General features: G+C 45.6%; 1 protein-coding gene across 1 annotated transcript; it reads right to left on the bottom strand.

The window, feature by feature from the left end:
• Positions 1–17,327: 17,327 nt before the first annotated feature.
• Positions 17,328–102,061, bottom strand: LOC143986620 (dead end protein homolog 1-like). The gene is made up of 6 exons (XM_077485033.1): positions 102,009–102,061; positions 78,998–79,271; positions 67,366–67,525; positions 37,479–37,940; positions 23,623–24,015; positions 17,328–20,104 (listed from the first exon to the last, which is right to left on the bottom strand). The coding sequence occupies exons 1-6, from the start codon at positions 102,059–102,061 to the stop codon at positions 20,088–20,090; spliced, it is 1,359 nt and encodes a 452-aa protein (XP_077341159.1). The 3' UTR covers positions 17,328–20,087.
• Between the last annotated feature and the right edge of the window lie 36,594 nt (positions 102,062–138,655).

Below are 138,655 nucleotides of genomic sequence, written 5' to 3' on the forward strand. Positions count from 1 at the left end.
GCTACCCATGCCATTTTTCTGAATGATTTTCAACCATATTGCAGGAACCAGATATAACATTAAAACCGCAAGCAGTTTTAAATGGTGTTATTTCCGTTTAATGTCATTTTGTGCAGGGACTGTTCTAAACACGGGAAACACGTGGCACTTCACAGGCATACTATAGACACCCCCCAGGCACCATATTTAAAGGAATATTTCACTTTTTTTTTCACTTTAATCGTCATTAAAATCAGTGCTCCCGCCAAAACGGTAGTTTTTAAACCTTTTTTTTGCAGTGACCCATGTCCCCTGAGGCAGGAGGCAGATCGCCAAACCCTTTTTAGCACACTATCTTGCATATTAGCCGTTAAAATTAGCACTTTCCAATTCGAACGTTCGAGTCCCATAGACTTCAATGGGGTTCTAACGTTCGTACCGAACGCGGGGGTCGTTCGCAAGTTCTGGTGCGAACCGAACCGGGGGGTGTTCGGCTCATCCCTACTCATAAGCTTCTGTGTTTTCACATATGATTTTTCATATTTACATTTTCACTCATGCTTTCTATGGCTAACTCGTGTAGTTCTAATTGTTTTCTAATTGCCCTAGTTTCTATAATTTAGTAATATCATCAGAATTCTTTTCCATTATTTCATCAATGATTCCAGTGTAATTATTCAACCTTTTTATTGAGTCTATTCCCCACCCAGTCCACAAGGGGAACCAAGCCCATGCCATATCTTTTTCAAGAAATAACTCCCTTTTATTGCGGTGTTTGAGGGGGTACCTAGGATGCATGCTAGCTTCAAGGAGATGTCTTCCCTTACGATCTCCTATGTCCATGATGGGAACTAGGGATGCAAGATAAGACCATCCTTGGGGTTCAGTGGGGATCCAAGGGTGGCTGATTTTTCCACAACAAATATAAATACTGTTTCCTAGAGCTAATGATCGCTTGTTGAATATTGTCATCATTTCATCAGAAAGACTGGAAAAGGTTAAACTCGACAATAATTTTCCTACTCTGGAACTGGAGCTAAGAAAGTTTATTAGAATGGTGTTTAGGACAGGTTCTGAAGTGTGAAAGAATGGGCTTTCAATTGAAGTCATTAAAAAGTTAATTTTAGCTTGTTGGCAAACTTCAGCTCCTTTTGTAGTTTCCCAACCTAAAACACCAGTCTGGGGAATGACTTCTACCAATAATTTGGAAAGTAAGGGTATTATTTGAAAGTGTTCTTGTGACATTTGTAAGGACAACAGGAGGTCTGCCATTAAGGAGGGGGGTGAAGTTTAGAAGTACTGCCATTAGGGGGATTCTAGCAGTGCTAGGATGGAGTTTACTACATATCCAAAAATTTTCAAATCCAGATTTCTGGGCATAGCTATATTTAAACTTCAATAATAACATTTTATCTGTAAAACTTTCCGAGTTTTCATTTCTCGTGTCTGTCATGTGTATTATTCATATTATTCTGTTGTAGAGTGTTAGAGGCTCCACAAATACCCTTTATGGGTCCCAAATCTTCAGGATGATAAATACAGTTAGTTATCAGCAAAGTTGGCAGGAACACGATCAGGGCAGCCCAGCATAAGAGGCACAAGGCCTTCCCAGAAGTCCATGGTGAAATAAGCAAGGTCATCTTGTTCAGAGTCTTGACCACCTGCTTCACTCAATGTTCGAGGATTTGTATCACCTGCTTCACCTCTCTGTGCTTTATCTTTGCCTTGCTTCTTATGGTCCTGGTTGACCTTCTTTACACAACTTGCATGAATCCAGGCCTGTTGTCCCTCTACCAGAATAGCTGTGTGGGTAACCACGTTCACTGTGGTTGGGGGTCCGAAGGGATACCCCTGTTTCTTGGTGCGTTTCAATTGCTGGGCCACCACAGTGTCACCCACCTGAAAAGGGTGTGTAGGTTCCTGTGAAGAAGGAGAGGTGCGACCAATGTTCCTTTCAACTGGATCCAAAGTTTCAATACGTTTTTTTAAATATTCTTCCTGAATAAGATCTAGGTCCCCTCTTTCTAACATAATTGGCTGTCTGGCCCATGGCATGGGGAATGGCCTACCCATTAAGACTTCAAAAGGAGAGTATCCTGTCTTTTTAGAGGGTGTCATTCTTACCTCGGCTAGTACAGCTGGTAGGACCTTCTTCCAATTTGCATACGTACCTCCAGTGGCCTTCCTGATCTTATCTTTAATGGTTCTGTTCATCCTTTCCAGTATACCTGAACTCTGGGGGTGGTGAGGAATATGAAACTTCCATTCTATTTTAGTGTTTTTACCAGGTCTTGACAAACTTTGACCACAAATGCAGGTTCATTGTGAGAGTTGATCTGAAGTGGGCAACCCCACCTTGGAATAATTTATTGTATCAGAATCCTTACTACGGTTTGTGCATCTTCCTTTGTAGTTACAAACACTTCTATCCATCTTGAGAACATGTCCACTAGTACGAGCAAATATTCCTGTCTTTTACCTAGTTTTGGCATGTGTGTAAAATCTATCTGCAGATGAGTGACTGGTGTAGATGGATATATCAGATGTTCATGTTTTGCTTTGTGAGGGTTTCTAGGGTTATTTCTAATGCATGTGATGCACCTGGAAACATATGCCTTTACAAGAGAGGGAAGACCTGTAATGTAAAAATCCTTATCCAAAAGTTCACGTGACTTTTCACCCTCTGTGACCTATCCCATAGTATTGTGAAATAAAAATGGGTGTGCTGGCTACAGGGATACATGGTCTCCCCTCTTGGCAGACAAGGTCAGTTTCTGGGCTTGTCTGCACACCTATTGAGTTCCATTGCTGGATGTCTTGGTCTGTGGCATATGCTTGGAGATCACGCAATGTTTGATCCAAAAGAGGAATTTCTGGTGAGAGTAATGGCATTTGTATGTTGTCAGGCTGTGTGGATGCTACTTCTCTTGCTGCTTTGTCAGCTAAGGCTTTGCCTTTGGCTATGTCATCCTGTAGCCCTGTATGTGCCCTACAGTGTAATATAGCTATGGATCTTGGCAATTGTATAGCTTCTAGCAGACTTGTGACAAGCAAGGAATGTGAGATGGATTTACCATCTGCTGCTATGTAGCCCCGCCTTTTCCATATAACTCCAAAATCGTGTGCAACACCATAAGCGTACTTGGAGTCTGTGTAAATGTTTACATCCTGCCCTTCAAAAAGCTGACAGGTTCTAGTAAGAGCTACCTGCATGGTATGTATTATTTGGTCTTGAACAATACTCATCCACACAGAGACTTTCTCATCGTCTTCACCTTTCAAGCCTAGCAAGGTATTCAGGATTGGAGCTGGGCCAGAAGTGGGAGAGGCATATTTTATCTCAAGTTTTGGGTTAGAAGGTAAAATTACTTCATAACCGCTAAGCCTCTGGGCTGACATGTGCTGGGTACAGATATTCTTTAGTAGAATGGATACACTGTGAGTGGTGTGTAGTGTGGTAGGATGTCCTAGAGTGAATGATGTAGCCATTTCCACCACCATCGCACAGGATGCCAGGGCTCTGAGACACACCAGCATGCCCTGTACTGGCATAGGCACAACATTTGAAAAAAATGCAAGAGGGCGGAGTTTGCCCCCATGCTCCTGGGCCAGGACCCCCGCCAAAGTTTTACAGTTGTCCCTTGCAAGCAAGTGAAATATTTTCCCATATTCAGGTAGTCCAAGTCCAGGAGCTGTGACCATTGCAGTTTTAAGATACACAAAAGCATTGTACATTTCATCATTCCATTTCACACAATCTGGCATGTCAGTACCTGTGGCTTGCCTCAGGAGATTATCATAGTAGGAACAATCAGGTATCCATTAGTAAGTGGGAGGGGCAAACCCACGAGAGCCGCAGCTCTCTTGTGACTGATTTTCCTTTCTCCTTTGGAGAGTACAAAGCCAAGGTATTCAACAGTTTCCTGACACCACTGTAGCTTTTTCTTAGAAACCTTGTGACCATTGTCTGCTAACCAATGTAACAGATCTAAACCATCATTTTTACATGCTTTCTGGCTTGGACTACGCAACAAATCATCAACGGAACCATGGCGGGGTGTTCAGGACCGCAGGGTTTCTTGGAGGGCCACTCTGTATACTACAGGGGAGTCTACATAACCCTGGGGCATTTTACACCACGTCATTTGGCAATTTCTGAAATTAAATGCAAAGATAGGCTGTGTCTCTTTGTCAACAGAAACAAAAAAAATGCATTACAAAGGTCAATGACCGAAAAATACTCTGCATCGGATGGTATGGAGGTTAGGAGTGATAGCACGTCAGGCACTATGGGAGCAATGGATATCACTAGGTTGTTTATAGCTCTGAGGTCTTGTACAAACCTGTAAGAGCCATCCGGCTTCTTTACTGGGTTAATGGGGGTGTTGTAGGTTGACAGTGTCTCTTTAAGAATTCCTTGCTGCAGGAACCTTTCTACCATTGGGGAAACTCCTGTTTTTCTTTTGAAATGGGGCATTGTTTGTGATAAACCGGCTGTGCCCATGATTTTAAAGTTGCCTTGTATGGGGTACAAGAAATAAGACCTACATCCCAGGAGCTTTTAGACCATACCGGATCATCTGCTGGAGGGAGTTCACTATACTCAGTGTAATATATTGGTATTACCTTGGAGTGTACGAAGACCCCTCCTTCAGTGGTAATTTTCAGTGTTATACCCAATCTTCCCATCAAATCTCTTCCCAATAGATTCATAGGACATTTTGGTATAATCCTGAAACAATGATGCAAGACTGTGGCACCTCCCCTTTCAACATCACTTACTGGTAAAGGCGGTGTTTTGTATGTTTTGGTAAGTATCCCATTAATTCCCATAGAAGGTTCAGCAATTTTGGTCTCACCTCTGTAGTAGTTCTCACTGAGGGTGCTCCGAGTCGCCCCTGAATCGGTTAAAAACGGAACAGGCCTATATTTAACATATAGGGTCACAATTGGTTGCTCATTGTAAGAGTGTGAGATCAAGGGAAATGCTGGGATACTAACTTCTGAATGAATGAATGAAATACTTGTATAGCGCACAATGCGAACTGAATCGCCTCTAGGCGCTGTGGCGAGCTTTGATCATCTGCTAAAAGAGGAAGGTCTTGAGTTTTTTCCTAAAAGCCAGGTGATTTTCTTCCAGGCGGATGTTGATTGGTAGAGCATTCCATAGCCGAGGCCCTTGGACAGCGAATCTCCGATCACCCTTGGATTTATACCGGGCTTTGGGCACGAGGAGGAGGTTTTTGTTGGCTGATCGAAGACTGTGGTTTGGTGTGTAATGATTTATTTTCTCCATTAGGTATTGCGGAGCTTCTCTATGCACGCATTTGTGGGTGAGGCAGAGGGTCTTGAACGTGATCCGATTTTTTACGGTTAGCCAATGTAAGCTCCTCAGTGAAGGAGAGATGGATTCCCAGGGGTTTTTTCCTGTTATCAGCCTTGCCGCCGTGTTTTGGATCAGTTGTAATCGCGCAAGTTGATATTGTGGTAATCCTATGTAAAGCGAGTTTGCGTAGTCCAGTCGTGAATTCATGATTGTTCCAACTACCACTGCTTTGTCTTTGGGATAAAAGGGATGAGTCTGCGAAGCATGCGCAGCAGATGGTGAGATCGACTGACTACAGATCCTATTTGCGCATCCATTGACATTTGTGCGTCTAAAATAACCCCAAGACTCTTCGCTTTGGTCTTTGGGGAGATAGTCTGCCCAAAGACGGTTGGTGGAGACCAGGAGGTTTTGGTTGCGGGCTTATGATTTGGGTGTAAGATAAGAAGCTCTGTCTTTGATTCATTCAGCTGGAGGGAGTTGGTGGTCATCCAGTCCTCTATTGATTTGAGGCAGTTTTCAAGTTGTTGTTGGTGATCTTTTTTTCCATTGATCCGGAAATAAAGTTGCGTGTCGTCAGCGTAAGAGTGGAAGCAGAGATCTGAGCATCTGATGATTTGAAGGAGTGGGCGAATGTAAATGTTGAAGAGAACGGGTGACAACGGAGAGCCTTGAGGGACTCCGCAGGTGACTGCCCGAGTTTTGGAGAGGAATTTTCCTAGTTTCACTGTCTGTGACCGATTTCCTAGGAAGGACGCGAACCATTGGAGATCTATGTCTTGGACTCCGGCTACTTCTGTGAGGCGGACGAGTAGAGTATTGTGATCTACTGTATCAAACGCTGCACTTAGGTCTAGCAGTACGAGGAGACACGGCTCTCCATCATCTGCTGCTTCGAGGGCGTCATCCCAAATCTTTAGGAGAGCTGTTTCTGTTCCATGACCCGGGCGGAAGCCTGATTGCAGCGGGTCCAGGAGTTTGTGAGTATCCAGGTGAAGTTGTAGCTGATGTACTACAGCTTTCTCCATGATCTTAGAAATGGTGTTGAGGCTTGTAATTGGCCTACGGTTTTTTGGATCCTGAGGGTCCAGGTTTGGTTTCTTGAGTAGAGGTTTGACGATGCCTTGTTTGAGGATGCTGGGAACAATCCCTTCGTGGAATGATCGGTTTATGAGGCGGGTTATGGTTGGAGCCACGATGTCGGAGCATTCTTTCAGTTTTGTGGGGATGATGTCAATAGGTGAGGTACTGTCACGCAGTTTATTAATGATGTTTTTTTGCGGTGTCTACGGTAATTGGGGATAGTGAAAATTTTGGCGGTTGCGGTATGTTGGTGCAGACATCCTCTTTATGTATTTGCTGGCTGAGGTTGGATGTTTTCTTCTGACAAATTATTTCCCTGATGGTTTTGACTTTATCGATGAAAAAATCCGACAGTTTGTCACAGTAATCCTGGGATTCGCTTTCTTGGGGTTCTAGGCACACCGGATTCATTGATTGATTAACCAGTTTAAACAGTTCCCGTGGTTGGTTTGCGGCCGTTGAGATTGTATATGAGAAGTGGTGCTTTTTGGCTTTGAAGATTGCTTTCCGATAATTCTCTGTGAGACCTTTGTAGTTAAATAGGTTTTCCTCGGTGGGATTTCTTCTCCATGTTCTTTCCGCTCTTCTGCGTTCTTGCTTTAGTACGGAGAGGGAGCTATTAAACCATCCAGCATTTTTCTTCCTGATGAGTGCCCTGCGTTTTGGTGCTAACGAGTCTGCTGATTGCAGTAATGCCTTGTTCAGGGAGTTGAGTGTTTCCTCCGTAGAGTGGTTTAAGGTTATTGTAGATATCTTTTTGGACAGAGTGGTTTTGAAGGCTTCGGAGTACAGTTTTTTTATGCGCAGCTGGGCAGCTTCATTTCAGTCGTTGATGATTCCACTGTATAGGGAATCGGGGACCCTGTTGTTTTGGGGCAACTTGATTCTGTTGGCTAGATTGGGGTCCCTGTGTATGCATTTGATCTTGATTATTTGGGTTATTCCATTCATAAGGACATTAATTTCTCCAGTGCCCCTCCTGTTCACAGTTAAAACAACATGTGTGGGACTGCTGGGGTGGCCTGGAAAAACCATGCCCTTTCCCTCTTATTCTTCCTCTATTTCCACTGTTCCATTGTCCACCATTATCTTGGGGAGACTGGGTTGCAGCCTGATAATGGGTACTCACTGCTTTCTCTTTTATTACATCAAAACACCCTGCTGCTTCTTTCTGTATTAAAGTTTCCTGAAATTGGTCAATTGTCGTTGTGGTCCATTCCGATATCATCTGTTTGACCACCAAGGTGAACTAGGGTTTTAGATTATTCATATATGTTTGAGTAAACAAAGCTCACACATCAGTAGTTGTAGCATATCCAGCTGTTCTCCAATTTTCATGAAACCTTTTCCAGAACTCAACTACAGTCTCTCCTAAATTTTGTTTGCATGCTATGGCAGTAGGGAGGGAACTTTTATTTTCAAATACTCTCATCATTTCAGTCTCTAATTCCATCCACATGGTGTTCCTACCTGGTACTGTGTTTAACCCATATGTTCCCGCATTTCTAGTGTCAATAGTGTTTATACTTGCAACATTTGCCCAGCTCCAGGAATTGGTGTGTCCTATGATGCCATCAATGATAAGACGCATGTCTTCCAGTGTGTAATTTCTACCCTTACAGGCCTTTTTCAAGTAAGTTAACCATTTCAGCCCCGGCCTATAGTCATATGATGCCCACAGACGGGTCATTCCCAGCCGCCTAGGGGGCACGCGCGCGCACCCGCGGCATGTGCCCGGTGGCCGCAATGTCCGCTGGGCACCCACGATTCCCCGGGAACACAGCAGGACCATGGATCTGTGTATGTAAACACACACATCCACATCCTGTCAGTGGAGAGGAGACCGATGGTGTGTTCCCAGTACAGAGGAACACCGATCGGTCTCCTCCCCTTGTGAGTCCCCGCCCCCCCACAGTTAGAATCACTCCCATAGGGAACATATTAACCCCTGGAGCGCCCCCTGGTGTTAACCCCTTCCCTGCCAGTCACATTTACACAGTAATCAGTGCATTTTTATAACACGATCGCTGTGTAAATGTGAATGGTCCCAAAAATGTGTCAAAAGTGTCCGCCATAATGTCGCAGTCACGAAAAAAATCGCAGATCGCCGCCATTACTAGTAAAAAAAAAAGCCGTAAATCTATCCCCTATTTTGTGGATGCTATAACTTTTGCGCAAACCAATGAATAATCGCTAATTGCGATTTTTTTGACCAAAAATATGTAGAAGAATACGTATCGGTCTAAACTGAAGAAAAAATTAGTAGTTTTTTTTTTTAATTGGACATTTATTATAGCAAAACTTAAAAAATATTGTTTTTTTTTTTTCAAAAATTTTTTTGTATATAGCGCAAAAAATAAAAACCGCAGGTGATCAAATACAACCAAAATAAAGCTCTATTTGTGGGGAAAAAAGGACGTTTTGTTTGGGTGCAACGTCGCATGACCGCGCAATTGTCAGTTAAAGCGACGCAGTGCCAGATCGCAAAAAGTGCTCTGGTAAGGAAGGGGATAAAATCCTCCGGGGCTGAAGTGGTTAAAGTGCCTCCTGCAGAGGTTTGGGGCAATGTTTTACTATCCTGTGAATGTCCTCAATGTCTATTGCCTTTTTCAACATTTAATTTCCAATGGTCATGAAAGAAGCTTGAATATTAAGCCCCATACACACTATCAGATTTTCTGCAGATTTTTGTCTTCAGATTTACCAAATCCATGTATTGCAAGGGCCTGCCTGATTGCATACAAATTGAAACTCCTAAGGTTTGACCTCATATTATATGGTTTTGGTAAATCTGAAGGAAAAAAATCAGCAGAAAATCTGATAGTGTGTATGGGGCTTTAGTGTTACTATATACAGTTCCACTCTTTGTTTTAGGGGGACTGAATATTTTACCCCTATCAGCGTCTTCCTGTTCTTCCTCCTGCTGTTGGCCAGGTGGTGAAACTACCCCTCCTGTACCTCCCTGATCTTCTTCTGTTATAGCTACCTCGACTTGGGCTCTCTCTTCTTGCCTCTGTAGGTGCTGTCTATCTTGTTGTTGAGCAGGAAAGATCTTCTGTTGTGGTTGTGGAGCGGGAGGGACCTGCCGTTGTCTGGTTGCATAATGTCCAGCCAGAAGATCAATATCTTCCTTTGCTAAACTCGGATAGACATTTACATATGTGGGTGGAGGATGACTGCCTATTGGCAGGGGTGGGGCTGTTGGGTCAGGGACAACTCTCGTTTTATCGGCTTCTTCTCTATGTTTCTGGTCATAGTCTACCTTACTTAAACATTTGATGGACTTTTTCTGTTTCTTATTGTCCCTCTGAAACCAATATGGGGCGTATTTTAACTAGTTCTCTCCTCCCTTTTCCATATAATCCATATCCCATTGAGGATCCCCGGGGTACCAAGGGAAAGTTCTCTTATCTCCTAAACACAATGCTTTTATAATGTCCATGTGAAAATCATTGTTACTACCATCCCGGGAAAAGGGGTCTACACTGTGTATGGTTTGGTCCATCCTGCTAAATCTGAAACCCATGGGACTATAAATTCATCATTAGTACCAAAAATTCTGGCTACAAAATCTTTACACGTTTCTCCTGGGTTGGGAAGAGTGGGAGGATCTTCTTTACCTTGTTTCTGACCCATATTGACAGCGGGAGCCGACTGTTTTACCACACAGTCTTCTGATCCACACAACAGATTATCTTATAACTTCTATGCGACAGAAAAAAGAAAAAAAAAGATTTTGGGGTCACCGGAGTCTATTTCCTCATTAACCTCATATTGCTTCCCAAACTAAATGTATCTATATGTGTATGCAGTACTGCTTATCTTTGTGGATTTCCCAAAAACCCTCCAATATTAACCTCTGGCGTGGTTCTTATCCACTACTAATTTATGGGTCTAAAAAGCTTTAATCAGAGCTGGGGCAAGGAATATTTTGTCAATAAAGACAAAGTACACTTACCCTCAGATGATTTTGCTTTTTTTCCCAGACAACCCCCAGTTTGTAGGGAATTTCAGCTTATAAGACCACCCAGGCAGGTTCAGGTAATGCAGGAAGACTTCCGTAGACCCCCAGGCCTGGAGATATTAATAATGTGACACAGGAGACGTTTGCAATGTTCACTTAGATTACTGCTTTACTCACGGAAAATGGAGCAAATTTATACACTAGGGCGAACAAGGGAGGAGTTTACAAAGCTTTATACGTGTACAGAAGAAATAGCTTCAGTCAATATTTTACTTAATAGCTGGTGCCATAAGACAAAATTCACATCATTTTAACTACAAGAGTATATGTGTTCTTGAACAGATGTTCTTATCTTATCTAAAACAAACGTAAGCCTAAGCTAGGTCAAACTCCACAGTCTTGCTATATATACACACATGTAAAAATAACCATGAGAATCTTTCTATAGATAACAGCTTAAACATGTGTGGGTTTCAACTTAAGCTCATATGTGAGAATTAAAATTTTCCTTTAAAACCCAAAATCTTGAACAAAATGGGGTCTACCATGCTAGCGTTCTTTACAGCAGATACACCCGCAGAGCCTGAACCACGTCCAAGGAATGCAAAGCCACCTCTTTGGGGTGTGACAGCCGAGGACATAAGGATGGAAGCACAATGTCCTAATTTAGATGAAAGGCCAAAACAACCTTTGGAAGAAACGAAGGCTGTGGACACAGCCTTATCCTTGTGGAGAATCAAGTAGGGAGACTTTCAAGACAAGGCCGCCAACTCAGAAACCCTCCTGGCAGATGTAATGGCCACTAGAAAGACTACTTTCTGAGAGAGTCAATAAGGGAATCTCCCTAATGTTTTTCAAACGATGGTTTCTGAAGCACCGAGAGCACCAGATTCAAATCCTACAGAGGTAGCGATGGTCAAACCAGAGGGGCCACATGTCGAACACCCTGAACAAACATACTCACCAATGAATGAGTCACCAAGGGACACTGAAAAAAGACAGATAACGCTGATACATGCCCCTTAATGCGAGTTTCTGATCCACTCCTCGCTGCAAAAACAGCAGGATCCTGGAAACTGAATATGTACGCGAACGCCACCCCATCTCCTCACACATGGAGATGTAGGCCTTCCACGTACAATGATAAATCTTTCGAGAAGACGACTTCCGTGCCCTCAACATAGTGAATGTGACCGAATCTGACAGACCTCAGTCCCTTAGCACCTGGCTTTCAACAGCCATGCCGTTAAAGCCAGTGATGGTAAAGCAGGATGAAGTATTGGACCTTGTGACAGAAGGTCCTCTCGCATCGGCAGTCGCCAAGGAACATCCGTCACCATTCGTACTATGTCGACGGACGCCGAGGCCAATCTGGGGCAATCAGAATCACCTCGGCCTCCACTCTGAGAAGCAGACGTTTGAGTGGGGGTGGGGGGGTGGCATAAATCAGCCGATAATGCCCCCATGGAGCCACCAATACGTCTGCCGCGTCCGCCCAGGAAACCTTTGATCTGGCCACAAACCTCTGTACCTTCCGATTGAGTCGAGAAGCCAGGAGATCCACATCTGGATCTTTGCCTAATGTGGCGTGCCCCACATTAGGCAAAGAAGCCAAAATACATCCAGATGTAGCGACCATTCCCCTTGGGGTCTAGCATCTGACGACTTAGGTAGGCCGCTTGCCAGTTTTCTATGCCTGGAATGTACACGAACGACAGAGCCAGCACGCGCCGCTCTGCCCAACACAGGATGTGAGCGACCTCCAGTGCTGCAGCCGAGCTCCTTGTTCCTCCTTGATGGTTGACATATGCCATCGACCGTGACGTTGTCCGACTGGATCCTGACCGGACGCCCCTGCAGCCTGTGACCATGTGGAGAGGCACCGCCTGATCGCTCGAAGTTCCAGCATGTTGATCAGCAGGCAGGATTTTTCCTGGGTCCACGACCCTGGGCTGACTGTACGCCCCAAACTCTGTGTCCAGGCTGGCGTCCATTGTGATCACCGTCCAATGAAGAGGAATGAATGACTTCCCGGGTCGAAGAGCCAGTGACCTCAGCCACCAGAGTAGGGAGTCCCTGATTAGCTGGCTCGAATTTGACAATCCAGGGACGACGGAGATTTGTCCCATTTGGACAATATCTCCTTTTGCTAGACTCGAGTGTGGAATCCCGCATACGGTACCGCCTCAAAAGTGGCTATCATGAGACCCAGGATGCAAAAACTTGACAACCACCTGCGGGACACCAACTTCACCGCAGCTTGAAGAGTCTGCAGCTTGTCCGAAGGGAAAAAGACTCTTGCCTCCGAGGAGTCCAGAAGCAAGCCCAGGTGCTCCAGACATTGAGTCGGCACCAACACCGACTTCTGGAGGTTCAGTACCCAACCAAACTCCCGAAGAGATTGCATGGTGATTGCCACATCCTCCCTTAATTCTGAGGTGGAAGCTGCCCCCAGAAGTAGGTCATCCAGGCACGTTTGTGATCCCTCGCTGCCTCAGCAAAGCCAAAATTGGGGCTAGCACCATGGAGAAGACCCTCGGTGCCAACGCCAGGCCAAAAGGGAGAGCTACAAATTGGTAGTGCGCGTCCCCGACCACAAATTGTAGAAACTTCTGATGCTTGAAGCATATGGGGACATGCAAGTATGTGTCCTTGATGTCCAGGGATGCCAGAGAATCCCCCTGATGGAGTTCAGCGACCACTGAGCGAACTGATTCCATTCTGAATCTGTGTACTTTCACAAAGCTGTTGAGGGCCTTGAGGTCCAGGACCAGACGGACCCCTTCCTTCTTTGGGACTACAAACAGATTGGAGCAGAAACCCTGAAACCTTTCCGGTTTCGGTACAGGTACCATCACCTCACGCAGCAGCAGGTCCTGTACTGCCCCAAACAGGACCTCCCAACGAGCTGGAAGAAGATGCAGGAGGGAAAAAATCTGTTTGGCGGACAAGAAACTATCTTGTAAACTGAGGAAACCAGTTTGCAGAACCACTGGTTTGAAAGTAGGGAGGTTCACCGGGCTCAGACTGGGAACGCTTACCTGTCGACCCGGGCGGATGAAAAATCCACCTCTGAGCAGAAAAGGAGAGCCCTTGCCTACGGCGTGGCTCCTTCCCTTTTCTGGACTGTGGGAGTAATGTACTCTTACCCCCACAGTAACATTCTTAATAATGTCATCCAGCGAGGCTCCAAATAGCCAATCCCTGGAAGGGCAAGTCCGCCAGTGCTTTCTTTGATGTCTGGTCCGCAGACCAGCATTTCAGCCAAATTAGGCAACGTAGCACTACTGCTGATACTGAGGCTCTAGAGAGCAAGGGGGCTGCATCTAAGGCCGCATCACATACTTAAGGCCCTGCGCCAACTGGTCCTCCAGCTCCACGCAGACCGGGGAAGCCTGTTGCTTCTCCAATTCACGGTGCAACAATTTAGCCCATTCAGTAAGCGTCTGCAATACCAGGGCCATACCATTGTAAACATGGACCGGGCAACCGCCTCGGCCCTTCTGTCAGCTGGGTCCTTGAAAGCAGGAGTCTCTTCCACCAGAATCGTGGTTACTGAGGAGTCAACAATCGGAGATGTCCATTTTTTCAGGAGACTCTCCTCAAAGGGGTAATGCACCGCCATGCGTTTCGGCACTGAAAAGGCCCGCTGCAGTTTTCCCCATTCCTTGTAAATAAACTTATCAAAATAAGTTGGGTAAGGGAACACTTTAGCCGTGCAGACCGGCTTGTGGGACCCGAAAGGGACCGACACCTCTGTATATACTCCCGCCGCATCCTCCTTTTTTAGGGTATCCTGCCCCGCTTTAATAAGTGCTTGTTGGTAGCATTTACAAGCACCTTTTCCTGCGCTGACCCGGACATGGAGTCATCGTCACTGTCTCGGTCCGCATCCTCTGATACGTCAGAACAGGGTCCGTATGTCACAGCGGGGCCCGAGTCCGAATCAGAGCTTTCTCCAGAAGACGTTGGGGGGAGGATGCGTTTTTACCACCCTTGAAAACCACTTCCACCCTGGCAACAAAGGCCTCCAGGACCGCTGACAGATTGTCCATAGGCACCGCAGGTGCAGGGGAACCAATTGCAATAACGGATGTCTGGAAAAGAAGAGCCAGCTTCTGACGCCATGCACACCCACACTCGCCTGTCCCCACTTAGGGACCTAAGGCAAGTCACACAAAACGTCCACCCTCCTATCTGCACAGACTGAGGGGCCCCTCTACAGGATTCACCACCCTGACCCAGATACTGCACTATGCTGCTGCTGTCCCCTCTCCCGTGTCATCCACGAGGTGTCTGCGTGCGGTTCTAGAAAGAAACAAACTCCCAGCACTAGAGGCAAAACTACCTGAGGCTACTGGAAAATGGCCGCCAACCACCTCAGCAAAAACATCTGAGGGCGCTAAGAAAATGGCCGCTGATCTACTAGAAAATGTCTGAAAGGCAAAAAACTGGCTGTGGCTACAACAAAATGGCTGCGGCCCCAGGAAAATGGCCACAGAGCATGTGGCAGCCTCCCCACATGTCTCACACAGCACAGACACCCCACCGTGGCCAAGAAACAGGGAAGAGGACGAGCAGACCCCCAACACCCAGCGCAGATTCCCCGGCCAGGTACGTGCACTGCACCCCCATGTGCCCAGTCAAACAGTGGCCCATAGCATGGGGAGGAAGGAAGGAACGGTGAGAGACCTCCTAGTCGACCTCCGTGGGAATAAACAGCTGCTCCATCCTGCCGAGACAGGTGGAACCTTACCCCTCCTGCAGGGACTGCTGGACGCACTCCACAGACAGACCCATCACCCAAGCAGTATGGGATGGCAGCCAGCCATGGCACACTGTGACACAGACAGCAGTAGCCCAGTCATATGTGTGCCCCGGAGCATATAGCTCACCGGCTGCCCCTGGATTAGAAGGGGCATGTTATGGCCAACCCAGCGCGTAGCTAGGGCCTGCTCCCGCATGATGGCCAGGCTGGGGAGACTACAAGGATCAATATTATCCAGCCTGTCACCCAGCCCGGCTGTTGACGGTAGATCACAGGAATCAAAAATGCAGAAAAAAAGAAAATATTCCCAGGACCAATGGTCCCTACTGGAGCCAGGTCCTTCTACACTAGGCAGAAAAAACTGAGCTGCTGGATGCAGTGTGAGGGGTTATAGCCAGTAGGACCGCCCCCTGGGTGGTACTGTGCAAGTGTTGCTGGTTTTAACACTTTCTGCCTAGTCCTCTCCTAAAGGGGCAATATAACCCTAAGGTCAAGAAGAGCTGCTGTGTCCGTCAATAAATGATAGAGAAAATAAGGACATGTAGGTATGTGTCTTTGATGACCACAGAAGCCAAAATGTATTGCTGGTGAAGTTAGGCGATGACAGACCTGGCAGGTTTTCTGATCTTAAAAGAAGACATTGGTAGCTTTCAGATCCAAGATCCAGTGCATGCACCATTTTGGTTTGGGAATGGCGATCAGGTTTAAGTAAAATCCTTGAATATGTTCTGCCACAGAATCATATCTTGGTCCAGCAGACCCAAGAGGGCTTGATGGAGATCTGAAACTCTGTGCACAGGAAGGCTGGAGAACAGAAGAGAAACCAAGGAGGAAGCAGGAAAAAAACCTTCTGCACCCAATTCTCTGAGATGCAATGCATCCAAGTATCTGCAAAGGAAATGGTTCTGCAGCTAACTGAACCCAGTGCCAGGGCCACTTCCAGACTATCCCTTACAATGTCGAGTCCAGCAGGGACCAGCCCTCTGAAAGCCAGGCTGTGGATGGCTGCTCTGGATAGTTGCAATAATATAGTCAAGCTCTAGCAGAGATGAAGAAAAGTCTTTATTGAGGAAAAATAGTTTAGGCTCTGTTCACATCTAGGCGTTTGTCTGCTCTAAGCCTCAGTTCTAAAAACAACCAACAAGACAAATCCCATTAATTTCAATAGCCCCTGTTCACATCTGAGCGTTCTGTCGCCTAAATCAAAACATCCATCACTCAAAAAAGTACATGAGCTTCTTTTTTGGCAGATTACAGGCGCTTTACTGCTTTTACATTAGTGACCCTTTGAACTTAAAAATGCCTGTACAAAAACACTGCAAAAACGCCCGGAAAAAATGATGGAAAATTTTAAATCCAGCTCTCAAACTTTGTGTGTCGGAAATTCCAATGGAAAAAGTCAGATGGAGACCCCACACGATCGGAATTTCCGACAAGCTCCGATCACACATTTTCCGTCGGAAAGTCCGACTGTGTGTACAGGGCATAATAGATAAAAAAAAGTGCAAGCAAATGTAAGTTAGTCTTCCACATAGTAGAACTAAAGAAAAGACACATATCCACCTAGGACTCTAGCAAAAAAACAGAAACAGACCTGGACACAAAAAGTGAAGATATGCTATATTAAAAAGGGAACAGCTGTGCTTAGGCAGTACCTGGAAAACTCTACCTTTGTCTTGAATTTTGTTCTAAAAAATAGCAGCACCTTGGCAATCCTGTTCTTTGGAATCATAAATATATTGAGATCATCTAAGGCACTGCTGCATCTGATTGCTTGTCTCTTGAGATTTGGTGATGTCTCAACTGTGCTACCTACCGTTCTACTGGGTGTAAAAGTTGTACCAGATGACCTCTAGAGCAAGGATCTCTTTGCTTCTGCTTCATCCTTAACACCTCCACTCAGCGACAGTGCAAAAAAGGCGGAACTGCAGAGGGACCACAGGTAATAATGATGACTACTAAGCCCTTTGCTTGCTTTTTAAGAGAACAACTACCACAGTACAGTTCCCATTAAAAGTGAACCAGAATTGGCTTAAAATATTTCTAAGGTAGGTACATGGCTACAAGTACTTCTGATTTTGCTTTAAAGCATAACTATATTTAGATGATACAAAATCAACAAAAAAGATGACAATTTTTTTTCTTTATAATCGTGTATTTTGTCTCATAAGTCACACAATACAAAAAAACTGAAGACATATGAAATATACAAGGATATATAAAAAGACTATAAAAGAAATCTAAAGTTATTACACAATCATAGTAACATTTTCAGGACTGCCCCATGATATGGCAAAGCATATGAGGTAATAAGGTAATAAACGCTATCTGTGGGCAGCGCATGTATAACTCCATGTGCTATACCCACTGTACTGCAGACACACCAGTATTGCAGACATAGTGCTGTCAGCAAGTCACTGGTACATGATGAACGTTATACAACATGAATTCCAAGTGCAAAAGGTAAACATTTGCTAAAGTGACTAAAAGTTGGCCTAATATTAAAAAAATATTTAAAAAATATTAAAATAAAACCAGTGATCTGGAATAACATTATTAATTTTGTCAGAATAAAAATAGAGATGCTATCATTTCGGACATGTTTTTGTAGATCTAAGCAATTAACCTTCATCCCTTCCCCAACCTGTTTCATTCAGGAATTTCCCCTTCAGACTTTTTCCGGTCAATGACCTAATGGGTTTGATTTACTAAAGACAAAAAAGACTGTGCACTTTGCAAAGCGCAGAAGCCCTCTGCAAGTGCAGTTGCTCCAGAGCTTAGTAAATGAGGTAAACTTTCACTTTGCAAAGAATACCCAATCACTTGCAAGGACAAATTTAAAAACAGGGTTTTTTGCTTGCACATGATTGGTTGATGGAAATCAGCAGAGCTTCTACTCATTTATTAAGCTCTGAAACAACTGCACTTTGCAAAGTGCACAATCTATTTGCCTTTAGCAAATCCACCTCACTGTGTAGTGAAAAAAACTTATGAATGACAGCCTAGGAACACACACCCTTAAACACAAGTGAGCAATGCCAGCATCTAGACTTCCATCCTGACTGGTTTCTTTCAAATGGGGTTTTATGGTATTTGAACATTACAGTCACTGCTAGACAGCTCTCCATTTAGCCACTTTTTTGGGGGTTTTCTATGACTTTTCACAATTTTTTCACCATTTTCGAAATTAAAAATCCTGCTTGCCATTACCTTTGTTAGCCAGAAAACCTTCTTCAATGTGCCCCTCTGAAACCAGTTTCACTTTGTTACTAAGTCTCTAACCTCAGGGCCATTCTCTCCCAGACTACTATTCCCTTTGGCTATGGGGTAGACTCATTTGAACGGAAGATATCAGTTGGCAGGTTTTAGCCTTGCCGTCAGGCCCCTGGCAACAAAAAGAAACTAGTTTCAAGGAGGCACAGCCTGCAGCGTCATGTTCGAGGAAGGACACAGCTATCATATTAAGGTAAGTCTGCATCTAAACTCTGCATTCATTAGCATGACTATGCTACAAAGGGCAAGGAAATGTGCCCTCTATCATTAACTTCAAAAAGTTTAAAATGTAAAGCTTAAAAGCAAATACTAATAAACTTGGCTGAATAGTTTGCTGGTTCAGGAGGCATTTTCGGATATACAAATATGCAGGCACTTTTGAAGAACACCTCTCATGGAACTGTTTTGATAACTGAGCATGCTTGCGATTTTATATATATATCTCTAGGTTCTTCTTCAAAACGTTTCCGCACTTTTAATATTAAATATAAAAAAAGCGCGGAAACTTTTTGAAGACCACTCTACATAAATATATAGATAGTCGCAAAAACATGTAGTCTATTTTTTATTGTTTTTTCCCCCCTTTTAGCTCTTGATTGATGCTGAAATGTCAATGAACATGGTACTGGCTTGTGATCATCAGGAGGAATGCTCTCCACAATGGCTGCAGCAAATGTGTTATTTTTATTTAAATGCGTGTGAACCCAATTCAGATAAAGAAAAATGAGTACTGGCAGAATATACAAAAGATGCCACGGCTGACTCCTACAAATGTTCGTTGCCTTGCCTCCTAAATCACAGACCTGGTACAAACATGTGGCTAGTGAAGTCAAAGTTAGAGCCCCTTGAACTGTGTTACTTTCATGTGAGTGAATAAAATAATATTAAAAATCATGGGCAGCAAGGCAAGTTTGCATCCTCAGCATGGGTTAGTTATAGTGGCTTGCATAACTGCAGCCTCCCTTTAAAAGTTGCAACATATGGGGACACCAGGGAGAACTCTATAGGGGTTGATTTACTAAAGGCAAATAGACTGTGCACTTCACTAAGTGCAGTTGCTCCAGAGCTTAGAAAATTAAGTAAACCTTCATTTTACAAAGAATACCCAATCATGTACAAGAAAAAAAAAAGCAGCATTTTTATTTGCACATGATGGAAGTCATCAGAGTTTCTGCTCCTTTACTAAGCTGTGGAGCATCTGCAACTTTGCAAAGTGCACAGTTTATTTGCCTTGTAACCCCTGTGTGTGACTTGTTGCTCCTTATGGACAGTCATTAACAAAGTTACAAATACTGAATACTGTCTTGATGTCAATCAACCACACTTTGTTAGTAAAGTTTCTATAGTTCAAGATAGATGTTCTTTAAAGTATAAGTGCTCTTTAAAACAAAGTACACTTATTCCTTTTACCCCTCCTCCCCTGACCTAACCTCTCCTTACCATTCAGCCAACTCCTATAAACAAGGTTTAGTTCTTTTAGGGATTATCAATGTGAAAAAAAAAACATTAGTAGTGTCATCACACAAAAAAACAAGTGCTAGCTGAAACTTGAAAAACGATACATTTTGGAAAGGTCCCATTCCCTTAGCATTCATATCCACGTGTTAATCTTGGGCTTCACATGTCTTCTTATGCGTTGAAACAAAAATAAAGTAAAATTTGCGCTGGGTTTTCATTTTGGAAGCCAGGATAGTCTAACCAAAGATGAACTCTGTAAAACAAAACAATATTTCAGTAAGAGGTAATACTAAGTAACCAGCCGGCATAGACAGGTAATACATTACATTACAGAAAATAAGAACCTAAAGAGAACCAGTCACAGCTGCAAGAATGTGAACACTGAAACTTAAAGTGTATGTTACCCTAAAACTTTGTTTTTTTCTTATGTGTTCATTCATATATCTGTATTTTAGAATTCATAGGGGTTGATCTACTTAAGGCAAAGATACTGTGCACTTTTCAAGTGCAGTTGGACTTTGCAAGGGCATTTGCTCAAGAGCTTAGTAAATGAGGAAAGCTTCACTTTACAGAGAATACCCAATCACGTGCAAGGAAAAAGAAAAAAAAACACAGCATTTTGGCTTGCACATGATTGGATATACAGTACACCCCTCACATTTTTGTAAATATTTTATCATATCTTTTCATGCGAAAACACTGAAGAAATTACACTTTGCTATAATGTAAAGTAGTGGGTGTACAGCTTGTATATACGTGTAAATTTGCTGTTCCCTCAAAATAACTCAACACACAGCCATTAATGCCTAAACTGCTGGCAACAAAAGTGAGTATACCCCTAAGTGAAAATGTCCAAATTGGGCCCAAAGTGTCAATATTTTTTGTGGCCACCATTCCACCTTTCGTTTGAGGACGCCCCATAGATGCTCAATAGGGTTTAGATCTGGAGACATGCTTGGTCAGTCCATCAACTTTACCCTCAGATTCTTTAGCGAGGCAGTGGTCGTCTTGGAGGTGTGTTTGGGGTCGTTATCATGTTGGAATACTGCCCTTTAGCCCAGTCTCCAAAAGGAGGGGACCATGCTCTGCATCAGTATGTCACAATACATGTTGGCATTCATGGTTCCCGCAATGAACTGTAGCTTCCCAGTGCCGGTAGCACTCATGCAGCCCCAGACCATGACACTCCCACCACCATTCTTGACAGTAGGCAACATACTTGGCTTTGTACTCCTCACCTGGCTGCCGCCACACACGCTTGACAACATCTGAACCAAATAAGTTTATCTTGGTCTCATCAGACCACATGACATGGTTCCAGTAATCCATCTCCTTAGTCTGCTTGTCTTCAGCAAACTGTGGGCTTTCTTGTGCATCATCTTTAGAAGAGGCTTCTTACTGGGACGACGGCCATGCAGACCAATTTGATGCAGTGTGCGGCGTATGGTCTAAACACCTTCAACCTCTGCAGTAATGCTGGCAGCACTTAAACGTTGATTTCCCATGGACAACCTTTGGATATGATGCTGAGCATGTGCATTCAACTTCTTTGGTTGACCATGGCGGGGCCTGTTCTGAGTGGAACCTGTCCTGTTAAACAGCTGTATGGTCTTGGCCAGCGTGCTGCAGCTCAGTTTCAGGTTCTTGGCAATCTTCTTATAGCCTATGCCATCTTTTTGTAGAGCAACATTTCTTTTTTTTCATATCCTCAGAGAATTCTTTGCCATGAGGTGCCATGTTGAATTTCCAGTGACCAGTATAAAGAGTGAAAGCGATAACACCAAATTTAACACGCCTGCCCCCCATTCACACCTGAGACCTTGTAACACTAACGAGTCACATGACTCCAGGGAGGGAAATGGCTAATTTGGCCCAATTTGGACATTTTCAATTGGGGGGAGGGTACTCACTTTTGTTGCCAGCAGTTTAGACATTAATGGCTGTGTGTTGACTTATATTGAGGGGACAGCAAATTTACACTGTTATACAAGCTGTACACTCACTACTTCGCAATGTAGCAAAGTGTAATTTATTCAGTGTTGTTACATGAAAAGATATAATAAAATATTTTAAAAAATGTGAGGGGTGTACTCACTTTTGTAAGATACTGTATATATGGGTCTCGTCTATTACTAGTATTGCTATATGCAGTTGCAGATTACCATCTCTAGGACCCAGTGCCACTTTAGTTTACCACTCTGTCTGCCTTTGGCTTTATTGTACAATTATATATTTGTTTAATCTGATCAATTTACTATGTTAATTTGCCTTTGGGTGGAGTGCATACTAAAGGCAACTTTTCTAGTTAACGTGTTGGAGAAACTCAGTGTGACCTGGATGATCTGTCTTTCTCTTAAAGGAAAACGGTGCTGGATGCAGGAATAGCCAATCAGTAGGCCCTCTCCCTGTCATATAAAGTCTTGCAGAGAATCCTTAGCCTTGTGTAAACTCAAACCAGAATTGCTGGAAGGGTACAGATGGCTTCTTCCCTTTGCTTACGCCGGTGAATGGAACGCTAAAGAAAGGAAGGTGAATATAAGACCAGGGAAAAGAACGACTTTCATATAAGGCCCCTTTCACACATGCAGACAGTATGTCCGTATTTCATCCATCCGTTTTTGGATGAAATACGGACATTCATGCATCCCTATGGGATAACATCCGCTGACACCCGATATCATCCGTCTACGCCAGGGATCCTCAAACTACGGCCCTCCAGCTGTTGCAGAACTACACATCCCATGAGGCATTGTAAAACTCTAACATTCACAGACATGACTAGGCATGATGGGAATTGTAGTTCCTGAACAACTGGAGGGCCATAGTTTGAAGACCCCTGGTCTACGCTATGGTCCTATTCTGCAGACGGAGGAAAATCCTATTTTTCTATCCACCTGCAGAGCGGATCGGATGAACACGGACAGACGGTCCGTGTTCATCCGATCCCCCATAGAGGAGTGCGGAGATTTGTCAGAGCGGTTCCTGCACAGTGTGCAGGGACCGCCCTGTCATCCGACGGCTCAGCAGGGATCAATGGAGCAATCCCCGCTGAGCAAGTGGATGTTCACGGGGCGGATCATCACGGACCCGTCCAATGTGAAAGGGGCCTAAGGAGAAGAACATGTGTTCTGCTTCAATTCTGGGGTCACAAGCAGACATAACAGGTCCTAACACTACAGTCAACAGGCAGATATGTCCTCGTCAGCTGCCCAGTTATAGCTGCCTTAACTCCTTCAGATCCGCGCTATAGCTGAATGACGGCTACGGCGCGGACCTATTTTGCCAGGAGGTCGTCAATAGACGTCCTCCCCTTTGCATGCTCCCCGCGCACCCCCTGCAGGACTGTGATCACTGAGTCAATGAGAGGAGGGGAAAAAAAAAAACCAATCACCGGCTTCTGTGCAAGGGACATAGGTCCCGAAGAGGAAGATGCACAGCCATCTCATCTGTGCCCACTAGTGCTGCCTGCTAGTGCCATGAACCAGTGCCCATTAGTGCATAACAGTGCCACTTATCAATGCCCATGAGTGCCACCTATCAATGCCCATTTATAAAAATTGAATTTGGGTACAATGTTGTATGACCGCGCAATTGTCGCTCAAAGAGCAACAGCACTAAAAGCTGAAAATTGGTCTGGGCAGGAGAGGGGTTTAAGTGCCCAGTAAGCAAGTGGTTAAACTTCAAAATGTCAGGTCTCTAAACACCTTTCTGGTCATGAATGTAGTAAACCTGATGGACATGAAGTAGTCAATAGGACACTCTTACACTCACCTAACTTCTTTAGTATTCGTAGGGCCACTATCTCCTTTGCCTTTTGGTACTGCTCCCCAGGGGTAAGGTACTTGCCAACCAGCCAGTCGTATCCACTAAATGGAACATAATGGTTTGGCAGTGCAACCACATAGCGGAACCTTGTCCATCCACAGGAGCTCAGATCCAAAAACTGTATCTGGTAAGATGGCTGGCCAAACTTCATTTGCTCACAGATAATGTGCAGAGTCTGTACATAGCTGCCTGCAAATGCTTTATCCTGCCTGACACTGCTGCTCCACCTTTCAGGACGGTACACATGGGGCTGCAGCAGAGCGCCAGACTGCATTTTTTGCTTCATCTGGGGCTTCAGCCAGTCTACACTGAAGGGGCAACCATACAGCAGTTGGGAGCCTGTGGGGGGGAAAAAAAAAGAGAAGATCCATCAACGAACAATGATTAATAATTATATTAGTGCCCTACAGTAAACATAACAAAAACAGAAAATCACAGGTTACAAAAAGTGAGTAGAAATCCCTAGCAACTGCGCAAACTACAAATATTGCCCACTACACAGTTTTCCTACTTAGGAATGGGGTCCTAACATGGAGTTTGATTCGAAGGCTACATGCACAGTGCGGGAAAGATGCACGCAGCCAAAACCTTCATTAAAATATAACAATGAGTATTCAAGTGCGTTTACAGTCTGACAGCCTTGCACATCTCTCCAGGCAGGGGATCACACAGACTGGCATTCTTGTACCCAATTAAATGTCCTAAGACTTAACTTACATCCTGTGTGATGGATCATGAACTTACACACAGTTTTTTTGGTGTAGAACAATTTATCAATGAGCTTCATGATTCAGTATAGGTTTTTGGGTTAGTAGAAAATGGGTGGTGTTGGATTAAAGTGGTTCTAAAGCCTAAACTTTTTTTACCTTAAAAGGAGAAGTATAGCCAAAGCTCGTTTGGCTGCACATCTCCTGTGGATCACAGGAGTGCAGTCTGTTCTTCATTCCTGTGACCCGCTTTAAGCAGACAGCAAGCCGAAGATAGTTGTCGGCTGACATCAAAGAGCCAGTCCAGGCTCGCAACAATGAAGCCGGGATCTGCACACATGCCTGGATGGGCACTGGGCTCAGCGAGCCGCTAATAGCCTGAGCCGGATGCTCCTGCCCCTCCACAGCCCAGCGCTGCAGTGAGTGTGTGTGTGTGTGGGGGGGCACAGCAGAGAGCTGCTGACAGTCAACAGCTCTCTGTTCAGGGAGCACTGAGAACCGAGTGATCGGCAGTGTTTTATCGCTCAGTTCTCAGTGTTAGAGCCAGCGGAGGGCAGATGCAGCGTTGTTGAGTATATTCTAGAAAAAAAAACATTCTTCACTTTTAATGCAGGGCCAGGCCATAGACACAGACAGCGTGGCTCGGGATTGAGCCCGCGGGTGTGCCATCATAGGAATCAGCTTCCCATGGTGGTGCACAGGGAAGAGGAGGAGCCAGGAATGCTGGTGGGGGACACGAGAAGAGGAGGTTCGGGGTCACCCTGTTCAATTCCATCGCACAGAGCAGGTAAGAATTGTTTGGTATAAACAGAAATTTAGTTATTTGGGCTCTGTGGCCAGACTACGGACATTTACATATTATTAACATGATCAAATGCACTTTAAAACAAGCCCTCGCTGACCTCTGCAGCTACAGGAGCAATAACAGAAGGATTTGTTCTCTCAGCAGTCCAGGTCTCCATGATCCCTCCCTTCTGCCGGAACTCTTGTTCTGAGTTTTCACTACAGATTAGAAGACTGCAGGGCTGCAGAGTCAATGCTAGCAGGAGGGGGCTGAGCTGCTGAGAAAAATGGCTCTGAGTGGTTGTAAACCCTCACAAATACCCAGTGAAGTGACTGGCCTCAGGTGATACACAGAGATGAAACAAATCCTACTACATAAAAGCTGTACCTGTTTATCTACAGCCTTCTCTCTTGTACAGCTGCTCAAAACACACAGATTGAGGCTGGGTTCGAATTGGATGAGGCTTTCCCCACATCCAATTTGCATGACAGGAGAGTGTGCCTTGCTCTCAATGGAGCCGGTTCACACCACTCCGGAGCAGCTGCGGAGCGAATTGCACAGAGGTCCTGTGCATCTTTGGCCCTGTTTCAGGTCGGAATTCAGGCAAAAATTCGGGCCGGATTCCTCCCTGAAACAGAGAATAGGGACACATTGCACCATGTCGTCAGCCACATCCATCTGCAGTGTGAACCTAGCCTAAGCCTGGGTTCACACTGAATGCGGGTTTGAAATTCATGCGAGTTCAGCTAAACTCTATTTCACACCAGCATTTATGTCCGGCTTCGGGCGGGCGATTTGAGAGACATCTGTGCAGGTTCATGCACAGATGTCTAGTGAAATCGCACCCGAAGTTGCCAAAAGTAGTGCAGGAACTACTTTTGGGAATTGGTGCGTCGCTGCAAAGACAGCGTCGCACTGATTTGGTGCGAGATTTGACATGTCAAATCAGCCCAATGTGAAGGGGGGCTCAAGGCTATTTTCTGAGCTCCAGAAGGAAGGAAGTGAGGATCAGATGTCACACACTGCACAGCTTAGAGCAGGGATCTGAGTGTAATCTGAAACCTGAGTGGAAGAAATGAACGCTCCCCCTCTACACAGTCTCATAGGGAAACATGTACAGCTGAGGCTGTCAATCACCTGCTGTGTGCTGGAGGAAAGGGCGGCGCCATCTCCTAGGTATCTGTGAGGTCCATAGACTGTCAGAAACAACTCAAGCAGATAGCAGAGCAAAGAGAGAGGAAACAAAAATCACACTAGGTGCTTTGGATAGAGGCAAATATAGAAGAATATGCTTTGCTGATTTTTCATTTGAGAATTTTACAACTACTTTTCTATCCTCTGTGGCTATTGAGGAATAGATTGGAGCTGGAGTTCAGCTTTAGGAATGTGCAAATATCCATAGCCTGGCCACAGTTATAATTTAAGCTTAGGGACTTGGTTTAAAGAAAAGTAAGCTGGCAATAATTTTCCTGCGAGTCACAAAAGTGTTCTCCTGTGACCCAGAATCGGTTGATAGCAAGCTATTGCCTGCTATCAGCTGCTGTGATAGAGCTACCCCAGGATCTGGATGAATCCCAACCGTATTGTTGGGATCTGCCCAGCTGCCTGATTAATAGCTGGCTTCCAACATAGGAGGTTTGGGGCCACTGTTTGCAAAATCAGAGCAGGTGTGTATGACATATTTATTACTTTAAAAAAAATCCACAATCATATATAATGAATTCGGAGCGGAGCGGGGAACGAGGGGAGCTTCGTTCCCCCCCATTGCCGGACCCTGGTACAGGTAAGTGTCCGATTATTAAAAGTCAGCAGCTGCAGTATTTTTAGCTGCTGACTTGTTTTTTTAAGGGGCACCCCACTTTAAGAACAAACCGGCAGTCCCTAACCCGTTCGCAATTCGGGACTGCCTGTACAGGAAATGTTGTTATCAATTGTATTGCATATGATTGTTCCATTATCTTAAAGAGGAGTTCCCGTTAAAAAAAAATTTCTAAAGTCAGCAGCTACAAATACTACAGCTGCTGACTTTTAATAATCAGATATTTACCTGTCCCAGGGTCCACGATGCGGGGGAATGAAGCCCCGCTCACCCCCCCTTCGCTCAGCGGTGCCAGCATTGGAACTGTGGGCACCCAGCTATGGTTTCACAGTCGGGCACTCACTGTGCATGCGCGAGTGGCGCCATGCGCCGCGAGTGGCCGCGCAGTCATCTGGGACCTGTCACGTGTCCCAGATGACTGACAGAAGGGAGGGAGCAGAGCTGAGCCTTTCCTGTGCCGAGGGAAAGTGATGTTACCAGCCCAGGCACTGAAGGAGGCAGACTACAAGGGACCCCTTAGCAACAGGCATTTAGAGGCGAGTTAAAAAAAAACTTTCCAAATTTTGTATTCTTTTCAGAATTTTAATAATTTTTTAATTTTTTTGTGTGGAACACCACTTTAAAGTAAAGTATATCTAAAGCTAAAATATTTATTTAGTTTTGATTAAAGTAAACAACAGTTATAATCTATGTGAATAAATTTAGACTCATCTGCAAGGTGCCTGGCAGGCGACATAACCACCTGCTTTGTCCTTGAAAACAGCATGAATGTCCCTTTAACATGAACCTGTTCTTTGCATATTCAACGGGTCCACTTTAATCCCAGCCCTTAGCTGCTTCTAATTGGCTTACTTTCGCTCCATCACTGCTCTGTTCCCCATCAATTGACAATGTGGAGTTGTTAGAAATATTGGGGATTATTGTCTCCATTTGATAGCACAGGGGGCCCAACCCAGGGGTTTCAGCTACTATACATACTTCCCTAGATAAGTCACTTTACTGCCCTGGGAAAATAAAAAAGCGAAGACTGAATCCTGCATATGGAAAGCATAGGTCTACGTTAACCAGGTCCTCCAGGAAAGGGCTAAACACCTTCCACTTAGAGAGACCTTTTAAAGGTCATGCTGAGACAATTAGGAGACCCTGTTGCCAGACCATTCTTTTTAATTGCATTTGAACACTTCCTTAATGTGTGATCGCTGAAAGACGGCTGCAGTCTGGCTGCTGTTGTCTGGAGGGCATTTATGGACATCCTCCCAGAACCAAGCCCCCTGGGGCACGCTCTGTGATCGCTGTGTGCTTCGAATACAGCCGATCACAGATTGGGGTAAAAAGCCAATTACATCGGCCCTTTACCATGTGATCAGCTCTGTCCAATCACAGCTGATCACAATGTAAACAGACTTGCCGGTGATTTGTCAAAAACTGTCCAGCCATTGGATAGTGTCCGCCCCGTACTGCGCAGGTGAAGCGCTTGCGTAGTACGGAGGAGAAGGAGACTCCGAAAGTCTCAGAAGAAGAACGGCTCCTGCGCAGTTAGTCTAGGTTCAAGCCTCACCATCTAAGTGGACATACGGTAGCACATAGTAACAGGGCCCCTCGCGGGCTCGCTTCGCTCGCCACGCTTCGCTCGCCACGCTTCGGGCACGGCTTCGGTTCGCTTGGCTATTTTTTATTCTAACTCTATGTCCACATGGATGGTGAGGCTTGAACCTGGACTCACAGTGCAGGCGCCGTTCATTTTTGGAGACTTTTGGAATGTCCTTGTCCTCCGTACTGCGCAAGCGCAGTACAGGGAGGATACTATCTGAATGGGGGACACTATTCGACACATCGATTAAGGATGAACAAACTCTGGACAGCCGCACTCCGGATCAGATGAAAAGTAAAAAGTGCCTTTTATTTCTTCAAACTAAAAGAACCTCACATCACACAAATAACAGCAACAAAGGGAGAAAAAGAAAAACAAAATTGCTGACGTGTATGGTTGGAAACCATAATTCGGCAATTTGCCATGAATGGAGAAAAACAGGGAGCGGTATTGACCGCACTATTGTGAGCAAACTCCGCCCAAGGTAAGAGGTCTGACCAGTTGTTATGGTGGCCAGAAATGTAGCAACGTAAAAACTGCTCCAAGGACTGGTTGGCTCGTTCTGCGGCCCTGGTGAACTGCGCAGAGGAGGAGAGATGAATTTGCAACTGTGCACAAAGTGCTCGCCAAAACCTGGACAGAAACTGGCTACCCCTGTCTGAGATGGTAACCTTGGGTAGCCCATGTAAGCAAAAGATCTCCTGAGCAAAAATAAAAGGCAGTTCTTTGGATGAGGGCAACTTCTTAAGTGGAATACGAGACATTTTCGAGAACCGGCCAACCACCATAAGGATAACTGTATTGCCCTGAGAGTTGGGTAACTCCACAATAAAATCCATAGATAGGTGGGTCCAAGGCCTCTCTCCATTGGGTATGGGTTGTAGGAGGCCCACTGGAAGGTGTCATGGTGTCTTACTCTACCAAAGGTGAAGTGAGACTGGTATGAACCGTAGCCAGAATACGATCAGGAGGTATCACAGGAACAGGAACCGACTCCATCTTGGAAGCCGAGGAAAGTACCGGGTAAAAACTGGAATACGTAATTGAAGCTTTACAAGAAAAGAGCCCATCGCTCCCTTCTGAGAGAGGCGTTTAGCCACAGACAATGTTAGATTCTTATGGTCAGTCAGAAGAAGAACCAGCACAGTAGTACCTTCGAGAAGATGCCTCCATACTTTAACCACTTCAGCCTCGGACCAATAAATACCTTAAGGACCAGAGGTCTTTTTGCAATTTCGCACTGCGCTGCTTTAACTGGTAATTGCGCGGTCATGCAATATTGCACCCAAACGAAATTTGCGTCCTTTTCTTCCCACAAATAGAGCTTTCTTTTGATGGTATTTGATTGCCTCTGCGATTTTTTTTTTTTGCGATATAAATGGAAAAAGAGCGAAAATTTTGAAAAAAAAAGATATTTTCTTCTTTTTGTTATAAGAAAAATCGAATAAACTAAATTTTAGTCATACATTGAGGGCAAAATTTATTCAGCCACATGTCTTTAGTAAAAAAAATGTCAATAAGCGAATATTTTTTGGTTTGCGCAAAAGTTATAGCGTCTACAAACTAGAGTACATTTTCTGGAATTTACACAGCTTTTAATTTATGACTGCCGATCTCATTTCTTGAGGTGCTAAAATGGCAGGGCAGTACAAATCCCCCCCAAATGACCCCATTTTGGAAAGTAGACACCCCAAGGAAATTGCTGATGGGTATGTTGAGCCCATTGAATATTTATTTTTTTTGTCCTAAGGGATTGAATAATGACAAAAAAAAAAAAAAAAAAATTTTTTTTACAAAAAGTTGTCACTAAATGATATATTGCTCACACATGCCATGGTTATATGTGGAATTGCACCCCAAAATACATTCTGCTGCTTCTCCCGAGTACGGGGATACCACATGTGTGGGACTTTTTGGGAGTCTAGTCGCGCACGGCACCCCGAAAACCAATCACCACCTTCAGGATTTCTAAGGGTGCAAATTTTTGATTTAACTCCTCACTACCTATCACAGTTTCGAAGGCCATAAAATGCCAAAATAGCACAAAACCCCCCCAAATGACCCCATTTTGGAAAGTAGACACCCCAAGCTATTTACTGAGAGGCATGTTGAGTCCATGGAATATTTTATATTTTGCCAAAAGTTGCGGGAATATTACAAACTTTTTTTTTTTTTGCACAAAGTTGTCACTAAATGATATATTGCTCACACATGCTATGGGCAGAAGTCAAATTACACCTCAAAATAAATTCTGCTGCTTCTCCCGAGTACGGGGATACCACATGTGGGGGACTTTTTGGGAGCCTAGCCACGTACGGGACCCCGAAAACCAAGCACTGCCTTCCGGATTTGAATATAAAATGCTATAAAAAACAAACTAACCAGAGTCACCCGTAACACTTATACGGTGATCAGTGGTGAAAGGGTTAACTAGGGGCAATCAGGTGGTTCAAATTTTTATTAGGTAGTATATGGGGGTCCCTGGCGCTATATAAAAACCTGACGGGGAACCTAAATAACTAACTGGCTAACCAGCGTCACCAGTGACACTTATACTGTGATCGCTGGTGAAAGGGGGTGAAAGGGTTAACTAGCAGCAATCAGGGGGTTAAAACCATTATTGGGTAGTATATCGGGGTACCTAGCGCTATAAAAACCTGGCGGTGAACCTAAAAAAATAACTAGCTACCTAGCGACACTAGCGACACTGATGCAGCGTTCAGAAAAATTATCGCTTAGTGACACTGGCAAAAGGGGGTGAAAGGGTTAACTAGCGGAAATCAGGGGGTTAAAACCATTATTGGGTAGTATATCGGGGTACCTAGCGCTATAAAAACCTGGCGGTGAACCTAAAAAAATAACTAGCTACCTAGCGACTGTAGCGACACTAATGCAGCGATCAGAAAAACGATCGCTTAGTGACACTGGCAAAAGGGGGTGAAAGGGTTAACTAGCGGCAATCAGGGGGTTAAAAACATTATTGGGTAGTATATCGGGGTACCTAGCGATATAAAAACCTGGTGGTGAACCTAAAAAAATAACTAGCTACCTAGCGACACATGCAGCGATCAGAAAAATGATCGCTTAGTGACACTGGCAAAAGGGGGTGAAAGGGTTAACTAGCGGCAATCAGGGGGTTAAAAATATTATTGGGTAGTATATCGGGGTACCTAGCGCTATAAAAACCTGGCGGTGAACCTAAAAAAATAACTAGCTACCTAGCGACTGTAGCGACACTAATGCAGCGATCAGAAAAACGATCGCTTAGTGACACTGGCAAAAGGGGGTGAAAGGGTTAACTAGCGGCAATCAGGGGGTTAAAAACATTATTGGGTAGTATATCGGGGTACCTAGCGATATAAAAACCTGGCGGTGAACCTAAAAAAATAACTAGCTACCTAGCGACACTAGCGACACATGCAGCGATCAGAAAAATGATCGCTTAGTGACACTGGCAAAAGGGGGTGAAAGGGTTAACTCTAGGGGCAATCAGGGGGTTAAATCTTTATTGGGGGGTGATAGGGGGCTACCCTGGACCTAACACTAACTGTCCTGACAGTTTTTACTGTCACAACTGACACTGAATGCATTGATCAGTAAAGAAATGATCAATGCAATCAGTGACACTGTGACTGGGGGGGGAGGGGGGGCGGGGGGCGATCGGGGGGGGGATCGGGGGGGGTTTGTGTGCCTGTGTGTACCTACATGTCAGTGTAGTGTTGGTGCACACTTACTTTTACTGTTCTCCTCGTAGTCCGGTCAAAAAGACCGCCCCGAGGAGAATGACATCACTTCCTCCTTCCTGTGTAAACAATACACAGGGGAGGAAGCTTCTCATTGGCCAGGAGCGATCCAGAGGGGGTGGCCGAAAACCAACGGCCATCCCCTCATCACGGAGCGCTCCTGGACCGAATCGGACCGCCGTAACCAGCGGGAGGGGGTCCGATCGGACCCCCCACCCGCTGGAAGGCAATCACGTAGATGTACGTGATTATGCCTGCCTGTGCCATTGTGCTGACGTACAATGGCAATACGGCGGTCCTCAAGTGGTTAAGGTCTAAAATGATCGCTAACAACTCTCTGTCCCCAATCTCAGCTTTGCATTCTGCAGGAGACAATTTCTTGGAAAAATAGCCACAAGGATGCATAGCTCTCTCAGAGGTAGGACGTTGAGACAGTAGGGCACCAACTCCAGTCTCAGATGCATCAACCTCAAGGATGAAAGGTAACGTAGAACCAGGATGTACCAATAAAGGAGCAGAAACAAAGGCAGCCTTGAGACTCTCAAAGGCATTAATGGAATCTGCAGTCCAATTCTGTGGGTTACCATCCTTTTTGGTCATATCCGTCAGGGGTTTGACCAAAGACGAGAAGTCACAAATAAACTTCCGATAATAATTGGCAAAGCCAAGAAACCGTTGCAATGGATATAAATCAACGGGTCGGGGCCACTGTAGAACTGCTGAAAGTTTCTCTGGATCCATCGAAAAACCAGCAGTGGAAATTACATAACCCAGGAATTTAGCCTGTTCACGATGGAACTCCCACTTCTCCAATTTACAATAGAGGTTATTATCTCTCAGCCTCTAAAGCACAGGGCAGACATCTGTGTGGTGGCTCTCTAGGGGACTTGGAAAATATGAGGATATTGTTAAGATAAACCACCACACATAGCTGCAACAAATCTAGGAGGACATTGTTGATAAATTCCTGGAAAACTGCTGGGGCGTTGTAAAGACCAAACGGCATTACAAGGTATTCGTAATGACCTGTTCTGGTATTAAAATGTAGTTTTCCATTCGTCGCCCTCCTTGATCCTCATGAGATTGTATGCCCCTCATATTAAGCTTCATGAAAACCGTTGCTCCCTTCGAGGCAATCAAATAATTCCGTAACTCCGGATAGGACAAGGCTTCTGGAGGTGACCTGCTTGGCCAATCTCTCCCTCCTCCTAAAGTCCCTCTTCTCCACAGAGAGACGCGTGAAGCGCAACTGCACGGGTTCTACTTCACTGGCAGACTCCGTATCAGAAGGCATGGGAGGTAAGGGTGGGACTGCAAATCTCCGAGCAAAACGTACAGGGGGCTTCCGCAAGCGCTCTTTAAAAGAAAGTCTTTCTCTGAGTCTGGAGCCAATGAGGATGGCAAACGGGATCAACCTCTCCAGCTCAATAAGTATATCTCGGGCTGCTATCTCATCCTTGATGGAATCCGAGAGACCATGAGAAAAAGCAGCCACAAGGGCCTCATTGTTCCAAGCAATCTTTGCTGCCAGAGTACGGAATTCAATGGTACAATCGGCAACAGTTCTCTCATACTCTGATGGACATGAAGCTCTTGTCAGCAGAAGTGGAGCGTGCGGGAACCTCAAATACCCTTTTAAAGAAGCCACAAACTCTGGGTAACTCAGGATGATAGGGTTTTGCATCAACCATAGAGGGTTTGCCCCGGCCAAGGCTCTCTCAGAAAGTAAAGAAATCACAAAGCCTACTTTGCTTCTCTCCGTGGGAAATGCCTAGGGCATAATCTCAAAGTATATCCCAACCTGTTTGAGAAACCCTCTGCATTGAACTGGATCGCCCCCAAATCACTGGGGAAGGTGAGCTGAACCAGACATACCTCTTATAGAGGGAATTTTTCGAGCTGGGTGCCTGAACAGAGAGTGGAGCAGCAGCAGGGACGGCCTGCAACACAGGTTGTACCGGAACAGCCTCAGTGGGAAGATCCCAGTGAGCAGTGCGAATCAGGAGCATCCGTAACGTTAGGCGGTGATTCTGCTCATCCTATCTGGAAAAAATATTACCAATAGGTAGATTGCCTGCATCTTCTGAATTCACTGCCTTCTCCTACTGTCAGGAACCATGAATCAGACTGAGACAGAAGTGCAGTATAAAAAAAAAAATCACACTTTTTAATAAAATGGTACAAACAGAGCAAGCGTAGTCAAAACAAAGCCAGGGTTTGGTAACCAAAGCAGGCAGTCGGAAAACACGCCAGTGAAACAGGTATCCAGAGATCAGCATATTAGAGGCAGTAAAACAGGATCAGGAACCAGAAGGGAAGTCAGCCAGATAAAACTTTAACAGAAAAACACAACAAAGAGTATCCGGATATGTTGACCAGGTGAAGGCACAGGAAATCTGATCGAGGCAGTTTAACCACTTGCCGACCGCCGCACGACGATTTGAAGAGGGATATCTCGGTAACGGCAGCAGCTGCTGCCACAACCGAGATATCCATCTCTTCAGGCGGCGGTCGGCTGTACGATAACGGTGGTCTCCGCGGCGGATTCGCCGCGAGATCACCGCTATCGGCGGCGGGAGAGGTGCCACCCCCCCTCCCGCCGCCCTCCCGCACCTTCCGCCGCTTACCGGAGCCGTCGGTAGCGGCGGAGGCGATCGGGTCCTTCAGTCTGCTGGGTATGGAGACGAGTGAGGCTAAGATGGCCCCCACTCGTCTCTATACCATAGGAGGGCGGAAGCGACGTCAAAACGTCACTTCCGCCCATACCTCTTAAAGGTATATTTTTTTTTTAAAAATGTCAGATTTTTTTTTTTTTTTTTTTGCATTTTAGCCCAAATATGAGATCTGAGGACCTTTTGACCCCAGATCTCATATTTAAGAGGACCTGTCATGCTTTTTTCTATTACAAGGGATGTTTACATTCCTTGTAATAGGAATAAAAGTGATCCATTTTATTATTTTTTTTTTAAAAGTGTAAAAATAAATAAAATAAATTAAAATAAATAAGAAAAAAAAAAAAATTTTTTAAAACACCCCGTTACGACGAGCTTGCGCACAGAAGCGAGCGCATACGTGAGTAGCGCAAGCATATGAAAACGGTGGTCAAACCACATATGTGAGGTATCGCCGCGATCGGTAGAGCGAGAGCAATAATTCTAGCCCTAGACCTCCTCTGTAACGCAAAAAATGCAACCTGTAGAATTTTTTAAATGTCGCTTATGGAGATTTTTGAGGCTAAAAGTTTGACGCCATTCCACGAGCGGGCGCAATTTTGAAGCGTGACATGTTGGGTATCAATTTACTCGGCATACCATTATCTTTCACAGTATAAAAAAAAATTGGGCAAATTTTACTGTTGTCTTATTTTTTTATTCAAAAAAGTGATTTTTTTCCAAAAAAAGTGCGCTTCTAAGACCGCTGCGCAAATACGGTGTGAAAAAAAGTATTTCAATGACCGCCATTTTATTCTCTAGGGTGTTAGAAAAAAAACAATATAAAATGTTTGGGGGTTCTAAGTAATTTTCTAGCAAAAAAAACTGTTTTAAACATGGAAACACCAAGTCCGAAAAAGAGGCCTGGTCCTTAAGTGGTTAATTAGCCAGCAGGACTAGCTGACGAGTAGGAAATGAAGACCAGGTGATTCACTGTGGAATGAAGAGTACTGGCAATTAACCAACAGCTGAGCACAGAGGTCTGAGAAGGAAGGGCTGAGCCCAGCCCTGACAGATATGCAATCTTGCATGATCGTGCAATTGTCATTCAAAGTGCGACAGCACTGAAAGCTGAAAATTGGCCTGGGCAGGAAAGAGGTGAAACTGCCCAGTAGGCAAGTAGTTAATGTATTTCATGCATGCTATTTTGTAAAAGCTTCCTTTGTGTAGACATCCAAAAACACCTGAGACTGCTGCTGGGCACCGCCATCTTAGATGTGACATCAGCAGCCCCGGCAAACACACAGCTTTCACTCAAATGACATTCAGTAGTATTTCCTTTCACTCCTACCCCAGCAACAACATATAAGTTTATGTAAAAAGGTGAGTGGTGGAGAAGCCGGGATAGCACAGAAACTGAGCTTTTGGGGAGGAAGGGGAAATCAGGTACCCAAATTTGGCAGCAGCAGAAGCTCTCCCTTGCAAAGTTTTCTGGGACATATGGCAGGTCCTAGAAAACTTCAGGACCAGTCACAGACCGCAGCGCCTTTTGCACCTTGCCCATATTAGAGATGCCGGCACCGCCGAGGGAGGACACGGGGAGTACACCGCTGGACCATGGGACAGGTGAGTGGTTGTTTATTAAAAATTGGCAGCTATACTTTTTGTAGCTGCTGACTTTTAATACACAAATGACTGAAACTCTGCTTTAAACATTCCAGGAAGAGGAGAGAGCTATGTCTATGTCGCAAGGAAGGGGGGCTGTTTTAGGGAATTTACTAATTTGGTAATCAAATTTTCTAGGAAGTTTAAAGACAAATTGCAAGTAAATACAAATATTTTTTTCATACTTATTATAAAACCATTTCTTGGAGTCCATTGAGGGACACAGTATTTCAGAGAATGATGGGCTATACTGCTGCCTACAGGAAAACTGGACACTGCCAAACCCAAAATATTGTAACCTTCCTACTACCAGTTAAGGTGAAAAAGCCTAATGCCACGTACACACGACCAGACTTTCTGGCAGAATAGGTCCCATGGAATCATTCCGTCGGATAGTCCGATCGTGTGTGGGATAGTCCGATCCTTTTTCTTTAAAAGATTCAGACGGACCTAGAAATAGAACATGTTTCAAATCTGTCCGATGGACTCAAAACCGTTCGTCTGTATGCTGGTCCGACGGACCAAATACGACACAAGAACGTCATCACGTTCAAAACTAACGGACTTTCGCATTGACTTTAGCCCGTTCGTGTGTGGGCAAGTACATTCATTCGGAAGTCTGTCGTAGCTCCATCAAAAGTCCGTCGGGAAGACCGTCGGACCTTTTTTGCCGGAAAGTCCGGTCGTGTGTATGCGGCATTAAAAGCACTTACAGATCTAGTAGAGCACCCTCTACTAGACACAAATCCCTGACATAAATTTTAACTATTACTCACTTTACTCAAAACTGATTAACAAATGACTAGAATTAGGCTTTAAAAAGTTTTATAATCATCACAAACCTTCACACAGACTTTTCTTTGCCAAGGCGGCTTCTTTGTGGGAGTTGTATTTTACAATGGCGATATTTTTCATGTCTGCTAAAGGGCTGGCAAAGAGGGAAATTGTTTCTATGCCAGCGGTAATTTCACACAGGGCACTGGTTAACGTACTTTGATCCAAAATACAAGTAAGGCCATCTAGGATTAGCTCACACTTTTCTGTGCTTCTGCACACCATAATCTTGCAGCCGTTCTGTATTTGGTAGCCATTTAGTCGGCAGATGGCCAGACCTGCCTGCCGTTTGGTCAAATAGCGGGCGTAAGCAAATCCGCGGTTCAGGCCACTGAATGTCATCATTAACCGGAACTCAAAAAGTCTCCCAATGGTTTCAAAGAGAGGAATCAGCTTATCTTCATATATCTCTTGTGGGATGCTGCTAATGAAAACTTCTGTACCAAATGGAGGAGCTCCTACAACAAAACCTACCAGAAACAAAACAAAAAGTACAAAAAACAAACTTAGAAGGTTGCAAAGAAAAAATGTAAACTCACCCTTTCCCTAATTATTTTTTTATTTTATTTTTTAAATCAGAACAAGGTTTTATTTTAACACATTGAACACACACATTGAGTAACAAACAGCATTCTACCCCAATATCCTATCTATAATCAGGTCTACTGGGGCCAAACCTGGTGCATCAAGTCAACCTCAAACCCTCTCAAATTTAGCAGGGCATCCATGGTGCTGGTAAATAAGCTTTTCATATCTTAACGTAGTACCCATATTGTACCCTTTCCGTATTTCTGATTATTATGATATTGTTACACTAACCACACAAAGTCAGATTCATAATCACATGTGATTTGTTGGAATTACATTTACAAACAAATGAGTTGAGGGTGTACCTGATTTAGAAGTTGTTCAGACGTACAGGCAGGTAAAGAGCAGGTTTAATCTGCTTATATTTAACAACGCACTCTGCAGTCGCTCCAGAGCTTAGTGAATGAGGTGAAGCTTCACTTTGCAAAGAATACCCAATCACATGCAAGGAAATGTAACCACTTCAGCCCCAGAAGGTTTTACCCCCTTAATGACCAGGCCATTTTTTGTGATACAGCACTGTGTTAATTAAACTGACAATTGTGCGGTCGTGCAACGTTGTACCCAAATAAAATAGAATAGATGTCCTTTTTTTCCCACAAAGAGAGCGTTCTTTTGGTGGTATTTGATCACCTCTGCAGTTTTTATTTTTTGTGCTATAAACAAAAAAAGGCAGACAATTTTGAAAAAAAAACAATATTTTTTACTTTCTGCTATAATACACATCCCCCAAAAAAATGTAAAAATCAATAAGCGTATAATGATTGATATGCGCAAAAGTTATTGCGTCGTCTACAGACTAATATGGGATAGATTTATTGACTTTAAATTTTGTACTATTGTTTTTACTGGTAATGGCGGCGATCAATCATTTTTAGTGGGACTGGATATTGTGGCGGATAAATCTGACACGAAGTGACACTTTTTGGAAACCAGTGACACCAATACAGTGATCAGTGCTAAAAAAAAAAATGCACTGACACTGTATAAATGACACTGGCAGGGATGGGGTTAACATCAGGGGCAAGCAAAGGGTTAAGTGTGTTCCCTGGAAGTGTTTTCTAACTGTGTGGAGGATGGACTGACAGGAAGAACAGAGATTACCGTATATACTCGAGTATAAGCCGAGATTTTCAGCCTCTTTTTTGAGGCTGAAAGTGCCCCCCTCGGCTTATACTCGAGTCATCGCTGTCTGCCCGCTCGATCAGCGTGTCGAGCAGACAGACAGCGGCCATTCTATGATTCAAAAGCCGCGCCTCCGGCTCCGCCTTCGCCTGTGATAGGCGGAACACTGAATTTCCCAGCAGCCTGTGTTCCGCCTATCACGGGCATCGTCTCATCCTCGTACTACGGACGAGGATGATACGACGTCCGTGATAGGCGGAACACAGGCTGCTGGGAAATTCAGTGCTCCGCCTATCACAGGCGAAGGAGGAGGCGCGGCTTTTGAATTTTACAATGGCCGCCGACGAAGAGGGCACGGGACGGAGGCAAGGCACGGCACGGGACGGGACGGGACGAAGGCAAGGCACGACACGGGACGGAGGCTCGGGACAAAGGCTCGGGACACAGGTAGGCTGGACACACACACACACACACACACACACACACACACACACACACACACACACACACACACACACACACACCTGTACTGCCCACTAAACATGATGGGATTTTTGTCGTGGCTATGACGCAAAGTGGCTGCTGGATGGTCTTCTCTGTGTGGGTGGCCAGCGGGAATAAATCTGCGACTCAACTATTCCCTTTTCCCTGCCAAAGTGAATGGGTCCTCAGCCCTGGTTCACACTATATTGCCATGCAGCTAACACTGCAAACCCTATTCATTTCCGCACTGCGTTTTGCGATCTGCTGCGGGTGTAGGTGCAGGTAGGCTGGACACACACACACACACACACACACACACACACACACACGGATGGAGACACACACACACGGATGGATGGATGGATGGAGACACACACACACACAGGGATGGATGGATACACACACACACAGGGATGGATGGATGGATGGAGACACACACACACAGGGATGGATGGATGGATGGATGGAGACACACACACACAGGGATGGATGGATGGATGGATGGAGACACACACACACAGGGATGGATGGATGGATGGACACACACACACACAGGGATGGATGGACGGACACACAGGGATGGACGGACACACAGGGATGGACGGACACACACACAGGGATGGACAGGCATGTCTCACCCTCGGCTTATACACGAGTCAATAAGTTTGCCAGTTTTTTTGGGGGTAAATTGGGGGCCTCGGCTTATATTCGGGTCGGCCTATACTCGAGTATATACGGTATGTTCCTGCTTACAAGGAACAGAAGACCTTTGTGTACTTCCCTGTCAGAAAGGGAATCTGCCTTGTTTACATAGACATAGATCCCTGTTCTGCCTCTCTGTGGATCGCGGGTGGCTGGCGGACATCGCAAACCAATATATGCTTATTGCGATTTTTTTTTACCAAAAAGATGTAGAAGAATACATATCGGCCTAAACTGAGGAAAAAAAATAGTTTTTTTTTTATTTGTGATGCTTATAGCAAAAAGTAAAAAATATATATATTTTTTTCAAACTTATCGCTCTTCTTTTGTTTATAGCGCAAAAAATAAAAACCGCAGAGGTGATCAAATACCACCAAAAGAAAGCTCCATTTGGGGAAAAAATTATAAAAATGTAATTTGGGTACAGTGTCGCATGACCGTGCAATTGTTATTCAAAGTGCAACAGCGCTGAAAACTGAAAATTGGCTTGGGCAAGAAGGGGGCAAAAATGTCCTGTATTGAAGTAGTTAAAGTGATTGAAAGGCCTCATGTACACTGCTGCTGGTAAACAGATGTTTAGGAGCAATTGGGCATGTTTTTCAACTGCTCCTGCACTCTCCTCTATGTTATGTCATCAGTACATGTACACAGGGTCGTTTAGAGGCTTTTTTTGGAACGCACAATAATGGGATGAGAAGAGGCATTTCAAGCGCCAAACACTTCTAAACGTGGCTAAACGCTATAAATCGCGTTTAGCCACTTACAGGCGTTTTTTTTATTTTTCGCGATCTTAAAAAAAATATCTTTTTCTTTTCTTTCAAACGCTTCTAAGCGCAAACACGACAAAACCCCGCTAAATGTGGCATGTAAATGCGGCAAAATGGATGTTTTAAACGTTGGTTACTATCTGTCAAGTTAAATTGTTCAGGAGAGGTTGTAAAAACGTACCGTGTACATGAAGCCTACAGGATTTTGTTTTGTTTTTAAATAAAAAAACTTGTCATACACACCTGCTCTGTGCAAGGGTTATGCACAGAGAAGCCCCGATCCTCCTTTTCTGGGGTCCCCTCTTCATCGGGTGCCTCCACGGAGAGCTGCTTTCCATGGAGGCACTCGTGTGGGCGCGCTCCCGAGTCCTGCTGCTGCGTCCATTGACACAATGGCTCCTGCTGCTATCAATCTATCCAATGAGAACCTGTGGCTAGAGCTGCTGGGCTTGTCCTTGATATTTGAACTATTGGGTTCAGGTAAACAAAAGGGGGGCAGCTGCAGCACAGAAGGTTTTTTCACCTTAATGCACAGAATGCATTAAAGTGAAAAACCAAGACTTTACAATGCATTTAGACCCCTTTCACACCTGTGCGACTTGTCCTGCGACTTGGGAGTGCAAAGTCGCATGACAAGTCTTACCCCACAATTCCCAAGGATAACCATTCATATCTGTGTGACTTCAAGTCGCAGCGACTTCAAAGTCCCTGCACTACTTTGGTCCGACTTTGATGCCAGCTGAGGTGCATAGTTTTACACAGGCATTCCCTGAAATCACGTCAAAATCGCAGTAAAATTGCTGCAGTGTTTAAGGGACCTAAATCATCTCTTGTACCATACCCGACCTGTAGTCTCTAACCATTCCCTCCTGCATGTCTGCAGTCTCTGACAGTTTTTTGTTTAGCATGACATTTACCAAATATTATGTGTGGCCCTTTGGTCAGGGAACACACTTGATGCCTCTTACATCAAGTAAGCTGATCATCACTGGTATAGGGTCTACTGTTTGGCACAGTTTAGACAATAGGGACACTTTATTTTTATTTTTTTATTACTTTGTGTGCCAAATTCAATTTGCTAACTCCTGCTAAAGGAAGTTCTGAAGTAGCATGAAGGGAAGAATGGAGTCATCTGGGCTGCAGTGTAATATTTTCCTAAATTGGGGACACTAAGCCCTGTGAGCATTTTGTGTCAGTGCATGATGGGGGCAACTAGATGTGACTTCTGTGGTAAAAAAAAATGTATTTTCCATTTTTTTTTTTCACTGCTCGATGCGAAGGCTATGCAATGGGATAGGTATCAGCAGAACACAGTAAAAATACAATAGCTTGGAGAGATACAACATTTTAACCACTTAACAACCGGATGATTTACCCCCCTTCATGACAAGACCATATTTTTGGATAGACCACTGCGTTAATTAAACTGACAATTGCGTGGTCATGCAACACTGTTCCTAAATAAAATGTATGGGATTTTTTTCCCCCACAAATAGAGCTTCCTTTTGGTAGTATTTGATCACCTCTTCGGTTTTTATTTTTTGCGCTATAAACAAAAGGAGACCAAAATATTTTAAGAAAAAAAACCTATATTTTTTACTTTCTACAGCTACAATGCAGCTTGATAACTCTAGGAGGGCGTACATTGATGTCCCCCCAGAATCACGCTCCCGCACACCCCCCAGAGGACCCAGTGCATCACAGATCATTTTTTGCATTTTTTGAATCACAGAGCTGACTTCCTAAAATTTAAATCAGTCATATCTCTTAAGAAATTTCACAAATGTAATGACTGTTTAGTGTATTGTGTGGGGGGTGTACTAATGGGGATTTTTTTTTTGTTTAATCCTGGAGTTCTGCTTTAAAGAGGAAGTAAACCCTGATGGGTTTACTTCCTCTTTTTTTCCCTGCAAAGGTAAAGCATAATGGACTACTATGCATCGCATAGTAGCTCATTATGTGTCACTTACCTGACACAGGAGCCAGCGAAGTCGCCGCTGATCCCTGTAGTCCGCCGCGTCCATCTTGCTGGTGGCGTCTCGCAGCTCCGACCAATGACAGCGGCGAAGCCGCGATGACGTCACTCCCGCGCATGCGCACGGGAGTCGCGCCTCGCAGCTCCGCCGCTGTCATGCGGCGAGGCCGCGATGACGTCACTCCCGCGCATGCGCACGGGAGTCGACAAATTTGGCAAATCCATTCTTGGACTTGCCGCATTTAGTGCGCATGCGCGCCGCTGTCTACGGCGCATGCGCCGTAGACAGCGGTGCCCATTTTCGGGCAAATATCTCCTAAACCATATAGGTTTAGGAGATATTACTTGGACCTACAGGTAAGCCTTAATCTAGGCTTACCTGTAGGTCAAAGTTGTTTGGAAGGGTTTACTTCCATTTTAAGTAAAGGCAGATAATTTGCCCGAAAAATATAGTCATAAGAAGGGGTTATATTAATGTTAAGGTAGGGCAGAGAAGGCCAAGCTTGGCTTTATAGGAAAATTTAAGATATGCAGACAAATTCAGCTGCCTTAATCTCGGCATCTGTTTATCTTTCCCATCTGTGGCTTCCTCTGACTGTACTTTTCGCTTATGCATTTCTTCCGCCCATACTCAGGCTGAAGGGCCCAGGTTTGTGATTGAGACAATCAGTACTCGTTATATTGCAGTGCACCTGTAGAGACACTTACAGTATCAAATTACCCAATACATAGCTGTCAGCAATTTCAAATGAACCTGTGGGGAAAATTAGCTTAGTAAACAGCTGCAGCAAACAGCTGACAGTATTCATTGTCACAAAATATCTTTTGTTTTACAATGCGTCACTCCAGCATGAACTGGATTCTTATGGTCGGTATCTGCCGGACGCCTCTCATGCGGTAATGGCACTCAGGCAATGGACAGCAAGGTGAGTGGAGGTACTTCAAGGGGCTTTAGACTAAGCTAGAGAAATAAATCGGAAAACACAAGATAAGTGCTGAGCATCTTCTGTCAGCTGTTACAGATGTTAGTTTATTAGTTTCATTTTTCCCTTAGGCTCACTTTATAATATTGTTCAATCAAATACTACCTCTGAGCAGACGCATTACACCCAATATTGTCCCAAAGCGTCCCAGCACACTATATAACCAATTATGATAGAATTATTAAAATTAAACATAAGGAAGAAGTAAAAACTCTGTAATGTTTTATTGCTATCCGGGGCTCCCTCAGGGAGATTTGCCTTCACTTCCTGTTCTTGTGACATTTTAGCAGACAGGAAGTAAAGGGTAGAGTATGGGAAGGCTAGAAAACTGTGTCAGATTTATTTCTGTGTCCACTTTGCAGATTGTTGCAGAGTTCTAAAACTCCCCCATTCTATGCAATATTAGATAATATGGTAATGGCTTTACATACACTTTAACCCTTTTGCTGCCAGATTCATTTTTGAGCAAACATTTTAACCACCTCAGTATCGGGCAATTTCACCCCTCACCCCTCCTGCCCAGGCCTAATTTTCAGTTTTGAAAGATAATTACCCAGTCATGCAACACTGTACCCATATGAAATAATTATTATTGTTTTGAGACAAATAGAGCTTTCTTTTTGTATTTAATCACCACTGGGTTTTTTATTTTTGTTAAAGAAGACAGAACATTTGAGGGGGAAAAAAATGTTTTTCGTAGTTTCTGTTATAAAATTTTGCAAATAAGTAATTTTTCTTCGTAAACTTTGACCAAAATTTATGCTGCTACATTTCTGTGATAAAAATAACCCATGTATATTATTTGGTCTGTGTGAAAGCTATATAGTCTACAAGCTATGGTGCCAGTTAGGGTTGCACTGATATCGATACTAGTAATGCAGGGCTTGACAAATCCCAGGCGCCAGAAATTGTGCCCTGGCGCCTGGGTTTTTGTCACTGACAGGTGCCTCTGTTGCTCTGTTTCTGGTGCCTCCAGACACAGAGCACTGTCTGGTAGTCGGGATGGAGCAGGAAGAGAGCGGCTCAGCAGCCTCTGACATCCTCCTCCCTTCTCCACACACTGTTGGCAGAGCAGCGCCGCAGTGTGTGAAAATGTATGTAAAGAGGAGCTGTCAAAACTGAGGCTGAATATCGGGATGGGCGGGACCCGGGATGGGCGGGACCCGGGGTGGGCGGGACCCGGGGTGGGCGGGACCCGGGGTGGGCGGGACCCAGCTTTTCAACATCAGCCAATGGGATGAGATCTGGGCGGGTCGATACGTGTATGTGGCCCCTCCCCTTTCTTAAGCAGCCCAATCATTGGCTGGATAGCTGCCGGTCCCGCCCAACCCGGGTCCCGCCCACCTCTGACATCACGCTGAATGTGTCAGCTCCTCTCTCTCTCTCCATACAGTTTCACACAGTGCAGCACTGCAGGGAGCATTCAGTTTCACAGTTACACTATCGGCTGTGAAACCTGCCAGTGCCATCCAGTGCCACCTGCCAATGCCAGTTAGTGCCACCTGCCAATGCCAGTTAGTGCCAACCAGTGCAATCCAGTGCCACTTGCCAATCAGTGCCAGTTAGTGCCACCTGCCATTGCCAACCAGTGCCACCTGCCAGTGCCAACCAGTGCAATCCAGTGCCACTTGTCAATCAGTGCCAACATGTGCCAGTGCCACCCATTACCACCTGCCAGTGCAATCCAGTGCCACCTGCCAATGCCAGTTAGTGCCACCTGCCAATGCCACCTGCCAGTGCCCCCTGCCAGTGCCATCTATCAGTGCCACCTGCCATCCAGTGCCACCTGCCAGTGCCACCCAGTGCCACCTGCCAATGCCAGTTAGTGCCACCTGCCAATGCAATCCAGTGCCACCTGCCAAAGCAATCCAGTGCCACCTGCCAATGTCAGTTAGTGCCACCTGCCAATGCCATCTGCCACTGTCACTTGCCAGTGCCAACCAGTGCCACCTGCCAGTGCCAACCAGTGCAATCCTGTGCCAGTGCCAACCAGTGCAATCCTGTGCCAGTGCCACTTGCCAATCAGTGCCAACCTGTGCCACGTGCCAACCATTGCCACCTGCCAGTGCCACCTGCCAGTGCCAACCAGTGCAATCCTGTGCCAGTGCCAACCAGTGCAATCCTGTGCCAGTGCCACTTGCCAATCAGTGCCAACCTGTGCCACGTGCCAACCATTGCCACCTGCCAGTGCCACCTGCCAGTGCAATCCAGTGCCACCTGCCAGTGCCAGTTAGTGTCATCTGCCAATGCCATCTGCCAGTGCCAACCAGTGCCACCTGCCAGTGCAATCCAGTGCCACTTGCCAATTTGTGCCACCCATTGCCACCTGCCAGTGCAATCCCGTGCCACCTGCCAATGCCTTCCAGTGCCACCTGCCAGTGCCATCTGCCAGTGCCAGTTAGTGCCATCTGCCAGTGCCAGTTAGTGCCACTTGCCAATCTGTGCCACCCATTGCCACCTGCCAGTGCAATCCACTGCCACCTGCCAATGCCAGTTAGTGCCACCTGCCAGTTAGTGCTACCTGCCAGTGCCAAGCAGTGCTACCTGCCAGTGCCAAGCAGTGCCATCCAGTGCCACCTGCCAGTGCCAGTTAGTGCCACCTGCCAATGCCATCTGTCAGTGCCACGTGCCACCTTCCAGTGCCACCTGCCAATGGCAGTTATTGCCACCTGCCAATGCCAGTAATTTCCACCTACCAGTTAGTGCCACCTGCCAGTGCCATCCAGTGCCACCTGCCAGTGCAAATCCAGTGCCACCAGCCAATGGCAGTTAATGCCACTTGCCAGTTAGTGCCACTTGCCAATTAGTGCCATCCAGTGCCACCTGCCAGTGCCAGTTAGTGCCATCTACCAATGCCATCTGCCAGTGCCACCTGCCAGTGCAATCCAGTGCCACTTTGCCAATCTGTGCCACCCATTTCCACCTGCCAGTGCCACCTGCCAATGCCAGTTAGTGCCACCTGCCAGTGCCAAGCAGTGCAACCTGCCAGTTAGTGCAATCCAGTGCCAATGACAGTCAGTGCCACCTGCCAATGCTGCCCATCAGTGCCACCTGCCAATGCTGCCCATCAGTGCCACCTGTCAGTTCCCATTAGTGGCACCTCAGTGCTGCCTATTGGTGCCCATCAGTGCTACCTGTCAGTGTCCATCAGTTACAACCTCAATGCCACCCCATCAGTGTCCATTAGTGCAGCCTATGAAAGCACATCAGTGAAGGAGAAAAAAAACTTTTTTGCAAAATCTTATAACAAAAACAAAAGTTTTTTTTTTTTTTATATTGTCTTTCTCTTGGTACCAGGTATAAGCAACTCTTATTGTCCGATGAACCAGACATGCAGTTCTGGCTCCTAACTTTTTCAGCTGGCTCCTAGATTCCAAGCAAATTTGTCAAGCCCTGTAGTAATGGTATCGGTGCTGAAACTGAGCATTTGCACGAGTACTTGCAAATGCTCTGATGCCTAATCCGATACCTGGGCACTCAGGGGGTGATCAGTGCAGCGGTGGGGGGCGTTACTCAGTTCTCCCTGTATAGATTTCAATAAAGCAGCTTACAGCCGCCTCTCCTCATCTCCCTCCCTTCAGCTGCCCAATTGAAATCTATACAGGGAGATAGATGTTTGTAACTCCCCCACCGCCGCACCGATCACCCCCGAATGTGTATCCTCCTCTATGCTCCTAAGCATGTCCTTCTTCTCGCCCCATGTCCTCCTCTGCTCCTTCTCCACTCCCCCTCAATGTCCTCCTCCACTCCTTCTTGGCTCCCCCTCCGCGTCCTCCTCCATGTTCTTCTCCGCTCCCCCTCTGCGTCCTCCTCCATGTTCTTCTCGGCTCCCCCTCTGCGTCCTCCTCCATGTTCTTCTCTGCTCCCCCTCCGTGTCCTCCTCCACTCCTTCTCGGCTCTGCCTCTGTGTCCTTCTCCAATCATCCTTCTCGGCTCCATGTCCTCCTCCAATCCCTCTCAGAAACTGTGTTTATGATGCTTCTGTTTAAGAATTGAGAGGAGCCACTGTCTTCTGTCCATTCATCTTCAGTGCAGCTGGGGCTACAGAGAAAGGGATTGGGGAATCCGTGTCCTCAGTCCCTTTGCCTGTCTCAAAGGGGAGATAGTAGGGGTCTATTTAGAGAATATATATATATATATATATATATATATATATAAAGACATTAAAAAAGTATTGAGAGTTGGCATCAGTACTTGTAGTGACGGCCAAACTCATTTCTTGTGGTCCTAACATGCCAAGACAGTACAAATACCCCTGCCGATGTAAACAGCATCTCCCCATTCTGCCTAGCAACAAGTGACACTGATCTCTGCTTCATGTGATTGGAGCAGAGATCAGTGTTAACTGAGACATAGCCCAGCCCCCCACAGTTAGTCATACACCCCTAGGACACACTTAACCCCTACACTGCCACCCCTGGTTAACCCCTTCACTGTCAGTGTCATTTACACATTTACGCAGGAATCAGTGCATTTGTATAGCACTGATTGTTGTATAAATGACAATGGTCCCAAAAATGTGTCCGCCATAATTTCGCAGTCACAATAAAAATAAATAAATAAATAATAAATAAATTTTAAAAAAAATCGCTGATCGCCGCCATTACTAGTAAAAAAAAAAATATTTATAAAAATGCCATAAAACGACCCCCTATTTTGTAAACGCTATAAATTTTACGAAAACCAATCAATAATTGCTTATTGTGGTTTTTTTTTACCAAACATATATAGAAGAATACGTAATCGGCCTAAACTGAGGAAATTTTTTTTTTTTAATATTTATGGGGGATATTTATTATAGCAAAAAGTAAAAAAAATTTGTTTTTTTCAAAATTGTCACTCTATTTTTGTTTATAGTGCAAAAAATGAAAACCGCAGGGGTGATCAAATACCACCAAAAGAAAACTCTATTTGTGGGGAAAAAAAGGACGTGAATTTTGTTTGGGAGCCACGTTGCATGACTGCGCAATTGTCAGTTAAAGCGACACTGCCGAATCGCAAAAAGTGGTCTGGTCTTAAGCCAGCAAAATGGTCCGGTCTGAAAGTGGTTAATGAATAAAAAATAAAAAAACACTAACCAGTAAAGTTAGCCCATTTTTGTTTTGTATAATGTGAAAGATTTTACGTCGTGAGAATCATGATCTTTTTATTCTAAGAAAAAAAAATTGTGATTCTCATTTTGGCCAGAATCGTGCAGCTTTAGCCTGAAGATTAGTTAAAACCCCCAAATATTACATATTTTCTGAAAGCAAAGAACATCAATGGCGGGGCGTGGCCAAGAGAGGCATGTGAGCAGATGTGTCTCACAGAGCTCCCGGGTAATATCCTGTACCGATCCTTGTCCCGGCCAGAACCAACACCGGACAGCGTAAGCACCGGAACCTGAGAGCACCCAAACGGACCCCTGCAGAACGGTATGCTGATCAGGAAACAGCTTGAGGACAGCATGGACCCTGAAGCCCAAAATGGCGGCTCCCAAAAAGTACGAGGGGACAAGTCAAAAGAGGCTCGTAAGACTCACCCTAAAACCCCTAAGCACCCGGGTAAAAAGGCTCCCAGGGTCATGGTATATTACACCCAGAAGTTGAATGGAGCACTGCTGCAGTCTCCCGAGGAGGATCTGGAAGCTACCCCAGCTTTAGTCAATGCTGCAGGGGAAGGAACAGCCTCCATGCTGAGCTGAATGCAAAAATTTGGATTCGGGCATGTATTGCTGTCATGGGTACAGCTACTCTACTCCTCCCCTAAATCACTGATTAGAGAGGCGGGTCACGTATCATCCACCTTTCCCCTTCATAGGGGGACCCGACAGGGATGCCCTCTGTCTCCTCTCTTGTTCGCCATAGCTATAGTGCCTCTGGCAGCCTTGATCCACTCTAATTATTTAATTACAGGATTTAAATATGGTCTGATCCATGAAAACTATGCTGTTACTGGGAGACACAGAGGGCTCCCTGAAGGAAGCCATGACGATTATTAAAAAAAAAAATTGGAGAGTTTTCAGGCCTAGTAATCAATTGGTCAAAATCATCAATCATGCTACTAGACTCTGCCTCTGGCAGTCTGGGTCCCACAATCCAGGACATTCCCATTACCATTAAATTCAAATACTTAGATGTGTACGTCACCCCGCAGCCAAGAGAATACGTTTTGCTTAAAGTGGTGTTCCCATCCAAAAAAAATAAATGAAAAGTCAGCATCTACAAATACTGCAGCTGCTGACTTTTAATAATTGGACACTTACCTGTCCCACGGTCCAGCGATGCGGGGGGTTCGGAGCCCCGCGCAATCATCTGGGACCTGTCACGTGTCCCAGATGATTGACAAGAGGGAGGGGGCAGAGCTGAGCCCTTCCTGCGCCGAGAAGTGACGTCAAGAGCCCAGGCAGAGCTGGGCAGAGCTGGAGGCAGACTTCGAGGGACCCCCTAGCAACAGCCATTTAAAAGTGAGTGAAAAAAAATAAAAAATTCCAAATGTTTATTTTTATTTTTTTTAGGCATACTCATGAATTATTATTATTTTGTGGGTGGAACACCACTTTAATATGTGTCCATTACTCATCAAGGAAAAAATCTAAGTATGGTCCAAACTAAAAATGTCAAAGGAAGGCAGAGTAAATTTAACAAAAATTGTATTTATGCCACAGCTCCTACCGTATTTGCCGGCGTATAAGACGACCCGGCATATAAGACGACCCCCTAAAAACCTGCACAGTTAAAATGTTTTGCCCGTACTCACCGTTTAAGACGACCCCCGATTCCGAGGCTTCCGACGCTTCATATCCCTCTTCTTCTTCGTTCTTGCTGGAGCCATTTCCTTCTTCCTTCTGGTGCTGGAGCCAATCACGGCGAGCAATGTATTCTATTAATGAATACAAAGCCTGCTGGGATTGGCGGAGGCTGTTACATCATCAGCCCGCGCCTCACTCTCAAAGCCAATCGGAGCAGGCTACTGTGTGTAGCCTGCGCGGATTGGCAGAGATTGCTGCTCCAATCCGAGCAGGCTCTGTATTCATTTGAATACATCGCTCACTGGGATTGGTTCAGTGGTATATACTGTATGTAGCCGAAGCTACATACAGTATTACCGGACAGCCAGAAGGCATCCCAGCAGCGGACCCGGCGTATAAGACGACCCCTCCTTTTTGCTCAGTTTTTTTAAGTGTAAAAGGTCGTCTTATACGCCGGCAAATACGGTATATATGCTCCATAATACACCCATGGTGGTGCCCCCTAGAATATTCTAGATTATGTATCATTTATTCCATATTCAGATCATTTCTTTGGCTCGATAGACCTCCGAAGATTAAACTGGAACAACTCCAAAAACCCAAGGAGAATCAACCCCCAACCCTTGGCTATACTATATATAGCAGCCCAGCTCCAACACATCGCCAGGGTGATCCCAAAGGAGAAAAATGGAGAGGGGAATATAGAGGAGACCCAACGATGGCCCTGTTCACACAGATCACGGGTACACAGAACGTTGCTACAGGACTGGAGGCACTGGCGTTTATAAAATCTAATAAAAACTGTTCCCCACATTTGTATTACTGCAGAAAATCTGAAAAAAAGTTAGACAACTTCAGAGGGTCAATGACTTCACTGGCTACAGACCAATTCGGGACAACCGATATTATGAGGAGTTACAGTCCTTGCCATGCACTGCACGACGGAGGTCCTTTGGTGTCACACAGCTGGTACATATCATCGCGGGAAAATTAGTTCCTTTCCAGAACTACAGGCTAAATTTGGACTGCCCCAATCCATGTATTTCTCCTATTTACAGTTGCATCACAGTGTGAGAACACAGGCAGGCAGTGAACCTTGGATACAGTCCCCGGCCCCTGTCTTCCACTACATGGTGGAAGTGTCCTATTTCAAGGGCTTCATTTCTAGATCCTACTCGATTCTTATGTCCATACATCAAAGCAATTTCCCAACTAAAGTAGTGACCCAGTGTAAATCCAGGAAGTGAGGGGGCGTGTCCGGATGTGAGCCTAGGAGGACGTGATATCGAAGAGCTCCGCTTATCCTGAATGAAATCCGCAGCCATCCTGTTTACTGCACAACCTGGTGAGCCCCCAAAACTGCCCTGCCTGTCCCTGGACATCCCCTTCCTCTGCCCCAGACAGTATTTTGTAGCCCGGCTGAGGAGCTACAAGGCTGTCCCATACCCTCTTCCAAAAGGGCAACATCCTTAAAAAGGAACTGTGTATAAATACAGCACCTGGGGGCTGTCGTTCGGCTCCAATAGGCCTCAGTGGAACACAGAACTGCACCAGTTGGAGGAGTCTGCTTCCCCTGCTTGCAAACCTCCCTCTCTAAGCAAGCACCATATCTTAAAAGGAGACACAACCAACACCCTGCACTACAATCTGCAAAACCCTAAACTGCCTGCGCATGCCCTCAAAGAGCAAAACAGTGAACAAAAAGGCGCTTGCACAGCCTGCCCAGTGTCCCAGCACCATTCTTGACCAGTTGAAAGCGCTATTAGCAGACATGAAGCAGGCAGGGAATCCATCAGCCTCTCCACCTCTGCGGGCACCACCACAAACAAGGAACGCCACTGTTATCCTTGTGGCCATAGAACAGAGCAGAACCTCCTTACTGGTCCACATTGACCCCCTGGCTGAGGTGACCTCATCAGGGCAGACCTGGACAAATTCAGAGGCAGGCTTTCTGAGACGCAAATCTCTGCTACAGAGGATCTCACTGCCCGCCATGACAAAGCCCTCCACACACACTGCAGTGCACCATCCAATCCCTGGTGGCTAAATCTGATGATGCGGAAAACCGTCTCCGGAGAAATAATGTCAGGGTCTTGGGTCTCCCGGAGGGGGCAGAGGGGGACCACCTGGCTAATTTGCAGATACATTCTTTAAGACACTCCTTAATCTGACCCAACATAGCCGGTGGAAAGGACCCACTGAGTCCTGGCTGGACGGGGCACACCTGGGGCTCCACCAAGGCCCTTCCTAGTGTGGTTTCTCAACTACAGAGACCGTGACTGTATTCTCCATGAAGTCTGAAAACATCCCACCCTCCCCTTTGAGCATACAGTGGTGCATCTTTATCCTGACTTTTCCGCGGACTTACAAAGACGTTGCAAAACCTTCACTGATGTCAGAAGACGACTCCGAGAACGCAATATCAAATACTCCATGCTCTACCCAAGTCGCCTGCAAGTCCAACAAGGCAGTTCAGTGAAATTCTTTGAATCCCCCGACGAAGCAGACACATGGCTACTATCTTTGCAGTAACTCTAGTGCTTCTTCTCCAAACTACAATCCTGTTGAGGTTGATTTTTTTTTGTTCCAAGGCCTGTTTGCTTATATTCCATGGATGTTGACTTAACTCAGTATATTACAATTGGTGGCGAGTTGCCGGTCTCCCGTGGAGGGGCCATGCAGGGGGACTCATCTACCCAGCTGTTTACCATCCTCCTCCGTTCCTGTGACCACCTAGCGGGACTGCCTGCATACCCTCTGGCTATGTACCCGCATTGGGGGGGTGACCTTCCACTTGTTGACTCCTGTTGCTCCTGGGGTCTCACCGTGGGTCCGTCCCATGGTGGGTGACTGGTGCGACTCACTCCCCCCTAATTGGGGCAATGAACTGTCCTGTTCTCGCACAATCCTAACTAATCTGAGCTACAGCAAGATCATCAAAACACCTTCCGAAGGACAGTGTGCCTGCGTCGGACATCTACGGAATATCCGGTCTCCTACCGGAGGTGATGAGACGTATGTTCCCTCACCCTCACCTGGTATTAAAGGTTAGGGATTAACTACAAGCCGTTTAGGGCTTCATCTAAACAGCCCTGTGCGCAGGACTTCCAGGGGTCCAAGTGACCTGAAGGTTCCATTGGTTTGTCTGTTATGGGAAAAAGCCCTACATAAATTTTTTGGGATTTTTGGCCACTGGGCTTGGTTTGTATGGTGTAGTGTAGGGTGTTATGTTTTTTGGAGAGAGGCATTTTTCTGTTTTATTCTGCTGCTCAAACGTTCCATCAGCTCAAGACTCTAATAACGGTTTGTACTAAAAATTGGTATTTTCACATGCAATGGCTAGCTGGTTTCATCCTACTCCTGTTCCCTCCTGACATTCCATGATGGATAACTCGGATACGGAAACCCTGACCATTCTGTCATAGAATGTCAGGGGGCTCAACTCCAAATATAAAAGATCACTGCTGTTCCAATACTTAAAAATGCATAAACTTCACACAGTGTTGCTGCAGGAGAAGCACCTGATGGAAAGCAGGGTTCTGGCTCTTACGAGGCCATGGGTGCAGAGAGCGCTCCGTGCAACTTATTCGTCATACTACTGTGTTGTGTATATTCTGATTAGCAAACGTATACCATGTGTGTTTCAAGATGTTCATTCAGATCCCCAGGGGAAATATATGTTAGTGTTAACCATCTACAATGTGAAGTATATTATTTTAAATGTATATCTGCCTCATCCTAGTCAGATACAGGTCCTGTACTCGTTGTATGAGAGGCTGGCTCCACACTGCCCAGACCGCATCCTGTTCATGGGGGACTAAAGCCACTTTATCGCGTGACCTGGACAGACCCCCCCCCAATCCAATTTTTGCCCAGAATTGGGTACCTGGGCTCAAGCCATTGAATTTACCGAGACATGGAGATGGTTACATGCCCAGGATAGAACATATTCCTGCTTTTCAACTACCTTTAAAACCTCCTCCTGTATTGTACTTGGCTTTTTCCAATGCAGCCCTTCTGAATGACGTTCAGGAGGCAAGTTATCTCCCCTCTGGCCTCTCTGACCATAACCCGCCCAAAGTGACCATTAGGGCCACCAGGTCGCGTATCCGAGCCCTTTGGATGCTATAACCCCACTGGATCAACAACTAATATTACTAGTGCAATGTTTGCAGGAAACAGAATGAAGAGGGTTGATGAGGCATTCCATGTGATATATTGATAAGTAACTTTGAACCTGTACGAATGTAAATATAACTTCCCAAGACTGTGCTCTAAAACGTTTGTGTACTTCCTATCAAACTTTTTGATTTACAACAAAAAAAAAAAACGAACATCAATGGTAGTTCTAATTTTTTCCCCCCCTCGATATCAGCACATCAATTTATCAAACACATATCTTCAGTAAAACAATGAAGTGCGCACAAATACATTATATTTCTAAAATATAAAGGATGAAATTGAATAATGTAGCAAGATGCCCAACGTGTCAAGCTTTAAAATTGTGTGCAGCCAAGTGCAAAACACCAACAAGCTTCAGTACCCCCAAATTATCCATAGGCGATGCTTTTGAAGCCCCTATAGGTTATCAGTTTAGAGCTAACTGTAAATAATGCCCCTGGAACAAGTATATCGCAATTTTCATTTTCATACATAGCCACACACAATGCATGAGATTATGCATATATGATACTTTGCTACAATGTAAAGTAGTGAGGGTACAGCTTGTATATTAGTGTAAATTTGCTGTCCCCTCAAAATAACTCAACACACAGCCATTAATGTCTAAATCGCTGGCAACAAAGGTGAGTACACCTCTATGTTCAAAATGGACCCAAAGTGTCAATATTTTGTGTGGTCACCATTCCACCTTCCGTTTTAGGATGCCCCACAGATGCTCAATAGGGTTTAGGTCTGGGTACACACTTGGCCGATCCATCACCTCAGCTTCTTTAGCAAGGCAGTGATCATCTTGGAGGTGTGTTTGGGGTCGTTATGTTGGAATACTTCCCTGCATCCCAGTCACTGAAGGGAGGGGAACAAGCTCTGCTTCAGTATGTTACAGGAATGTTGGCATTCATGGTTCTCTCAATGAACAGTAACTCCCCAGTGCCAGCAGTACTCATGCAGCCCCAGACCATGACACATCCCACCCCAATGCTTGACTGTAGGTAAGACAAACTTGTCTTTGTACTCCTCACCTGGTTGCTGCCACACACGCTTGACACCATCTGAACCAAATACGTTTTCTTGGTCTCATCAGACCACGGGACATGGTTCCAGTAATCCATGACCTTAAGTCTGCTTGTCTACAGCAAACTGTTTGTGGGCTTTCTTGTGCATCATCTTTAGAAGAGGCTTCCTTCTGGGACAACAGCCATGCAGACGAGTTTGATGCAGTGTGCTGCATATGGTCTGAGCAATGACAAGCTGACCCCCACCCCCAATTCAACCTCTGCAGCAATGCTGCCAGTATTCATACCTCTATTTCCCAAAGACAACCTCTGGATATGACACCGAGCGCATGCACTCAACTTCTTTGATCGTCCATGGTGAGGCCTGTTCTGAGTGGAACCTGTCCTGTTAAACCGCCGTGTGGTCTTGGCCACCATGCTGCAGCTCAGTTTCAGGGCCTTGGCAATCTTCTTACAGCCTAAGCCAGTGATGGCTAACCTTGGTACTCCTGATGTTTTGGAACTACATTTCCCATCATGCTCATGCACTCTGCAGTGTAGTTGGGCTTCATGGGAAATGTAGTTCCAAAACATCTGGAGTGCCAAGGTTCGCCATCACTGGCCTAAGCCATCTTTATGTAGAGCATAGAGCAACAATTCTTTTTTTTCATATACTCAGAGAGTTCTTTGCCATGAGATTCCATGTTGAACTTCTAGTGATCTGTGTGAGAGAGAGAGCGATAACACCAAATTTAACACATCTGCTCCCTATTAACACACGAGACCTTGTAATACTAACAAGTCACAAGACACTGGGGAGGGAAAATGGTTAATTGGGCCAATTTGGACATTTTCATTTAAGGGTGTACTCACTTTTGTTGCCAGAGGTTTAGACATGGCTAATGGCTGTGTGTTCAGTTATTTTGAGGGGACAGCAAATTTACACTGTTATACAAGTTATACACTCATTACGTTACATTGTACCAAAGTGTCATCACATGAAAAGATATAATAAAATATTTACAAAAAAGTGAGGGGTGTACTCACTTTTGTGAGATACTGTATGCCACTTTAATGTTTTAAAAAGCTTATTTTTCGCATATAATTATTGCTATCACATGGGGACGTACAGCCCCCTATGTGATAGCTTACTGCTGGTGACAGATCCTCTTTAACCACTTCCCTATCACGCATAGTCATGACGGCAGCAGGAACCCTTTGTCCCTCCAGGCCGGTGTCATATGACATTTTTTTTACTTCCTGAGCGTCTAGGGGGCGCACGCGCGCGCCACATCACTAGGCACTGATGTGTGTGCCTGGCGGCTGCGTTGTCTGCTAGGCACACGCGATTGCCCGTGAACACAGCAAGACCCTGGATCTGTGTGTGTAAACACACAGGATCCACGTCCTGTCAGAGGAGAGGAGACCGATGGTGTGTTCCAAGTAAAGAGGAACACAGATCGGTCTCCTCCCCTTGTGAGCCACACCTCCTACAGTTAAAATCCCTCCCTAGGAAACATAATTAACCCCTCGATCATCCCCTAGTGTTAACCCCTTCCCTACCAGTCACATTTATACAGTCATCAGTGCATTTTTTATAGCACTGATCGCTGTATAAATGTGAATGGTCCCAAAATAGTGGCAAAGGTGTCCAAAGTGTCCGCCGCAATATCGCAGTCACAATAAAAATCACAGCTCACCGCCATTGCTAGTAAAAAAAAAAAAAAAAATCACAATAAAAATGCCATAAATGTATTCCCTATTTTGTAGATGCTACAACTTTTGCGCAAACCGATCAATATACGCTTATTGTGATTTTTTTTTTTTTACCAAAAATATGTAGAAGAATACATATTGGCCTAAACTGAGGACATTTTTTTTTAATGGGATATTTATTATAGCAAAAAGTAAAAAATATATATTTTTTTTCAAAATTGCTCTTTTTTTCTTTACAACGCAAAAAAATAAAAAACGCAGAGGTGATCAAATACCACCAAAAGAAAGCTCTATTTGTGAGGGGAAAAAAATTATCAAAATTTCATATGGGTACAGTGTTGCATGACCGCGTAATTGTCATTCAAAATGTAACAACGCTGAAAGCTGAAAATTGGTCTGGGCAGGAAGTGGGTGAAAATGCCCTGAATTGAAATGGTTAAAGGCTAAGTTCACCTTTCTGAACATGTTAAACCTTTATTTAGGGTGTAAATGTAACAAGTCCAGAATACACCCCCTCTCCCCCAATCCCTCCCTTAACAGCAGATGGGGATCCTCTCCCCGCTGTCACAATTTGAAAACAGCGTGGCTATGTGGCTATGTGGGGCTCCACCCACATGGATGAATCATTCATTCACATTTTCCAGTGAATGAATAGACTAGAAGTACCATCATCCATTGCGGCTGACAGCTCTCATAGTTCACTGATCTTCCTGCTCTCAAGTAACTGCCTACCCGTATCAGAGGTATGGGCAGACAGCTATCCTGAGAGCCTGCATGAGCTTGGCATTGCACCCTCAGCCTGCTTATAAGCAATCTGGCCTATGCAGGCTCCTTAGAAAAAATAAATAGATAAATCCAAATTTTTTTACATCCAAAAAATGTGAATTCATTCTTTTTTTTTTCAAAAGGTGAACTAATCTTTTAACAACTTCAACCCAGGAAAGTTTTACCCCCTTCCTGACCAGGAAATTTTTTGCGATACGGCACTGTGTTACTATAACTGACAATTGTGCAACGCTGTAACCAAATAAAATGGATGTAATTTTTTCCCACAAATAGCGCTTTCTTTTGGTGGTATTTGATCACCTCTATGAACAAAAAAATTTTGAGAAAACTCTGGTGTGGAACTGGGCATACGGTACTGCCTCAAAGGAGGCCACCATGAGACCCAGGACTCGCATGCCGAAGCGAAGCGACAACCACTTGCGGTTCATCAGTAGCTTTACCGCGGCTCTGAGTCTGCAGCTTGCCTGAAGGGAGAAAAACTCTCGCTTCCCTGGAGTCCAGCAGCAAGCCTAGGTACTCCAAACTCTGGGTCAGTACTACCACCGACTTCTTTAGGTTCAACAGCCACCCAAACTCTTGCAGGGTCTGCATGGCGATCGCCACATCCTCCTCTAACTCTGAGGTGGAAGATGCTCTCAGGAGGAGATCGTCTAGGTATCACACGATCGCGATCCCACGTTGCCGCAGCAACGCCAACACAGGAGCCAATACCTTGGTAAAGACTCAGGGGGCTGATGCCAAACCAAATGGGAGAGCCACAAACTGGTAATGGGCTTCCCTGACTGCAAACCGCAGAAACTTTTGATGCCGGAGGCATATGGGTATGTGCAGGTACGCATCCTGGATGTCTAAGGATGCCAGGAAGTCCCCTTGATGGAGTGCAGCGACTACTGAGCGAACGGATTGAGGGCTTTTAGATCCAAGATTGGACGTGCCCCTTCCATCTTGGGAACTACAAACAGGTTTGTGTAGAACCCCTGGAAACGCTCCGATTCCGGAACAGGTACAGTTATTCCGCGATTAAGCAGGTCCCTTACTGCCCCCAAGAGGGCCTCCCGGCGAGCCGGGGAAATGGGTATGCTGGAGGGGAAGAATCTGTTTGGCGGCCAAGAAAAACTCTATCTTGTAGCCTGTGAAAATCAGATCGCAGACCCATTGGTCGGATAGTCAAGAGGACCACCGGGCTGCAAACTCCCAAAAGCGACCCCCCCACCCGAGACATGGGTGGGGGCAAACCTTCATGCAGTAGCACTTTGGTTTGCAGGCTTGTTAGGCTTGCGGTTCCAGGGACATTTCTATCCTTCCGTGGTCATCCTGTCAGGCTGGGGATGTTTAGCCGAAGCAAAATGAAAAAGTGGTTTGTGAGCAGAAAAAGAGGGCCCTTGCCTACGGCATGGCTCCTTAGCCTTCCTGGCCTTTGGGAGAAGAGTACTCTTACCATCTTTGGCATTCTTAATAAGGTCATCCAAAGAGGCTCCAAGAAGCCAGTCGCCAAGGAAGGGAAGATCCGTCAGGGCTTTTTTAGATGGCTGGTCAGCAGACCAGCATTTCAACCAAATCAGGCGCCTCAGCACTACTGCTGACACTGAAGCCCTGGATAACAGAGGGACAATATCCAGGGCCGCGTCACAAACGTACTTAAGGGCTTGCACAAGTTGGTCTGCTTGTTCCACGTAGACAGGGGAAGCCTGTTGTTCACCCAATTCGTGGTGCAACAGTTTTTCCCACTCAGTGTCTGCTACACAAGTGCGGATGCCAGTACTGGTCGCACGGCTGACCCCACAACCGTAAACAAGGAACGAGACACTGCCTCTGCCTTCTTGTCTGTGGGATCCTTAAATGCAGGAGTCCCCTCTACAAGGATCGTGGTTACTTTGTTTAACCTGGATACTGGGGGGCCCATGACCGGAGGAGCCGACCACTTTTTGAGAAGGCTCTCCTCAAAGGGGTAACGCACCGCCATGTATTTGGGAACCGAAAAGGTCCGTTGCGGTCGACCCCATTCCTTGTAAATTAACTTTTCAAAATAAGTCAGATACAGGAACACCTTAGGTGAACGGGCTGGCTTACAGGACCCAAAAGGGACCGCTACCTCAGCAGAGGAATCTGCTGGCTCCTGAATCTTCAGGGTATCACGCACAGCTGTGATAAATGCTCCGACAATCGCTTTGTCGTGCACAGACCCAGACTCATCTTCACTGTCTGAACGGTCCTGGTCAGCGTCATCTGACAAGACAGAGTAGGGGTCACCGGTCTCAGCGGGACCCGAGTCTGTGTAAAAGCTCTCCCCAAAGGAGGGGGGGGCCTTTTTTAGCACCTTTGTGCCCACACACCGACTCCATCTTGGCAACGAACGAATGGAGGACCGCCGACAAGGTGTGAATGGGCACTGCGCAGTCCGTAGGCGACCCGGTTGCAATTGCCTGGATTTCGGGGGAAGAAACACCAGTTTCTGAAGCCATGCTGACCCTACCCTGTCTGCCACCCGAAGGGGTCTTAGGACAGTGACAGTCCCACCCTCCTTACTGCTGCTGGCTGAGGGGCTCTTTTCCGCTGGACTCACCACCCTGAGGGGTTCTGCGCTATCCAGCAGGTAGTGCCTGTAGTCTCTGTTGGCTCCCAGGTGTAGAGGAAACAGCCCCGTGTCGGTGGAAGCAGCTGCTAATGGCACTCAAACCGCTCTGTAGTGTGCTCAGGCTCAAAGAAAATGGCCACCCAGCGTCCAGTATAAGGACATAAAACACTGGGAAAATGGCCACCAGAGCACAGGAGCACATGCTGCCGCTAGAGAACACTGAAAAACGTGTTCAGGCTCCTAGAAAATGGCCGCCAACATCCTGTATAGGACAAATCACAGGGAAGAGTATGCTTTCCCTTGCCCACACCTAAAATGGCCACCGAATGCAGAACCATGGAGGGACAGAGAGGAATAATGGCGGTGGACACAGCGTTGCACATGACACAGGCCCAGCCTCACCGAGGCAGGGAGAGCTGTACTTACCAGTCCTGAAGAGCTGGGAGACATTCCATCACAGACCCACTCACTGATCAGTACAGGGTGGCTGCTGGCCCAGCACACTGTGACGCAGACATCAGTAGCCCGGTCATATGTGTGCCCCGGAGCATAAAATCTCACCAACCACCTCTGGAGCTGAGGTTTTGTCGTGGCCAGCCTAGAGCAGAGCTGCAACCTGCACATGCTAGATGGCCAGACTGGGGAGACTACAAGGATAAGGGTATCCAGCCGGCTGTTGATAGCAGATCACAGGATCTATCCTCTTGCGCAAAAAGCCAAGTTTCTGCAGAAAAATACACGGTCCGATGGGCCCATCAGGGTTCCAAGGTCCTTCACCTTCACTAGACAAAATAATACTAATGACTGCATGGCAGGCTGGAGGGTTGTTACCCAAGGGACCGCCCCCTGGGCGGAACTGGAAAGTTCTGTGTGTTACATAACAAATAATGCCTAGTATTCTCCTAAAGGTGGGCGCAACAACCCAATGGCTAAGAGAGGAGCTGTCGGTCGGTGAATATAAGAGAAACTACATTTTTTTACTTTCTGCTATAAAACATATGCAATAAAAAAAAAAATGTCTTCATCAATTTAGGTCAATATGTGTTCTGCTACATATTTTTGGTAAAAAAAAATCCCAATAAGCGTAATTAATTGATTTGTGCAAAACTAAAATGCCATTTTAGTTGTATTTTAGTATTAAAGAATTGTTTTAGTCAACTAAAATCTCCAGTACATTTTAGTTGACTAAATTCAAATGGGTTTAGTTCAACTGTGATTTATTATTTAAAGTGGAAGTAAATCCTCCTAACATTTTCAGCCATGGAAGCTGCCATCTTGGCCTCTGTTAAAGTGACACTAAAGCAAATTTATTTTTATTTTTTTAAATAACGAACATATCATACTTACCTCCACTGTGCATCTCGTTTTGCACAGAGCGGCCCCGATTCTGGTCTTCTGGGGTCCCTCGGCGGCTCCTCCCCGCTTCAGATAACCCCCTGGGAGAAGCGCTCACCCGGGGTGTTACCTTGCGGGTGCGCTCCCGTGTCCAGTATTCGGCGTCCATAGACACAGTCAGCAGGACTCGGCTCCGCCCCTGCATCATTGAATTTGATTGACAGCAGCGGGAGCCAATGACTGCGCTGCAATCAATCTATCCAATCAAGAGACAAGAACCCCAGGCAGAGAGATGGTGCGTCACCGTGGGACAAGTTCGATGGTTCAGGCAAGTAAAATGGGGGGGGGGGGGGGGGAATGGGCGGTCACGAAAGGTGTTTTTTTTCACCTTAATGCATAGGATGCATTAAAGGGGAAAAAACACTTACCTTTACAACCCCTTTAATCTTCAAATGCCATGATGGTGCACATGTGATCAGTAACGACACCAGTCATTGGATGGTTTGACAAGTTTGGTTGAGAGCACAACCACTGTACTGTGACAGTTACATTCCCAGCATGTGCCAGAAATGTAACCGTTATTTGAAACTGTTAAATCTATGGGTTTACTTCCACTTTAAACATTTCTCCAGAAGCACCACACTCATATGCTCCTGGAGTAAAAATTTTATAACAGGTTATTGCTTATGGTATTAAGGTTTGAATATGCACTACAGACAGATTTAGCCGTTGTGATATACCAGGGCTTGACAAATTTGCTTGGAATCTAGGGGCCAGCTAAAAAAGTTAGGAGCAAGGTCCGTAACGGCAATCCGGACCTGTCCCTGGCCTGACATGGAGACGAGTGAGGGGAAGATAGCGCGGCCCCCACCTGTCTCCAAGTCAGTGCCCATAGCTCTTAGAGGGACATTTTATTTATTTTTATTTTTTCAAATGACAATTGTTTTTTTTTAATTGCATTTTAGTGTAAATACGAGATGTGAGGTCTCTCTGACCCCAGATCTCATATTTAAGAGGACCTGTCATGCTTTTTTTCTATTACAAGGGATTTTTACATTCCTTGTAATAGGAATAAAAGTGAATAAAAAGTGACACCATTTTTTTTTCATGTATGCGTTTGCTTCTGCGCACAAGCTCAGACAATTCTTTTTAAAAAGAACAGTGAAAAAATCAAAAGTTAAAATAAGAAAAAAAAAATTTTTAAATGCGCCCTGTCCCGCCAAGCTTGCGTGCAGAAGTGAACGCATATGTGAGTAGTGCCAGCATAGGAAAGCGGTGTTCAAACCACACATGTGAGGTATCACCGCGATCGGTAGAGCGAAAGCAATAATTCTAGCCCTAGACTTCCTTTGTAACTCAAAACATGCAACCTGTAGAATTTTTTAAACGTCGCCTATGGAGATTTTAAAGGGACGCATGAGCAGACGCAATTTTGAAGCGTGACATGTTGGGTATCACTTTACTCGGCGTAACACTATCTTTCACAATATAAAAAAAATTGGGCTAACTTTACTGTTGTCTTATTTTTTTAATTAAAAAATTTTTCCCCCAAAAAGTGCGCTTGTAAGTCCGCTGCACAAATACGGTGTGACAGACAGTACTGCAACAACCGCCATTTTATTCTCTAGGTTGTTAGAATAATAAAAAAAATTATATATTTTATATATATATATATATATATATATATATATATATATGGGTTCTAAGTAAAGGGGAGGAGATGGGCGGGCAGTGAAAGCTCCATTAGCATTGCTGGCTGTCATACCAACAGCCACCACTAGAGGGCGCCAGATTCCAGAAGGAAACAGGACCGCAGAAGGCCTCAAAGCCGCGGCCTCAATTATCGGCTGGCGGCGGGGCAGCGCGGCCCGACGCAATCACGCCGGGAGGGGTGCACGGAGACAGGATACCCCCAGCTGTGCTGCCCCAAGCGCCCGGTCGCTAATTCTAGTTGCAAATGCGACCTGGCGAGCCCTGGTGATATACAGTGCATTCGGAAAGTATTCACAACGCTATACTTTTTCCACATTCATTATTTTCCCCCATAATGACAACATGAAAGAGGTTTCTTTGAAATCTTTGCAAAATTATTAAAAATAAAAATCGAAAAAAGTCCCATGTACTGTACATAAATATTCACAGCCTTTGCTCAATACTTTGTTGAAGCACCTTTGGCACCAATTACAGCCTCAAGTCTTTTTGAGTATGATGCTACAAACTTGGCACACCTATTTTTGGGCAGTTTCTCCAATTCTTCTTTGCAGGACCTCTCAAGCTCCATCAGGTTGGATGGGGAGCGTCGGTGCACAGCCATTTTCAGGTTTCTCCAAAGATGTTCAATCTGGTTCAAATCTGGGCTCTGGCAGGGTCACTTAAGGACATTCACAGAGTTGTCCCTAGAAACTCCTTTGTTATCTTGGCTGTGTGCTTTTGGTCATTGTCCTGTTGGAAGATGGACCTTTGCCCTAATCAGAGGTCCAGAGTTCTCTGAAGCAGGTTTTTCATCAAGGATGTCTCTGTACGTTGCTGCATTCATTTTCCCCTCGATCCTGACTAGTCTCCCAGTTCCTGTCGCTGAAAAACATCCCCACAGCATGATGCTGCCACCAGCATGCTTCACTGTAGGGTAGTATTGGCCAGGAGATGAGCAGAGCCTGGTTTCCTACAGATATGGGACTTACCATTCAGGCCAAAGTTCAATCTTTGTTTCATCAGACCAGAGAATTTTGATTCTCTTGGTCTGAGAGTCCTTCAGGTGGCTTTTGGTAAACTCCAGGCAGGCTGTCATATGCCTGCCTGGAGAAGTGGCTTCTGTTTGGCCAATCTGACTCTACCATACAGGCCTGATTGGTGGAGCACTGCACAGATGGTTGTTCTTCTGGAAGGTTCTCCCCTCTCCACAGAGAAATGCTGGAGCTCTGTCAGAGTGACCATCAGGTTCTTGGTCACCTCCCTGACTAAGGCCCTTCTCCCCTCAATCCCTCAGTTTGCCAAGCGGCCCGCTCTTGGAAGAGTCCTGGTGGTCCCAAACTTCTTCCATTTACAGAATGATGGAGGCTACAGTCCTCATTGGGACCTTCAATGCTGCAGAATTTTTTCTGTACCCTTCCCCAGATCTGTGTCTAGATACAATTCTGTTTCGGAGGTCTACAGATAATTCCTGAGACTTCATGGCTTGGATTGGTTTCTTAAAGCGGAGTTCCACCCAAAAATGGAACTTCCACTTTAAGTGATGGTGACCCCCCCTAAAATGTCACATCTGACATGTCAATTTTTTAGGGGGTGGACTGGGGGAGCGGATACCCTCTTTTTAAAAGGCATCCAGCAACCCACTTCCTCCCGGGGCTCCGTGGCACTGGAAGAAAGTTCACCTCTCCCCCTCCCTCCCTGCAATCTTCTGGTCGTGTCACAGGTGCAGAAGATTGCACAGTGTGGCTCGCGCATGCCCGGCTGTGAAGCCGCAGCCAGGCGCCCACAGTAAGAATGCCGCCTTCATTTGCCCACATCGCTGGACCGTGGGACAAGTGAGTGTCCGATTATTAAAAGTCAGCAGCTACACGTTCTGTTTTGTTTTGGGTGTAACACCGCGTTAAGGATGATCAGTATAAACAGGATGCCCCTGAGCTCAATTATGAGTGTCATGGCAAAGGCTGTGACTATTTATGTACATGTGATTTTTTTATTTTTTATAAATTTGCAAAGATTTCAAAACTACTTATTTTACATTCGTCATTATGGGATATTGTTTGTAGAATTTTGAGGAAAATAATGAATTTAATCCATTCTGGAATAAGGCTCTAGCATAACAAAATGTGAAAAAAGTAAAAACATTGTGAATAATTTCCGGATGCGCTGTATAAAACAAATCCAATAATTAAAAAAAATTTTAAATGGAAAAAAAATCAAATTTCTTCATCAATTTAGGCCAAAAGGTATTCTGCTACATGTTTTTGGTAAAAAAAAAAATCCCAATAAGTGTATATTGTGGTTTGCGCAAGTTATAGCGTCTACAAACTATGGGATAGATTTACTGAATTTTTATTTATTTCTTTACTAGTAATGGCGGCAATCAGCAACTTATAGGGGGACTGAGACATTGCAGCAGACAAATCGGACAAAAAGTGACACTTTTTGGGGACCAGTGACACTAATACAATGATCAGTGCTCAAAATATGCACTGTCACTGTTCTAATGACACTGGCAGGGTTAACATCAGGGATGATTACAGGGTTAAATGTGTTCTTAGGGCGTGCTTGCTAACTGTGTTGGGGAGGTGCTTCTACTAAGGAAAGGCAGAGATCCATGTTCCTGCTTTGTAGAAACACAGGATCACAAGCCTTCTCTTCTCAATAAACAGCGATCTGCCTTGTTTTCGGTCTGTGTCCCGAACAATCAGCGTGTCCCGGCACACATCGTGTCCACAGATACATCATTTTGGACAGGAGAGCCACCTTGCCCCAGTAAATATACAGTCGGCAAGCGGTTAAACTTTAATGTGCTATTATTATAGGCTGGGGATGGAAATGTGTTGTCGATTTAGAAAAGGTCAGCAGAGGGCCAAAGAGATAGTGTCATAGTGTCAATGAGTGTAATGTGTGGAACTGCATAGGAAAGGGAAAGGATTGATGGGAGCCTGCGTCTCTCAGCCAACACAGCTGGCTGAGAGAGTCAGGGGGCTGGAGCTTCAAGGAAAGCGGAAGTTCGGGTGGGTAACTGTCCCTTCCTCACATTCTGTTTTCATTCATTGACGAAAATTGGAATTGATTTATGTCATAGTTATCTCCAATTTACTTAATTTGAATTTTATTTTCGTTTAGTTTTCGGCACAGAAAACATGCAGCTGATGGAAATTAGGATGAATATATTTTCGCCGTTGAAATAACACTAACACAGTATTGCCGCATGTGCTTAGATGAGAACAGACCCTTACATAGGCATTCATCAGTGCCACATACCTGCAGTGTGCGCACGGTAAATTCTCTGACCATTGATCTGTTGAAGGATGACATTATTTTCTCTCACCCATTGTGAAAGGGCTTCTTTATTCTTTCTGTTCACTGAAGTGATCCAATCCTGTTGCAATAAGAAAAAGTTACTATGTGGATTTTGCCACCACTACCTGAAAAATGGGCCAGCTTAGAGTCTCACAGACCCTGTGACCATGGGTCAGGGTGGGCAACCTTTTTTTTTGTCTGGTCCACACTCATGCAACTCGCTTGCTTGTTATTATAATATTACTATAATTGCATTCTGTCTGTCTCTGGAGCAATCTAGATAATTTATTTTCTTTTCATGTGACAACACTGACAAAATGACACTTTGCTACAATGTAAAGTAGTGAGTGTACAGCTTGCATAACAGTGTGAATTTGCTGTCCCCTCAAAAATAACTCAACGCACAGCCATTAATGTTTAAAGAGGAAGTAAACCCCTTCAAACCACTTTGACCTACAGGTAAGCCTAGATTAAGGCTTACCTGTAGGTCCAAGCAATATCTCCTAAACCTATATGGTTTAGGAGATATTTGCCCGAAAATGGGCACCGCTGTCCACGGCGCATGCGCCGTAGACAGCGGCGCGCAGGCGCACTAAATGCGGCAAGTCCAAGAATGGATTTGCCTAATTTGTCGACTCCCGTGCGCATGCGCGGGAGTGACGTCATCGCGGCTTCGCCGAATGGCAGCGGCGGAGCTGCGAGACGCGACTCCCGTGCGCATGCGCGGGAGTGACGTCATCGCGGCTTCGCCGCTGTCATTGGTCGGAGCTGCGAGACGCCACCAGCAAGATGGATGCGGCGGACTACAGGGATCAGCGGCGACTTCGCTGGCTCCTGTGTCAGGTAAGTGACACATAATGAGCTACTATGCGATGCATAGTAGTCCATTATGCTTTACCTTTGCAGGGAAAAAAAGAGGAAGTAAACCCATCAGGGTTTACTTCCTCTTTAAACCACTGTCAACAAAAGTGAGTACACCCCTAAGTGAAAATGTCCAAACTGGGGCCAATCAGCCATTTTCCCTCCCCGGTGTCACGTGAATCATTAGTGTTACAAGGTCCCAGGTGTGATTGGGGAGCAGGTATGTTAAATTTAATGTTATCGCTCTCACTCTCTCATACTGGTCACTGGAAGTGCAACATGGCAACTCTTGGCAAAGAACTCTCTGAGGATCTGAAAAAATCATCAACAAGCAGAATAACGTAGAAAAAAGGAGGGGTGGGTGCTGTGTCGGTCGGTGAATTACAGAGAAAAGGAATTTACGGTACAAAAAATCCTATTTTCTCTTATATTCACAGACCGACACAGCTCCTCTCTGTAACTAAATGGTACGTCCCCAAGCAGTGCCAAACGAGGGGTGGGAAAAACAGCATAAATCTTCATCCACCATGGCAAGTGGGAACTAGTGAAACTAAACCCACAAAAAACCTGGACTGACGACCAGGTCGCCGCCTTACACACCTGAGCGACAAACGCTTGGTGTCGGAAGGCCCAAGACGTTCCGATTGCTCTTGTAGAGTGGGCCTTGACTGGAAAGGGAGGCACCTGCCCCTTTAAGGCGTAGGCTTATACTACAATCTGTCTGATCCACCTGGAAATGGTGTCCGACGAGACCGCCATGCCCTTCTTAGGACCAGCCACCGAAACAAACAGTGAGTCTGACTTCCGAAAGGAAGCTGTGGAGGACAAGTACACTTTCAGAGCCCTAACCACATCTAGAGCATGAAGGGCCACCTCTTTGGGGTGCTTCGGCTTAGGACACAATGATGGCAATACAATGTCCTCATTGATATGAAAGGCTGAAACCACGTTCGGTAGAAAGGACTGTTGCGGACGCAACACCACCTTCTCCCTGTGAATGACCAGATAAGGCGACTTGCAGGACAAGGCCGCCAGTTCCGAAAGCCTCTTGGCCGATGTGATGGCCACTAGAAAGATCACCTTCTGTGAAAGGGTCAGCGGTGGAATCTCTCTGATATTCTCAAACAGCGGCTTCTAAAGCGTCAACAGCACCAGGTTCAAGTCCCACGGAGGTAACAGAGGACGCACCGGAGGGACTACATGTCGCACCCCCTGCACAAAGGTACTCACTAATGAGTGAGACGCCAGGGGTCTTTGAAAAAAAAGACAGCCAGAGCTGAAATCTGCCCCTTGATGGTGCTCACGCCAAACTCTGGTCTACACCTTGCTGCAGAAACAGCAGGATTCTGGATACAGAGAAGGAGTGCGGATGCCACCCTTTCTCCTCACACATGGAGATGTAGGCCTTTCAAGTACGATGGTATATCTTCCTGGAAGAAGATTTCCGCGCCCTCAGCATAGTTGGAATCACCGAGTCCGACAGACCCCTGTTCCTCAATACCTGGCTTTCAATAGCCAGGCCGTTAAAGCCAGCAATAGTAAAGCAGGGTGAAGGATTGGACCTTGAGATAGGAGGTCCTCTCTCAACGGCAGTCGCCAGGGAGCATCTGCCACCAGGCGCACCAGGTCTGCGTACCAGGCTCGCTGAGGTCAATCTGGGGCAACCAGGATTACTGGAATCCCCTCAGCTTCCACTCTGCGAAGCAGGCGTGGCAACAGTTTCAGCGGAGGAAAGGCGTAGATCAGCTGGTACTGATCCCACGGAGCCACCAGTGTATCTGACGCATCTGCCCAAGGATCTCTTGTCCTGGACACGAATCTCGGCACCTTTCCGATTGAGCCGGGATGCCAATAGATCCACATCTGGTGTGCCCCATTTCAGGCACAGCCGCCTGAATATCTCCGAATGCAATGCCCATTCTCCTGGGTCCAGCATCTGACGACTCAGATAGTCCGCCTGCCAATTTTCCACCCCCGGGATGTAAAAGGCCGACAGGGCCGGAACGTGTCGCTCTGCCCACCGAAGTATGTGAGCGACCTCCCGAGCAGCGGCTGAACTTCTTGTTCCCCCTTGGTGATTTATGTACGCCACAGCCGTGGTGTTGTCTGACTTATCCTGGTCGGACGCCCTCGAAGACACGCCAACCATGTGTGGAGGCACAGCCTGATCGCTCTCAATTCGAGCAGATTGATCGGCAACTTGGATTCCTCTGTTGACCAGAGGCCCTGATCCGACTGAATTCCCATCACTCCACCCCAGCCGGACAGACTGGCATCCGTGGTGACCACCGTCCATTTCAGAGGAAGGAACAATTTTCCAGCCTGAATCACCGGGGACCTCAAGCACCAGATCAGGGAGTCCCTGACTGGTTGGCTCACCTGGATCTGCCGATCCAGGGACAACAGAGATTTGTCCCATTTTGTCAAGATCTCCTTCTGCAGGACTCTGGTGTGGAACTGGGCATAAGGTACTGCCTCGAAGGAAGACACCATGAGCCCCAGCACCCGCATGCAAAAGCAGAGCGAGGACCACTTGCGGTTCAACAGTAGTTTGACCGCAGATCTGAGAGTCAGCAATTTGTCTGAGGGGAGAAAAACCCTTGCTTCCCTGGAGTCCAATAGTAACCCCAGGTACTCCAGACGCTGAGTCGATACCACCACCGACTTCTTTAGGTTCAACAGCCACCCAAACGCTTGCAGGGTCTGCAAGGTGATCGTCACATCCTCCTCTAATTCTGAGGTGGAAGAAACTCTCAGGAGATCGTCTAGGTAACCCACGATCGCGATCCCGTGTTGTCTGAACAACGCCAACACTGGAGTCAGTACTTTGCTAAAGACTCGGGGGGCTGATGCCAGGCCAAAGAAAAGAGCCACAAACTGGTAATGGGCTTTCCCGACTGCCAAACGCAGAAACTTTTGATGCCAAAGGCATATAGGTATGTGCAAGTAGGCATCCTGAATGTCCAAGGACACCAGGAAGTCCCCTTGATGGAGTGCAGCGACTACTGAGCGAACTGATTCCATTCTGAACCTCTGATTGAGGGCTTTCAAGTCGAAGATTGGACGTACCCCTTCCTTCTTGGGAACCACGAACAGATTGGAGTAGAACCCCTGGAAGCGTTCCGATTCCGGAACTGGTACTATCACCCCCTGATTCAGCAAGTCCCTCACTGCCCCTAACAGGGCCTCCCGGCGAACCGGGGACACATGTATGCTGGAGGGGAAGAATCTGTTTGGCGGCCAAGAGAGAAACTCTATCTTGTAGCCTGTAGAAATTAGGTCGCAGACCCATTGGTCGGATAACTGGGAGGTCCAACGGGCTGCAAACTTCCGAAGGCGACCCCCACCTGAAATGTGGGTGGGGCAGACCTTCATGCGGTAGCACTTTTGTTTGCAGGCTTGTTAGGCTTGCGGTTCCAGGGACGCTTCTGACCGTCCGTGGGCATCCTGTCGGGCTGGGATCGTTTTGCCGAAACACCGGGCGGATGAAAAGGCCGCTTGTGAGCGGAAAAGGAGGGCCCTTGCCTGCGGCATGGCTCCTTTGCCTTCCTGGCCTGTGGGAGTAGTATACTCTTACCACCCGTGGCATTTTTAATAATGTCATCCAGCGAGGCTCCAAAGAGCCGTTCACCAAGGAAGGAAAGATCCGTCAGGGCTTTCTTGGATGCCTGGTCAGCAGACCAGCATTTCAGCCAAATGACCGCCTCAGCACCACAATTGACACTGAGGCCCTGAATAGCAGGGGGAGAGTATCCAGGGCCGCGTCACAAACGTACTTAAGGCCATGCACTAGTTGGTCTGCTAGTTCCACGCAGACAGGGGAGGCATTCTGCTCTCCCAATTTGCAGTGCAAAAGCTTTGCCCACTAAGTCAGTGTCTGCGACACAAGTGCGGATGCCAGTACAGGTCGCACGGCTGACCCCACAACCATAAACAAGGAATGAGCCACTGCTTCGGCCTTCCTGTCTGTGGGATCCTTGAATGCAGGAGTCCCCTCAACCGGGATCGTGGTTACTTTGGACCACTTTTTGAGAAGGCTGTGCTCAAAGGGGTAACGCACCGCCAAATTTTTGGGGACCGAAAAGGTCCGTTGTGGGCAACCCCATTCCGATGAATTTGTCAAAATAAGTCAAATACGGGAACACCTTAGGTGAACGTGCTGGCTTGAGGGACCCAAAAGGGACCGGTACATCAGCAGAGGAATCCGCTGGCTCCTGAATCTTCAGGGTATCACGCACAGCTGTGATAAGTACTCCAACAAGCGCCTTGTTGTGCCCGGACCCTGTCGGGGACTCATCCTCACTGTCCGAACGGTCCTGGTCAGCCACGTCTGATAGGTCAGAGCAGCGGTCTCCAGCCGCAGCAGGGCCCGAGTCTGCATCAGAGCTCTCCCCAGAGGACAGGGGGGGGGGGGGGCAGGGGCCTCTTACGTGCACCTTTCCTGCCACATGCCGCCTCTATCTTAGCAACATAGGAGTCAAGGACCGCCGTCAACTGCAGATGACCCGGTTGCTATAGCCTGGATTTCGGTGGAAGAAACACCAGTTTCTGAAGCCATGCTGACCTGACCCTAGCCTGTCTGCCACCTGCAAGGGGACTTAGGACAGTGAAGGTCCCACCCTCCTGCTGCTGCTGCGTGGGGGGGTGCTTAGTGCTAGACTCACCACCCTGGGGCGTTCTGTAAATGCCAACAGTGCCTGTAGTCCCTAGTAGGTTCCCAGATGCAGAGAGGAGAAAGAACTGTGTCAGCAGCTCTAACAGCAGTGCAACGGTCTGCAGAACAGCTTCAGCGTTCCACGCAGAGCCATCCAGTGTCCCTCACACACAGGGAATCCAGGAAGTGACAAGAGAAAGCACATTGCAAGCTGTCACAAGAGGCCAGCGGTGAAGAAAGCATTTTGGCTTTCACAAAATGGCTGCCAATGTAATCCATAGGAATCCCAGGGAAAATGGCTGCTGAAGCTCCCCAGGGGAATCTATAGCTTTCCCAAATCCAAGATGGAACGGCGCCATGAGGTGAAAAGAGCAAAAAATAAAAACGAACTGCCTGCTGACACACAGACATCCTCCACAAAAACTGCCTTTTTTGGACCCCCCAGACCTGGACCAGGACTGACCAGCAACCGCACAGAGCCCACAGGTGAGAAACAGTGACCCACACACACACACACACACACACACCGCCGGCAGCGCATGCAGACACCCCCCCCCCTCAGAGGGGGGAAGGAGGGGTGATAGGGACTTGGGTGAGAAGATAAGGAGGTGAGGTGGCCCCCGAATCGTCCCCCCAGTGAATGCCCAGCTGCTCCCCCCACCGAAGCAGGGAGAGCCATACTTACCAGTCCTGAAGAGCTGGGAGACATTCCGTGGTAGCCAACTCCTGCACAGTTACAGGGAAGATTACTGGCCCGGTATACTGTGATCCAGACATCAGTAGCCCGGTCATATGTATACCCCGGGGCATTGAAGCTCACCGATCACCTCTGGAGCATGAGGTATGTCGTGGCCTGCCGACCCGTAGCTGCGGCCTGCTCACGCTCGATGGCCGGACTGGGGAGACTACAAGGATTTCATTAACCAGCCTGTCACCCAGCCGGCAGTTGATAGGATCTCTCATCTTGCACAAAAAGCAGCAAATCTGCAGCAAAAACATGGATCGAGAGGCCCCCAGGGTTTCCTAGGTCATTCTCCTTACTAGGCAAAATAAAAACTGAAGCTTCTAGGAGCAGTGAGGAGGGTTGATAGCACGGGGCCCGTCCCCCGGGGCAGGATTAAAGTTCTGTGTATTGTGTAACAATTTTTCCTAGTTTCTCCTAATGGCAGGCTATACAACCCATTTAGTTACAGAGAGGAGCTGTGTCGGTTGGTGAATATAAGAGAAAAAAAGAATTGTTGCTCTACATAAAGATGGCATAGACTATAAGAACATTGCCAAGACCCTGAAACTGAGCTGCAGCACGGTGGCCAAGACCATACAGTGGTTTACTCAGAACAGGCCTCGCCATGGTCGACCAAAAAAGTTGAGTGCACGTGCTCAGCATCATATCCAGAGGTTGTCTTTGGGAAATAGACATATGAGTGCTGCCAGCATTGCTGCAGAGGTTGAAGGGGTGGAGGGTCAGCCTATCAGTGGTCAGACCATACACCACACACTGCATCAAATTGCTCTGCATGGCCGTTGTCACAGAAGGAAGCCTCTACTAAAGATGATGCACAAGAAAGCCCACAGTTTGCTGAAGACAAGCAGACTAAGGACTTGGATTACTGGAACCATGTCCTGTGGTCTGATGAGACCAAGATTAACTTCTTTGGTTCAGATGGTGTCGAGCGTGTGTGGCGGCAACCAGGTGAGGAGTACAAAGACAAGTGTGTCTTGCCTACAGTCCAGCAAGGTGGTGGGAGTGTCATGGTCTGGGGCCGTATGAGTGCTGCCAACACTGGGAAGCTACAGTTCATTGAGGGGACCATGAATGCCAACATGTGCTGTGACATGCTAAAGCTGAGCATGATCCCCTCCCTTCAGAGACTGGGCCACAGGGCAGTATTCCAACATGATAACGACCCCAAACACACCTTCAAGACAAACACTGTCTTGCTAAAGAAGCTTAGGGTAAAGGTGATGGACTGGCCAAGCATGTCTCCAGACCTAAACCCTATTGAGCATCTGTGGGGCATCCTCAAACAGAATGTGGAGGAGCGCAAGGACTCTAACATCCACCAGCTCAGTGATGTCATCATGGAGGATTAGAAGAGGACTCCAGTGGCAACCTGTGAAGATCTGGTGAACTCCATGCCTAAGGGGATTAATGCAGTGCTAAAAAATAATGGTGGCCACACAAAATATTGACACTTAGGGGTGTACTCACTTTTGTTGCCAGTGGTTTAGACATTAATGGCTGTGTGTTGAGTTATTTTGAGGGGACAGCAAATTTACACTGTTATACAAGCTGTACACTCACTACTTTACATTGTAGCAAAGTGTCATTTCTTCAGTGTTGTCACATGAAAAGATAGAATAAAATATTTACAAAAATGTGAGGGGAGTACTCACTTTTGTGAGATACGGTATGTGTAATATATATATATATATATATATAATCTATAATCAAATCCCAACCAGGACACTACCTGCCTGGAGTTTGCATGTTCTCCCTGTGCCTGCGTGGGTTTCCTCCGGGCACTCTGGTTTCCTCCCACAATCCAAAGACATGCAGGTAGGTTAATTGGCTTCTGTCCAAAATTGGCCCTAATATATGAATTGGGGCCTTGGATTGTGGCTCCTTGAGGGTAGGGACCAATGTGAGTGTGCAATGTACAGGGATAGGGGCAATTGTAGACACTCACTCAGGTTGAACTGGATGGACTGGTGTCTTTATTCAACCTTATATATATATTTATTACACTATATATATATATATAGTGTAATAAATATATATATAAGGTTGAATAAAGACACCAGTCCATCCAGTTCAACCTGAGTGAGTGTCTACAATTGCCCCTATCCCTGTACATTGCACACTCACATTGGTCCCTACCCTCAAGGAGCCACAATCCAAGGCCCCAATTCATATATTAGGGCCAATTTTGGACAGAAGCCAATTAACCTACCTGCATGTCTTTGGATTGTGGGAGGAAACCAGAGTGCCCGGAGGAAACCCACGCAGGCACAGGGAGAACATGCAAACTCCAGGCAGGTAGTGTCCTGGTTGGGATTTGAACCAGTGACCCTTTTTACTGCTAGGTGAGAGTGCTCACCACTACACCACTGTGCCGCCCATAAATATATAAAATGTGTGTTAATGTGTGTGTGTGTGTATGTTTGTATATATACATATATATATATTTATTTATTAGGGGTGCAACCAAGCCGCGATCCGAACAGGTCACCCCGCTCGGATCGGCACACGCGGCGATCCACAGAGCGCTCCGCGGTCTCGGCCTTAGGAAAGGCCGTGGCTTCGGCTTAGTTCAAATGACGGAGCGATCACCTGTAAACAAACCGGCGTCATGATGACGCCGGTTCCTCTCTGACCTCTCTGTACTGATCTGTACGGTGGAGGGGAGAAATCGGATGCCAGCCACAGCCATCCCAGCAATACCCTGCCAATACTCTGCAATACTCTCCCTGCCAATACTCTGCAATACATACCCTGCCAATACTTACTCTGCAATACCCTGCCAATACTCTGCAATACTTACCCTGCCAATACTCTGCAATACCCAGCAATGCCCTGCCAATAATCTGCAATACCCAGCAATAATTTGCAATACCCTGCCAATACTCTGCAATACCCTGCCAATACTTATCCTGCCAATATTCTGCAATACCCTGACAATACTTACCCTGCCAATACCCATCCATGCTCAGCCAATATTACATTGGGGGAGATGACGTGGATATTACAGTGGGGGAGATGTATATTACAGTGGGGACTATATGGTGGTGGCATTTTCACAGGTTTTTGCAAATTCAATTATTATTTGCTAATCCGAGAAATGATCCGATCCGTGACTCTGATCTGAGGAACGATACGATCCGTGAGTTTTTTGATTATATATATATATACACACACACACACACACATTAGGTTTGCAACGGATTAAAAAACTCACGGATCGGATCGTTCCTCGGATCACAGTCACGGATCGGATCATTTTACGAGATCAGCAATTAATAATTGAATTTGAAAAAACCTGTAAAAAATTACACCACCATATAGTCCCCTGTAATATCTATGTCACAACCCCCCCCCCCCCCCCCCACTGTAATATTGGCTGAGCATGACAGGGTATTGCAGAGTATGGCTGGGTATTACCGAGTATTGCAGGGTATGGCAGAGTATGGCTGGGTATGGCAGAGTATTGGCAGGGTATGGCAAAGTATTGGCAGGGTTTTTCAGAGTATTGGCAGGGTATGGCAGAGTATTGGCAGGGTATAGCAGAGTATTGGCAGGGTATTTGCAGAGTATGGCAGAGTATTGGCATGGTATGGCAGAGTATTGGCATGGTATGGCAGAGTATTGGCAGGGAATGGCAGAGTATTGGCAGGGAATGGCAGAGTATTGGCAGGGAATGGCAGAGTATTGGCAGGGAATGGCAGAGTATTGGCAGGGAATTGCAGGGTATGGCAGAGTATTGGCAGGGTATGGCAGAGTATTGGCATGGTATGGCAGAGTATGACAGAGTATTGGCAGGGAATTGCAGAGTATTGGCAGAGTATTGGCATGGTATGGCAGAGTATGACAGAGTATTGGCAGGGAATTGCAGAGTATTGGCAGGGTATGGAGGGATGGCTGTGACTGCAATTGTCACAGAGCAGCGCTGTGGGCACTACAGATGCAGCCCACAGTGCTGTTGCCATCCGATCTCTTCCCTCCACTGTACAGATCTGTACACAAAGGGGAGAGAGGAACTGGTGTCATTATGACACCAGTTTGTTTACAAGTGAACGCTCCGTCATTTGACGGAGCAATCACATTGTAAATGCCAACGGGTGCACCAAGATGGACGTGGCCTTTCCTAAGGCCGAGACAGCGGATCGCGGCATGTGCCGATCCGAACAGGGTGACCCGTTGAACCCCTAATATATGTATATATGTACATGTACGTGTGTGTGTGTGTGTGTGTGTGTGTGTGTGTATATATATATATATTTGTACTTGGAGACTCTTGTCACAAGGTCAGTATGCCTAAAAGTGGGCATAACCAAGAAGTAATTAGAAATGAAGAAGTGGAATAAAGGGAATGGGTGGGTGGGATAACCCGAGGAGAAATGCTGACGGAAGGGAGGATCAGGGGCTAGCCTTTTAAAAGGCGAGACTCCTCCCACAAATTCAGGTGGACCTGCGCCCGCCTTCCTATATATATATATATATATATATATATATATATATATATATACATATATATACATACATACATACATACATACACATACACACACACACACACACACACACACACACACACACACACACACACACACACACACACACACACACACACACACACACACTTTTTTTTTATTGTTCCAATAATACATACTATATCCTTATCCAGAAATGTTATATATATATATATATATATATATATATATATATATATATATACACACACACACACACATTTATACATTATTTACATTATAATATTTACTCTACCATCGGTAGGTGCTAGAGATTTTGTAAGGGAGACTGTCAGTACAAGTAAATTCGGGCAGGCCTATTTGTTTTGATGTGGGGGAAGGGAGTGGTTCTATATTTATACACACATATAATTATAATTATTTACGTTATAATATTTTCTTAATTCTTCTTATTATAATCAGTATTTTTATTTATATTTATATTATTGCAATTATATACATTATGATAAGTTTCTTAATCCTTATTACTATAATTATTTTCTTTTATAATGATATATTTATTATTTCAATTATATCAGATAATAAATAACATTGAATAATAATTATAATAATTCTCGGGGCTGTATTCTGGTATAATGAATGCATTATAAAGCTTCCTATGTAAGTATACTATCATGAAGATAACAGAGCCCCCCCCCCCCCCAAGGCCTATCAGCACAGGGCAGGGAAACATGTCCATTGCACAATCGAATCCCCCCACACGATGCAATCACAGGACATCCAATAGGAAGACACAGCACATAACACCTTGTAGGGTGAGAGATGTGACGGGCCCCGGTATTTTCCCTGTACACAGCTCCCCATTACCTGTCCGCTCTGCTCCCTCTCCATCCTCTCGGTACACGCTGACAGCACCACTCCGTCTTCTGCTTCTGAGAACTTTCCTCCAGAACTTTCTTCTTCACATGACCAGCGTCCAATCAGCAGCGAGGGCCGGCTCCCATCCCTCCAATAAGATTGTCTCAGCTCCGTGTGCCCTCCTCGGAGATACCAGTTGCGGGGAGGTCGGGCTGTGCGCAGGTGTGTGGGCGGAGCTCTATAATCCTTGAGGATGGGCGGGGCCTCTGCGCATGGACTAAGCCTGGGTCGTAGAAACTACAGCATGTAGGAGCCAGCCTGTTATATGTGCAGTGCGGGGTGGATCACTTTTTATAGGACGGTACAGTAGACACTTCCAGGCACTTAGCTTAGATTTTTTATTTTTTTTGCCAAAACAGGGATTTACAGTGAACTAATGCGCCATAACCCACCAGCAGCACAGTCCCATTGACTTTTGGCTACTTTCGCACTGGCGGTAAAGCAGCGCTATTTTTTTTTTTCTCAAATAAAGTTTTTATTGGAATAAAATAAAGAGAAAACATTCAGTTTACATAGGAAAAAAACCCAGCAACATACCTTACAGTCAATACAGCAATACATTAGTGATAATCACGGCGTTCCAGCATGTATGTTTCCATAGCACATTCCGCACACTCGACACTGAGTACTCATTGGTAATGGATAGACGTTACTATTGTCCCCAGGCGTCTCCCTGTCACTATCACCACCTATAATGTCTGTCCCCTATGTGCGAAGTGGCTTCATTTTCTAGTTTCTTGATCAGGTTATGTGAGAAGTCTGCCCAGCACTAAATCAATGGGCGAAATGCCCGTCTAACCAGGGCAACCATAATTTGTCAAATTTATTTGGACGTCCCCTGTGTTGGTATATGTATTTTTCTAGACGGAGTGTGTCTCCCATCTGTGACATAAAGCGGCGCTAGATTTAGCAGCTCTATATCATCGTTTTAGCGGCACTATGCAGCCGCTAACGGGGGCAGGTTTAACCCCCGCTAGCGGCTGAAAAAGAGTTAAAACCGCCCGCTGCAGCGCTGCTGCACCTGCGCTTTGCAGGCGGGTTTGCAGCAGCGCTTTTCAGGCGGGTTTGCAGCGCTGCCTCATTATTTTCTATGGGAAGGGGCGCTTTAGGATCGGTAAATACACGGCTCCTACAGCACTCCAAAGATGCGGCTTGCAGGACTATTTTGACCGCCCTGCAAGCGCACCGCTCCAGTGTGAAAGCGAAGAGACAGCAGCGGCTGTTTCAGGGCGCTTTGCAGACGCTATTTTTAGCGCTGTAGCGCCTGCAGAGCGCCCCAGTGTGAAAGGGGCCTTAAAGCGGACCTTCATTCATTTTTTTCAAAGTTCTATTAAATGTTCTCCCCTTGTTGTTTTATCTTTGGATAGTAAGGCCTCATACACACAGACATTTTAAAAAACGGGCTGTAAAGCTAGTAACAACACCTGGGAAAAAAGCAGCGTTAAAAACGCGATTTTATTAGTGTTTTGATTTGGCGTCAATTTGCGTTTAACAACGTTTTTAAGCGTTAACGCTAAGGCGGGTTTTAAAAAAAAAATCCCTCTGCTATTTTCCACTCAAAATTACCCACATAAACATTTTTACAGCTTAAAAACGATGATGATAAAAAACGTCGGTATAGCGTTAATGCAAGTTTTTGAGCTTTTGTCAGCATCAGCGTCAAAACTGCTCTAACACTGGAGCCTCTGAAGGCGCTGGTCCTTGTTTTTTTTTTTTGGAGCTTAAAAACGACCATGCCTGTTACAGCTCACAAATGTCATGGTGTGTATGAGCCCATTGAATAACATGGAGTTGCCTTCTTAAGCAGCAAAAAAAAGCTCAAAAAAGCCGCTGTAAAAACATCTGTGTGAATGAGGCCTAAAACATTTTTTTTTCTGCCAGTAAATACCTTATACAGCCCAATACTAAATGAAAATACTCAAGCGCTGGTGTGGTAAATGTGAAAACAATAATAAGGTGAAACAAAATACAATAAGGCTCGGTTTACACCGTACGCGGCACGACTTGCCGCGCCGCGACCTGCCGCGACCTCAGCGGCGACTTGCAAAACGACTTCTGTATAGAAGTCAATGCAAGTCGCCCGAGGTCGCTGCAAAAGTAGTACAGGAACCTTTTTTCTAAGTCGGAGCGACTCGAGTCGCTCCTATTAGAACGGTTCCGTAGTACAGAACGGGGGGCGACTTGTCAGGCGGCGAAGTCGCCTGGACAAGTCGCCCCTGTGTGAACCGAGCCTAAAAGCTGCACCAATAACAGTGATCTCTCACTTATAAGAACTACAATATAACAAATATTAGGTGGTGCACTAATATCAGCAAATATGAGTAAAAATATGACTAAATACCATGATACCTCAAATATTATACTCCAAACAACATTCCTGTGTCATAAAAAATGAAAATCAATAATTAATGGATTCCGTGTGTATAAAAAATATAAACATCTGCACCCGATGGAAATATATAATAAATCAAGACTATTATAGGTTACACCTCCTATAGCTGAAACTGCGATCAATCTCACAAAAACTGTAAAACCACAAAGACCAAGAAAAAATGCAAATGGTATTCGGCGCTCAGTTCCATATACACAATCCAAAGCACCCTGCAGGAAATACTTTCAATAATATCCCACTTCCGAGTGTGTTATTTTCCTCTTGATCCTTTTCCTTGGCTCTCGGTTACCATAAAAAGAAAGAGACAGACAATAGCGCACTGCTGCAATTTAAGAGATAGGCTTTGTGTACACACAGCGATACACTCACAAACCCGATCCAGTGTAAGCATAAGATTGCGGCAAAACGTCAGGCTACACTCCTCCTCACAGCCTCTCCGTGTATACAAACACCTGCGGCTTGACGTCACTGGCTCCTCCTCCCTTATACAGCCCGCTTCCTGTTTCTGGTCATTAGCCTAGGCTTATGACATCATACACAGCTCTCTCTCACTCTTGTGAGAGTTTACCAGGAAGGGAGGGTGGATGAGGCATAAGAGGGCCAATGAGAGCTGCAGAGCTGGAGGTGTGTGTCTATGTAAATCCAGGAAGTGAACAGGCAGCAGCTTCAGATGCCCACAGTTAAAATGGCTGCAGCCAGACTTAGTGGAGGGAGATTTCTGCAGCATATTTGGAAAATACAGAATCACAGTATATATAAAATAATATGTAAAGTGGGTGGAGGGAAGGTTCAGAATGGCAAAGATGTTTTTATTACAAATTATCTGAGCAGACTGCAATTCCTATTTAACCACCTCAATACAGGGCACTTGCACCCCCTTCCTGCCCAGACTACCTTTCAGCGCTTTCACAGTTTGAATGACAATTACTAAGTCATGCAACACTGTACCTATATGAAACTTTTGTCACACAAATAGAGCTTTCTTTTAGTGGTATTTAAAGCGGGATTCCACCCTAAAGTGGAACCTCCGCTGATCGGAACCCCCCCCCCCCCCCTCCGGTGTCACAATTGACACCTTTCAGGGGGGAGGGGGGTGGAGATACCTGTCAAAGACAGGTATTTTCACCCACTTCCGGGCATAGACTCCCACGGGAGTCTACGCCATTTCCTGCCCTGCCGCGCTGTCTGCTGGGACACACACGGGTCCCAGTGACAGCGCGGAGATTTCCTATTGCGCGGCGCAGCTCGCGCATGCGCAGTAGGGAACCGGGAAGTGAAGCCGATTCGCTTTACTTCCTGATTCCCTCACCTCGAATGGCGGCGGCAGCAGCCGAGGCCCGAGCGGGCGATCGGCCTCGGCTGCCGGCATCGCTGGAACCCGGGACAGGTGAGTGTCCATTTATTAAAAGTCAGCAGCTGTAGTATTTATAGCTGCTGACTTTTAATATTTTTTTTTTGGGGCGGAATCCCTCTTTAACCACTTGCTTACTGGGCACTTAAACACCCTTCCTGCCCAGACCAATTTTCAACTTTCGGTGCTCTCACACTTTGAATGACAATTACTCAGTCATGCAACACTGTACCCAAATGAATTTTTTGTCCTTTTTTTCTCACAAATAGAGATTTCTTTTGGTGGTATTTGATCACCTCTGGGGTTTTTATTTTTTGTGCTATAAATGAAAAAAGATCGAAAATTAAAAAAAAAAAACGCATATTTCTTTGTTTCTGTGACAAGATTATGCAAATTATTAATTTTTCGTCATAAATTTTGGCCACAATTTATACTGCTACATATCTTTGGTAAAAAATAACCCAAATTAGTGGATATTATTTGGTCTTTGAGAAAGTTAGAGAGTCTACAAGCTGTGATGCGAATCATGCAAAATTGATCACATCCGATGTACTGGTGGCCTATCTCACTTCTTGTGACCCGAACAAGTCAGGAAAGTACAAATACCCCCCAAATGACCCCTTTTTGGAAAGTAGACATTCCAAGGTATTTAGTAAGAGGCATAGTGAGCTTTTTGATGTTGTCATTTTTTCCCACAATTCTTTGCAAAATTAAGATTTTTTATTATTTTTTATTTTTTTCCACAAAATTGTCATTGTAATAGGTTATTTCTCCCACGTGGCATGTGTATACCACAAATGACACCCCCAAAAAAATTCTGCTACTCCTCCTGAGTATTGCAATACCACATGTGTGGGACTTTTTCACAGCCTGGCCACATAGAGAGGCCAAACATGCAGGGAGCGCCATCACGTGTTCTAGGAGCATAAATTACACATCTAACTTGTTGACTACTTATTACACTTTTGAAATACCAGGACAATGACACGTGACACTGATGACAGATGGCACTGATATGTGGCAATGATGACACTTATACGTGGCACTGATGACACGTGGCACTGATGACAGATGGCACTAATATGTGGCACTGATGACAGATGGCACTTATACGTGGCACTGATGACAGATGGCACTTATACGTGGTACTGATGACACGTGGCACTAATACGTGGCACTGATGACAGATGGCACTAATACGTGGCACCGATGACAGATGGCACTAATACATAGCACCGATGATGCGTGACACTGATGACAGATGGCACTGATAAGTGGCATTGATGACACGTGACACTGACAACAGATGGCACGTGACACTGACAGGCGGCACTGATGACAAATGGCACTGATACATGGCACTGATGAGAGGGGGCACTAATATGTGGCACTGATGACAGATGGCACCATGTGACACTGATGACACGTGGCACTGATGACAGATGGCACTTATACGTGGCACTGATGACAGATGGCACTGGGGACAAATGGCACTGACAACAGGTGGCACTGGGGACAGATAGCACTAACAGGTGGCACTGGGAACAGATAGCACTAACAGGTGGCACTGGGGGCAGGTGGCTCTGGGGAGGATGGCACTGGGGAGGATGGCACTGGGGCGAGGATGGCACTGGGGGCGGATGGCACTGGGGCGGGTGGCACTGGGGGAGGATGGCACTGGGGCGGATGGCACTGGGGCGGATGGCACTGGGGCGGATAGCACTTTTTTCCTTTTTTTTTTAACTTACAGCCGCTGCAGCCTTTGATCTCTCCCTTCTCACACGCTGTCTGTGTGAGGAGGGAGAGTGGCGCTGAGAGATGATCTCATATGTTTACATATGAGATCATCTCACATTGGACACGCCGATCGCACTGTAAACGGCTGCTGTGATTGGCCGTTTACAGCGATCTGTGACTGGCTGTGTCCGAGGGACACGGCCAGCACAGAACTTCCCCGATGTGCGCTTGAGGGAGTGTGCATTGCGGAAGTAAACAGGAGGCCATTCAGGAACGGCCTCCCGGCAGTTAGCGTCCACTCTGCAGCCGTATTTCGGCTATAGGGCGGGCGCGAAGCGGTTAATCACTAGTGGGTTTTTTATTTTTTGTGCTATAAATAAAAAAAGATCGTACATTTTGTGAAAAAAAATGCTTTTTTCTTTGTTTCTGTCCTAAAAATTTTGCTAATTAGTACTTTTTCTTCATAAATTTTGGCCAAAATTTATACTGGTACATATCTTTGGTAAAAATAACCCAAATAAGTGTATATTACTTGGTCTTTGTGAAAATTATAGAGTCTACAAACTATGGTGCCAATCACTGAAAATTGATCACATCTGATCAGGCCTTCAGTACATCTGGTGTATCTAATTTCTTGAGAAATCAACAAGTCAGGAAAGTACAAATAACCCCCAAATGACCCCTTTTTAGAAAGTAGACATTCCAAGGTATTAAGTAAGTAGCATGGTGAGCTTTTTTAAGTTGTAATTTTTTCCCACAATCCTCTGCAATATGACTTTTTTGTTTGTTTTGTTTTTACAAAATTGTCATATTATTAGGTTATTTCTCACACAGAGCATATGCATACAACAAATTACACCCCAAAGAACATTCTGCTACTCTTCCTGAGTATGACAATACCACATGTGTGAGACTTTTACACAGCCTGGCCACATACAAAGGCCCAACATTGAAGTGGCACTTTCAAGCGTTCTAGGAGCATAAATGACACATCTCATTTCTCAACCACCTATTACAATTTTGAAGGTCCTGGAGCACCAGGACAATTGAATTTCCCACAAAATGACCCCATTTTGGAAAGCAAACACCCTAAAGTATAATCTATGAGGCATAGGGAGTCTTTTGAATGGTTAATTTTCCAGATGTTTTTGGAAAATTTGGGGAAAAAAATAAAAACGCATTTGTTTTTTTACACAAAGTTGTCAATTTATAAGATATTTCTAACACATAGCATGTATATAGCAAAAATGACACCCCAAAATACATTCTGCTACTCTTCCTACCCACATACAGAGGCCGAACATTGAAGTAGTACGTTCAGGTGTTCTAGGACATAAATTACACATCTCATTTCATTCCTACCTATCACACTTTTGAAGGTCAGTGGAATTACCCACAAAATTACCCCATTTTGGAAAGCAAACATCCCAATGTATATTCTATGAGGCATGGGCTGCAGATAGGAGATAGGTACTCGGGTACTCTGATGGGCTGGAGACAGGTACTTGGGTAACTGGATGAGCTGCAGACAGGTACGCGGGTACTCTGATGGGCTGGTGACAGGTACATGGCTACTCTGATGGGCTGGCGACAGGTACTTGGTTACGCTGATGGGCTGATGACAGGTACTTGGGTACTCTGATGGGCTGGTGACAGGTACTCTGATGGCCTGGTGACAGGTACTCGGGTACTCTGACGGGGGTACAGATAGGTACTCGGGTACGCTGATGGGCTGGTGACTGGTATTCGGGTACTATGAAGGGCGTGACAGGTACTCAGGTACTCAGTACTCATATGGACTGTGACAGGTACTCAGGTACTTGGGTACTCATATGGACTGTGACAGGTACTTGGGTACTCATATGGACTGTGACAGGTACTCAGGTACTCGGGTACTCATATGGACTGTGACAGGTACTCAAGTACTCGGGTACTCAGATGAACTGTGGCAGGTACTCAGGTACTCATATGGACTGTAACAGGTACTCGGGTACTCAGATGGACTGTGACAGGTACTCGGGTACTCAGATGGACTGTGACAGGTACTCGGGTACTCAGATGGACTGGGACAGGTACTCGGGTACTCTGATGGGCTGTGACAGGTACTCGGGTACTCTGATGGGCTGTGACAGGTACTCGGGTACTCAGATGGACTGGGACAGGTACTCGGGTACTCTGATGGGCTGTGACAGGTACTCGGGTACTCAGATGGACTGGGACAGGTACTCGGGTACTCTGATGGGCTGTGACAGGTACTCGGGTACTCAGATGGACTGGGATAAAAATGTAATATATGCACAGTGTTGGATGACCGCACAATAGTCATTCAAAGTACAATGGCACTGAAAGCTAGAAATTAGCCTGGGCAGGAAGAGAATGAAAGTTCCCAGTAGGAAAGTGGAATCTTCAACTGACTGTTTTGCCTCTTGCGCTTATTCTGTGCACATTTATGTGTTTACACTGAAAAACAGTAGGGTGCTATTGGATCGCTTTTCAGAGAGCATTTGACAGGCACCAATGGGCAGTATGTCTCTTCTTCACTGCCTCTTTTTAACCCTACGACTCCTGCACTACTGCTCTGGGTAGTTGCTGCATAGCCACCTTCACTTTAATCTGAAATGTTTGGCTGCAGTACTGCCTATCAAAGATAACATAAGGATATTATTTTTGTAACAGCAAAGGAAAGCATTGTGGCCATGGCATCTGTAGAACCCCCTCTGGCTGATGTGTTAAATTAAGGTGGGCAGTCAAGGGTTTTAAAAACACAGCTCAACCTCCTAGTTTTAACGCTCCCCCCATCTGCCAGCATAAACTATATCTAAACCCTATCCTATAGGAACACCAATGCCTACCATTTTTATTATTATATTATTATTATCAGGGCTTTTTTTTTCTTAGAGAATAGGGGCAGGAACTCCCCCTTTCTTAGTCACCTCTTTTCTCCGCCCAACCCACCTATGAGCACCATTCCTTGGTTTCAACCCCTACCCATCTCCCAATACTGCCTTTTTTTAGAGAATACAGAATCAAGTATCATTTTGTAATTTGTATGGAATTTTTCTGGAATTTGGTAATGATAACAAGAAAAGCATGAAAATAGATCCCCTGCAGCCAGTAAAAATAGAGCCCCCCCCCCCCCCCCCCCCCAGCAACAATAGATTCCCCCATCAACAATGGTCCACCCACAACAAAATTCCCCCAAAGCAACAATAGGCTCTTGGCCTCAACAACAGATCTCTCACAGCCAGCATCAATAGACTTTATGGCAGCCAACAATAGATTCAACAATAGACCTCCTCCCTCAACAGTAGATCTCTCCCAGCAACAACTAACTCCTGGCAATATAAGACCCCCTAAGCAACAATAGACCCCCCCACCAGAAACAGTAGACCTCCTCAGCAACAATAGACCATTAGTGCTGGAGGTGCCGGAACTGCGTTCCCCCACGTTCCCGCTGAAAAAAAACCCTGATTATTTTACAGGATTTATGTAGTGCCCACAGTTTGCGCAGCGCTTTACAAAATGAAGGCAGACAGTACAGTTACTATGCAATTTGGTAGAACAGCAGGTCTTGAGATGACTGAAGAGAGTGGTTTTCTTGATATTTTCAGAGAAGGTTAGTGATGTAGCTGAGGAGCTGCCATTGCATCCCGTTAAAACCAAACATAATAATTACTCGGGTTCTGTGGCTGATTAAGGTGGTAATCAGACTCACTTCGTGAGTAATTATCTGCATTAAATTAGCCTCAGAACCTGTGTAATTCATATGTGTTCAGTTTTAAAGGGATGAGATAGCAACCCTACTGGGTACAGAGTTGTGGATGGCTTTGTAAGATGTTTTTAGTACTCAGAATTGTATTAGTTGGGTGAGCAGAAGCCAGTGTAGGGATTGGCAGATGGGAGTAGCAGACGCTGACTGGTTGGTAAGGTGGGTGAGCCTGGCAGCAGCATTTATGATGGACTGAAAGGGGGGATCCGAGATAGTCTATGTAAATGTTATCCAAGGAGGAGGGAGTTGCAGTAGTCAAGATGACCAGGGAGTGAATTAGAAGCATTGTGGTGTCATTGGTTAAAAAGGGGCATATTCTGGAGATGTTGCAGGGGTTGAGGTGGTATGATTTAGACAGGAATTGGATTGGACCATGCATTTCACTATGCCCACCAATAAATGCAGCAACGATTTTTTGCATGGAACACTTTCATAGGCTATGCTTCCAGCAGTACAGAACTTGGCTGTCCTGTGTTGGCCTTTTTTTCCCCCAAGGGTTTGCGCACTGAAAAATCTTGGCATCCGACGATTCGCTGGGGAGCTTTAGATAACTCCAGGCATACAGGGAGATCGGACGGCCACTTTGCCTTTCTCTACGGTGACCGAGAGGAGAAGCAGGACGTACGACGGTTTCCGGAACTTTTCGATCTAGGCTGGTTACCTTCGAATGATCCGCATCTATCCACGCCCTCAGTAATACACCGGAACGGAATACACACAAAAGAACCCTGCAGAGGGCTGTCTGCTCGTGCTAACGACTCTGCTGGTTTGGAGTCCACCCATTGCGGTAAGAGTCAAACCTTTTTCAGATCTGGATGTGATAGTGGCAAAGTCAGGAAGATTCCACTGTATTCGTAAAAAGGATTGATTTTCCTGTTCGCTGGCTTCTTTTTGGAACTAAGATTCCCTGATTACAAAGACTCCTTTTTTTCTTGATTGAACTTTACACAGGATGTTTTTTTGATTTGCATTTTTTTTGTGATTTGTATTGAGTTTTTCACTTCAATTTTCACGTATATTTAGCGCAACTTTATGTATAATTTTTTCTGATTTGACCCCTATTTTGATATTAGATGGTTTTTAGTTGCAGCTCTCAGGTTTGCCCCAAGCGCAATATTTTTGTTTTGTTTCTACACTTTCATTAGGCCACAGAAATCAGTCTTTTCCATGACAGGGCTGGTTGATTCTGTTTACATTGTGGGCAGTGGCGGAACTACCACCATAGCGACCCGTGCGGTCGCTACGGGGCCCGCAGCTGAGGAGGGCCCGGTGAGCGGGCGGCAGGTGAGCCGCCGAGCTCCTTGTCCGCTCGGCGCTCGTACAGTCACACTGACTGTACGAGCGGACACAGCCAGGTGACTCGGCGGCGGCGGGGGGTTGTTGGGGAAGCTGCGGGGAGGCTTAGTGGCTGGCCAATCAGCGGGTGGCGGGGCAGAGAGATGACATCATCTCTCACCGCCCGGCGCCCGCCCTGCAAACTGCCAGCTCCGCTCTCACTCACTGTGCAGGCAGCAGAGATTACATCCTCTCTCTGCTGCCTGACTCAGACTGGCAAACAGAGCGACTTTAACAGGAAAGTGACAATCCGCAATGTGTGACAGGTGACATGGCAAAGTGACAATCCGCAATGTGTGACAGGTGACATGGCAAAGTGACAATCCGCAATGTGTGACAGGTGACATGGCAAATGGACAATCCGCAATGGATGGCAGGTGACATGGCAAGTGGAAAATCCGCAATGTGTGGCAGGTGACATGGCAAATGGACAATCCGCAATGGATGGCAGGTGACATGGCAAGTGGAAAATCGCAATGTGTGGCAGGTGACGTGGCAAGTGGACAATCTGCAATGTGTAGCATGTGACGTGGCAAGGGGACAATCTGAAACTTGTGGCATGTGACGTGGCAAGGGGACAATCTGAAACTTGTGGCAGGTGACGTGGCAAATGGACAATCCGCAATGTGTGGCAGGTGACGTGGCAAGTGAACAATCCGCAATGTGTGGCAGGTCACGTGGCAAGTGGACAAACCGCAATGGGTGGCAGGTGACATGGCAAATGGACAATCCGCAGTGGGTGGCAGGTAACGTGGCAAATGGACAAACCGCAATGGGTGGCAGGTGACGTGGCAAATGGACAAACCGCAATGGGTGGCAGGTGACGTGGCAAATGGACAATCCACAATGTGTGGCAGGTGATGTGGCAAGTGGACAATCCACAATGGGTGGCAGGTCACGTGGCAAGTGGACAATCCGCAATGTGTGGCAGGTGACGTGGCAAGTGAACAATCCGCAATGTGTGGCAGGTCACGTGGCAAGTGGACAAACCGCAATGGGTGGCAGGTGACATGGCAAATGGACAATCCGCAGTGGGTGGCAGGTAACGTGGCAAATGGACAATCCACAATGTGTGGCAGGTGATGTGGCAAGTGGACAATCCACAATGGGTGGCAGGTCACGTGGCAAGTGGACAATCCGCAATGTGTGGCAGGTGACGTGGCAAGTGGACAATCCCCAATGTGTGGCAGATGACATGGAAAGTGGACGATTTGCAATGTGTGGCAGGTCACGTGGCAAGTGGACAATCCACAATGGGTGGCAGGTGGACAATCCGCAACTTGTGACAAGTGACAATCTGCATCTGGTGGCAGGTGACACACTCGAGGCTCCCACTGATTCTGCATTATGGTGAGTTGAACTATTTAATTTTCTATAACAATGCAATAATAGAAATAATGTGTTTCAATCATCCTGACACCATAACACAAATGGTGCCGTGATAATTGAAGCGCCAACATCAGCCATTGCCCCAATAAATTGCCCCCATAAAAGTATTTTCTATCAGTGCCCCTCCCGAGACTAGAATCTGGATCCGCCCCTGGGTGGGGGGGGGCCCATACAACATTTTGCTATGGGGCCCTGTGATTTCTAGTTACGCCCCTGATTGTGGGCCAAAGGTTCCCAGTCCTCCCCTGAGATAAGGTGACCCACGCCAGAGGTGAACTTTGTAACTGGTTTTATATAGGGGACATTATCCCATAGAACTGAGAAACATTGCTGTAAGTAAATCTCCAAATGGAGGACTAGATACGACCTTGATGAACATTAACTATCAGCCTGACTTTGCTCAGAGGAACTGAAGTCAGGAGAAGGTGCTGGAAAGTCTGTGACAGAGGCCAAAAACAAAATGACAATAGCGGTCAAGCTTAAGGCTCGGTTCACACAGCGGGCGGCACGACTTGCAGCGCCGCGACCTGCACACGATCAGCGGCGACTTGCAAAACGACTTCTGTATAGAAGTCAATGCAAGTCGCCCGAAGTCGCCGCAAAAGTAGTACAGGAACCTTTTTTCTGAATCGGAGCGACTTGAGTCTCTCCTATTAGAACGGTTCCGTAGTACAGAACGGAGCGCGACTTGTCAGGCGGCGAAGTCGCCTGGACAAGTCGCCCCTGTGTGAACCGAGCCTAAAAATTACTTCAGTAAGAGATCATATGAAAAAGATAATTAAGCGACACACATTTTGTAAAAGTCAAGTGTCCTATTCGGAGCAAGAATTCGCAGAAATGTCACGCATTTTGGACAATTAAATGTGAAAACAATTTACAGTTATTCTGTAGCAAGAACGGCTTTTAAAATGAGCCAGTCAGGTCTACGCTGGAATGTGTATATATGGTCTAAAAAATGATTAAATGCATTAAGGTGAAAAAACATCTGACAGTGCCGGCGCCCCCAGCCCCCCTGTTTTACTTACCTCACCCATCAAAAATCCCGTGCTCGCCCCCGCCTTCCTTTCCACTAGGCTTGTGTAATTCGTTTCGTAACGAATCTAAATTCGGCCGAATTTTGCATCTTTCGGACATTCGGATGCATCCGAATGTCCGAAAAAAATATATAATGAATAACAACTAATACGAAAGAAATATAACGAATGAATTCGAATGAATTCAAATGAATTCAAATGAATTTGGTAATTCTTTAAAGATCTAATGAAACAAAAGGTCAGCTCAAAGTAAATCTTATAGTCCAATCAGATAATTAATTTTGTGCCGGAGGTTGGATTACTGGCAAAGTGCATTCCTGAGAACTGAGTTAGAAGGGTGTTGTATTGAATTTGAGCCGAGGAGAAGAGACGTTGTCATTGTGCGTGTTAAAAGATTCAATAAACAAACGACTTTCCAAACTACGAATCGATGCATCCGAATGTCCGAATAAAAAAATAACGAATAACAACGAATACGAAAGAAATATAACAAATGAATTCGAATGAATTCAAATGAATTTGATAATTCTTTAACCACTTGCTTACTGGGCACTTAAACCCCCCTCAGTCCCAGACCAATTTTCAGCTTTCAGCGCTGATGCACTTTGAATGACAATTGCGCGGCCATACAACACTGTACCCAAATTAAATTTTTATCATTTTTTTCCCACAAATAGAGCTTTCTTTTGGTGGTATTTAATTACAGCTGGGAGTTTTATTTTTTGCTAAACAAACAAAAAAAGATGCAAAATAAAAAATAAAAAAAAATCATGTTTAATAGTTTGTTATAAAATTTTGCAAACAGGTCATTTTTCTCCTTCATTGAAATGCGCTGATGAGGCGGGACTGGTGGGCACTGATGGGCGGCACTGGTGGGCACTGATGGGCACTAATAGGCACAGTTAAGGCGACACTAATAGGCACAGATAAGGTGGCACCGATAGGCACAGATAAGGCAGTACTGATGGGCACAGATAAGGCGGCACTGATGGGCACGGATAGGTGGCACGGATGGGTGGCACGGATGGGTGGCACGGATGGGTGGCACTAAGGGGCACTGATAGGTACCACTGATAGATGGGACTGATGGGCACTGATAGGTGGCACTGATAGGTGGCTCTGATAGGTGGCTCTGCTGGGCACTGATGGGCAGCACTGATGGGCACTGGTAGATGACACTGATGGGCACGGATATGTGGCACTGAGGTGCAGCAATGTTGAGGCAGATTGTGGGCACTGATAGGTGGCACTGTGGGCACTGATGTATGGCACTGTGGGCACTGATGTATGGCACTGTGGGCACTGATGTATGGCACTGCTGGGTGGCATTATGGGCACTGATGGGTGGCACTGCTGGGTGGCACTTTATTAAGGCTCTGGGGGTTACTGGCAGGGGGCAGGTGGGTCCTGATACACTGGCCGTGATCGGGACTAATGTCCCAATCACGGCAGCCGGTGATCTGCTTTTTTTTTCTCTCCTCGCGCTGTCAGCACGAGGAGGAAAAATAGCCGATTACCGGCTCTGTTTTGTCACATGATCAGCTGTCATTGGCTGACAGCTGATCACGTGGTAAGGGGTCGGGATCGACCCCTTGCTCGGATCGGTGATCAGGCGAGGCTGCTCGTGCACGGGACGACATCAATAGACGTAGTCCCGGCAAAGGAGGTCCGCGCTGTAGCCGTCATTCGGCTATAGCGCGGGTCTCAAGTGGTTAAAGATCTAATGAAACAAAAGGTCAGCTCAAAGTAAATCTTATAGTCCAATCAGCTAATTAATTTTGTGTCAGAGGTTGGATTACTGGCAAAGTGCATTCCTGAGAACTGAGTTAGAAGGGTGTTGTATTGTATTTGAGCCGAGGAGAAGAGACGTTGTCATTGTGTGTGTTAAAAGATTCAATAAACAAACGACTTTCCAAACTACGAATCATTATCACGAATGTCTATATATACATAAATAGCGAATTTCAACGAATACGAACGAATGAATAAAGAATTATCCGAAAACGTATTAACGTAACATAACGAATATAACAGAACGAAATTATGTATTTTACGAATAACAACGAACCAAAACTAAACGAAATTTTCCATTGTGCACAAGTCTACTTTCCACCATTCAGCCTGGCCGCTGATTGGCTGAAGTGGGTGGATGGAAAGCAGCGCAGCCATTGGCTCGTGCTGCTTTCAAACACATCCACTGACGCTGAGTGCCGGGGGGGCGGGGCCGCGTGATACAGCGAGCGGCTATAGCCGCCGGATGTATCACGGGAGCGCGCCCGCAGGTTCTTCTCACCATGCGAGGGAGCTCGCATGAACGTGAGAAGTACCTGCGAGAGGAAGCCGAGACAGCCGCCAAGGGACCCCAGAAGAGCAGGTTCGGGGCCACTCTGTGCAAAATGAGCTGCACCGTGGAGGTAAGTATAACATGTTTGTTATTAAAAAAAAAAAATCACTTTACAATCCCTTTAAAGTTGTACACATTTTGCTGTAAAAGATCAAAAGGCCTTTAACATTTCTGGATAAGGATATAGTATGTGTTGTTATTGGAACAATAAAAAAATTGATATAATGTATATACATAGGAAGGCGGAGCGCAGGCCCACCTGAACTTGTGGGAGGAGTCTCGCCTTTTAAAAGGCTAGCCCCTGATCCTCCCTTCTGTCAGCATTTTTAATCAGATTATCCTATGCACCCATTCCCTTTATTTCACTTCTTCTTTATTTCTAATTACTTCTTGGGTATGCCCTCTTTTAGGCATACTGACTTCATGACCACGGCCCACCCCAGGTCACTTTCCATCTTTCCTTTTATTTCCTTTCCTTAGTTATCCACAAGAGTCTCAGAGTACACACACATATATATATATATATATATATATATACACAGTATCTCACAAAAAATAACTCAACACACAGCTATTAATGTCTAAACTGCTGGCAACAAAGGTGAGTACACCCTTAAGTATAAATGTCCAAATTGGGCCCAATTAGCCATTTTCCCTCCCTGGTATCATGTGACTTGTTAGTGTTACAAGGTTTCAGCTGTGAATCTTACTCTCTCATACTGGTCACTGGAAGTTCAACATAGCACCTCATGGCAAAGAACTCTCTGAGCATGTAAAAAAAAGAATTGTTGCTCTACATAAAGATGGCCTAGGCCAGCAATGGCAAACCTTGGCACTCCAGATGTTTTGGAACTACATTTCCCATGATGCTCAACAACACTGCAGAGAACATGAGCATCATGGGAAATGTAGTTCCAAAACATCTGGGGTGCCAAGGTTGGCCATCACTGGCCTAGGCTATAAGAAAATTGGCAAGACCCTGAAACTGAGCTGCAGCACAGTGGCCAAGACTATACAGTGGTTTAACAGGACAGGTTCTCAAGACGGCCACTGCCTTGCTAAAGAAGCTGAGGGTAAAGGTGATGGACTGGCTAAGCATGTCTCCAGACCTAAACCCTATTGAACATCTGTGGGTCATCCTCAAACAGAAGGTGGAGGAGCGCAAGTACTTTGACATTCACCAGCTCCCTGATGTTGTCATGGAGGAGTGGAAGAGGACTCCAGTGGCAACCTGTGAAGCTCTGATGAACTCCATGCCCAAGAGGGTTAAGGCAGTGCTGGAAAAAAAAAGGTTGGCCACACAAAATATTGACACTTGGGCCCAATTTGGACGTTTTCATTTAGGGGTGTACTCACTTTTGTTGCCAGCGGGTTAGACATTAACGGCTATGTGTTGAGTTATTTTGAGGGGAGAACAAATCTACTATATAATAAAATATTTACAAAATTTATGTGAGGTGTGTACTCACTTTTGTGAGATACTGTATATATACATTTTTATATATATATATATATATATATATATATATATATATAGCTACAGATATACATCTCTATCTCTATCTCTTATGGAAGATTTACACCCCTTCCCGACCAGGCCATTTTTTGCGATACGGCACTGCGTTACTTTAACTGAAAATTGTGCGGGCGTGCAACGCTGTAGCCAAATAAATAGTATGTCCTTTTTTCTCACAAATAGAGCTTTCTTTTGGTCACCTATTTTTTGCGCTATAAACAAAAAAGACAAAGAAAAAATTCGACATAAATGTAGGCCAATGTGTATTCTGCTACATATTTTTGGTTAAAAATCCCAAAAAGTGTAAATTGATTGATTTGCCCAAAAGTTATTGCGTCTTCGCATTTCTGTCTCTTTGCCTAACGATCGTCGCTCTTTAACACATATGACGAAGAAGTAAAAAAAACGTTGCATATACAAAACATGTCTATTGCACCATGCTGATTATCCCTGAACTAGTACTGTATTGCCGCGTACACACGGTCAAACTGTATGACGTACTTAGTCTGGCGGAAAAGTACGCCAGACTGTCCGTCGGAATTTCCGAACGGGCTACTTGCCCACACACGGCACTTTTTGAGCGGACTAATACGGCGTACTAAGTCCGCCGTACTATCCGCCCTACTTTTGAAATGAACGGACTCGCCCACACACGCGGAGGAAAGTCCGCTTATTTCGAGCGCGTCTCCAGGTAGGCGGGGCCCGCGAAGGAGACGTCGCTGGCCCCGCCGCCTGGTATGGACTTAAAGGGGAACCCCAACGCTGAAAAAAATCGGCGTGGGGGTCCCCCCCAAGTCCACAACAGACCCTTGTCTGAGCACGCTACCCGGCCGGCCAGGAAAGGGGGGCGAGCGAGCGCCCCCCCCCCTCCTGAGCCATAGCAGGCCGCGTGCCCTCAACAAGCCCCCCACCCCAAAGCACCTTGTCCCCATGTTGATGAGGACAAGGGCCTCTTCCCGACAACCCTGGCCGTTGGTTGTCGGGGTCTGCGGGCGGGGGGCTTATCGGAATCCGGGAGCCCCCTTTAAGAAGGGGGCCCCCGGATACCGGCCCCCCACCCTATGTGAATGAGTATGGGGTACAATGTACCCCTACCCATTCACCTGTAAAATAAAAGTACAAAAAAAAACACAACACACGAGATAAAATACTTTATTGCACAGCTCCGGGGGTCTTCCGTCTTTGGGGGTCTTCTCGCCGGACTCCTCCGCTATCTTCTTGTAGCTCTTTTGCTAGCGGAGGAGTCCGGCTTTCTTCCTCGCCGCCGGCCTCTTCTCCCGACTTCGGGGGTCTTGTCCCCCTCTTCGGTTCTTCTGCCGGGCCACCGCGCCTTCTTATAGCTCTTTTACAGGCGGTGGCCCGGTCTACTGTCGCCGCCGCCGCCGCCTTCCGTTCTTCTTCTTCTTCTTCTTCTCCTTCTTCTGCAGGAGATGTTGACTCAACGCTCTCTCCGGCCACAATGCCAGGGCCGCGCTGCGCGCCCACTTATATAGGGACAAGGGGCGGTGTCACATGGCTTTATGTCACATGGGTTGGTCACATGGGTTGATGTCACATGGGGACTATGACATCGTAAGGGGGCGGGGTCACCATGTGACACCAACCCATGTGACATAAAGCCATGTGACACCGCCCCTTGTCCCTATATAAGTGGCCGCGCAGCGCGGCCCTGGCATTGTGGCCGGAGAGATCGTCGAGTCAACATCTCCTGGAGAAGAAGGAGAAGAAGAAGAAGAAGAAGAAGAACGGAAGGCGGCGGCGGCAGCGACAGAAGACCGGGCCACCGCCTGTAAAAGAGCTATAAGATGGCGCGGTGGCCCGGCAGAAGAACCGAAGAGGGGGACAAGACCCCCGAAGTCGGGAGAAGAGGCCGGCGGCGAGGAAGAAAGCCGGACTCCTCCGCTAGCAAAAGAGCTACAAGAAGATAGCGGAGGAGTCCGGCGAGAAGACCCCCGAAGACGGAAGACCACCGGAGCTGTGCAATAAAGTATTTTATCTCGTGTGTTGTGTTTTTTTTTGTACTTTTATTTTACAGGTGAATGGGTAGGGGTACATTGTACCCCATACTCATTCACATAGGGTGGGGGGCCGGTATCCAGGGGCCCCCTTATTAAAGGGGGCTCCCGGGTTTCCGATAAGCCCCCCGCCCGCAGACCCTGACAACCAACGGCCAGGGTTGTCGGGAAGAGGCCCTTGTCCTCATCAACATGGGGACAAGGTGCTTTGGGGTGGAGGGGCCGCGCGGCCCCCCCTTCCCCAAGGCACCCCCCCATGTTGAGGGCACGCGGCCTGGTACGGCTCAGGGGGGGGGGGGGGCGCTCGCTCACCCCCTTTCCTGGCCGGCCGGGTAGCGTGCTCTGACAAGGGTCTGTTGTGGACTTGGGGGGGACCCCCACGCCGATTTTTTTCGGCGTTGGGGTTCCCCTTTAAGTCCATACCAGGCAGCGGGGCCAGCGACGTCTCCTTCGCAGGCCCCGCCTACCTGGATACCCGCTCGAAATGAGCGGACTTTTCTCCGGGCGGGAAAAGTCCGCTCATTTCAAAAGTACGGCGGACTGGCATACACACGGCCGGATTGTCTGCCGAAATGCGAGTACGACGGACAGAATTTCGAAAAAACCGAAATTCTTAGTACGCCGGACTGCACGCTGAAAAAGTCCGCTGAAGCCCACACACGAGCGGACTGTCTGCTGAAATGTGTTTCGGCGGACTAAGTAGGCCATACAGTCCGCTCGTGTGTACGCGGCATATGTAGTACTCTGCATCATGCAAGTTTACATAAAATACATCAGATAACTCAAATGCAGTTTTAATGCTACTTGAACTTGATAAGTTGCACAGGAGGACAAAGAAGGTGGCATTCTCAAAACTCGCATAGGACACCTACAGCTTTTTGGCTAGTAAACGCTAAGTTGGTCTCAATATCCAGAAGCATCATGCAGCATCACTCAGAACTTCTGGTGGACTTAGACCAACAAAACAAGAGGTTCAAACGTAACTCTGTTGAAGTCATGACTCCAGTAGCAATATCTTCTTAGGCCCACATGGCCGCTCAAAGAGGGGGCCAACACCCTCTAGGCCTGGACTCCAGCCCTGGTATCTACAACCAGATACACAACCTTCTCTACCAAACACCCACTCCCCAGCGAGAGGAAAATCTCAGAGGTCCTAGGGGGGAGGGGTTTCTATAGCATCCATAGGTCTAACCCACTGATGACAAGCTTGTGGGCAGGGTCACCACACCCGTTCACATGGGGTACCTGTTTTCATGTACACGTTTACCAATGCCTGGGACCAGGTGAGGCTGTGTTCATGGGAAAGTAAACATTAGGGTGGAACCCCAGTTTACAGATGAGCCGCACACTGTGTGCAGTAGTACAATTTACAGAGTCCTTCTGTAAAACATTGTGTCCCGTGTTACTAAACACTTTTGCTTGATGAATGTTGTATTTAGGAAGGACACCGCTGAGCCTATGCCCTCTTCATCAGTCCAGCAAATCTACACCACCTCACTCCCAGTGACAGAATAGGTTCTTATACCATGTACTGGCCTGGACCTCATGCGTTACAGGTTAATTTTGAGGGAACCAACCGCTAGAGAAGGAGGCAGAATACCGGCCCCCCTAGCTACCAGAGGGCCTGTCACTTAGGCCAGGTTTTACTGCTGACTGGCTCCTATTACATTCTCCCCAGTTCATGGTTACCCATGGCAACAAGTCTCCTCCCCTGACTCTCCTGCTGAGTTAGTCCTTTGCCATGGCCTTCCTCTTGTATCCCATGTGTGCTTTGCAGGTCCTGTTGTGTCTCCAACTAGCTATTCCTAGACTACCCAGGCATACCTTTGAAGGCGCTTTACAGTTCCTGTTTTTCTGATATGCCATGTACCGCCATACACTTTTTTTTTTTTAACAGAAATATCACCATACACCTTTTTAGAGTAACTTCAGACCAGGATCAGAAATGGTTAACAAAGCTTTATTTGAAGGCTCTGCAACAGTAAAAAAAAAAATTCCTTTTTCCTTTACCATCATTTTTCTTTAACAGATATCCTTTAGGGACTACTTATTTCTGGTCTACTGGGCTTTCATGTAACGGGAGCATTCCCTAAACTAACTGAGTCAGTATATTACTAGATGTCCTTTATATCGTTTGTGTTAAAGTGGTTGTAAACCCTTACAACCAACTTTGACCTACAGGTAAGCCTAGATTAAGGCTTACCTGTAGGTCCAAGAAATATCTCCTAAACCTACATGGCGCACTGAGCGTGCAGCTGTCAACGGCGATATGCGCGCGAGTGGTGGCTCCCGTGCACATGCATGGGAGTGACGTCATCGCGGCTTCGCCGAATGACAGCGGCGCAGCAGCGAGACCCACCGAGAAGATGGACGCTTCGGACTACAGGGGACAGCAGTGACTTCGCTGGCTCCTGTGTCGGGTATGTGACACATACTGGACTACTATGCGATGCATAGTAGTCCATTATGCTTTACCTTTGCAGGGAAACAAAGAGGAAGTAAACTCATCAGGGTTTACTTCCTCTTTAAGCATAACTAACTACTCTTTTGGTAACTGGCATAAGTTTAAAATTCTTTTCTCTTCTTTTTCTATGACGGCTTTTCCCAATTGTATAATATTGAATGTTAATATCAATATTAATATCCATATGTACAGATTAATTTTAGAAGTTCCCTGAAGAGTTGTTCTCTGAATCTCCATCAGCATTGAGGATACCACTCTCTTCTACTCATCCCTGTTTTTCCTTATATATGATTAATGTAGGTAAGAACCTGCTTGCAACTATGTTCATATTGACAGGCTCCCTGTATATTGCCCATGTAATTATTTAACCACTTCAATACCAGGCACTTAAACACCTTCCTGCCCAGACCAATTTTGAGCTTTCAGCGCTGTCGCACTTTGAATGACAATTGCGCGGTCATGCTACACTGTACCCAAATGAAATTTTTATCATTTTTTTCCCACAAATAGAGCTTTCTTTTGGTGGTATTTGATCACCTCTACGGTTTTTATTTTTTGCGCTACAAATAAAAAAATACCGAAAATTTTGAAAGAAAAATGTGTTTTTTGTTTCAGTTTCAAAACTTTGTAAATAAGTAAGTTTTCTCCTTCACTGATGGGCACTGATGGGGCTACACTGATGGGCACTGATAAGGCGGCACTGATGGGCACCAATGATGTGGCACCAGTGAAGTGGCACTGATGAGGTGGCATTGATGGGCACTGACAGGCGGCACTGACAGGCGACAGGGATGGGCGACACGGATGGGCGACACAGATGGACACTGATAGGTGGCACAAATTGACACTGATAGCTGGCACGGATTGGCATGGATGGGCGGCACAGATGGGCATGGATAGGCGGCACAGATGGGCATGGATAGGCGGCACAGATGGGCACAGGTGGGCACTGATAGGCGGCACAGTTGGGCACTCATAGGCAGCATTGGTGTTATACTGTACTAATGGATGCCAATCAGTGCCAAACAATAATGCATGCCAATCAGTGATGCCCATTGTGGGCACTGATTGGCATCCATTATGGGCACTGATTGGCATCCATTGTGCTGACTGGCATCCCTGGTGGTCTAGGGAGGATTACCTTTTGCTTAGCATCCCTGGTGGTCTGGTGGCATCCCTGGTGGTCCAGTGTGGGCATCCTCGGGGGGGCTGTGCTGATAATCGATCAGCACAGAGTCAGAGGAAAAGCCGATCACCGGCTCTTCCTATTTACACTGTGATCAGCCGTGATTGGACACGGCTGATCACGTGGTAAAGAGTCTCCTTCGGAGACTCTTTACCGAGATTGTAGTTGCTGGGTGTCAGACTGACACCCCGCAACAACGATCGCCGCAATGCGCGCCCCCGGGGGCGCGCAGCGGCTCATAATCCTGATCACGTTATATGACGTCCAATCAGGATTATGAAACCACTTTGCCACCGTCAATTTGTAATAGGGCGGGCGGCAAGTGGTTAAAGAGGAAGTAAAGCCTTACTAAAAATAAAAATTCCCTGCAAGGCAAAGGCATAATGAGCTAGTATGCATAGCATACTAGCTCATTATGAATAACTTACCTGAGATAGAAGCCCCCGAAGTGACCCTCGTCGTCCTCCTCCAATGCCGGCATGAGTGACTTCCGGGTATCGCGGCCCCGGCGCTGTGACTGGCTGGAGCCGCAACGACATCACCCCCACGCATGCGCGTGGGAGCCAACACTAACGGCATACTTAGGGCGCATGCGCGCCGCTGTCTACGGCGCATGCGCCGTAGACAGCAGTGCCTGTCATTTGCAAATATCTCCTAAACCATGTAGGTTTAGGAGATATTTCTTGGACCTACAGGTAAGCCTTAATCTAGGCTTACCTGTAGGTCAATGTGGTCTGTAAGGGTTTACAACCACTTTAATCTTTTATATGTTACATCCCATAATTTCCATGTGCCATGTTCAAACCAGGTTTTCTCCAAGGGGGGGGGGGGTCCCTGATTGATTGGGGGTCACTGTGTGGCCCTGCTGAGTTCACTGGGGTAATAGTATTATTATATGCTATGCTAATGTTGAACATACAAAATGTGATGATTCTAATTGTAATAATTTTTTTCTTGTTCGCCATAAACTCCTGAAGAAGCGTTTTGTTTAAGCCAACATGTAGAGCTGAGCTGAGTCTTTTATGACACACTACCTCGTCAAATTTCTTAATATTTTAGAGTGATCAGTCTGGTCCTCCGAATTTTTTGATTGTAATGGGTATGTAGGTGGTGCGTTATTCATACTCATAGGCATATTTAGTCAATGATCAATGAAATGTTATGTAATTGTCTTGATTTTATTTTTGTAATAAATATGATTTTAATATACATTTATGTTATGCCTAAATAGTCCATCATCCAAACATTTTAATTTTTTCAATAATCCAAATCGGAACGTGGCAAATTATACCAAAGTGTGTCCATAGTACCACTCTGTGGAGATACCAATTTCTAATTACTCTTCAGCAGTACAGTTCACAAACAGTTAAGTCCCCAACTAGCTATTCCTAGACTGCCCAGGCATACCTTTGAAGGTAGAGGTCCATACATGGCAAAGTCCTCAGCAGGTAGGTTCCCTTAGGACAGCAGTAATCGTAGGGTACATCTTTTTTGTTGGACCTTTTTCTTTTCTCCCATGCTGGCCTTCCCAGTTCCCAGCTCCCCTCCCCTTTTATAACACCACAGGGTGGAGGCCGGAACCCAACCCCCCCCCCCCCAGGGGCAGACTGACAACTCATGGGGCCCCCGGGCATTAGGAGATTATGGGGTCCCCGGGCAATCAGAGATTATGGGGGCCACACAGTATACACAAACACACACACACACAGTATACACAGACATTCTATTGGCTGAGAAGGTACTGGAGATTATGGGGTCCCCGGGCAATCAGAGATTATGGGGGCCACACAGTATACACAAACACACACACACACAGTATACACAGACATTCTATTGGCTGAGAAGGTACTGGAGAGGTGGGCCAGATATAATCTTGGGATTTTTAGACCAAAAGGATGTCGGTAAGGCATATTTCAGAGACAGATGTAAAAAAAAAACACAGATTTTTACATGCTGTCCCTAGTTTTACTGAGGCTGGCAACCCTGATGGGGCCCCCTAGTGACCCGGGGGCCCTCGGGCAGCGCCCGAGTGGCCAAATGGTCAGTCTGCCCCTGAACCCCCACCCCAGGAAACCAGGAGACCCAGTATTAATCCTTCCCCACTTGGGTAGCATGACCCCCATCTGACAATGACCCAAAATTATAAGCACCTGCCTACACACGACTTGACTTTACGGCAGACTAGGTCTGACAGTCTTCCCGAATGACTTTCGGCGGAGTCCCGATGGACTTTCCGAACAAACGGACTAAGTCCGTTCAAAAGTCCATTCATTTTAAACATGATGACGTAAACGGGACTAAACAAGGAAGTTCATTAGCCAGTAGCCAATAGCTTCCCTTGCGTCGTATTTGGTCCGTCGGACCAGCACACGGACGAACGCTTTTCCTGATTTTAGTCCGTCGGAATTTAGTCCGTCGGATAGATTTGAAACATGTTCTATTTCTAGGTCCGTTTGTTTTTTTCGAAAAACGATCAGACTAGACCACACACGATCGGATTCTCCGGACTAATCCCTTTGGACCTAGTCTGCCGGAAAGTCCGGCCGTGTGTACGCGGCATAACTGACATTACAGACAGGACTCTCTTTATCCTCCTCCAACTGGAGCCTCCTTGACAGAATGACTGACAGCCGGCAGGTAATGTCACAGAGATTATCCTTAAGCAGCATCCCTATGTGATGAGCTGCCCTACTGAAATATATAAACCATTCAAAGCTAATGGTTATTTTTAACGTTGACATTCACAGATAAGATCATTTGATTTAATTTGATTTAAATGTCACTTTAAACATTCTCAAAAGACTATTTATTTTGTAAATGACTGTGCAAATTGTTGGCACGCTATGAATCCTGTTTAGCAATATTTTCCTATTAAGTCTTCTCAGCTAATATACAGTAATTCAGCACAGGTCCACACAACAGTAATACCTCGGGCTGAATAACATTTGACAACATACAGTAAATCAACGCATATATTTGGGTTGTGCTCTGTGACATAGCAGCATCCACTGATAGACCATCTGTTAGATATTAAAGTTGTAGATTATTTCCTACACAGAGATCCAACATAGACAGAGCACGGCGAATTGATCCTGACAGCAATAAACTACATAGCGGAGAGCAATTACATTTTATATCTCAGGATATCTGCAGACGGAGCGCAGTGTACAGTAAGTTCACGCTTGCTGCTATCAGACCATATAGAAACAGTTTGTGAAATATAATAAACATCACCTGGTGCCCCCCCGGAACTCCCGACTGAGAGCAGCTTCTCTGAATTGGTGTGCTTTCAGTAAATCTATGTTCTCCCCCTAGGCATTCATGTGCTAAAATGACATATGCATTGCTATAGTAGGAAACCCAGGCAAGCTGCGCTGTAAGGAACCAAGAAGTTATTCCAGTGCTATATTTTTACCCGTATGTGTGTATGTGTTCCAAAGGTCAAACTATTTAAATAGCAGCAGTAAGCAACCGATAAAGAATATGTTCTATATCTCTTTGTTTTTACTGATTTATAAACCATTGATGAATTCTACATTTACGCGCCACTGCTCCACAGGCCCTTAAAATCTTGTAATCCATCCATCAGTATGTGGTCAAAAAGGCTTTAATTTTTTTATTTTGATTTTTATCCAGTTGATAAATTGATTGAATCTGCAAACAATCAGCCATGACTTCCCAGTCTAGACTAAGGGGGTCAATTCACTAAGCTTTACTGCATGCGGTAAGGGTATCATGTTACTAATTTGCATAAATTATCAAATGCGGTAAATAAAATCCACTTCATTTAAAAAAAAAAGATTTTGCGGTAAACAACGAAAAAATAATAATTTGTTGGTAAATACTGTTTACAAAAGTGCAACAAAGGAGTATGTCAACCATGACAATTACTCCAGCTTGAAGTGACCTCTTTAAGTGATACTTTTTTTTTTTTTTCTTGAAATAATACTTTTGGTTATATACACCATTACAACAAATGAAACTTGGATAGGAACATGAAAAATAAATTAAAATGTTTAAAAAAAATATATATATATATATATATATATATATATATATATATAAAAAATATATAGTCACCTTTTCTTTAGTTTCCACAATATCAACATTAGGGATGAGCCGAACACCCCCCGGTTCGGTTCGCACCAGAACTTGCGAACGACCCCCGCGTTCGGTACGAACGTTAGAACCCCATTGAAGTCTATGGGACTCGAACGTTCGAATTGGAAAGTGCTAATTTTAACGGCTAATATGCAAGATAGTGTCCTAAAAAGGGTTTGGCGACCTGCCTCCTGCCTCAGGGGACATGGGTCACTGCAAAAAAAAGTTTTAAAAACTACCGTTTTGGTGGGAGTACTGATTTTAATGACGATTAAAGTGGAAAAAAAAAAAGTGAAATATTCCTTTAAATATGGTGCCTGGTGGGTGTCTGTAGTATGCCTGTGAAGTGCCACGTGTTTCCCGTGTTTAGAACAGTCCCTGCACAAAATGACATTAAGCGGAAATAACACCATTTAAAACTGCTTGCGGTTTTAATGTTATATCTGGTTCCTGCAATATGGTTGAAAATCATTCAGAAAAATGGCATGGGTAGCCCTCCCTGCCCATTACCAGCCTATTTGGGTCTTGTACGCATATTAAGGGGAACCCTGTACCCATATTAAAAAAAGGAAATGCGTGTGGCCCCCAGGTCCTATATACTCAGAACAGCAGTATACAGGCGGTGCAAACAAGACTGGGACTGTGTAGGTTTGTTGTGTTAAGTTGAATCTGTTTGTAATTTTCAACTGGTACATTTTTAAAGTGTAGCTCCAGTCAAAAAAAATATTTTTAAGCTTTTTGGAAAACATAGGGAAGGGTTATCACCCCTGTATAATTTGTTTTGTCGTCCATCTTTTTTCATCTCACTTGCTGTTGTCTCCTTCCGTTTGCAAGTAGGAGATGTTTGTAAGTTGGATGTTTGAAAGTAGGGGCCTGCCCTATATGCTCTGCAGAAATGGCGGAACAAGGTGTTGGTTTTGCAACAACATTGTAAGCCCTCAAAGTGACTCTTGGTGGGCGCTGGAGCGCCCTGCTGTGAACGATTATATCAAGAATTGTAATTACATGCCATTGTTGAACAGTGGTAGAAAAATTGACCTTTGGTGGTTGTGGTGCTGGTGCCACAACACTATAAGTCCTCACAGTTACTCTGGGTGGGCACAGGAAGGGGCCCTCCTGTGAAATATTATATCAAGAATTGTAATTACATGTCCCTGTTAAACAGGGGCAGAAAAATTGGGCCTTAGGCACTGGTGCCATCACACTGCAACCTCTGCCATACACTATAGTTTTATTGCAGGAATTAGCCCTGCTGCAAAGCATTGCATCAAAAATTTTACTTAAACGCCCCTGTTAAACAGGGGCAGAAAAATTGGGCATTAGGCACTGATGCCATCACACTGCAACCTCTGCCATACACTCTAGTTTTATTGCAGGAATTAGCCCTGCTGCAAAGCATTGCATCAAAAATTGTACTTAAACGCCCCTGTTAAACAGGGGCAGAAAAATTGGGCCTTAGGCACTGGTGCCATCACACTGCAACCTCTGCCATACACTCTAGTTTTTTTGCAGGAATTAGCCCTGCTGCAAAGCATTGCATCAAAAATTTTACTTAAACGCCCCTGTTAAACAGGGGCAGAAAAATTGGGCCTTAGGCACTGGTGCCATCACACTGCAACCTCTGCCATACACTCTAGTTTTATTGCAGGAATTAGCCCTGCTGCAAAGCATTGCATCAAAAATTTTACTTAAACGCCCCTGTTAAACAGGGGCAGAAAAATTGGGCCTTAGGCACTGGTGCCATCACACTGCAACCTCTGCCATACACTCTAGTTTTATTGCAGGAATTAGCCCTGCTGCAAAGCATTGCATCAAAAATTGTACTTAAACGCCCCTGTTAAACAGGGGCAGAAAAATTGGGCCTTAGGCACTGGTGCCATCACACTGCAACCTCTGCCATACACTCTAGTTTTTTTGCAGGAATTAGCCCTGCTGCAAAGCATTGCATCAAAAATTTTACTTAAACGCCCCTGTTAAACAGGGGCAGAAAAATTGGGCCTTAGGCACTGGTGCCATCACACTGCAACCTCTGCCATACACTCTAGTTTTATTGCAGGAATTAGCCCTGCTGCAAAGCATTGCATCAAAAATTGTACTTAAACGCCCCTGTTAAACAGGGGCAGAAAAATTGGGCCTTAGGCACTGGTGCGATCACACTGCAACCTCTGCCATATACTCTAGTTTTATTGCAGGAATTAGCCCTGCTGCAAAGCATTGCATCAAAAATTGTACTTAAACTCCCCTGTTAAACAGGGGCAGAAAAATTGGGCCTTAGGCACTGGTGCCATCACACTGCAACCTCTGCCATATACTCTAGTTTTATTGCAGGAATTAGCCCTGCTGCAAAGCATTGCATCAAAAATTTTACTTAAACGCCCCTGTTAAACAGGGGCAGAAAAATTGGGCCTTAGGCACTGGTGCCATCACACTGCAACCTCTGCCATACACTCTAGTTTTATTGCAGGAATTAGCCCTGCTGCAAAGCATTGCATCAAAAATTGTACTTAAACGCCCCTGTTAAACAGGGGCAGAAAAATTGGGCTGCTGGCATCACCCAGAACCAAAAATGTTCTTCCAACATATCAGCGGAGGAGGAAGAGGATAGACAATCAACATAACAGGACAGTCACTCAGCATCAGCATAGGCAGTCTTGAAGGGATGTGGTATTTCAAAAAAAATTATTCGGTTACATCAGCTTCAGGTGCTTGGTAGCTGTGGGTGATCCAAGACTGATTCATCTTGATGAAGGTCAGTCGATCAACTGATTCGGTGGACAGGCGCACCCTGTGATCGGTAACGAAGCCACCAGCAGCACTGAAGGTGCGTTCCGAAAGAACGCTGGATGCAGGACAGGCCAGTAGCTCAATTGCATACTGTGCAAGCTCTGGCCAGTGATCCATCCTCAAGACCCAGTAAGCCAGAGGATTTTCAGTGGGAAAGGTGTCCAAGTCTGACCTTGCCCCTAGGTATTCCTGCACCATGTAAATTAGACGCTGGCGATGGGTGCTGGAACCAATCATACCTTGGGGCTGCGGACTAAAAAATTGTCTGAAAGCATCAGTCAGACGGCCACCTTCTCCACCGCTCCTTCTGACTGATGCCTCAGCAACACGTTGTCCAGGACCAGGAGTTTGTGACCTCCCAGTCTCTGGGAACGCGTTGCACAGAGCTTTCTGCAAGGCCTCCCGGAGATGTCTCATCCTCTGCTCCCTCTGCGATGGCAAGATAAGGTCGGCAACCTTACCCTTGTACCGTGGATCAAGGAGAGTGGCCAGCCAGTAATGGTCCCTCTCCTTGATCCGAAGAATACGAGGATCCTTCCGCAGGCTTTGCAGGATCAGGGAGGCCATGCAGCGTAGGTTAGCTGAGGCATTCGGTCCGGAGTCCTCTGGGTCACTAAGGACAACATGATTCGCAGCTACCTCCTCCCAGCCACGTACAAGTCCACGTGTTTCTTGGGACTGTAAATCATCCCTATAAGACTGCTGCTGCTGATGCTGAGTGCCAGCCTCCACCTCCATGCTGACACAATCATCCTCCTCCTCTTCTTCCTCCTCCTCACCCTCTTCCTGTGTGATGGGTGGCACAGCAGGAACACTGTCTGGATAAAGGGGGCCTTGAGAGGCAAGGAAGTCCTCCTCTTCCTGCCTCTGTTCTGCCTCAAGTGCCCTGTCCATTATTCCACGCAGCGTATGCTCCAAGAGGTGGACAAGAGGTATAGTGTCACTGATGCATGCACTGTCACTGCTCACCATCCTTGTGGCCTCCTCAAACGGTGACAGGACAGTGCATGCATCCCTGATCATGCCCCACTGGCGTGGTGAGAAAAAACCAAGCTCTCCTGACCCTGTCCTGGTGCCGTAGTCGCACAGGTACTCATTGATGGCCCTCTGCTGCGTGTGCAGCCGCTGCAGCATGGCCAATGTTGAGTTCCATCTGGTGGGCATGTCACATATAAGGCGCTTCTTGGGCAGGTTCAACTCCTTTTGGAGCTCAGCCAGCCGAGCACAGGCATTAAATGATCGGCGGAAATGCACACAGACTCTCCTGGCCTGTTTCAGGACATCCTGTAAGCCGGGGTACCTGCCCAAGAACCGCTGCACCACCAGGTTAAGGACGTGAGCTACACAGGGCACATGGGTCAGTTGTCCCTGTCGGAGGGCGGAGAGGAGGTTGGTGCCATTGTCGCAAACCACCATTCCTGGCTTAAGCTGGCGTGGCGTCAACCACCTCTCGGCCTGCCCCTGCAGAGCTGACAAAACATCCGCCCCAGTGTGGCTCCTGTCCCCCAAACAAACCAGCGCAAGCACGGCATGGCATCGTTTTGCCTGCGTACTTGCGTAGCCCCTGCAACGCCTACGGAGCACCGCTGGTTCTGAGGACAGAGCACTGGAAGAGGCCATGGAGGAAGAAGAAGAGGAGGGGGTGGAGGAGAGAGGTGTGTCACAACCAATAGTAGCATTTTGGAGGCGTGGTGGCGGAACAACCTCCAATACTACTGCACCTTGTCCTGCATCCTTCCCAGCAGCCAGAAGAGTGACCCAATGGGCCGTGAAAGACAGGTAACGTCCCTGTCCATGCCTGCTGGACCATGAGTCAGCGGTAATATGCACCTTACCGCTGACCGCCCTGTCCAGCGAGGCAAGGACATTGCCTTCCACATGCCGGTAGAGAGCCGGAATTGCCTTCCGTGAGAAAAAGTGGCGTTTGGGGACCTGCCACTGAGGAACCGCACATTGTACAAACTCACGGAAGGGGGCCGAGTCTACCAACTGAAAAGGCAGCAGTTGAAGTGCTAGCAATTTAGCCAAGCTAGCATTCAACCGCTGGGCATGTGGATGGCTGGGAGTAAATTTCTTCCGCCGGTCCAGCAGCTGGGGCAGGGACATTTGTCTGCTATAATCGGACGTGGATGTACCACTAGCAGAGTTCCCGGAAGCACTTGGCTGTGACACACCTAATTCTACACCTTCATTCCTCTCAGAGCAGGTTTCAGAGAGGACTGAAGGTCTAGTGGGGTTGGAGATGCCAGCTGATGAGGAGCAAGGAGAGGTCCGCTTTGTTCTTTGGTGTGGGTCTTTGAGGTATGCTTGCCAACGAGCTGCATGGCAGGTCAACATATGTCTGGTCAAGCATGTGGTGCCCAAGCGGCTGATGTTTTGGCCACGTGAGATACGCTTGAGACATATGTTGCAAATAGCAGCGGTGCGATCTGATGCACTCGTCTCAAAAAAGGCCCACACCAAAGAACTTTTAGAATAACGCGCAGAGGAAGCGCTCTGCGCAGGCGGAGCTCTGCGGTGTGATTCAGTCGGTGTGCTGCCCCTAAGCTGGCCCCCGGAGGGCATCCTGCCTCGTTGGACATGTGCCTCCTCCTCCTCCTCCTCCTCCTCCCTCCTTCCAGGCACCCACGTGGAGTCAGTGCCCTCATCATCCCCTCCCTCTTCATCGCTGTAGCAAACCTGGCAGTATGCTGCAGCTTGTGGAACATGACTGCCAGATTGCTGTCCTTCTTGAGCATCCCCTCTCTCTGTGCTCACGCTACTGCCTTCCTCTAGCTGAGTGTCATCATCAGAGCCCACCAAACACTGGGCATCCTCCTGGAGCATGTACCCAACACTGTGCTCAAAGAGTTCAGGAGACTCCTCAGGAGGACGTGGTGGGTCTAGGGAAGGAGTCACTGATGATGACATTGAGAGGAGGGACGACGATGTGTTGGCAGCTGCTTTTCTACTACCCTGAGACTGGGTGAGAGAGGATGAGGAGGATGAAGAGGGCTTGGTCATCCACTCTACCAAGTCGTTGGCATGTTGCGGTTCAACATGTCCAGCTGCAGAAAAGAAGGACAAGCATGTCCCATGGCCACGTGCTGATGACAATGCACCGCGTCCACGACCAGCACTGTTGTCTCTAGACACAGAGCCTGCTTGCCCTCTTTTATCGGCTCGCGCCTGTCTGCCTCTCCTTGCTGGCCTTCCAGACATGGTAATGGCCTGAAGGGAGTTGGGTAAAACAGTAGTTGGGTAGTTTATATTGTGCTGGAGGCACACAACACCCACTAACTCCTGCAGATGCCTTTTTTATAGAACAGCAGAGTTAAAGGGGTATATACAGATGTATACTGTGCTGTGCTGGAAGCACACACAACTTCCAATAACTCCAGCAGATGCCAATCGGGCCCAAATAGAGAACAGCTATGTAGGTGGATAATAGCGGTATGTACTGGGTACAGAGCAGGCACACAGCACGCACTATCTCCTGAGTGACACTACTGACTGCAAGCTCTATTGTTAAAGATGGACCACTAGCTATATAGGTGAGGTGAATATCACGGTGTATACTGCGGTCAGGGCACGCAGACAATAACAAGAAAACAGCAGAGTTAAAGGGGTATATACAGATGTATACTGTGCTGTGCTGGAAGCACACACAACTTCCAATAACTCCAGCAGATGTCAATCGGGCCCAAATAGAGAACAGCTATGTAGGTGGATAATAGCGGTATGTACTGGGTACAGAGCAGGCACACAGCACGCACTATCTCCTGAGTGACACTGCTGACTGCAAGCTCTATTGTTAAAGATGGACCACTAGCTATATAGGTGAGGTGAATATCACGGTGTATACTGCGGTCAGGGCACGCAGACAATAACAAGAAAACAGCAGAGTTAAAGGGGTATATACAGATGTATACTGTGCTGTGCTGGAAGCACACACAACTTCCAATAACTCCAGCAGATGTCAATCGGGCCCAAATAGAGAACAGCTATGTAGGTGGATAATAGCGGTATGTACTGGGTACAGAGCAGGCACACAGCACGCACTATCTCCTGAGTGACACTGCTGACTGCAAGCTCTATTGTTAAAGATGGACCACTAGCTATATAGGTGAGGTGAATATCACGGTGTATACTGCGGTCAGGGCACGCAGACAATAACCAGAAAACAGCAGAGTTAAAGGGGTATATACAGATGTATACTGTGCTGTGCTGGAGGCACACACAACTTCCAATAACTCCAGCAAATGACAATCGGGCTCAAATAGAGAACAGCTTTGTAGGTGTATATAGTGGTATGTACTGGGTACAGAGCACGCAGACAGCACGCACTAACACTACTGACTGCAAGCTCTATTATTAAAGCTAGATCACTAGCTATATAGGTGAGGTGAATATAGTGGTGTATACTGCGGTCAGGGCACAGACAGTAACCACTACACAAGAGCAAAATAGTAAATCAGCCAAAAACGATTGGTGTGTAACTGTGTTGAAGGTACACAGAACACCCACTGCTTCAGATGCTAACAAACACTACACGAGGCCGCCTGAAAGGCAGCTTTATATAGTGTGGGGCGTGCACTACACAGTCTGAGCTATGATTGGCCACAGGCAGGATGCCTGTGGCCAACCATTGCTCTCCTCGCTACTGGCGCTGCGATTGGCCAAGCATGCGGGGTCACAGTGCATGCTTGGCCAATCGTGAGACAGCAATGCATTGCGCCATCGCAGTGCATTGTGGGCCACACGAATTTTGCCGCGAACGGCCCAAACGTTCGGAATTCGGCGAACGCACGAACGACCGATGTTCGAGTCGAACATGCGTTCGACTCGAACACGAAGCTCATCCCTAATCAACATAGGCAGCAGCAACACAAAATTGGGCCAAAATCATAGAACAATCTAGTAAAGCACACTTTCAACAGCTCTAGTAGGCCATACATTTACAAAAATGTAGCACCCTAATGTTTAGGCAGGGCTGCTATTAATTTTAGTTTCCAGGTGAAAGTTGCCTTGGCCAATTGTTAGGAGATCAATTGATTTCTCACTAATTGTGGAATTGCTGCACTTCTCTCTTTTGTCACTAAGTGGTCAGGTATCTGATGACATTGAATAAGACAAGGGCATAGCAAGGACAGATTATGAATGAATGGGCAGGGACTTTTCTTGGGTCCCTTGGCCTGCTGGGAGAGCCTATTTATTTGGGTGTAGTCAGGTGAAGCCCATTGACAGCTGATGACTCATTGGTTGTTAAAGCAGTCTCACCTGTCCCACGATCTCACACATCTGCCCCAGTCTCACGCACTCATCTGTCCCACGATCCAGCGATGCCGCCACCCGAACCCTCAGTTCTCTCCCCTGCGCAGGTATCACAAATGTGACATGTCCCAGAAGATTGCAGGGAGGGAGGGGGACAGGAGAACTTTTGCTCGAGTCATCTAAGTGGCCGAGCGGAAGTGGGAGCTGGGTACCTGTCTAAACTAGGAACCCATTCCCACCCCCCCAAAAAAATGACATGCCAAATATGGGATGTAAGAGGGTGAGGAGTCCTTAAAGCGGTACTTGTACTTTTGGGTGGAACTCTGCTTTAAGGATGCCGTTAAGAACAACCGGCTTTTACTGCGCTCTGATTGGGCAAAGCTTTTCCCAGTCAGCGATCAGAATGCACTGTGCAGCGCGCAGTGCATAGCCGGGCGGTGGGTGGGATGAACACCAGCTGAGCACCCTGCGAACAGGGGAACTCATGCTTGGGCCGAACCATTCACCCAACACTACTCTGGAGTGATGAGACCAAGATAAATATTTTTGGAACTTATGGCTTCAAAACTGTATGGCGTTGCAAAGGTGAGGAGTACAAAGAAAAATGAATGATTGAAGAATACCATGAAACATGGTGGTGACAGTGTCCTTCTGTGGGCCTGCGTGAGTGCTGCTGGTGTTGGGGAGCTGCATTTCATTGATGGCATCATGAATTCACAGATGTACTGCTCTATATTGAAAAAGAAGATGCTACCATCCTCTTGGTCGCTGTGCATTTTTCCAACATGATAATGATCCAAAACACACATCTAAGGTCATTGTTGGATTTCTGAAGAAGAACAGGATGAAAGTGGTTCAGTGGCCAAGTATGTCTCCTGATCTGAACCCATTTGAACACCAATGGGGAATTCTGAAGAGACAAGTTGAGCATCACTGTCCATCCAGCATAGAAAAAGATAGATGTTGCAATATGTCGCAAACTTATTCCTTCCATGCCTAGAAGACTTGGTGATGTCCTACAAATCATGTAGGTCAGATACAATACTAGATGTTGTTGTTTTTGTTGTGGGGTGCAATCATTTTTCCATCAACTAATTAGAGTCAAACTGAAGATTTTGTAATCTTAGTTATATTATTAACCTTACTTTCATGTAATGTAATGAGCTAAACAAATGTTCTATAAAACTCAGTTTTGTCAACATTTTTGAAATTGTTCTTGTGTTCTTTGAGATCTTAATTAAAATCTTACTTTTCAAAAGGGGTGTACTCATTTATGCTGAGCTCTGTATATGTTTTATGTCTTATTTCTATTTTAACCACTTTCCCACCAGGCTATAGCCTTATAGACGACTACAGCAGTCTTCCAGTTATGGAAGGTCATCCATTGGACACAGCTGATCACAGATCAAGGTAAAGGGCCAATCACAGCGGTCCTTTACCATGTAATCATCTTTGTCCCATCACAGCTCATCACATGTAAACAAATGTCAGTTATTGGCATTTCCTTTCCTCAGCATTGTCAGTGTGTGAGAAAAGCAAAGCCAATAACTGGCTATCCTGTGACAGGGGACATTTACACTGATAATTGGGGCACCGATCATCAGTGCAGACCCATTAGTGCAGCATATCAGTGTCCATCAGTGCAGCATATCAGTGCAGTCTCATCAGTGGCCATCAGTGCAGCATATCAGTGCAGTCTCATCAGTGGCCATCAGTGCTACCCCATCAGTGCAGCCTCATAAGAGCAGATCAGTGAAGAAAAATCATTTGCAAAATTTCATAACAGAAATTAAGAAAAAAATATATATTTTCAAAATGTTCGATCTTTTTGTTTTGTTTGTTTAGCAAAAAATAAAAAACCCAGCATTAATTAACCGCTTGCCCACCATATACTGTACAACTGTACAACTGCTGAAACTGTAACATCGGCTGGGCTTTTCCTTGTTGTCTCCTAATGCTGCAGCATAAGTTAAAGGGTTTCGTGAGTATTGTAATTGCGTTAGTTACACCTAGCTGGTCTTTGTCAGGTATATAGAAATGCCATTTTAATCACAACAGAATGGAGGCACTCGCTGAGATTTTGGAATTTAGGAATTTAGGACTTGGCAGGGTGTGGTCAAGCGTTGAAGCTTTGACACACACAACCCTGGCCAGATAAATTTTAGTTAAGAGAATTGTGAGACGGACCAGGCTGTTAAGAAGTGGCTTATGAGAAGCCTATGTCCTTGGTGGGACTCTGTTTAAAAACCTAATATTAGGCTCCTTTAGGGAAGGAGAAGAGGAAAAAAAGGGTAATGGGGCAATTACCAATTACTACCGGAACCCACACAACTGCTACAAACTTTTGCTCTATCTGGCTTTTCTTGTCTATCGCATTTGCATTAAAGTAATAAGATATGTGTTGTGTTGTATGGGATACAGGGCTGTATGGGGTAAGGCAGCCCCTGTTTTCACTGTTATATGATGTCCCAAAAGGGGAAAATTAGATTAGAGTGAAGTAAATTTCCCTTGTTAAATTTAGGTATCATAGGAAGGGTGAGTACTGTTATATGCATGTTCATATAAGTTTGCTAAGGTATTCTTTGAAGAGACAATGGTATAGTATATGAATAATATGGCTTCTCCCCTTTTAAGTATGTTGGTTGTAGTATGTTGGCTATAGAGCTCTGAAATGATAGGTGCTTGATTCTGCTTGAGAAGTGCATAATTTGTTTGCACATGTTTAACATGTGTTTTGGTAACTCTTGGAAGGGTATCGGAATGGTATTTTTTGCAGGGTGTAAAATGTATGCGTTAGGTGGAAGGGGGTTGATTTTGACAGGTGGGTATTTTGGAAGAATGCCCAGAAGTGATGGGATTTAAGTAAGTGAGTAAGGATGTTAATTAAGAATATCCTACAATTTGTTGAGGGTAAAGTAAGTGAAGTTAGAAGGTAAAGGAGAGATTTGAGTTATTTATTAAAGGAAGGTGTGCATTTTGCAAGGTTCTTCAATGCATTGTTCTTTTTATATACAAGCCGGGTTTCAAAGCCATTTTAGAACTGACATAGAAGGAAGAAAAAAAAAAGTGAAGGAAAGTTACATTTAAAAACGGGAAGTTAGCAGAGCTTGTTTTGACAGTTAAAGGGGACATTCTATTTGCGTTGAGGAAATGATTTTAAAGGACAGCCGGGATGGGAGGTTTTGGGCAGGTAAGGAAATTGTCATGGTTATGCAGTGATCTTCCTGTGTTTGCTAACCTTCCCTCATGTCTTCAGACTAAGAAGCTAGCCACTTCCACCTGGTGGTTTTTATAACCTCTCCTCTAAGCATGGCTCCACCCCAGGCCCTATCAGGGAGCCCTATATAAACCTGTGCACTGCAGGCCTCAGTGCTGATCAACCATTGTGTATTCTTTGTGTGTTAGCTTCCTGTTTCCTGCCGTGTGCTCTGCTACTGTTTTCCGTTACCGACTTTGGCGTGTCTTGACTATCCTTGTTTGCCTGTGATCCTGACCTTTTGGCGTGTACCCGACTATTCTCTTGTCTGCTTGTGGCCCCGACCTTGGCTTTGTCCCTCATCCCTATCTTCCTGTTGCCTACTGTGGGTGTGAGCTGGGGGTCGCGACCTGGAGCCAGTTGCAGCCAAGTCCATCCTCACCACTGGAGGCTCTGGTGAACACCTGCTGGCTCTTAGACTACGCGCCCCAAGGGAATCCTACGCTTTAACCCCAGTGGGATCTGTCCCCCGTCTGCAGCAGTCAGCTGTAGGGTCCACAACCTTGCGGTGCACTCTGGATCCCTACGGTGTGCACCTGTCACCTCGCCTCAAGGTGACCTGACAGTTTGATCAGCCATGGACCCGGCTGACGTGCCGCTTCCTGCAGATGATCCATTGCAGAGCTTAGTTCGGCGACTTGAGACCCAAGAATCGCATCAGACCCAGGTGATGCAATTCCTTCAGGATTTGGCATCCTGTTTTGAACAGGTTCAGGCCTCATTAGGACCCCCGGTTCAACAACCTCAACCGCTATCTGCCGCTGCACCTATCGCATCAGTCGCAGCCGCACATTCATTACAACTACCAGCTCCAGTCCGTTTCTCTGGGGACTCCAAGGCTTGCAGGGGGTTCCTTAGCCAGTGCACAATTCATTTTGAACTTCTGCCCCAAAACTTCCTGTCCGATCGGGCAAAAGTCGCATATATCATATCCCTCCTTCCGGCGAGGCGTTAGCCTGGGCCGCTCCTCTGTGGGAACTGAATGATCCAGTGGTTTCTAGCCTGTCTGATTTCTTGAAACTTTTTCGGAATATCTTCGAGGAACCGGGTCGTGTCTCCTCAGCGGCTAGCGCTCTTTTACGTCTCCGTCAAGAGTCCACGTCTGTGGGACAGTATGCTCTTCAGTTCCGTATCCTCTCAGCTGAATTGAGCTGGAATAATGAGGCCCTAGTTGCAACCTTTTTACATGGCCTCTCTGATAGAGTGAAGGATGAATTAGCAGGAAGATCCCTTCCTGCTGATCTGGACAGTGTCATCACCTTGTGTAACCAGATCGATATTCGCTTTCAGGAGAGGGCCCTGGAAAAAAGACGCCAGCACTCCCCGTTCTTTAGGCAGCCTGAGTCCCCAGTCCCTTCTCCTCGATCCAAGGAGCACCCCCTGCCTACCGAGGAACCTATGCAGTTGGGCTGGACTAAGTTATCTCCCGAAGAACGCGCTAGGCGCAGAACTCTGGGCCTATGCCTCTATTGTGGGGCCAAAGGTCATTTCCGTGACACTTGTTCTCTTCGTCCGAAAAAACTCTCAGGGCTAATACATCTGGAAGGTGGAGTATTAGACCCTGAAATATCACCTTCACCTTCTCGTCTTCTCCTTTCTGTGTTGCTTCATGTCGGTGCTTCCTCTCGTTCGGTCTCAGCACATCTGGATTCCGGAGCCGCTGCCAATTTCATGGATTGGGAAACTGCATCCTCCATGAGACTTACCCTTTTTCCCCTTACAACGCCATTGGTGGTCTTGGCGATTGATGGCACGGTTCTCCCAGAGGGCCCTATCCGCTTCCAGACTATTCCTGTTAAGATGTCAGTAGGGACACTCCACCAGGAGTGGATATCCTTCCTTGTCTTACCTAAGGCTTCATCTCCTATCATATTAGGTCTTCCTTGGTTTCAGCTCCATTCTCCACACGTTGACTGGTCTGCTGGACAGATCCGGGCTTGGGGTTCCTCCTGTCCCTCTTCCTGCCTACTCAAGGGTACCCCAAAGGAGAGACTTCCTGTTTCCACCATCCCAGTATCTTCTGCTTTTCCTGCTGTATATAGCGATCCCTGTGATACGTCCTGCAATAGTCGGACTGGTGCAGTCTCTGGGTCATGTGGTACTCTGGATGAGGAGCCCACCTATGAACCTGAGTCGATCATTCACTCCAGTTCGCATAACCATTTACCTTTGCCTGTCCCTAATCTCCCTTGGACACACAGCCAGGCTAACTTGTCTGCAAGTTCCAGAGTCGCTATGCCTTGTGATGCGATTGAGATGGTCGCTACATCTGACTATACTATTCAGTCGGCCTCTGCACCACTTATGCCAGTCCAGCCCATGCCCAATGAGCTTCCTGCTTCTTGTTCAGGACCTTCTGTGATCCAGCCTCACCCTACTGCTACTATGTCCATTCAAACCCATTTAAGAGGCTCAATCCATCCTTTGAATAGAATACCTCATTCGGCCAGAAGGGGTTTTCAATCTTTTTCTCAGGGTTCTCTGCATTCTGTTTCTGTTTCAGCTACCCAGCTTGACTCTTGTGACATGTCACTTTCTAACCAACCTGACCTTAGGGATCCACTGACCTCTGCCCAGTCTGGTGGTCCGGTTATGGATGCCCAACTCATCTTTAAGGGTCTGGGGGACCCTGCTCAGACTCCTGATCTTCTCATGCCCCTACCCATTCCTAAAAAGCCTTTAGTCCTCATGGTGGTTTTTATAACCTCTCCTCTAAGCATGGCTCCAGCCCAGACCCTATCAGGGAGCCCTATATAAACCTTTGCACTGCAGGCCTCAGTGCTGATCAACCATTGTGTATTCTTTGTGTGTTAGCTTCCTGTTTCCTGCCGTGTGCTCTGCTACTGTTTTCCGTTACCGACTTTGGCGTGTCTTGACTATCCTTGTTTGCCTGTTATCCTGACCTTTTGGCGTGTACCCGACTATTCTCTTGTCTGCTTGTGCCCCCGACCTTGGCTTTGTCCCTCATCCCTATCTTCCTGTTGCCTACTGTGGGTGTGAGCTGGGGGACCCTGGGGGTCGCGACCTCGAGCCAGTTGCAGCCAAGTCCATCCTCACCACTGGAGGCTCTGGTGAACACCTGCTGGCTCTTAGACTCCGCGCCCCAGGGAATCCTACGCTCTAACCCCAGTGGGATCTGTCCCCCGTCTGCAGCAGTCAGCCATAGGGTGTGCACCTGTCACCTCGCCTCAAGGTGACCTGACAGAAATGAACACAGACAGAGTTTTGTTTAAAATAATGATTTTTAAAGTGTCACAGCTAGTTTTATTTGGATTATCAGATAAAAGGTGTTGTTAAACAGGGGATGTTTTAGTGTAGACTTACCTTGTTTGTTTATTTGTGTGTCTGTTTGTTGATTTGCTTATTGTTGTTTGCTGAAGTTATAATGAGTCGATACAGGTGGGTTGGTGGGATGTTCGGATCAGTGTAGATCCCTGTTTGGCAACGGGCACGGGAAAAAGGTTCAACCAAGGGTAAAAAGAGAGAGAGTTGGTGGGGAGGCTAGAAACCTTGTTGAAAGCACCCCACCTCGTGAAATGAGCACCCCTTTGGCTGGGGTCTCGTGAGACTTTTGCGGGATTACGGTACCAGAGATTCATAGAGACATCAAGATGTTGGTTTATTGGGCAGTGATTAAATTGCTGCTGGATGCACTGACAGGGGGACATGGTTACTGTTTTGGGGGGTCTGAGTTAGGTAGAGGGAGAATATGAATCTCCCTGCTTCCCCCCTCGGATTCCCCCAGATTCTCTCATCGCTCTCCGATTCTGCACCTCTGAGCTGGTGGGTTTGGAGGTGTGAATTCTGACATGGATCTCCGGTGAGGCAAAAGGGTTGCAGTTTTATGGACTGACTGCTTCTGTCGGAGGGAGAACATGTTTAAACACTTCTCCCACGACTGTCTCTGCTTCATGGACTGTTTGTGGACTGTGGTTAGTGGCAGTCCTTGGGTCGCCCCGTTCGCAGTTTTATAAGACGGACACATGGGTAGAGGGAACTGGTTAATGGAGAGAAATGCTTAATTTTATGTGCATGTGAATTTTTGTCTTGTCTTGGAATTCCAATTTAGAGTATAAGATTGTTTTTGTTTTCTGAATTCAGATAGATGGTTGGGTAGTTGATATATGTCCTATGATCCTGCTAAGAAAGAGAGCATTGCTAAAGTGGGCAGGTGAAAGGGACAGAGTAGGGTACTCATCTGTATTTTGTTTTGGGTGGAAGAGGGGAACAAACTTCAACTATATTTTCACCACGGGTTTTGTGGGGAGTATATTTTTATATTTGTATTCCATAGTCAGCGAGTCAGGGACTTGCTGAAGTGGAAAATGAATGTTAAAGAAGGATCTGATTCAGAAAAGTTATCTATAAAAGGTACATGTTTATTGTTAAAATGTTGCAACTAGTGTCAGTCTATTCATGAAATGTGTTGGGCATATACTAAGCCCATATTTACTCCATAGTAAATTGGGAACATTAAAAGGGGAATGTGACATGTCACTGATAAAATTACCAAATGTTTTTTAGAGGAATCTGATCAGATGCAAATTTTTAGAGTCTGACTTTAAGACTATTTTGGGTATGGTTGCCTATCCTTACGTTATTAGAGTTAAAGTGTGTTTTTTTGTAATAACAGCAAATGTGCTATATTTGTGCAAATTGTTTTAGGCTGCTTTCACACTGGGGCGGTATTCAGGCGTTACAGCGCTAAAAATAGCGCCTGTGTAGGGCCTGAAAAAAACCGGCCCCTTTAACTCCAGTGTGAAAGCCGGAGGGCTTTCACACTGGGGCGGTGCGCTGGCAGGACAGTGAAAAAAGTCCTGCTAGCCGCATCTTTGGAGCGGTGAAGGAGCGGTGTATTCACCGCTCCTAAACCGCTCCTACCCATTGAAATCAATGGGACAGCGCGGCAATACCGCCGGCAAAGCGCCACTGCAGCGGCGCTTTGCGGGCGGGTTTAACCCTTTTTCGGCCGCTAGCGGGGGTTAAAACCACCCCGCTAGCGCCCGCAGACCGCCGCTAAAACGACGGTAAAGCGCCGCTAAAAATAGAGGCGCTTTACCGCCGACGCCCGCACCGCCCCAATGTGAAAGCAGCCTTAATAGCATTTAAGCTGCATTAACAATGATTTATTTGAAATATTGATTTTGATAGGGTTGAGAATATTATAATTAAGAAATCCAGAATTCGAAAGTAAATAAAAGGGAAGTTGTATATTCCAGGTGCTACGCCAGAGGAATTGTGGTTAGTAAAGAAAAAGAAGTGACTGTGTTGTGTAATTCTGGACACTAGAGAGAAAAATATTAAGGTTTGAAGGTGTTATGAATGAAATTAAGAAAGAATGGAATGGCCAGATAAATGTGGGATGAGAGAGAGTTGTTGTATGTGTGTCTGGAATGTGCAGAACAGGGTGTCTCATATTGTGTTTAGGCCCATGTTATACTTTCCCTAAAAGTTTGGGGTTAAATTAAATTAAAAGAATTGATAAAGGGATTTTGGTAAAGGAAGGGTGAAAATTTGAAAAAATGTTTGAAGAAGTTACTGAAATTAAATGACTGTAATCAAGATACCGTATATACCCGAGTATAGGTCGATCTGAATATAAGCCGAGGCCCCTAATTTACCACAAAAAAAATGGGAAAACTTATCGACTCGTGTATAAGCCGAGGGTGAGACATGCAGCAGCTACCGTTACAGCTTAAGAGTGGAAAAGAGGGTCAACAATGCCCATCTGCAGCTGTATACCTCCCTGTGTCCATCCCTGTGTCCATCACTGTGTCCATCCCTGTGTCCATCCCTGTGTCCATCGCAGCCTACCTGTGTCCTGTGCATGCCTCTTTGTCCTTCTGCAGCCTCTGTGTCCTTCTGCAGCCTCTGTGTGCCATTTTGCACCGATCTGCATGTTTAAAAAACATACGGCGGCCATGCCAGGATCGCCGCACCTCTCCTCCTCATCTGTGACAGACGGCGGCCATTCCACTGTTCAAAACCGGCGCCTCCGTCTGTGATAGGCGGAACACTCAATTTCCCAGCAGTCAGTGTTCCGCCTATCACGGACATCCTCTCATCCTCGTCTGTAGTATGAGAATGAGCGGATGTCCGTGATAGGCGGACCACTGACTGCTGGGAAATTGAGTGTTCCGCCTATCACAGACAAGGAGGCGCGGCTTTTGAATAGTGGAATGGCCGCCGTCTGTCTGCACGACACGCTGATCGGGTAGGCAGACGGCGGTGACTCGAGTATAAGCCGAGGGGGCACTTTCAGCCTAAAAAAAGGGGCTGAAAATCTCGGCTTATACTCGAGTATATACGGTACATTGCTGCGTATATTGAGTCCATGGGGTACTAAAATGTGATGGGAAGGATTTATTTGAAATAAGCAATCAGAATGACTATTCTGGATATTTACCTTCTGAATTACCAGGGTGTCAGTCATAAGTGTGTTGGTAATGAAATGTTGTTTATCCATCAATGTTTTGTTTGTTGCTGATGATCAGACATATTTGCAAAGTTGGGAGACTTCTGAGTCAGAATATGTGTTTGGGTAAAATGTTCTGTCCTAAGTCCCTTGGGTCCACTTGGATCCCGGGAATAGAAGAAACTAAAGAGGTTTAAGTTTTGTTGAAGTTCTGCTATAATACTGGATTTGGAAAAATGTTTAGTTAAATACATTGAAGCTATATAATGAAAATCCTTGCTGAGAAACATTTTCATTCCTGCATGTTTTACTTATGTTTGAGTCAATTGAGAATATTATTTTTAATATCTCCAATGGTTAAGGCCTGAATTGATCAGGTAGATTCTGTGACTACTCATGTCAGATGAGGAGTATCTGCCCCAGCCAGCCTGCATTCACCCACAGCCCTATTCACATGAAGAAATGCCCACCCCAGTCATACCCTACACCCCATCCATACCCTGCCCTATATCCTGTCCGAGTGAAGTGATGACTAAAGCTTTAACATGGAAATCTTTGTTGTTCGTCTTTGTTGTTCAAATACCATAGGAGGTGCTCAGATCACTAAAAGGCGGACTCCGGCTGGAAAATGTTCCTGCAAATTATACCTCAAGGGGGAGCCACATGACGCAAACCTGGGGTACAAAATTCCTGTGAGCACCACATGAAAAAGATCCAGATGTGCCAGCCGAAAGTCCCTGGTCTCGCCCAATGCATCAGTTCCAGTCTGTCTGTGGATATCAAGTTCTGTCCTTACAAAGAGGCAGTGTTTTGGGGTAGAGAATTCATGTCTGTACATATGAGTGATCACAGAATTGAACTAAAAGGTTTTGGAAAAAGTTGAGCAGAATGAGAGTTATAATGTGGACATTTCCTTTTCCTTCCTTTTCTGCAAATCTAATGGACATTCAGAAGCCATCCAAGAGACTTTTCTTTTTGAGTATTTTCTTTGGGACTATTTTTATTTGGCCTAAAGGCTATCATGCCCTTCCCACTTGTTTTTATGGACTGTCACGCCCCTTCCTCCCTTTTGCATTCCATGGACAATTGCTATGCAGCTGAGATTACATGTTTGTTGTTTCCTAATTTTGCATGCTTAGAGGGTGGTCCGGGTGAGGGTCAGGGGGTAATATTGGGATTGTTGTTGTAGTGTGCCCAGTACATGCTCGACCATTTCTGAAGTAACTGATCAATTCCCTCTATTCTTATTATTATCAGTTATGTATTCCTTTGTTTAGTCCCTATAGTTTAGCTATCAATCAATATGCCAAGCACATGTTATTGTTACTATCACAATGCTATCACCCTTGGCTATGAAATCAATACACGTTTAAGGTCAATTAAATCTCATTTATTTCCCAAGGAAATAAGGAAAATGTGCATCAAGTATCAATAAAAGTTACAATAATATACATAGCATACAATCACAGTGCAATCCAAGCCATACTTATCCGACCTTCGCAGCCACACCTCATGACTGGGTCTCCTGATGGAATACAGAGGGACAGAGCTCAGGACACAACCCTTTTTGTCAAACATACTTCAGCCATACCACACCCCATAGCCCATCCTACTCTTTCCCATAGACCAATCAGCGTCTCTGGGGCGTCTCCTCCCCCAGGCTACCAGTCCTGCCATACTTGGCCTCTGGGGGCAGTGTTTGCCCATAATTGCAACTGCTCCGACTGGATTGCTATCTCGTGGCCTGATCTCGGACGCCCCACCAACTGTCCCTCTGTTCTTGCAGACAAGCCGGCGCCATATCCTCTTTGAAGTTCCGTACATTCCAGGTGGGCTGAATAGAAACTCATCCTGCTATTCAAGTTGTGTCACATTCCTTGTTTTCACACATATGACACTGCCTGGCATCACTATGGCTGAGTTCGGCTGTACAAACAGCTGTGTAGATGTATAATAATAATTCCTGTCTGATTCCAACATATGCCGCTTTGCGCCTAAACACGGCGCATACCACCCTTCTTCAGACACGGCTCCTTTTGAACAGTCCATAACTGTCTTAACGTGTGTGGTTCCCCAACATGTGCTTCCGAACCAGTACCTGTGGCACAGTCCTTAGCTTGTGTAACGCGTGGTTGTTTCCAACGAGCGCTCCAGAGACATCTCTTATGGCACAGTACACAAGTGTCTTACCACGTTGTGTTTTCAACGTGTGCAGAAACAGGTCCTATGGAGCAGTCCATAATTGTTTCACCACGTGATGTTTCCCAACACGTGCCGCTTTGCCACTGAGTGACACATCTCCACCATTCTTCAGCGACAGCTTCCATGTCACCATTCTGCATCTTGGGTATCTTCAGGATGGCAGTACAGGCAAGGGGTGCCCATTCATTCACCATTCACCAGCACCCATTCAGAGCGACATATCACCCAGCTTTCAGACCCAGAGTCTTGAGGAGGGCCTTTACTAGCCTACAATACCCGTAGGTCACATTCTACCGCAAACATAAATCAACTTATTACCATAATATGTATACATATATATGTATTACGCACCCCGCTCCCAACCTCCTATAACCTTTTACTGTAACTACGGGTCGGGATTAGGCAGGCTTGCTCGCAGCGGCGTTGCAGGGCTCTGACTTGGCAGCAATGTCTCCAATTTGTACACAGAGAGCTCACCGTCAAATCGTCCCTCAACTTGCATAGACAAATGGGAGACCCTTCTAGATAAATATCGCTTAACTACACATATAAGTTTACAACAATTACCAAACCCACACAATTCCACCCCTGTACCTGGATTTCAGAGATCATGCCCATTGTGTACCATGCACCTCTACCTACGGTTAGGTTCAAGGAACCCTCGAGTCCCATGACTAACACTACACCGGTATTCTTTAGGACAAAGAAACAAAACTCGCCTATGTCCTAAATAATACCTGGGTGCCTTCTTCCCAGCAATGACCTCTCCATCCAGAATACAGAGAGAAATAACTTCCCAACATTACTCGTTCATCCCCATGTATTGATCTAGCCTACAAAGGACATCATGGTCATGCTTCCGACAAAGGGAAATATCAACCTGCCTCCAGCGTTTATCTTCTCTGATCACATGTGTGATATAGCCTCAAATGCAACAAGATAGAGTCCCCAGTCAGTAAGCCCATTGATGCCACCAAATATACAGACCAAGTCTGCACTTCTGTATATGAGAACATACAGCATAACACATTTCACAATCCAACTTAGTACCACCCATACAGGCATTCGACCACTATTTTGGATTAGTGTAAGCAACGTGTTTTGGCAAAATCTTACTGAGCGGTGACGCTAACTCATCAGGCCACTGCCCCTCATACAGAGACGGTATAATCAGCTTGATGTTGGCTGATATTTCCACCTGCCACAGAGTGCGCGCCAGAGCCAATGACAGGTTTCTGTCTTCCCTACCAACCTCTCAACATGGTTGACAAAATCCGGAGCCACTCTAACCTGAGTGTTTCTGTGATTTCATTGAATGTTATCAAGGATACCACCAATCTCCCGGGGTAACAAAGTCACGCTCCTTCTCTGAAGCTATGGCTGTGAGTTTGTTCCTCAGGAGGCTGATGTCCCCTCCATTAACACCCATCCCAGCTATTGTTCCCCCCCAATATAGTGCTGAATACATCCCTTCTCTTTCGGGTTACTCCTCAGAAATAAGCATCCTGCATGGACCTCATTCTCATCTCTGGGAGTAAGTCACTGGTACAATAACCGCACCTGATTCAGTGTATACTCAGCACATATAGGGTGATAGGTTTTTGTCAACCACCATGAGATGTTGCAGCACCATGTGGTGAAGTCCTACGGTACCCTGGTAGCCAGCGTTTGTTCCCTTTATTTTAACAGAGCATGCTCCTGTGTGTATTCACTGGCATTATCTGTGCAGGGTTTCAACCTCTCAGGTGAGACACCAACCGGGCGTATCTTCCTCGTGTCTAGTTCTGGTGTCCCGCATGTCCTGTACACGAAAGCTTCTCTCTAGGACCGCTAGGATTGAGACACCACCCCTACGAGGAAGTTTTCCCCCATTGATGTGTCACCTGGCACCCTTTAGTCCGATCCACAGCTACCTTATTATGCATAAGCGCCAGTATGCCTCCTGGGTACCTGCACCATATTAACTCCGTTACATCAATACATGTAATACATTAAAACCTTTCTTCTTTCAATTCCTCCTTCCAACAAAAAAACACATATTTTAAATTTTCATGTTTTGACGGATTGGATGTGTCATAACTCTTCCCCAACCTCCAACCCATTGCACATGTATAAATAACATGTTTGCATTCATCAGGAGAGACTTCAGCAAAATATTTCACAAGTTCTCTTGCTAGGCACAGTCTTTCAGATTCAGCATTAGCACCAAATTGTCCATACCAAAAAAACAAGTATATTCTGAATCTTTCAAGTTTTTCCTTTTTTCCTCTCCTGATGTTTATCAGAACAAATTTGTGGTATGGTGTGGCACAGACAAACTGCCAACCAGATGATCATCTGTCATCCATCTTCCAGAAGCCTCTCCAATTCTCGCTCCACTTGGATTCTGGAAGTGAAAACAAGAGCAGTATCAAATTCTTATCCACAATATCTGATCGCTTACCATGTTTACTTATAGTTCCCTCCTTGGAGCCCAGGACCTCAGTATTCCTGGCTTCTGCAACTCTGACCAAACTATCCAAACAACCATGACCTCTTTAGGCTACACCCGCTGTAAAATGGATCCCCATGGTATGATCAAAAACCGTTTAAAACTGAACGTCAGTGTTGCTTCTCAAAAACTTCAAATTTTACAAACTAAAAAAAACAATGCATCTATCTGTATCTTTACGATGTATGCACTACCCCCTTTCAGGTGACTGGTTCTAACTGAGGGCATTGTCAATTCCCCCCCTTTCAGGTGGATTAGACCTACTACTTTTCCACCTGAATAAAAATATAACTAGCATAGAGGACTAAACCAATATCAACAAAAAAATTTTTTAGAAGAAAATAAAAAATAAAAAATAAAAAAATAAAAAAAATAAAATAAAAAAAAAATAAAAATGAAAATACAAATAAATTTTTAAAAAAAAAAATAAAAATCTGGCCATGATCACACAAACAACATGACAAGACAACCATCATAAAACAATGACAAACACTCAACTTTTAGTTAACACCATCCATGGACTTTTCTCCTGCAAAGAGTGCTTATTCCAATCTGAAATACAATTAGTTAATGGGGAAAACAAAAACAAAACAAAGCATATGTATCATCACAACATTTTAGCTTCATTTGTAACTCTTTTTAGTACTATTTATTTTTCATTGTTTGCAAACAATTACTAACTAATGAGCTCATGGTACCATGTGATAATCGATTATGCATTTACAATAACCTAACCCATGTTCTGTTATATTTTGCCACTGTTGTTACTTTGAGAGACCTGCAGACAAATGCAAATGTCTGTATACGAATCAGTTTAACTTCTTCCTGGTCTCTGGAAAAAGGAACACACAAGTGATTACACACAATTCTTATGTTAATCAGCAGTATTGGATACTCAGGAAAGGTTTACAAAGACTGACAATAAGAGAAGAGTACAGAAACACAAGATTAAAAAAAAACTCATAACAGAAACATCTTTTAACCACACAAAAGAAAAACCACAATACCAATTCAGGGGTTTATCCCTAAAAGTACAAAACAAAAAAAAAAAAAAAAAAATGTATATCTATATCCAGGTCCTCTATCATATTCTGAACTTGAAACTTACATCAAACCTTTTTCATAGCCGGGAAACATTGACCGGAATATTCTTACCATGCTTGCAGCTCACTAAGTTCTGCTAACATTGTTTCCCCCAGTGCTATATTTGAGTAACCATGCGTCTATCTCCATTTTGACTCTACACAACTGTCCTACATATTGCTTTTTAGTTTCTAGACCCCGCATTTGCGTTTTACACGGGAAATGGGTTTGATTACTATTGGTTCCGTGCTGTGGATGGCTACCCCACCTGGCTGAATAACACACATGATGCCTTGGGGTCGTTTTCGGGTATAATTTCCTTTCGATATCATTATTCGCCGCCCGACAATATTTTGAAGTGTGACCCCCCCTTTTACACAAAAAACATTTTAGTTCTGGTTTCCCTGCATAGGCCATTTTTTTAGCATATGGCGCTGGAAATCCACATTGCTGGATAATATTACTGCGATTGGAATGCACAGACTTTACACTTTCGTTGTCTGAGGAGTCATCCGAAGTGTCAACTCCTGAGTCAATTTCCAGTGCAGTTATCCCACCTTTATTTGCTTCTTCCACATCGATTCCCATCACATTACTATCATTTGCAGTGATAATAGCATACGGGTTTTCTTCATATTTCACTTCTGGCTTTTCTATACACTGAGCATGTGTGGAGGGTACCTCCACTATTGCACACTTGGAGGATAATTCCATTATGGCTGCTTGTGCCTTAAGCCTTGTGATAACCTGCAAATTCTCAGCCTCCCTTTGATTCAAAGAGGCAATGCAATTTTCTCTCAATTTACACGTTTGTTCTAATTCATCAAATCTCTGTTGCAATACACATTTCTCAGCCACTAATTGTTTAATCCGACTACAAGCATCCGCATCAGCCTTTTCAATCCTGATTGATATATCCCTTACCTGTTCCATCACTTTTTCTCTATCCGCAAACCATTCTAATTCTTTTTGTTCCGCAATTTCTTTCATTCTCATTAACATGCATAAGGCATTGGCCATTCTCTGTTTCCTGCCTTTTTTTGATTTATTAAATATGCGACTGTTATGTGTATCACATTGTTTTAAAAGTTCATTAAACTGATATGTTAGTTTACCTTTGTGAGTAATTTGAAATCTAATCCCACCATGCTTGCTAACGAAACCTTCAATGGCTTCCATTGATATGCTAATTAGCCTATCCACACCAACTGGTTGAGCAATCTTGCTTAGACAAAAGAAATCAGATAACAAATGGACAACCAAAAAAAAAAAAAAAAATACGAACCGTTTAAATTTCCAGTGACTTGTGGTTCTACAGCATACAAGACACAAGGCACACTCTTAATCAATGCCTTGGTCTTCTATTGGACCAGAGCTATTTCACTCTCACGTGTGTAGAAATAAAAACCTATACTTCTCCCACTTTTTCCTCAAAGATGTATGGTAATTCCTGCCACTCTCTAACCAACACTGTGCATTAGCAATACACTAAACAATCAGATACCAAGCACACAACGACATAGAGGAAGCTGTTTAGAAGCTAGCTTTGACCTGTAGTCCCACTCCAAAAAAAAAAAAAAAAAACAACAACAACAAATACAAATCCGTTTACCCACGAATTTCTGTAGGAGAACACACTCTTATTCAATGCTCTTCTACCCGATAGCAGGTCATAGGGAATTTCTATTGGGACAGACCGCTTTTTCACAATCACGTGGATATTTCCACTTTTCCCTCAAAATTGTATGATTTATCCTGTCAATCTGCGGTTATATCACATAACCAGGGATGATCAGTCCCTTATCTCGCCAGTGCGCCAATTTGCCCTCTGGTTACAGTTTCTGCAGCAAACACAACAATAATGTACATATATATATATATATATCAGTCACAATTCTCACCAGGTTTTACGCGTCCGTTCTACCAGTGGAATATCTCCCAGAATCCTCCTGCTCATCCAAGCGTGGTTTCAGAATTCGCGAGCCAGCGCTAATCTTGTCCACACTAAAGATGACTTCCAGTTCTGGGTGGCTTTGAGCATCTGTGCTTACAGGGACTCAAACAAAAATACCTTAGATTTTTGTGGATTCTGTGTAAAAATACGTTTTACACGCCTTCTGGGGTGCCAAAATGAAGTAACTGATCAATTCCCTCTATTCTTATTATTATCAGTTATGTATTCCTTTGTTTAGTCCCTATAGTTTAGCTATCAATCAATATGCCAAGCACATGTTATTGTTACTATCACAATGCTATCACCCTTGGCTATGAAATCAATACACGTTTAAGGTCAATTAAATCTCATTTATTTCCCAAGGAAATAAGGAAAATGTGCATCAAGTATCAATAAAAGTTACAATAATATACATAGCATACAATCACAGTGCAATCCAAGCCATACTTATCCGACCTTCGCAGCCACACCTCATGACTGGGTCTCCTGATGGAATACAGAGGGACAGAGCTCAGGACACAACCCTTTTTGTCAAACATACTTCAGCCATACCACACCCCATAGCCCATCCTACTCTTTCCCATAGACCAATCAGCGTCTCTGGGGCGTCTCCTCCCCCAGGCTACCAGTCCTGCCATACTTGGCCTCTGGGGGCAGTGTTTGCCCATAATTGCAACTGCTCCGACTGGATTGCTATCTCGTGGCCTGATCTCGGACGCCCCACCAACTGTCCCTCTGTTCTTGCAGACAAGCCGGCGCCATATCCTCTTTGAAGTTCCGTACATTCCAGGTGGGCTGAATAGAAACTCATCCTGCTATTCAAGTTGTGTCACATTCCTTGTTTTCACACATATGACACTGCCTGGCATCACTATGGCTGAGTTCGGCTGTACAAACAGCTGTGTAGATGTATAATAATAATTCCTGTCTGATTCCAACAATTTCAGTGTATACTGTTTGAAGGGATGCTGGCATAGACACTGTATTATATATGTATTGGTTCACATGCCATCTACCAGCCTCTGTGTTCTAGGGGGAGCCTTAAGGTTACATGTGGCCTACCCGATAAAATCAACAGTAACACACTTATTGGACATAGAGGGGATGTGCATTCAGAGTTTACAGGAACTCCACAGTGCTTGACACCTTAGATCGTGCCCTACGTCACACTTCATGCATGCCTCTGGCCCCCATACTGAGATGGCCAAGCTACTTTCACAGCTTGCTTTTGCAGGATTCTCTGAGGGTGCCCAATAGGTCCTTAAGCAGACAGCCACTGGCCTTGGACAACAGCATGTACATTTGTTGTGGAAGACCATGCCATCCATGGATTCTGAATGATTCCAGGGGATGGTGTTACTTGGCCTCATTGGTTCTGATAGTGGTTATTCTCAGGGACAGTTAGCAATGTCACTTACTCAGGGCTAGTGTTCATCCTGGATGCCCCCTCAAACACCGTTATGCTAGGTCATTGTTTCTGGAAAAGAACATGACCTGGGCATGGTTCCTCTCAGGAGCCTGAGGGGGTATTGACATGATGAAAAAGCGAAATAATTGCTTGGGAGCCCCCTGGGTAACATGGGGGGTTGGTCTCAATGCTGAATCCTGGATTAATCCTGGATTGGGGATATTGCAATCTGTGTTGTACTGATTTTGCTTATGGTATTACTTTTATATGCCTGCTTCAGGTTTATTATGTGCATGGTTTCCGAGGTACTTGACCTTTCAACCCAGCTGCAGCTAATAGAATATATCTTAACTTTTACTATGGCCACCGGGATGAAGTATAAGAAAAAAATAGAAAATCTGCGCTTAGTAAAAAAATTAAAAAAAAAATTAATTAATTAAATTAAAAGTCAGCAGCTGAACACTGTAACCAAGATACTGGGCTCAACAAAACAGAAAAGACAAAAGTGCAGCACTTAACCTCTGAGTATTAATGTGACTTATTAAGAAAATTTATAAATTTTAGTGAAAAACTCAATAATAGGGAACTGTATATTGTGAATCTAAATGATGTGAAATCGTTTAGTGCAAGATACAATCAAAAATCAATCATCAAAAACCTTTCAAAAAATCAATCATCAAATAAGGAACATTAATCTGTAACTCAAATGTCCAATGAATTTGAAAAACCAAAAATCATAAAGTCAAAAAATTGTGTATAATGGTGCAACACAGTGTAAAATATCCCATGTGACAATACAACAAAAATGTAGTCGATCTTGTTTTTTCAAACAAAAATAGTGCTTGACCACGTGGACCCTTCAACTCTGTAAATCAATAGTGAATGGAGGCTTACCAGATCACCGGTCGATATGCGCAGATACGGACACACAGACGTTACGATGCAGAAAGCCGAAACCGGGCCACCTCTTCGGATATATCGTAATCCTCGAATTGGGTCGAGTCCTCTCGTAAACCGATCTCCGCAGATGCGAGCATGTAGGAGTTTCGGTGCAGGAAGCCGGAAGACGACCAACTAACTCGAATGTTTCGTAATCACCAGATCAGCTCCGATCCTCTCGCAAGTCTCGAAGCGAATCACCAGAAAAACAAAAAAAAACAAAAGTGCGCCAAATCGTGTGATAAAGTTTGAACAAATTTATTCTTACAGTGGTGTGAAAAAGTGTTTGCCCCCTTCCTCATTTCCTGTTCCTTTGCATGTTTGTCACACTTAAGTGTTTTGGGAAACATCAAACCAATTTAAACAATAGTCAAGGACAACACAAGTAAACACAAAATGCAATTTGTAAATGAAGGTGTTTATTATTAAAGGTGAAAAAAAATCCAAACCATCATGGCCCTGTGTGAAAAAGTGATTGCCCCCCTTGTTAAAACATACTATAACTGTGGTTGTCCACACCTGAGTTCAATTTCTCTAGCCACACCCAGGCCTGATTATTGCCACACCTGTTCACAATCAAGGCATCACTTAAATAGGAGCTGCTTGACACAGTAAGGTCCACCAGAAGATCCTTAAAAGCTACACATCATGCCGAGACCCAAAGAAATTCAGGAACAATTGAGAAAGAAAGTAATTGAGATCTATCAGTCTGGAAAGGGTTATAAAGCCATTTCCAAAGCTTTGGGAATCCAGCGAACCACAGTGAGAGCCATTATCCACAAATGGCGAAGACATGGAACAGTGGTGAACCTTCCCAGGAGTGGCCGGCCGCCCAAAATTACCCCAAGAGCGCAGCGACGACTCATCCAAGAGGTCACAAAAGACCCCACAACAACGTCCAAGGAACTGCAGGCCTCACTTGCCTCAGTTAAGGTCAGCGTTCATGCCTCCACCATCAGGAAAAGACTGGGCAAAAATGGCCTGCATGGCAGAGTTCCAAGGAGAAAACCACTGCTGAGCAAAAAGAACATCAAAGCTCATCTCAATTTCTCCACAACACATCTTGATGATCCCCAAGACTTTTGGGACAACATTCTGTGGAGCGATGAGACAAAAGTGGAACTCTTTGGAAGGTGTGTGTCCAAGTATATCTGGCGTAGAAGGAACACTGCATTTCATAAAAAGAACATTATACCAACAGTAAAATATGGTGGTGGTAGTGTGATGGTCTGGGGCTGTTTTGCTGCTTCAGGACCTGGAAGACTTGCCGTGATAAAAGGAACTATGAATTCTGCTGTCTACCAAGAGATCCTGAAGGAGAATGTCCGACCATCTGTTCGTGTACTCAAGCTGAAACCAACTTGGGTTCTGCTGCAGGACAATGATCCTAAACACACCAGCAAGTCCACCGCCGAATGGCTGAAGAAAAACAAAATGAAGACTTTGGAGTGGCCTAGCCAAAGTCCTGACCTGAATCCTATTGAGATGTTGTGGTATGAACTTAAAAAGGCCGTTCATGCTCGAAAACCCTCTAATGTAACTGAATTAGGACAATTCTGCAAAGATCAGTGGGCCAAAATTCCTCCAGGACGCTGTAAAAGCCTCATTGCACGTTATCGCAAACGCTTGGTTGCAGTTGTTGCTGCTAAGGGTGGCCCAACCAGTTATTAGGTTTAGGGGGCAATCACTTTTTCACACAGGGCCATGATGGTTTGGATTTTTTTTCACCTTTAATAATAAACACCTTCATTTACAAATTGCATTTTGTGTTTACTTGTGTTGTCCTTGACTATTGTTTAAATTGGTTTGATGTTCCGAAACACTTAAGTGTGACAAACATGCAAAGGAACAGGAAATGAGGAAGGGGGCAAACACTTTTTCACACCACTGTATTCAACCGAGGGGTTTTAGGCGCTAAAAAAATGACTCCACCAAGTCGTACAAAAGTTAACGAATCGTTTAAAAATCAACGAATTGCTAGCAAAAAAATAATAAAATAAACAGACGCTGAAAGCACAAAGGGTGAGCGTGGCTACCCGACGATCGTTTCGTCAAAGTCTGACGTCAGACTTTGACGAAACGATCGTCGGGTAGCCACGCTCACCCTTTGTGCTTTCAGCGTCTGTTTATTTTATTATTTTTTTGCTAGCAATTCGTTGATTTTTAAACGATTCGTTAACTTTTGTACGACTCGGTGGAGTCATTTTTTTAGCGCCTAAAACCACTCGGTTGAATAAGAATAAATTTGTTCAAACTTTATCACACGATTTGGCGCACTTTTGTTTTTTTTTGTTTTTCTGGTGATTCGCTTCGAGACTTGCGAGAGGATCGGAGCTGATCTGGTGATTACGAAACATTCGAGTTAGTTGGTCGTCTTCCGGCTTCCTGCACCGAAACTCCTACATGCTCGCATCTGCGGAGATCGGTTTACGAGAGGACTCGACCCAATTCGAGGATTACGATATATCCGAAGAGGTGGCCCGGTTTCGGCTTTCTGCATCGTAACGTCTGTGTGTCCGTATCTGCGCATATCGACCGGTGATCTGGTAAGCCTCCATTCACTATTGATTTACAGAGTTGAAGGGTCCACGTGGTCAAGCACTATTTTTGTTTGAAAAAACAAGATCGACTACATTTTTGTTGTATTGTCACATGGGATATTTTACACTGTGTTGCACCATTATACACAATTTTTTGACTTTATGATTTTTGGTTTTTCAAATTCATTGGACATTTGAGTTACAGATTAATGTTCCTTATTTGATGATTGATTTTTTGAAAGGTTTTTGATTGATTTTTGATTGTATCTTGCACTAAACGATTTCACATCATTTAGATTCACAATATACATTTCCCTATTATTGAGTTTTTCACTAAATTTTATAAATTTTCTTAATAAGTCACATTTATACTCAGAGGTTAAGCGCTGCACTTTTGTCTTTTCTTTTCACCGGGATGAGTATGTCACAGTGAGAAGAAGTAAGTCATGTTCGTGGTTTGTCATGACTTAGAGGGGATTGTAGTAATATGGCTGAACCAGAGTGACTCCATCTTTGTAAGTTCATATAGGATTAACCTGTTTAACTTTACTAGCTGGCTTAGATTCTGTATATACAGACTGTAGCAGTTTTTCTGTAAACATGCACATAAGGAAACATAGCTTGCATAGGCAGTCTCGATTTATGCTGTCTAAATAATGAGATTGTGTCACAATATGTCTGGGCCACATATCACATGACTGTGATTCAGAAGCAGATGACATGAGTAATGATATGTAATGATATGTAATGATGGTGTGTAATGTACACCTCTGTATTAACCACACCCATGTTCTATGCAATGATTGGCTGATAAGGGTGCATATAAAATGCAGTCCCTCCCACAATATATTAGACAACTCCTGAACTTTGGTCTCGACTCATCTCTTATGGTCTTTGTCAGGATGTTTGTCTCCTAATGCTGCAGCATTAGTATAAAGGGTTTCGTGAGTATTGTAATTGCGTTAGTTACACCTAGCTGGTCTTTGTCAGGTATATAGAACTACCATTTTAATCACAACAGTTATACGGTGGCAAGGCGACTCTCCTGCACTGGATCTCATACCAAGTACCCAATCCAGCACTTCTGGAGTTGGGGCGTGCACGTGCGCCACTGGCGGCCCGCTGTGATTAGACACAGCGGGAGCAGATTGGCAGGTACAGTGGACTTGATGTCCACCGGCACCCACCGATGCTTCAGTACAATGATGGAACAGCAGTCTGCCTATGTAAACAAGGCAGATTTACATTCTGTCACTAAAAAATGGATCCTGTGTCTCTGCTAAACAGCGGTACAGATCCATGCCTTCTCCCAGTACAAGCACCTCCGCCACAGTAGTAAAGCACTGGTCGGGCACACATTTAACCCTTTGATTGCCCCTGATGTTAACTCCTTCCCAGCCAGTGTCATTAGTACAGTGGCAGTGCATTATTTTTAGCACTGATCACTGTATGGGTGTCACTGGTCCCCAAAAAGTGTCCTGACTGTCCGCTGCAATATCATAGTCCTGCTATAAGTCACTGATTGCCACTATTACTAATAAATTAAAAATGAAACAATTTTTTTTTTATTTTTTTTTGTTTATAGCGTAAAAAATAAAAACCGCAGAGGTGATCAAATACCACCAAAAGAAAGCTCTATTTGTGGGAAAAAAAGCATGCCAATTTTGTTTGGGAGCCACGTTGCACGACTGCGCAATTGTCAATTAAAGCAACGCAGTGCTGAATCGCAAAAAGGGGCTTGGTCCTCTGGCTGTAAATTGGTCCAGGGCTTAAGTGGTTAAGGTAATACAGTGCTGAATCACAAAAAATGGCCTGGTCATGAAGCGCGGGGGGGGGGGGGGGTAAACCTTCTGGGGCCGAAATGGTTAAAAAACACCAAAAGAAAGCTGTCTCAAAAAAGTGATCAAATGTAATTTGGGTACAGTGTTACATGACTGCGCAATTGTCATTCGGAGTGTGACAGCGCTGAAAGGTGAAAAATGGCCTGGGCAGGAAGGGGGTGAAAGCGCCAGGTATTGAGGTGAACCCAGTGGCATACCTCCCAACATTTTGAGATGGGAATACTTTGTGAAAGATAAAAAGTGCATTTTAAATACAACTATATAGATAAGACCAAAATGAGGGACAAATAAGGAGGAAAGAGGGACATTGCTCAAAATCAGGGACAGTTGTGAGCTATGCAATGGGCTATAATACAAGGTAATAATTTCAGGATATGCAGGTATTACCATTCAGCCAAGTTCTCATTTAACCACTTCAATACAGGGCACTTAGAAACCTTCCTGCCCAGGCCAATTTTCAGCTTTTAGTGGTATTTGATCATCTCTGGGATTTTTATTTTCTGCTAAACAAATTTAAAAAAAAAAAAATATTTAAAAAAAAAAAATGTTTTCTTTGTTTCTGTTAAAATTTTTTGTAAATAAGTACGTTTTCTTCTTCAATGACGGGCACTGCTGAATTGATGGGCACTGATAAGGCCGCACTGATGAGGTGGCACTGATAGATGGGCACTCCTAGGTGGCACTGATGGGCACTCATAGGCAGCACTCATAGGTGGCACTGATGGGTACTTATGAGTGGCACTGATGGGTACTTAAGGGTGGCACAGATAGGTGGCACTGATGGGCATCATATGGTATACAATGGTGC

This window comes from Lithobates pipiens, unplaced genomic scaffold (genome assembly GCF_037356315.1).
Source record: "Lithobates pipiens isolate NorthernLeopardFrog02 unplaced genomic scaffold, aLitPip1_a1.2 Scaffold_17, whole genome shotgun sequence".
Lineage (NCBI taxonomy): Eukaryota > Metazoa > Chordata > Amphibia > Anura > Ranidae > Lithobates > Lithobates pipiens.

Bases quoted from the DNA above. Each gene is read 5' to 3' on its own strand.
- LOC143986620 (XM_077485033.1), bottom strand. From the start codon at position 102,061: ATGCCGGCATTGGAGGAGGACGACGAGGGTCACTTCGGGGGCTTCTAT. The intron at 67,526-78,997 runs GTAATGGGGAGC...TTTTTCAGGTAG, and splicing joins AGAGGGAGCAGAGCGGACAG to TGGTGGCAAAATCCACATAG. The intron at 24,016-37,478 runs GTTTGTGATGAT...TCCCCCCCACAG, and splicing joins AAAGAAAAGTCTGTGTGAAG to GCTCCCAACTGCTGTATGGT.